Below are 143677 nucleotides of genomic sequence, written 5' to 3' on the forward strand. Positions count from 1 at the left end.
GTCATGGAACCCACATGGTGGCTCAAAACAGCCTGCAATTTTAGTTCCAGGGAGTCTGATGCTCTCCTCTGACCTCTGACTTTCACATGCATCGGGCATATGGTGTATACATACATACATACATACATACATACATGTAGGCAAAAAACTTATACACATAAGATATTTTTAAAAATTAAAATTATAGATAAAATCTAGTGTGGTAGCGTATGCCTGGAATCCTAGTACTCAGGAGTGTAAGGTAGGAGTATCATGAGTTATAAGCCAACATAGACTTCATAAAAGGACCTGTCTAAAAAGGGAAAAGAAGCAGGCCTTTAATAATACACACCTTTAATCCCAGCAATTGGGAGACAGAAACAAGTCAGATCTCTGAATTCGAGGCCAGCCTGATTTACAGAGTTCTAAGACAGTCAGGGCTATACAGAATAACCATCTGAAAAAAACATAATAGGTAGGTAGGAAGGTAGGTAGGAAGGTAGATAGGTGATGGACAGACAGATAGATAGATGATAGACAGAAAAAGAAAAAGTCCTAAATCAGGTGCGGTCCCTCCTCTTCTTGCAGTTCTCTGAGGGCCTCTCACTGCAAATAAAAGGAAGTTCTGGCTCCTGATTATGGTCTGCCTGTGACGTTTCTCCCTCTAGACTTAGAGGCTTGTTTTCTTGGAGGATGGCCTCTAAGGCATTTAGGACTCTTGAGTCAGGGTCTTTGAACATGTCATTCTTTAGAACACTCCTCTGTAGGTTTACCCCATTGCTGCCCCTTCCCTGCCACCGAGCCTAAGCTCGGATGCTCTCTTTGCTGCCCTGCATCTGTCACTGGCTAATGGAGCCCAGTGCCACTCAGGACCACTTCTCTCCTTCCTACTGGATGATCTGTTATGTTTTCCGACCATTTGTTGCTACCAGAAATGATGTTTGTTGTGTGTGTGGTCTGTCACTGTTCACTAGCCTAGAATTGTAAGCTGCAGAAGGACAGACACTTTGTTTCATTTGGTACTATATCTACAGCATAGTACCTGGCCCGGAGAGCCATGCTCAACAAGTCTTTATTAACTCATGGGTTATGAGAGAATCCTGATAGTTGACATGATCTGTTCAGCAAGAAACACTATGAGAGATACTGGGGGAGCAACGGTGCCAGGAGGCAGAGAAGGGCTGTGGACATAGTGTAGTTGAAACACACATGGGAGCTCAGGACAGCTCTACACAGGGCTACACAGAGAAATCCTGTCTTGAGAACCCAAAACTAAAATAAAAACAAATAAAAAATAAAAACCAGACAGATTATAGGCTCAGACAAACTAGGCTAGAATCTGCTTCTGTTTAACTTGTTCGTGTGGTCTTGGCCAAATGATTCAGTCTTTCTGAAGCCCAGCTCCTCCCCTATCAAGGGAAGATGACAGATGACTGCCCTCAAGTGCCTAAGGGTTCTTTTGTTGTTTAAGACAGGCTCTCATGTAGTTCATGATAGATTTGACTTTACTTTGTAACTCAGGCAGGCTTTAGACTCCTCACTCACATTGGCAGCGCACAGCCTTCTGTAACTCTAGTTCCAGGGCTCCAGGGCTCTCTATGGGCACCAGGCACATGTATACATGTAGGCAAAACACTCATATACATAAGCTAAATATGTGAGTTGGGCATAGTGGTGCACACCATCAGTCCCAGCACTAGGGAGACTGGGGTGCTACCCATACTCTCTGAGAGTTCAAGACTAGCCTGGTCTTCAATAAATAAATAAATGTTTGAACTTCTGATTTGTGTGCTTTCACCTCTCAAGTGCTGAGATTATAGTTCAAGGGTTCTTGTAAAAATTTAAAAACAAAAAACACCATCCACATACTCAGACTTGGCATGTACCAGGAACTCCATGAAAGTTTACTTCTCTATATAAGGAATCTCTCACTTTTTTTTTTTTTTCTTCCGAGACAGGGTTTCTCTGTATAGCCTTGGCTGTCCTGGAACTCACTCGGTAGACCAGGCTGGCCTCGAACTGCCAGGCACAGGAATCTCTCACTCTTGACTGGGTCTCAGTAGCAATCCTCCTGTCTCATGACTTCATGGCAATCCTCCTGTCTCAGCCTACAAGTAGTCTACAGTCACCACTCTCTTCCATGCAAGTCAGCTTGGCCTTCTTTTCTTTTCTCCTTTTTTTAATTTTTTAAAAAGATTTAATTGTTTATTTTATGTATATGAGTACACTGTAGTTGTCTTCAGACACACCAGAAGAGGGTGTCATATCACATTGCAGCTGGTTGTGAGCCACCATGTGGTTGCTGGGAATTGAACTCAGGACCTTTGGAAGGGTAGTCAGTGCTCTTAACCACTTAGCCATCTCTCCAGCCCACTTGGGCTTCTTTTCATGGAATGTTTGAGAGCTCCAGCTTCCTGCTTTCTACATTGCTGTGCACATTGTACTTTTGGATACACAACCACTCAGAGAGAATGTCTGTCTGTTACCACCAGATTCCTACTTCTCTGTTAGGGATGGAGGCAAACACACCCCTCTTTGTGTATTTCTCCCCAGGGGGCTCTGCCTTGCTCTCCTGACAATCTTTGTTTCTTTTGGGACTGAGGGAACCCATCAGCCCACTGGTTTCATCTGGCTGATGGAGAGGCCGGAGCTCCACACAGTCTGGCCACACTGTCTGAAAAATTGAATTAAAAAAAAAAAAAAAAGAAGAGCTAAAAAAAAAAAAAATCAAGTTAGTTGGGCTAGATTTAATTCCAGGCGAAGAGGCAGGTAGATCTCTGAGTTCAGGCCAGCTTTATCTACATTGGAAATTCCAGGCCATTCAGGGCTATACATAAGAGTCTGTATAAAAGGGGTGACCAAACAAAACAAACAAAAAAATCAGTGTGATGGCAAATACTTGTTTTCCCAGCATTTGGGAGGTAGAGGAAAGAGGACCAGGAATCTAGGGTTATCCTGGACCACAGAGTAAGTTCAAGGTCAGCCCAGGATACCATGACTGCCTGTCTCAAAAACCCCAAACTAAACAAAAATTGGAAGAACTTACATACATCTTGGCCTTATGCGTGGCACTAATTTTGCCTTAGGGGTTCTGAGATGGAACACAGCCAAGGGTGGGGGGGAGGGGAGGGCTTGGGAGGGCAGTGGTATACACCTGTAATCCCAGCACTGGGGGGTGGGGGGGCAGCCTGTTATACAGATCAAGTGCCGAGACAGTCAAGGCTACACAGAGAAATTCAGTCTCAAAAAATAAAAAAGGAACAAAACCAACCAAACAAACAAAAAAACCCACAAAAAGATGTGGATCACAAAGTGGCCCCTGAGTGAGATGGGCTGAGAACCGAGGGGGGAGGGGAATGAGGGGAAGAATGCAAATGAACAAGCCGCAGCTAAACGCAATCCGAAGAGCCTCCGTATAATTAGCGCCTTTCTATACCATGGGGACAGTGTTTGGGGGTGGGGGCCCAGAGAGGAGCCGTGGGGGAGGGAGGGGCAGTGGCTGAAATGAAAGATTAGTTAGGTATTTGAAGAAGACTTGCTGTGGGTAATTCCTAAGGGCTCTCTAGGGAAAGAAAACCCGTAAGACCTGTGACTGTGAATCTGAATCAAACACATACATTTGCATCACTTGATATACAATCAAGAGACCGATCGGTTTGAAGGAATTTGTTTAAACTGGGCACATTTATTGACAATTCTGGAAGCTATATGCCAAAGATCAGAATGTTAGCTTATTAGCGGGACTTTTTTCTCCAAGGCCTGGTGGCCTTCCAGTATCTTCACCTGCTTGTCTCTCTGTACCTTCGTACATCTTTTTAAAGTTGCCAAAACTGTAGGAAAAACTAGCCTTAGAGCAGTCTATTCTCAAACACTGTCCATCTTGGGTCACAAAAATCAACTTTACAAGGCTCAATATACAGGTGCATCATTGTAGAAGGACATTCTGTGAAACATTTGCTCCTATGTAAACAAAACGCTGGAGATGACAAGCGTCGTGGTTTGCAGCCACAGTGGCCTAGGAGGAAGTTGTGGGACCCAGGCAGAAGGTGAAGGTACAGCTGGTGGGAGATGAGGTGAGGGTCCTATGTCTGATAGTTTTCAGACTAGTGTTTGGAAAAGATCAAAGGCAGGTGCTGACTTTGCTATTCTCATCCTGGCTTAGCTGTTATTATCAGAGTGATCTTGGCTGACTTATGGGAGTCTCAGTTTCTCTGTCTGAAAAAAAAAAACGATGACAGTAATACCACCTCCTTCCTTTCATAGGGTTGCTGTGTCTAGTGGACTGTGAATTACTCCTGGCTAGTCGCCCTGACATGATAGAACAGTAATGCAGTTTTTCAGGTTTTCTTTCTTTTCTTTTCCACATTATTCCTGTCAGGGAAGAAAAATGTCAAAAAAAAAAAAAAAAAGTCTCCTTTTGCATTTAGGAAGCCATGCTATGCCGAACATACAGTGTAATTTAGTCGGACAGGGAATTTCAATTAGATATGGTGATGCTCTGGAAGGTTCCAGCGTGTTACATCCCAGATACAGAGAATTCTAAACATTTGAGCTATCTGAGGAACAGGACGTGCTGAGAGGAGTTAGGAGAACCGGGGTAAACAGGGAGTGTGACTTTCCTCTCATCCTTTAACAGCACAAGATTGCTCCTTGGCTCAAAACTAAGGGAGGTTGAAGCAGGAGGATTGCTGTGAGTCTGAGGTCAGTTTGTGAATCTGAGGCCATTCTGAGCTGCATAGAAAGACCCTGTCTCCAAAATAAACCATAAAAATATTCAATACTGTTCCTTGAGAGTCTCAGGCTTCCAAAGTGGCCCAACCGGAATGGGAAGAAGCGCCTGAAGCCCAAGCCTTGGTGAGGGTTACTTTGCCCCTCCCAGCCCCTGTGGGTAGGGCCAGCACCACCGTGGGAACGTTCCACTTGAGTGTCTGATCCACACTAGTGTCTAGTTCTTTGGGTCTCACACCCAATTACACCGAAGGTGTACTCTGGCTTGCAGTTGAGCTGCTGAGTCAGCAGAGATTCCGGGAGTGGCAAGGGGCAGGGTTTGGGACTGTAGCTCTGGTACAGTGCCAGTCTAGGAGAGGTCTTCCCCTCCTCCCCTCCCTTGTGTGTGCGCCTCAGAAACGTGTAGGGATGAGGCGGTGTTGTTTAGTTAAAGGATGCTTCCCCAAGACCAGATCGGCTTTTCAAGGACAGAGCCCGTAAGGAGACCCTTTATCAGCTGGGGGTGGGGTGGGGACCAAGAGAGTACAGATATCCCACAGGGAAGGCCTTGCAGCTGAGAGGGAGGGATACTGGTTCTAGTGGAATTAAGCAGAGGAGGGAATGGGGAGGACGCTTTATCTCACTGTATTCACACACTGCGTGGGCTGTCCAACACTTCGCCATGGAGTTATTGTGAGACAAGTAGATTCTTCTCGGTGTCCAGCCCAAAGCTTCATCCTCAGACAACTGGAGTCACAGAAACTCAAGGCCATTCATTTCTCCTCCCTTTCTACAAATATTTGTGGAGCAGCTCCCACGTGCCTGGTACTGACTTTACTCCTTCCCACTAGCGGCTTACCAAGGGGTGGGGCACGTGCTGCGGAGTTAGCAGGGACTACGCTGGGAAACAGATGCCGAACTATAAAAGTAGCAATAAAGAGTAGCAACGAGACGTTTTGGAAAGACACAAAACAAGTAAAGCAGAGGGACGGCCCATGGTTGCTCCAGGGGACACCTGACACCAAATATTCCAGAGCACGGAAGGTGCCGGAGTTCAGATGTTGTCACTGAACTGGAGATGAGAAACTGAAATGGTGCATCTCAGGAAAACAGGAGATGGGGATGGGAAAATACGGGTGGAAGTAGACCCGACGCACTTTAGTAAGGCCAAGGCGGAAGGAAGGCACACGGACGACACTGGAGCCCCGTCGAGGCGGCATCCGTGCGGAGGGGGTGGGGAGCGGGACCGACACGTGCGCTACGTGCTGCGCCGGCCGCCGCCCCCTCCCGGTGTTCTGGGGATCCAGGCCTGCCCCCCCTCATCTGTGGCTCAGACCCCGAGCCAGGCGGGAGGGGTGGGAGCGACAACGACGGAGAGCGAGAGGAAAAGTCCTTCCTCGCGTTTGGGAACCAGAAGCCTGGCCTCCACTGCACGGCGACCGGAAGGAGGACCGGCGCCTCTTAAGCCAGCAGGCAGATTTAGGGCACAGGCTGCGCTCTTGGGGTGCAGGCCGAGGGTGGAACTCAGCTTGCTGGGGGTGGTTGAGGTCTGACGGCTGAGGGGGCCGGATAGAGACATCGATCCCTAGAGATGTATCTAGAGGCTCTCCAGCACTCATGGGGTGGTTGGGGGGACGGAGTCCGGGGCGGAGGCGGAGTGTTGTCCAAGAGTGGGGGGGGTGTTCCTGGAGACGTGGCACTCCGTGCGGGCTCGGTTCTACTCCGGCCGCCGGGGCTGCAGCCCCTTTTTCCCCGAGAACCTGGCGCCGTGGCTCCGCCCAGTCCTCGCTCCCAGCCCTCTGGGAACCCGAGACCCGGCCTGGAGCCGGGGTTACCCAGGTCCGGCCTCTGAGGCGTCCAGCCGGCCCCACACTAGACAATGCGGAGCGGGCCCCGCCCCCGGAGGCTGATGCGGCTCGGGCCGCGGCCAATCATCGCCTGTGGCTAGGCTCTTTAAAAAAAGAAGAGCCGGTCGCGGTGTGGCTGTCAGCTGGAGAGGGATCCCTCCGCCCATGTAAACACACATCATAAAGGGCAAGGGGAAGCGTCTTCTGTGGGGCGGGGGAGCAGTTGCCTTTAAGTAGAGATCCCTCTCAGGCCCTAGGTTCTCCTTGCTAGCTTGGCAACCGCCGGCTCCCTCAGCGTCTCTCTGGGTGGGTGTGGAGCCAAATAGCTGCTGCTTGATCTGAGAGCAGCAGTATCTCATCATTTAGGAGCACTACCGGAAATAGAGGAAGCAGGACTAGTAGACCTTGAAAGTTGGGAGTGAGAAAAGATGCCTAGGCCATAGACAACTGAGATTTTCCCTAAGCTCGTACCCTCCTGTTAAATACCCACAATTCATGTATGTCCAGAAGTCTTAAAGTTATAACCTACTTGATTTGTAGGATGTCAAGGGTGAAAGTACTGTGCTCTCCCAAGGCAAAGAACATGACAGGAAATCAACTCCTGGAAGACCCTCAAACGCACACAACTCATATAACACCCAGGGCCAGGGCCAAGAGTGACAATAAAAGAAACATTTTCAGCCAACATGATGGATTGTCTGAAATCCTAGCCCCTGGGAATGAGGTCAGCCTGGGCTACATCGTGAATTCTAGGCCAGGGTTGGCTACAAGTATGCAATCCTGTTTCAGGTTTCCCCTCCTCAATACATTATCATGAAAAAAAATAATCAAGGTTAAAAAATATGGCAAGCTGGGTGAAGTGACACATATGTTTAATCCTAGCACCTCTGAGTTTGAAGTCAAGCCTGGTCAATATGTGAATTTCAGGCTAGTCAGAGATACATAGTGAAACCTTGACTCGAAAATTTGGTAAATTCTATACTTCTTACCTAGGTTTCCCCTACGATTTTACAACTTGCTGCATCACCTTATTTTACAATGATTTTTTCCTGCATAGGTTGTTTCATTTGCATCAGGAGAAGTCTTAGTCAGGCTCCAAATGCCTGTGGAGCTAAGAAAAGTTTTGCCTTCTCTAGGAATTGCTGAACTGTTTTGGAGGCCAGGTACCTCTATGGAGCTTATTAAAGAATGAGACTTTTCTTCCCTTTACTGAAAACTGATTTGTATTTTTATATTTTAAAAATATTTTAGAGTGTGTGTGTGTGTTGCCTGTAGAGGCCAGAAGAGACATCAGAGCCCCTGAGGCTGGGGTGAAGAGGCAGTTGTGAGCTGATGGGCGTTGTTCTGGAAATCCAGCCTACATCCTCTAAGGCAGAAGCCGATGCCCCTAATCGGGCCAAGCTATCTCTCCAGGCCTGTTTTCTGAGGCAGGATCTCATTATGCAGATTTGGCTGGCCTGGAACTCTGTGTAGGATTAAAGGTGTGTGCTACCACATCTAACTTCTAACTTCTTCCTTTTTAAAGATGAAGAGCCATGGTCTGTGTGTGATGGGGTACATCTGTAATCCCAGCGTTTAAGAGGTAGAGGCAGGAGGATCAAGAGATCAAAGTCATCTTTGGCTATATAGAGTTCCAGGCCAGCCTCGGCCACGTTAGTCCTATTAAAAACTAAACCCAGGGGCTAAGAGAGATGGCCTAAATTCCGAAGGGAGGGCCGTGGACGCACTCATCCCTCCTTCTACTGTGGCAGGCAGTCTTTCCATGAGTGTGGTTGCTTTCTAGATTAAAGGAATCATTTTGTGTTCAAGGGCTACTTCTGAGCTCACTTTTTCTGGGGCCACCCCCCACCTTTTTATTTCATAGTTACTTAACCTTTCAGCTCTTCCTTTGCTTCGCTGAAATATCGGGATCAAACCTCCAGTTCTTATCTCTTTCCTTCAGACTGTACCTTTTTAGCCCGTTGGAAATCTGTGCACCAGAGATATCTCAAGCTCAAGGAGTGAGATGCCTGTCCCAGCAATGTCAACTGGCCAGACTCTTAGTATGGTATTCCTATGGTCCCCTCCTAGTCTTTTATTTCCTACAATTTCACTTCACTCTATAGCTCTGTTGAATTTATTTAGGCCCCATCATTCCTTCACTGTATTATTTCAAGATTCTTTTGCTCAAGTTCAGCCTTGGATCTGTGTAGACTTCTGTGCAACACCCCCACTTTCCAATAAACAGTCTGAACTGTCGGATTTGGTCAAACGCTTAAGCCCCTCACAGACTAAACAATCCCGAAAAGCACTTGAACTTTACACCGTGACTAGGATAAGCAAGTGCTCAAAGGGTTATTACTATCCTCAGTACTAGAGCTTGCGTCTGTCCTTGCTGTTCTTGTGTTTAAGCTGTTTTCTTGACCTGGAGAATCTTCCAATTTCAGTACTCTGCCTCTCGGGTTTTACTATGCAAATCCTTCGTGGCAAAATGTATGACGTGATTGGTCGACTGTAGCTCTGTTCTACTAGACTGTTAACTTCTTGAGAGCAAGAATTCTGCAACTTCAGTGGTCAACTGAAGCATTACGGACAAACATCCCAGGCGGAAGGCCCCTGCCCCTCCCGGTTAGGGGGCGGGGCGAGACCTGGCTCGGGGTGGCAGCGGGGACTTTTTTCCTCGCCGTGGCGGCGGAGGCGCACGGCGTGGGGTAGCGGCAAGACGTCGTCGGAGGAAGGCTGAAAAAGCCCTAGGTGTTGCCGTTGCTAGTAGAAGTCGGACTTGTCGCCCGAGCTGTGCGTGTGCACAGGTTTCGGCCCGAGCGGAGCTCGCTGCCGCGGTTGCGGAGCCTGCCCTGTGCTCGCCCCTGCCCAGGTCGCGGTGATGGAGCCGGCCACCGCGCTGCCCCTAGGCCCGCGCCCGGCGCTGCCCCTCGGGGGCCCGGGCCCGCTGGGAGAGTTCCTGCCTCCCCCCGAGTGTCCGGTCTTCGAGCCCAGCTGGGAAGAGTTTGCGGACCCCTTCGCTTTCATCCACAAGATCCGGCCCATAGCCGAGCAGACTGGGATCTGTAAGGTGCGGCCGCCGCCGGTGAGTCAGCCAGCACCCCGGATCCTGCTCGCGGCTGGGGGAGGGAGGGAGCGAGGACGCGCGGCCCGGGAGGCCGGAGGCGCGGGGGCGGGGAGCGGTCGTCCCGCGGGGCCCAGTCAAGTTTGGGGTGGCTCAGAGGGTGGGAGATGCGGCGGTGGGAGGAAGGCGCGGGGGCTCGTCCCGGGTGGGATGCGGGCCGTGAGGACAGCGGGCTCTGGCAGGGCGGCCGGAGGGCCAGGTCGGTGCGGCTCCGCGGGGGCTGGTGCGCTGCGCGGCGGGGCAGCGGTGCGGGCTGGAGTGGTGGCAGCCGCCGGGGTGGTCGCTGGGGAGTCCTCCCGAGCCCGGCTGAGACGCGGCCGCCGAGGCAGGGCTCTGGGCCCGCACGGCTCGGTGGCTGGTCCTCGCCTCCTCCTCGGGGTGCGGGGGTGTGTGATGGGTGGGGGTGGGGGACTTGCGAGTTGTCGTGTGAGGAGGAAAGTTTTCAATATGGCGGCGGGAGCCCCTGGTCCTTTGTGTGGTGGCGGCGTCGGCCCGGAGCTGCCCTCACCTGAGCGCCCCACCCTCCGGACCCGGGTCCCCCCCCCCCACCTGGTCCCTCGGCCTCCGGGCGTCCCCGGGGCGAGCTGGGTCAGGGGGCGGCCAGCGCCACTGGGGGCGGGGAGGAGCCGCGGGTCCGGTCTGGAGCGGCTGGCTGAGTGGTGGCGGGGGGTGCAGGGGTCGAGGGGGGCACTTTGAGGATCGTGGGGGCAGGTCAGGCGGCGGAGACCCTGATGCTCGCCCGTCCTGGCGGACGCTCGCACACGGACTTCGGGCCGGACCGCTTTGCTCCCGGGGGAGGCCTGGCTGGGGCTGAGGTGTAGAGGCCGTGCTTGTAGGGGAGATGTCAGACGAGCTCTTGGAGGTTTCATCCTGGTCCCTAACCTTCCCTACTCGGCCCTCCGGCGGTGGCTCCAGGGCCTCGAGCTTGGGGGGCTGTGAGGGGTGGGGTGTCCCCCCGAAGACAACCCTAACGGCTGCAACGTCCGCGGAGAGCCCGGCCCACCCCTTCCCTGTCTCCCCCGCCTCCCCTCCCGCAGCCGGAACTGGATGCGCTGCGACACCCCAGGTTTTTCGCCTACCTTTTGGGATGACCTGAGTCTGAGTTGGCCTGAACGACCGTTGGACCGGCCGGGACGGTTGGAAAGGTTTAACTGCCTTGCCTACCGTTTAAGAATTTTCTGTCTACCCCTGCTCTTCTCACAAGTGGAAGAAAACGACCTCCCCTCCCGCCCCCCGCCTTTTACCCCTTTCTCCCTTAAACTTGCTCTTTGTAATGGCATTTTGAGTTACCGGATTCTGTACGTAGACGTTCTAGAAAAGCTGTTTGCGAGAGATCCCTGAATAAGCCTAATCTTCCTACTACCCTCACGAACGAAAAATTAAAACACAGACACCATATTCTAGTTGCTCTTGGACAACTTTTGAAAACAGAAATGAAATGCCTCAGAAAATAACTGTCCAGGTCAGCTAGTATGGGGGAAATGTTTGGAAATAGATTCATTTCTTCTGGTGATATGGACAGGGTCGATTGTTGCGGCTTAAAGGAACGTTTCTGTTACTGTAGAGGCCTGCAGAAGTTACACCCTTGCCTGGTTAGACCGAAGGTTTTCATTCTGAAACGTGGACCATGTTTCAAACATTGAGCGATTTAGCTGTATCTTAATGTATCAGGAAAGATGAATGTGACTATTGCATGTTTGCATTAATGGGATTTTGTCCAGAAATTAGGAAACTTAGTTATTAGAAACCAAAATATAAGGAGTTAGGTTGCTGTGAGTTGTCCTCCATGTTGGCATTGTGGCATACTAGGACTGGGGTAAGTCCTTTTTCTTACCGTCTTTGCCTTTTATAGAGCTATTTTCTTCGAAAAATAGAGTTGCTCTGGTTAGGTTTGGCTACCCATTTCCTCATCTGGGCCAGCAGCTTAATGGCAGTCTTTAGGATTTTTGCGTTTGTTTTGCTTTTTTCCATTCTAAATGTCACACATGATGGCCACCATTTTGTATTGAGAATACTCTATACTACAGCCTGAGAGGAGAGGGGTAGAGAAGAACTAAGGTACACACATAACTAGTGCTGTTCTGGAGCCCTCCTTTGTGTGGAGGGGACTTGCTTCCTCCTTTGTTTAACAAACTCCTGTGCCAGTATGTAAGAGTTTGCCAGTATTTGCTGTTGATAGAACCACAAAAAAGAAAACCCAGAAGTTGTAGCTCTTCAACAGAGGGGTCCTGGAACAAAGGCTTCTTAAGAGACCGTAAACAGTCTTTGTTTGGGAAGTGTTTTGTGTTAGGGAAGCTGAAACAAGTGGTTTCATATAGTTGAAATGTGGCAGCAAAATAAACATTTAAGAAATAGGAAGTATTTTCCATGGTGTAGCTTTTTATAATTCCTGTATCTGTAAATTTCTGTTCATTGAGTTTTTGGAACTCTAATGGCTAAATTTCAGTGATCTGGAGATTGTGGTATACTTTTAGTATGTAAGGGGGAGAATTATAAAAGCCTTTCTATTTCCTTTTGTTCTTAGCTTTGTATCTTTAATTAATGGTACTTAGAGAGCTTTGGTGTGTACCTGTTTTCTTAGTGAGGAGCTTAAGCCGATTGGCTTGTGAAAACTTAGTGTGTTTACATTATTTTGTGTATGAGTTCTTAAAAGTTAACAACAAATTTGTGGAAATACAAACAGGTAACTGATAAAATGATGAGTCAGGACTATATGCAAACCTCAAGTTTAAGACAGCAGCCAACCTTCAAAGTGTCAGGGATAGCTAAGTTTATTTTCTGAGGTGAGACATTAAAATTTTACTTGGTTTTTATTTTCTTTTAAAAATGCAAGTATTTCCTCTTTGAGTACTTAGATGTTTAAGTACAAATTTTATTTCACTGTATAGTATTTGGCTACTCAGTAGATTTTTTAATTTCTCCAGTGTGATAGCTTTCAGATAACCTAACACGGCTGCAGTTAGGCAGAGTCCACAAGATTCTCCTTCTGTAATGACCAAAAGTCAGATTTAAATCAAACCCCAGATGGCACAATAAACATTATTTTTAATTTTTAACTTCTTTGGTTGTTTTGAATCCTTCATCTCCATCTTTATAGCCATTACATGTAAGACTGTTGTAATGAAGTCAGCATCTTGGGGTGGGTGGGGGGGAAGCTTGTTAATTCCACTTGGGGAACAAGGAGGAACTTAAAATACACTTTGTAAGGAGTGCTAATTACCACAGTGCTTAAGGGGCAGGGGCGTGTCTTGCTGTAGCTTTGGCCAAAGCCTTGAACTCACAGGTCTGCTGGGGTTAAAGGTGTGTGCCACCACACCTCTCTCTCTCTTTTTTTTTTTTTTTTTTTTTTTTTTTTTTGTCAAGTGTGGAACCCTGGCTGTCCTGGAACCCTCTCTATACACCTGGCTGGCCTTGAACTCTGGAGATTCATCTGCCTCTGCCTCCCTAGTGCTGGGATTAAAGGTGTGTGCCACCATTGTTCTGCATTTTGTTTGGGTTTTACATTTTATTTGTGTCTGTGTATGTGTACATTTGCACACATGTACCCATGATACATTGCAGTGTGGAGGTCAGAAGACAAGTTCGTAGAAGTCTGGTCTATCATTTGGGTTTTGTGATTAAATTCAAGAACTTGCTTGTTTAATTTGGAGGGCAGTAAAAGTCAAGGATATTTGGAATACAGGAGTGGGTAGGCAGAAGTTTGCTAAAATGGCAACTTGCTTTTTAGAGGGTTTAACATATATATTACATATATAGATATGCATATAGATATATGTATATATATATTCAGTATAGTTTATGTGCAATAATGGGATCGTTTTGTAGACTTGCCACCTTTTGTTTTCTTTGTGATTGATTTTTACTTTGTTTTTGGCCTGTATGTATATGTGACCATGGGCATGACTGTTGTCAACAGAGGCCAGAAGAGGGCATTGGACGGACCCCCTGGAACTGAAGTTAGAGAGGGGTGTGTGTGATCTGCCAGATAGGTGTGGGGACCAAACCTGGGCCCTTTGTGGTACAGTGCCCTTGGTTACTGAAGCATCTGTGCTGTCTTAGTGGGTTCACATTAGGATTTATAGAAAGAAATAAGTGAGGACTTAGTGTGATGGCATACCAGCATGATCTAGGTAACAGTTCCAGGCCTGGGCTACCTAGCAAGAACTCACCTAGAAACAAGACAAAAGGCTGGAGAAATGGTTCAGGTTAAGAGCATTTGTTGCTCTTCTGGAAGACCTAGGGTTGATTCCCAGCACCTACTCAGAACCATCCAGATCCAGTTCCACCGGATCTATTGCTGCCTTCTGACTTCTTCAGGTATAGGCACCTGTGTGGTGTTCATATATACGTGCAGGCAAACACTTAATACACATAAGTCTTAAAGGATGAAGAGTTGGCTCTATGATTAAGAGCTATTACTGTGCAAACATGAGGACTGGAATTCTTACTCAAATATCCAAACAACCACATAACAAATTGGGTATGGTCTACATTCCCTGGTAACCCCAGCACTGAGTGGGGAGTAGACAGGAGGATTGCTGGGGTTTTTCTGGCTTCCATCCTAGTGCAGAGAGTGATAGAGGACTCTGTACTTGGTACCCTCCTCTGGTGCATGCAGTAGCACACACACACACACACACACACACACACACACACGTACGTATATCATACACATGCAGCCCATTCACACATCTAACACAAAAATTTAAAAATCATTTAAATCTTTTTTCCTGAATATAGTAACTTTTTTTTTTTTTGATAAAGCTTTAACTACCAGGGTAGAAATGAAGTTTTAAGCTTCCATTACCTGTGCCTGTCTGTGGAGGAAGTGAGCAGGTGCCCACGTGCTTCTGCACTACTGTGGAGGTCAGAGGACAACTCTCAGGAGTTGTTTTCTCAGTCCACTCTGTTTTGGAGCCAGTTACTGTTTCTGCCAGGTGTACTTACTGGCTAGCTAGCTAGAAAGCTTCAGAGGGCTGGATGGGATCACAGATGCATGCCACCACATCTGGTTTTTTTATATGGGTCCCAGGGATTAACCTCAGGTTGTCAGACTTGTGCAACAAGTGAAAAGTATTTTCATCCACTGTGCCATCTCAGCGCCCCCTAACTTTCTTGTTTTGAGTCAGGGTTTCTCTGTGCAATAGCCCCTGGCTATTCTGGAACTCTCTGTAGATCAGGCTGGCCTTGAACTCATAGAGATCTATTTGCCTCGGCCTCCTGAGTACTGGAATCAAAGGCATATGGCTAGTTTTTAAAGAAAATAGTTACTAGTATAGAAAATAGTTGCTGTAGCTATTTTTCTAGATAAAAGCAAAGAGCAACATTCCTGGAATGAGGACCAAGTTGATTGTAGAGAACATGTGAAGTTTTCTCTTGTTGCAGTTACATAGGTACATTGCAGCAATTCAGGGTGAGCGCTCTAGTATTTAATAAGTGATGGTCACTTGCCTAGTTAAGTGTGGGGATGTATTGCATGGGTTTTAGCCACTGCTTTGGTTGCCTTATTGCAGTTTTGGGGACTTGTAAAGAAACTTGACCATTTTGAGAACAACTCTTAGCAGATATAGAGGTGTGGATTGGGTGGTCCGATTTCCTGGCTGCCTTGTTCCATTGCTGGAATTGGCCATATTTTATATCACCTAATTTGGAAGGGACTTTCTGGTCAGATTGGCCCTTTTGTCTGACAGAACAGTTGAGAGTTAGGAGTGCTCAGGAACGAAGAGTGCTTTGTGAGACTCTAATGTGTTGATTGATTAGGTTCCTAGGTAACTTTTCTTCTGTGCAGAAAGTGGTTTAGCTTTCAGCATTGACACAATTTCTGTGAGAAGAGTTGCTAGTTAGCATTTTATATGGTGTTAGTTTTTTCTTCCTTTGGTGCTGAGGATGGAAGGCCTTGTTCGTGTTCGGCAAGTTCTGAAGCACCAAGGGCTATATATTCTCAGTCCTTGTTTTGTTCTGTTGTGAGACAGGGTCTTGATATTTTTATCAAGCTAGCCTGAAACTCCCAGAGCAGCCCAGGCTGGCCTCAAACTCAGTACTTTGCTTTGAATTCTAGGATTACAGGAGTATCTTAACATACTGGGCAAACATTCTTCTTTAATTTTAATTTTCTTTAATTTTAAAGTAAAGTTGTTGCCAGGCATGATGATGATGCATGCCTGTAAACCCAGTATTTAAGACTGAGGCCAGAGGATAGAATGTTTAATGTCAGCTGCTAAGCTCTTAAAAATCTGTTTCTTTCAAGAAATATTGTTTTAGGGATAAACATTGTTTATCAAATCTGTGTGTGTTGTGTGTATTCTTAAAAAAGTGTTTATTATGTAAAAGGAAGGATTATTTTAAAAGCTGCCTAGAGTTGGCTTCTGTGCATCTGTATTCATATTTGTGCATGCAAATGACAGTGCTCATTTCATGGCATATGCACTCAGAGATCAGAGATCAATCCTTAGCGTTGGTCCATGCTTCTTGTTTGAGACAGTCTGTTTTTCTACGGTGTATGCCAGGCTAATCTTCATACTTCTGCCTCTTCTTGCCATCTTCCCATAGAAGCCCTGAAATTAGGAATGCTGTTCCCATGTGGTTCATTTTACATGAGTTCGGAGGATTCAATTTTCAGATCTTCATGTTTGTACAGCAAGCTCTTTTACCCACTGAGCCATCTTCCAAGCCAGCCCTAGATTTTTTTTTTTTTTTTTAAATCTGATTGCATCATGACCTTGGATAAGGTCTGTTTACCCCAATGTGTATACCGTCTCATCCGGCTCTAAAGGGATCTGACACTGACCTAGGGCTACTGTCTGGATTAATTAATGGATTGCAAGAGCTTAAATCAAGTTGCCTCCTACCTCCTTTCCCATTGCTAAGAAGAGTCTGGGAACAGATGTAGCAAGACGAAAGTCTGGGCCAAATACATATCCCTCATTTTCCTACAGAGAAGAGTTGATTTTAGTGAAACTTGGAAAGGCAAAAGCCCAACAACATCAAAGCTAGAATAAGAATTGGACATGGTGTTGCATTCTGATCTGCATTAGTTTAGAGGCAGGTAAATCAGTTAAAGGCCATCCTGGATTACTCATTATGTTCTAGGTTAGTTTTGGAAATATGGCAAGACCTCCCAACCCCATTTCTAACCTTCAACCCTAGAATATACCTGAATGTGATAGGTTATTCCCAGCATTCAGGAGGCAGAGACAGAATCATGCTTTCAAGGCCAACCCAAGACTATAGTGAAACCTTGTATAAAAATCCAAACTAGGGCTGGGTGGTGAAGCACACCTTTTAATTCCAGCACTTGGGAGGCAGAGGCAGGCAGATCTGAGTTTAAGGCCAGCCTGGTCTACATAGTGAGGTCCAGGACAGCCTGGGCTCTGTTTCAGGAGAAACCCTGCTTTGAAACAAATAGCAACAAGCACCCCAAACTAGTGGGTGCTGGAACATGGAAGGTTAACTGAAGGGCAGCCATAGGGAAGTCACTGTTCATGCCAAGGTGAGACTTTTCAGTGATGGCTCTGTTTTGGGGTCCCCTACACTCCTATAACCCCTTACTCATTATCGGGGAAGCTCAATACACTGAAAGAAAACCCACACAGGGAAGCCTCTTCCCACATGAATCTAACAAATATAATCTTCCTATTTGTTTGTTTATTTGTTTATTTAAGAGGGTTCATGTAACCCAAGGTGTCCATGAACTCCCTACCTTCCAGGTATTGGATTATAGCTATGCATTATCACATTCTACCTTATTCCTTGTTTTATGTGTGTGAATGTTTTGCTTGCATGTGTGTATGTGGACTATTAAGTGCCTAATGCCTAAAGTGGTCAGAAAAGGGTATTGGATCCCCTGGAACAAATGATTACTAGCTGCCTTGTGGGTGCTGCAAATTGAACCTGGTCTTCTGGAAGAACAACAAGTGCTCTTAACCATTGAACCATCTCTCTAACCCCTATGTGTTTGTTTTTATTTTTTAAAGGTCTGTGTGAGTGTATGTGCATATGGATGTGGGAAGTCATGTACCTGTGCACCTGTAAGAAGCCAGAAAAGACATTAGACCTTTAGAACTTGGAAAAACAGTGTTGGCAGATGCCCTGCTTGAGGGCCTGGGATCAGAACTCCAGTCCTCATGATTGTGCAACAAGTGCTTCTAACTGCTGAGCCATGTGCTCCAGCACATGAGGCAGGGTCTCACTGTGTGGTACTTCAGGCTGACATCTTGGTTTATTCACATGTAGGTTTTCTCAGTACCTGAATCTTTAATTTGAAGCCTGCCAGGCCTGTAACCGAAAAACAATTTTGTGTGTGTGTGCGCCTAGAACCTAGGGCCCTCCTGCATGCTAGGCAAGCACTGTGCCAGTGAGTTACAGCCCAGCATATCTTCTGTCACTTTTTTTGTCTCCATGTTTTAAATAATAGACAAACTTTTTTTTCAATGAAAGTAACTAGAATTCATAATCATAAAAACATGGAATTATGGGTCTGGAGATTTATGGGTCTTATATTCTTGTAAAGAACTTGATTGGGTTCCTAGTGCCCGTGTCAGGCTCATAACTGCCTGTAATGCCAGCTCCAGTAGTCCAGCTCCTCAGACCTTCAGGGACAGCTGAAGTCACATACATACACATACCTAAAGCCTTGGAGTTATAATCTCTCCTTAGGACCTGTATTTTATATTTTATCTCTCTTTGGTGGACCTATGCATTTTATACTTTTACTATGTTTTTACTACTATGCTTTTGTGTATGTATTAGTTTTAGGTCAAGCAACTTAATAATGCTTTCTAGATATATATAAGTACTGTCCAGCTGGAGGGATGGCTTGCTCATTAGATAAAATGCTTGTCTCTGTGAAGTATGAGAACCTGAGTTTGAGACCAAGAGATATACAAATTCTGGCCGTATGTAGTAGCCCATTCTGGCAATATCATTGCTGGGAAAACAGAAGACAGGAAGATGCCTGGGGCTCACTGGCCTGCCAGTTTCACCTAATTGTTCAGCTGTAGGTCAACCGGAGACACTTGGTTTAGAGGAGTTGAATATCCTCCCTGACTTCCTCATACACTCCTCAAACACATGTGTACCTGCACACATACACACTCATTAGAAAGATACTCCAATGGTAGAAAAAGCCTGCTATTAATGTATTATTTTGTATATATGCATGATGCATATATGGGTGCATGTATCATGGCAAGCATGTGGAGGTCAGAGGGCAACTTTATCAAGTTGGCTCTCCTTTCAGCTTTATATGGGTTCCAAGGATTGGCTTGTAAGGCAAAAACTTAACTGCTGAGCCTCCACTACAGCCCCATGTACTGAGTTCTAAGTCTTCAAATTTCAAATGTTAAGCATTTTAGTTGGTATCTTGTGTAGTTTGGCGAGGTTCTTTTCCTAGCTGTGTTCTTCATGTGGTCCATCCTAAGGCATTCTGTTCATTCCTTTTAGTTTTGTCACATTGATTGGGGCCAAGTTGGAATGTTCAGAGAACTAATGTCTAAACCTAGTGTGGTTTTAAAGCACTTACTTGGAGCTATTGTCTGTCTGTCTGTCTGTCTGTCTGTCTGTCTGTCTCTCTCTCTCTCTCTCTCTCTCTCTCTCTCTTTCTTTCTTTCTCTTTCTTTTTTGGTTTTCGAGACGGGTTCTCTGTGTAACCTTGGCTGTCCTTGAATGCACAGATCCTTGCCTCTACATAAATGCAACTTGTTTAGTCTATGCATCTGATTATGAGTTCTGGGCTGACCACTTAGTATTGGATAACCAGTATGACTTTCTTGTTTTTTTTTTTTTGTTTTTTGTTTTTTGTTTTTTGAGACAGGGTTTTTCTGTGTAGCCCTGGCTGTCCTGGAACTCACTCTGTAGACCAGGCTGGCCTCAAACTCAGAAATCCGCCTGCCTCTGCCTCCCAAGTGCTGGGATTAAAGGCATGTGCCACCACTGCCCAGCCGGACTTTCTTGTTGAGACTTTGTTGTTCTCAGCATCCCTAGTCATCTGTAGTTATTTGTCTAGGGTTCAGGTCCCCATGAGATTCCCTTGTTAGCATGTCTATTGGGGTCATCCTAGTTCAGGCCTTGTTTAGGCAGCCATGTTGATGAGTCTCTATGGGTGTAGGTTCTCTGGCATTTCTAAGAGAAAGCTCTCATATCAAACTTCCTCTTCTGGCTCTTAAGAGGTTTCCCACTTCCTCTTAAGATTCCTGAACCTTTTGTTCAGCAGTTGTGTTGCAGATATATCTGTTGGGGCTGGGCACCTCACTTGTTCTGAGTTTTGATAGGTTGTAGTTTTGTAGTGATCTCTGTTGATGTTTGTTTGAGAGATGAGTCCTACACTGATCTTTTTGTTAATGTCCTGTGTGACATTGACATGTATCCTGTAGGCTGCAATGATGAAACACTGTTTTACTCTAATTGTATAATGCCAGAAACAAGGAACTAATCCCTGTTACACCTACATAATTACAAGGATCTTCAGGCAGTATCCTTCTAGTTTTCTATATGGTTATACCAGCTTATCATTTGGAGATATTTAAGCCAGGTGGCAACTTCTTGTCTTTGCCAGGCTATATTTGAAGGTAAAAGACAGAAAGTAGGTTCTTTTTCTTCACATCTACACTCCATACTTGTGCGTGCGTGTGCGTGTGTTAGGCAGAGAGGAAGAGTGGAGAATAAAAAAGGTGTGTGCAGAATTTTTGAAGTATAACCTTTACTTTGTAAAATTTAAAGTATTTAAGATTGTTCTCCTTGAGGTACTATCCAATATTATGATGCATTTTGGACAAATTGAGAATAGTCACCAGATTTTCCTGTAGGATAGCTTCAGGGATTTCTGTAGATATATTGGGTTTTGATTTTTTTTTATATATATTTCAATTGTATTAATTTTCTTAGTTTTTCTTTCATTGTTAGTCTTATGGCTCTTTCTATTTTCTGTTTGTAAAATATGTCTTTGCTATAAACAATGGGTAATTGTTCATTAGATTCTTTTTTTTTTTAAGAGAACAGTGTTTAGGATTTAATTTTGGATTCTAAAATAAACTTGGCGTGGTGTGTTTTCGTGTGCATGCACCACAGTCACATGCATAGGATATTATTAGGCATCTAGTAAATGAAAACTTTAAGAGAAAAAGTTATTTAGTAGAATAAAAATTTCACAGCTTCTGGTAGCACTTTAATTATTACATTATCCTGGACCTGTACTATTTTCAGAGTTTTCTTAGTTTGCTCATAAAAGAAAAATAATGCGGACCCCTCTTTACATGCTAAAGTTGGAAAGAGATAGTATATGGTGGAACTAGGATTTGAACCTAGACGTCTTCAGTTAGTGATCATTTATTAAGAATAAAGAAATAGAGACAGGATCTTACTGTGAAGCCCTGCCTGGTCTGAAACTCACTAATCCAGGCTAGCCTGAAACTCTGCATGCTTCTGCCTTAGGAGAATCCCATGACACCCAGTGGCTTTTTCTCCTTTTCTTAAAAACTAACCTTATTGGTTTTTCAAGACTTTTTCTGTGTAGCCCTGGCTGCCCTGGAACTCACTCTGTAGACCAGGCTGACCTTGAACTCAGAGATCCATTGCCTTTACTACCATAGAATGCTTGGATTAAAGGGGTCATAGAGTGCTGGAATTAAAGGGGTGTGCCACCAAGATTAAACTCACGCAGAAGTATTCATGCCATTGTGTATAGCGCTTTAACATGTTTAATGAATGTAGCTTTTCCCTTCTGGTCACTGAAATACAAATACACGGAAATAGTAAGCTACAGATACACAACATTAGAGCATCGTTTTGTATTTTTAGGTGTCTGGCCTTGAACTCTAGCAGAGAGTGACTCCTGATTCTTCTGCTGCTAATGCACAGGTGTTAGAACATAAACACAACAACAAAACCCACCAAACAAACAGAAAAGTACCCCAAGAAAGTGTGTGTGTGTTCATGTATACAGGGTACATGTGATCATCAGAGCAGCTTTGGGAAGTTGGTTCTCCTTCCACCTGTGGTCACCTCAGCTTGTCAGGCCTGACACCAAGTTCCTTTATCCATTGAGATAAATATATATATATATATAGTGTGTGTGTGAGATGCATGATGTATGCACATATGTCACTTTCCTTGTGTGGAGGTCAGAGGACCACTTGGCGGAGTCTGTTCTTTTCCACTTTTAATGGGTTGTAGAGATTGAACTCTGGTTATGTAGTTTGCAAAGTAAGTTTTATGTGTTGAGCTGTTTTACTGGCTCCTGGTTCATTTTTAAAAAATGATTTATTTTTTTATGTGCATTAGTGTCTTGCCAGCATGTGTGTCTGTGTAAAGGTCACCCAGAGCTGGAGTTAACAGAGAGCTGCCATGTGGGTGCTGGGAATTGAACTCAGGATCTCTGGAAGAGCAGCAGTGCTCTTAACCACTGAGCCATCTCTCAGCCCCTGGTTTATGTATTTTATATATTTTATTTGTTTTGGTTTTTCTAGACAGGGTTTCTCTGTGTAGCCCTGGAACTGGTTCTGTAGACCAGGCTAGGCTTGAACTCAAAAGATCCTCTTTCGACTACCAAATGGTCAGATTAAAGGCGTGCCACCTTTTAAAAAAATTTTGGAGGTCAAGAGGTCAGCATTGGACGGGAGGAAGACAAGGATTTTATAAAGCTCAGGGGTAGGGGATTTCCGAATGGGGGATTTGGCAGGCAAATAGCCTGCGTCACAGGAGCAGAGTATGACAAGTTAGTTCTAATGACCTCCTGAATGAATACGTGATTGCACAGTGGGCGTAATTAGGCAGTTAGAACAAGGTGGTCCCAGAACCTTTGAAACAAAGGTAGGGTTGCAAGATGGTTATGAACAACTTTGTAAAACATGATCACCATTCCTGGAACAGGCAATACTGAACCATTTGTAGTTAAGGTTACAGGTAGGGCATAGCCCAATTCTTGAGAAACATGTTTAATTATAAACATGTATGAACTTAGTTTGTTTTTACTATGGCTTTTAAGCTTAAGATGGAGGCAGGCTGCTTCTTCAAAGAACAGCTATCAGGAGTAGGTGTTGACATGGGTCTCTCTTGGTCTTTTTCTGCAGTGTATTCCAGGGTAGCCTGCCTCACCTGACAATGGGGCAATTCCCCTGTCTCTACCTCCCATCTCTCTGCTGACATCATAAATGTGCATGCCACCTCCAGCCTTAATGTGGGTTCCTTGGATTGTATTTAGGGTGTTAGCTTTGCATAGCATGTATGCCTATCATCTCCCCAAAATGTTCTTTGAAATAAGTTGTTTAAAACTTGAAGGCTTTGGGCCAGTAAAATTGCTCAGTGAATAAGGGTATCTGTCACCAAGACTGGCAATTTGAGTTCAATTTCTAGAACCCAAACAGTGGGAGGAGAGAATGAGATTCTTTCCTGAGTGTTCAAGAAAAACAAGCTGGTGGCTTGTTGGCTCACTGTATGTAATCCTTGCTCTCTAGAGGCCAGTGTGACTTCAAGCTCAGCCTGGGCTTGATATTGAGACTTAAAGCAAAACAAACGGGAAAGTTGGATTTCCCGGGCATACCCGATTTTTTTGTACTTTGCACTGCTGAGGATTGGACTCAAGGTCTCTTGAATGAATGCACGGGGAACTGCATTCTCCCATATTTGAATTACACTTCAATTTCCCAGTGATGGCAGATAAACATAACGCCAGCTTGTGAGTTAGAATTGTGTTGTTGACAGGATCTCATGAAGCTAGCTGACCTGGAACTCCTTCCTGTGTTACAGAGGTTGTTCTACACTCCCAGTGTTGGGATTACAGCCATGTGCCACTGCTCCTAGTTTTAATTAAAAAACAAAACAAAACAAACAAACAAAAAAAAAACAAACCTGCTTTATTTTGTTTTGAGAGTTTTGCTTGTATTTTGTCTGTGCACCATAAGCAAACCTGTTGTCCACAGAGTTCAGAAACGGGAGTCATATTTCCTGGACCTGGAGGTACAGATGGTTGTAAGCCACCGTGTGTGGGTGGTGGAAACAGAACATTGGTCCTCTGCTCTTATGCAACCAAGCCTTCTTTCCAGCCTCCTGAGCTCTAATTTGAGTAAAGCCTTTGTCTCCTGAAATTTATTTTGGGGTTTACTATGTAGCTTAGACTATTTTTTTTTGCCTTTGACTTTTAAGTGTTGGAATAACAGTACTACCACACCAACGAGGGATGATAATGATAATAGTGTTATACTATTAATATCATTGTTATGTGTATGCACATGCTTACATCACTTGTCCTGGGGCACATGTGTAACATGTCAGTGTTGACCAGAAAACAATTTGGTTTTCTCCTTCCACTGTAAGATCAATTTCAGGTGATCAGGCTTGCATAGCAAGAACTTTTACATGCGGAACCATCTTACCGGCTCTAGATTTTCTTTCTCCTGAGATGGGGTTTCACTGTATAACTGGTTGTCCTGTAGCTCACTGTGTAGACCACATTGGCCTCTAACTCCACTGGTCTCTACCTCCCAAGTGGGGAGATTGATGTTTGCCACTACACTTTATTGGAATTTGTCCCTTTAATTCAGCTGTTGAAAGTCTACAAGTAAAACTGGATCTGGTAGTGCTCAGCTGTAATGTTAGATCTCAGAAGATAAAAGCAGGAGGATGCCAGGCTACATATAAGATCCAGTCTCACAAAACAGAACCACACAAATAGATAGCATTGTAAACCTCTTAAAGAGTGGAGGGTGCACTATACATGTACAGGCCACATGAAAGCAGAGGTGAGAGGGGATGAAGCTTAAGAGTGCCTTCCTCTATTGCTTCTCCTTATTACTTTGGACATGGTCTTTCACTGGGCCAGAGAGCTGGCCTTTTTAGCTTGGCAGGCTTGCCAGGGAGCTCTGTGTCTCTCATGCCTGGTTTTTTAGGTGGGTGCTCGCTAGTCAAACCCAGGTCTTTGTTTTCAGAGCAAGCATTCTGACCCATTGGGCCACCTGCTGACCCCTTCACCCATCTTTTGCTTCTGTGAAGAGAAACGGAAGTGTTTCTAATCTTAAAGAGCAAATAATATATATCTGATCACAGTCCTTGGGAGTCAGAAGCAGGTGGATCTCGTTGAGTTCAAGGCAAGCCTGTTCTACATAGTGAGTTTTAGGCCAGCCAGGGATATACATAGTGAGACTCAAGCAGAGACAAGACAACTAAACATGATGTTATACTGGATGGAATACAGGGACACAAAAGGGATAGTAGTTTAAATGTGTGTTTGTGTGTGTGTGTGTGAATAAAGGATAAAGTGTGGGGTTCAATCAATGAAACAAATATAGTAATACAAGATATTAATAGAAAGAGAAACTAGTTTGATATAAAACTTCTAAAAAAGCCTATTAAAGATGACTTTGATTGTTATGTTTTATACTTTTTCACACCGGTTGAAGAGCTCTCAAGGATAAGAATGGCTGGGAACGCACAGCTCAGTGGTACAGCGTTTGTGGTCCAGGGCTTGAGAACTAGCACCACTATTAAAAAGTATAGAAAAGTTTTTTTTTTTTTTTAAAAGATTTATTTTATGTATATGAATACAATTATAGCTATCTTTAGACACACCAGAAGAGGCTGTCGGAGCCCATTACAGATGGTTGTGAGCCACCATGTGGTTGCTGGGAATTGAAGTCAGGACCTCTAGAAGAGCAGTCAGTGCTCGTTAAGCCATCTCTCCAGCCCAAGGGTGGTGGTAGAGAAATGACTTAAGCTGTAAAATGCATTGGCTGTGGAGGATCCAGATTTAACACCCAGCACCCACATGACAGCTCATAACATGTAACTTCAGTTCTAGGGTACCTTGACACCCTCTTTTAGCCTGAATAGGCACTGCATACACTTGGAGGTTAAGAAACGTACATGTGGACAAAACCCTCCACACATAAAATTATATGAATACATTAAGAAAAAAGAGATACAACTGAGGCCCTTGGACAGTAGTTACCACCAGCATTATATGTGTGGGTTGGATCCCAGTAGAGCTGGGGTAATAAGTGATTCTGAGTCACCTGATGTGGGTAATGGAAACAGAACTCAGGTCCTCTGTAAGAGCAATAGGTGCTGGCCATCTCTTGAACCCCTTATTTTATCTTTATTATTTGTTTACTTTGTATATGTATGTACACATGTGCCACAGCAGGTGTGTGTGTGTGTGGGGGGTCAAAGAACCATTTTCTAGAATTGTTCTCTTTTTCTACTGTGTGGGTCCTGGGATTGAGCTTACATCTGATAGGCTTGTGCTAGTGTCACTTGTCCTAATTACTGAGAAAAGCACCTAAGTTGTCTACTGTATGTGCTTCTCAAGTCCTTATGGTAATCTGTGTCACCCTCAACTGAAAGAATTACCCATCTATTTTAAAATACTCCCTAAAACAGATTTTTTTGGATCTTAGCAATTTTGCACTGAAGTTTTGTGTTAATTTTTAAAACCTATAAACCATAAGAATATGGATTTAGGCATCTGCTCTTCCCATCTGCTGGCACTGGATTGTAATCCTGTTAATACATAATTCTGATGATGAAAATAAATAGATTAATATATAAGTAAATAAGTGAAAAGGTAAAAAAATCAAACTCCTTCCATAATCTTGATGACAGTTTCATAGAGTATGTGTAATTAGAAAAATGTCTCGGTTCTTAATGTTATTTTTTTGTACTGTTAGCAAACTATTAAGAATAGGCTCTTTTTTGGATGAGTTTTAAAATTTATCATCATCAGTATCATCATCATCATTGGCTTTTTTGAGACAGGGCTTGTTTGTGTATCAGCCTGGCTGTCCTGGAACTCACTCTGTAAAACAGTCTGGCCTTAAACTCAGAGATCTGCCTGCCTCTGCCTCCTTGAGTGCTAGGATTAAAGACATGAGCACGTTTTCTTAATACGATACGTTTTGATCATATTCTTTCCCTCCTTAACTTTTCCCAGATCTTCTCTGCCTCCTTGCCACTTAACTTGATGTTTTCTCTCTTTTCTCTTTCCATCTCAAAAGTTAAAAAAAAAATCTCAAGTAAGACAACAAAAACCCCAAAATACAACCAAAACCTAGACCCCAAATACCTACCAAACCTGGGCATGGTTTGCCTTGGAATAAGGTTGATAAACTCAGTGACACTAATTGCAGAAAATGGGTTTCCCTTTCCAAGCAGGTGTTAATTGCAAATAGCTTCTTGGGTTAGGGGCCAGCTTTTGTTCCACTCCCCCACTTTATGCTGGGATCTTGTCTGGTCTGCTGTGGTGCAGGTCAGTGGGTGCTGCCAGCCTCTGAGCTCTGTCTGGTCTGCTGCGGTGCAGGTCAGTGGGTGCTGCCAGCCTCTGAGCTCCTGTGTGTAGCAGAAGGCGCTCTTCCTTGGATTCATCCTACTTCTGCTCTTAGACTCTTTCCACTTACCTCTTCTTCCTTTATACATCTCTTGTGAGGAGGAGTTTGATTTAGACATTCCTTTTCGGACTTAGATAAGCACTCCAAACGCTCACTCTGCAGGTCCTCCAGTTGTGGGTCCTAGTGTTAACTGCTGTCTACTGTAAGAAGCTTCTCTTGAGTTGAGCCAGTGTCTTCACCTAGTGAAGACTGGCTCTGTGGGGCTGACAGGAGGAAGGAGTAAGAAAGGATGGAGATGTGCTAGAAGAAAGGAACAGGAGAACCCTAGGTCTGCACCAGGAGGCTGCAAGGTGGGCTCCTCAAGTGGGCTTGGCACTGAGTTTTAGCTGGTTTGCCTTCAGGGGTCAAAACACTAACTTGTAGCTTCTATTGAGGGTACTTTATCATTTTGCTAATTATTAGACCTCAACATGACGATAGAATTTCTGTAATTAGAAGCATTTAGAATGTTCAGTATATGTTAAATATATGGATACTAAAAGAAGGAAATTCTTAATGGATTTGAGAAGACAGGCATTGTTTGAAAGTTGCTCTCACCGGGCAGTGGTGGCACACGCCTTTAATCCCAGCACTTGGGAGGCAGAGGCAGGCGGATTTCTGAGTTCGAGGCCAGCCTGGTCTACAGAGTGAGTTCCAGGACAGCCAGGGCTACACAGAGAAACCCTGTCTCGAAAAACAAAAACAAAAACAAAAACACAAAAACAAAAAACAAAAAAAAAAAAGAAAAGAAAAGAAAAAAGAAAGTTGCTCTCATGGGTAAATTTTTGCTTTTGAACCATTGCAGTTAAATGTGCTTTAAGTGATTGTTGCTAAGTCACTGCTGGGATTAAGAAAGCTGTTTACTTGCTTCTCAGTCCTCTCTCAGGACTCTGAGTCTTCAGCTGTTTAATTGTCTTTCCAAGGAGCACGTTTCTGACTGCCAAGGAAAATAATTAAGCCTTTTAGTAATACAATGCTCATAGTTTTGTTTTGAAAGAGTTAAAACTTTTGTATGGTGGTGGTGGTAGTGCATGCCTTTAATCCCAGCACATGCAGGCAGTTGCAGGTGGATCTCTGAGTTTAATTAAGGCCAGCCTGGTCTACAGAGTGAGTTCCTGGAACCCAGGGCTATACAGGGAAACCTGTTTCAAAAAACTAACCAACCAACCAACCAGACAAACAAAACTTTTAAAAGCAAAGGAAATGAAAATAAATCCCAGCAGGAAATTTATGTAGAACTGCATTGTAGTTGATAAATTGTTTTATTTAACTTTTTTTTTTTTTTTTTTTTTTTTTGAGAGAGGGTCATGTTTTGTATCCCTGCCAGGCCTAGTACTCAATATGTACAGTCTAGCCTAGGCTCAAACTCACAAGATATCCTCCAACCTCAGCCTCCCAAATGCTGGTATGGGATTGAGCCATACTGTACCTGGCTTACTAGAAATAAACTCCTATTACTTATACTTGCAATGGGAGTTCTTTTATTCTGTGTAAGAGTGATTTATGATCCACATTATTCATAGGGGATAAAAATTTTACCTTTTGGTTAGATTACCTAGACTTTGCTGAATATGTCTTAGTTCTTGTGATAGTTGAGTACTCATAGTGTGTAGTTTCAACTTTAGATCAGGTATGGGAGTGCATGCCTCTAATTGTAGCAGAATGGTCTACATACATAGCATTCCAGGCCAGTCAGGGCTACATAGTGAGATTCTGTTTCAAAAACAAGAACCAAAAAACCCCCCCAAAAAACAAACAAACAAACAAACAAAACAACCCCCCCAAAAACAATCAACCAATCAAAAAAAACCACAAACACTTTTAAGAGCCTTTTTATTATGACTTCTTTCTTACTTTGAAGTATATTTTTATTTATGACTGTTGTAAGAGGACAACTTTTGGAGTCAGTTTTTTTTTTTTTTTTTTTTTTTTTTTTTTTTTTTTTTTAAGATTAAAACAAAACAAAACAAATGTGTGTTGGTGCTGACAGAAGCCAAAAGAGGCAGTCAGATTTCCTGGAACTGTGAGTTACAGTTGGTTGTGAGCTGTCATGTGGGTGCTGGGAATTGAACTCACATATTCTGCAAGAGTGGCACGTGCTTTTAACCTCTTCAGCCCCTCTCTCTTTCCTTCTGCTGTGGTGCTGGGGCTTGAATTCAGCTTATCAGGCCGTGTCCCGAGCATTTCTATAAGCTGAAATAGTTTGCCAGCCTGTGACTTACAATTTTTCTACTTTCTCATTTAAAACAACTATGGCACAAGGCCAGACTTAGCCAAAGATAATTTAGGTCTTTATGATAGTGAGTATCCAAATAAGTTATTTTATTTAACTTTTTTGAGATAAGGTCTCTCTAGCCCTGGCTGCCCTGGAACCAGATAGACATATAGACCAGGATTGCCTCATAAAGGTCTACCTGCCTCTTCCTCCTTCTGAATGCTAGGAATTAGAGGCTTGTGCCACCCATACTAGGACTTTGTAATTGTTTCATTGGAGTATATATAGCTTTGCCTTGGACATCGACAGACCACTTTGCTTGATCTTGATCTCTCTCTCTCTCTCTCTCTCTCTCTGTGTGTGTGTGTGTCTCTGTCTCTGTCTCCCCTCTGTTTTGTGGCTTGAAGTGATTTGTAGTAATGATAAATGGTCTTAAACTATTTTTTATGCCTCTTCTAATCCTCTTGGCAACTTAATGTTTTCCTTTTGATGTGACATTTTTAGAATGTATTTTATTTGAATCTGCAGACTAAACATGCATAATTTATGCTTATGAAACTGAATTTTTAAAAAAATTATTTAGCTTGTGTGTGTGTCCACGTGCATATGCAGGTGTGTACTCTTGTACTGTTGTGGAGGTCAGAGGATAACTTCAGAGAATCAGTGCTTTTCCTTCTGTGGTATCCAGGAACTAAACTCAGGCATGCAAGGCTTGTGTGACAAATGGTTTTACTTACTGAGCCATCCCTGGGCCACATAAAAAACTTCTTATGTGTTTTTGAGAACATAATCTCTTCACTGTCTCCTCAGCATTTCTTGTAGCAGAGGCTGGTCTTGCACTATCCTGATTGTCCTACCTCTGTTTCCTGTGTGCCACAGGAGCGCAGAGCCATGCCCACAGGAACATGACATTTCTACATCTTTGTTTTAGGATATGAAGGCATGTAAAGAGGTCAGTCAGGGAGTAACCTGTCTATTGTCTTTAGTTCTTAGTGTATAAAAGTTTTAGACCACAACAAGGGCAGCTGGGAAGATGACTAAGCAGGTAAAGGCACTAGCCTAGTTCCACGATTAGGACCCACATGGTGGAAGGAGAGAAGTGACTCCCTAAAATTGTCTTAGCTTTTCTAATACCTTATCTTTTATGTTTTGAATTTAACCTTTTACTCTGACCAGTTTTCTCCCTCTTTCCCCTCCCCCTCTTCCTCCCTATCTGTATGGGTTCCCCTTCTCACCACTTAACTTGTGTTAAATCTGGAACCTCAGGCAAGCCAGACGACTGTGTGCCACTGTAGCAGCCCTTGTTCCTTTCTGAAAGCCAATAGCTTTTGTAAAGGACAAGAGAGCAAAGCTCTGAACAAGTCTAACGGGGCATCAAGAAGCAATGTGATTTTTTTTTCTTCTTTCTATGACATCTTGTTCTGTCTAATTTATATCAGTATCTTCAGATATTGATCTAAACATAAACTTTAATCTCAGATTCTGTGGAGTATTTTCTGTTTTCTTTTTTCCCCTTCCCAGACAGAATCTTGCTATGTAGTTCAGCTGGATTAGAACTTCTTGCCTTCTTACCGAAACCTACTGAGTGCTTTTGTTATGGTCATGCTAGCACACCTGGATATAGAATACTTTGTGTTTTGACAGGGTCTCATCCGAAGTTGGCCTTAGCTGAAGATAACCTTGAACTTCTGATCCTCTCCATACTTCCCAGGTGCTGGGATTACAGGTGTCATTACCACGCCTGTTTTGTGTGCAGTGTCTGCATGAACTTGTGTGTGCTGTGTGCTTGTTGATGTAGGCTTGTTTGGAGGATTTCTGGAATCTTCTTCTCATCACTAGGGTTACAATTGTGGGTAACTGCTCAGCTCTGTGTGTGTGTTTATTTATACACTTTACATTCTGATCGATGCCCCCTCCTCCCGGTTTCCCCCTCTCACAGTCCCTCCCCCATTTTCCCTTCTCCTCACAGATGGGCAACAGATTTAGGAATGATCTCCACTCCAATTGTTGGGGATCCCCTTGAGCTGCATATCTGTGGTCCAGCTCTTTGATTGGTCCCCCTTTTAGAGGACCCCTCAAGGGTCCAGATTAGTTGACTCTGGTCTTCCTATGGTGTTCCTATCCCCTCCAGGTTCCCCCAACTTTTTCCAATGGTTGGCTGTGGGTCTCTCTGTATCTTTCAGTCAGTTGGTGGGTGGAGCCTCTCAGAGGACAGTTATCCTAGGCTCCTGTCTGCAAGCTTAACAGAGTACCATTAATAGAGTCAGGGATTGGTGCTTGCCCATGGGATGGTTCTCAGATTGTTGTCAGCCATTGGTTGGCCATTCCTTCAGTCTCTGCTCTGTCTTTGTCCCTGCATTACTTGTAGGCAAGACAAATCAGCTCTCTTGGCCTTCTGGCCCTCTCTCCTGTCTCTTCCTACACCTGATCCTGAATCCCCCGCATTCCCCCATTTCTCCTCCTCATCTCCTTTCCTACCCAGTTCCCCTTCTCCCTCTGTCTCCTAAGGGTATTTTATTTCTCCTTCTACATGAGATTCAGGCATCTTCATCACTTGCTGAGGATGACTTTGAACTTTCTCTTTTTGCCTTCACCTCCTAAGTGCAGAGATTACAGGAATATGCTGTCACACCTGGTTTGTGGGATGCTAGGGATCAAACGGGGCTTCTGACATGCTACCAACGAAATGCATCTTACTTTCTTTTTTTTTTTTTTTTTTTTTTTTAGAATTTATTTATTTATTTTGTGTAAGTACACTGTAGCTGTCTTCAGACACCCATATGAGGGCATCAGATCTCATTATGGATGGTTGTGAGCCACCATGTGGTTGCTGGGATTTGAACTCATGACCTCTGGAAGAGCAGTCAGTGCTCTTAACCACTGAGCCATCTCACCAGCCCCACATCTTACTTTCAAAGTTTGTGTGTATATGTACACAGGTGTATTTGTGGGCCCTGTGCCTGTGTGGACAAGTGTGCAGGCCAGATGTCAGCCCTAGGTACCTCCCATTATTCTCTATCTTTTAGAAAAAAAAATCTATTTATTTAGTATTTTTATATGTGGTGTGGTTGCATGCAAGCCACCATTCATGTGTGGAAGTCCATCCTCTCCTCCTACCACATGTATATGAAGACCAAACTCCAGTTCTCAGACTTGGTGGTAAGCACCTTTAACCACTGAGCCATCTCGCCAGTCCCGTTACCTTAGTTTTGAGGTGGTCTCTTACTGAATGTGAAGTCCATCCAAGTACACTGGTTGGCCATTAAATTCCACCTTCCTCTTCTGTCCCAGCTGTCCTTATATAGGCTCATGCCTGTCTTTTTTCCTAGGGATCTGAATTCAGCTCCTCATGCCCACTAAGGCAACTCCCCAACCTTCTCTCTCCCTCCTTCCTTGGAGAGAGAATTTCACCATATAACCCAGGTTGCTATGAACTTGTGACCGTCTTTTATCTCTGCCTCCAGATTGCTGGAATTATACTCTCCGTCTATTTAAAAGACTAGATCAAACATGTAAAGATTCTATAGATAGATAATTTGACATTATACTGTTTTGTAGAGATACTTAAATCATTTTTACCTAAGTCAGTGACTTTTCAACTTAGGTCAGAATAGAGGGAAAAGTTTGTGCCAGATGTACCAATATCTTGTAATACTTGTAATTTTCTGGTGGAAAATAGATTGAAAAACTGCTCTACTGTTACATTTTGTTTGGTAATTTTTTTAAAATAATTTAAGTGTTAAGTAATTATATCTAATAGCTTTTGCTTTCCCCTAGGATTGGCAGCCACCATTTGCTTGTGATGTTGATAAACTTCATTTTACCCCACGTATCCAGAGGCTAAACGAACTGGAGGTAATGTTCTGTTGGTCTGTGTTCCAGAGGAATACTCTCTGAAGATGAGTGTGCCACTAACGTTACAGTCTTAGTGAAATGAGAACATGGCAATAATTGATAATCATGGAACAAAAAGCCAGCAGTCAGGCAGGCCACTATAGCAAACCAAATTTCATTAAAGATACTGACTCATGTCTGTCCCCTTTTGACTGCTAAGTAATACATATGGGTTATTGTATCTTTAGATTATAATCAGTGAAAATAATTAACTTTTGAGAAGAATGCAGTAGGAAAGGTTTTATATCCCTAATTGTTTTTTTCACTTAAAACTTACATTAATTTTCAAAAATTTTATTTATTTTATGGCTATGGATGTTTTGTGTGCATGTATATCTGTACCATATGCATGCCCGGTGCCCTTGGAGGTCAGAAGAGGACATCACATTCCTTGGGACTGAGTTACAGATCTGGTTGTGAGCAGCCATATCTCTTAACCTAGACTTGATTTAGTAACATACTTTCCCCAAAGAAGATTGTGGCCTAATCACACTTCTTTATAGTGCACATAAAAGTTTCGTTCTTTTAACTTAGTTTCTATGCTGTAGAAGGTGTTTTGTTTTTAACGATTTATTTCTTTTTTCTTTATGTACTTTGGTGTTTTCCCTGCATATATATTGAAAAACCTGAGGGTGGAGTTAATGAGTTACTGACAGTTGTGAGCTGCCATGTGGTTGCTGGGAATCAAACCTGGGTCCTCTGGAAGAGCAGCCAGTACTCTTTAACCGCCAAGCAATCTCTCTAGCTTACAGAAAGTTTTAAAGTACTGTATTAGAAAAATGGTTTAATAGTTACGAGCATTTCTTGTTCTTGCAGAGGAGCCTGGTTAATTTCTTAACCATTTGTAATTCCAGTTCCAGATTATCTTGATGTTCTCTTACACCCTTCAGCCATTAGGCATGCATGTTGTACACATACATACATGCAAATAAAACATTGATATACATAAAGTATTAAAAATAGTACAAGCTAGAAAATTCTAGATTTTTGATAACAGTCAGTCTATGTCATTGTTTTACAAATTCTTTTTTATTTTTTTATTTTTAATTTTTTGAGACATATGTAGCCTAGGCTGGCATGGAATTTACTATATAGCCTAGTCCTAGTTCTAAACGGTAGCCATCCTCCTGCCTTCAGCTTATAGGTGCTGTGATTACAAGTACGAACCTTGACCTTATGTGGTGTTTACATGTAGGTCGGGAAGTGCCCCTACCAGTTGAGCTTCATCTCTGTCCCTTAAGCATTTTAGCCTATTTTCAAATTTACAATTGAATGTAAAGGTAGTAGGTATTATCCAGATGTGGTGTTAGAAGGATGAGGCAGGAGGATGTATAGAGGACAGCTGGATGGATGTAGTGAGTTTCTGATGGATGTAGTGATGCCAATTGGGACATGTAGTGAGGCCCTCCCTATCTTGGGGGAAGAAAGAAGTACTTACAGCTATTGGAATTGCCATTGAGAATTATCTGAATATGAATGAAACTTGGAAATTGCCCCCTTCATGTGTGTATTATAAGGGGAATATATTATATATATATATATATATATATATATATATATATATATGTATGTATATACATACACGTATACACACACACACACACACACACATATATACACACACACACGTAATTATTTGATAGTTAACATTTACCATTTTTTCTGTGATTTTTAAATTAATGCCATAGCAGTAGAAGTTGGGTGTGGTGGCACACACTTGAAAGGCAGAGACAGGAGGAACTCTGAGTTTAAGGCTAGTCTAGTCTTACAGGAGTGTCAGGACTTGGAGGGAAATAAAAGGTCACTACAAGCCATTTCTAATTTTAACCAATAACATTAAATTGTGCCTATAGTGATTCTTAGTTGGAGCATTGTTCAGAATAACTTTATTCTGTTTGCTTTTGCTTGTTTCTGTGGTGTATGCAGAACATATTTAACTGGAAATCGTTGAGTAATTGTATTTCTTTCCACAGAATAATAAAACACAGGAATCTTTTTTTTTTTTTTTTTTTCTTCAAGACAGGGTTTCTCTGTGTAGCCCTGGCTGTCCTGGAACTCACTCAGTAGACCAGGCTGGCCTCGAACCTCGAGCCGCCTGCCTCTGCCTCCGCCTCCCAAGTGCTGGGACTAAAGGCGTGCGCCACCACCACCCGGCAAAACACAGGAATCTTAAACAGTGTATATAACAATGATATTTTTCTTACACGCAGACAGCACCTACTTTTAAGACACAACTTAGACAAGCAAACACTCTTGTACTTAATAATTTAATAATAAGTAGAAGTTTTGTTCTTAAGAGTGAAAAGGTAACACGGGCTTTAAAGCAAGACCACACCAAGTACAGTGCCCTGCCCTGTCCTGCCAGCTGTGTCCGCCAGCCACTCCCAGCACAAAGAACAAGAGCCTTGAGCCACAGAGAACAATAGCTGAGGTTAAAATGCATTTCTTTAACATTTAGGCCCAAACACGGGTGAAATTGAATTTCCTGGACCAGATTGCAAAGTATTGGGAGCTACAGGGAAGTACTCTGAAGATTCCCCACGTGGAGAGAAAGATCTTAGACTTGTTCCAGCTAAATAAGGCAAGTGAGACACTTTTTTTTTTTTTTTAAAAAAAACAACCTTAGCAAGAAGCTACTTGTTTGAAATAGGTAAAATGAGATTTTTTTTTTTTGTTGTTAAGTGTATTGAGTATCAGAGCTTTACCTGTGTAGTCTGTAAGCTTTATTTTATAGAAGATTTTTGTTACAATTTATCTTTTGTTTAAATGTCTCAACACTGCAGAGGGTCCTTCCCATTTTAGTTTAAATAAGGAAAAACCTAAAGCTCTGGGAAAAGACTTAAGCTGAGACAGCCAAGCCATAGTTCAGTTCATGGTTCCACTTCATTTTACCAGACATGATGGCATACTTGTTGCCCCCTTTTTAAAAATAGAGATTTTTAAGGGTAACAAGGTAGGACCAAATATGGGGGGCTGTGCTTTAGTTCAGATGTAATTGTTAGTCGTCATCTTTAGGGAGTGAGAAGGAGCTTTGAGAGTGGTGAATGAACCTGGACCGACAACACTGTCAAAAGAGCTGGTCCTATTTTTTACCTTCAAATTAATAGCTGATAGTTTGTTTTGTGTGTGTGTTTTATTTATTTCTTTTGACCTAGGAAATGAAAAACAAAAAACAAACAAAACAACTATAACAAAAGTATAACTGGGAGTTTTGTTCTTAGAATCTTATGTATGAAGGAATTGGAAGTAAATTTCTCTAATATTTCTTTTTAATTTTTATTTATTTTATTTATTTTTTGGCTATTAACAGTTAGTCGCAGAAGAAGGTGGGTTTGCAGTTGTTTGCAAGGATAGAAAATGGACCAAAATTGCTACCAAGATGGGTTTTGCTCCTGGTAAAGCTGTGGGCTCACATATCAGGGGACATTATGAGCGAATCCTCAATCCATACAATTTGTTCCTGTCTGGAGACAGTCTGAGGGTGAGTATTGGAGCTGCCTTCATCTGTTTTATTTAGCTGCTTACTTATTGGTACATTGTCTTTGTGATGAACGAGGCAGTCTTTAGAAAACATTGTTAAATCATTTCCTTTTGAGGAAAAAAATCCTAGGATTTTGGTTGTGGAAGCAACTGTATTTAAAAGTTTGGTATCAGAATGAATATGACTATAAAGTAAATATCTTTTTACTGTCAAACACAGCTAAAATCTGTATTTACTTCACTCTAGGAGTTGATTATTAAGGACTTTTTAAAATGAAATACTCTACTGAAAGCATCCCTCCCTGGTTGTCACATGAAAGGGTAACCTGGGAATTAAGTGTCTAACATTTGTCTACTGAGATTTCCAAGAAAATTGTCAGGTAGAATATCTAATGAAAGGGAAAAACTTAGTGCTGCAAAGCACCTCGTTCCACCAGCAGTTCCTGGCTGCAGCTTGCTCTCCCAGCAGTTCCTGGCTACATGTCTGTCTCTAAAGCTGTCCCACATTTTTCAAGGCTCTAGAAAGGAGTGTCTTAATCCATTCGCATCCTTTGAGATACTCTAAATACTAGAGTAATACGTCCTATAACTTCATTTCTGTGCTGTGGAAAGATGGATAAAGCAAACATTAAAATTGTACCCTAACACTATAAAGTAGTCACACTGTAATGCTAAATCCTAAATCATAGCTTTTTTCTTTTTTGTTCTCTTTATTTCTTTTTGAACTTCTTTTTTATTTGCATACTGGTTATCAAACTGTAGCTCTATCCTTTGGTAGGCAAGTGCTCTACCACTGACTGTATCACCCAGTCTTCCAAATTGGAATGTTTGTGTGTAGCTCTGGCTGCTCTATAATTTGTCATTAAGATAGGCTGGCCATGAACAGGAACACACGAGATGCCTGTCTCTGTCTCCTAAGTGATAATTGTAGGTGTGTGTCTACCACTCTTGGCTTTGTATGTTTGGACAGGGCCTTATGTAGCACAAACTGGCCTCAACTTCTTGTATACCTTGATGACCTCAAACTACTCATCTTGCTTCTCCCTCCCAAGTGATGGGATCACAGCCTGCACTACTACCATGCTCAGTTCATACAAAAGACCCAGGACTTTTTTGTACATACGTCTAAGTCAAGTACTTTGCCAACCGGCCTACACCCACATCCCATTTGAGACAATGTTTTGCTGTATGAGTTATTGTGAGTTTATAGTTCATTATGGCAGGGAAACATGGTATCAGAAGTGTGATGAAGAGGTGGTCATGTTGTCTGCAGACAGGAGGCAGAGAGAACTGCCCTTGCTTATGCTGCTCTTTCTCTTTATGTGTGGTGGTACCCATAATTAGTGTAGCTCTCCCACCTTAATTAATCTAGACAATTCCTTATGGGATGGAATGTAGCTTGTCTCCTAGGTGATTCTAAATCAAGTCAAAGTGACTTTGTTAACCATCACAGTGTGCATCTTGGGCTGCCCTTGAACATGTGATTCTCCTGCCTCAGCATCCTAAGTGTTGGGGATTATAGTTGTGGACCACATACTAGATTTTAGTCTTTGTTTTTTAGTTATACCAGATAAGCATTTAGTTGCCCTGTATAGATATAGAATAAGACTTCTCTTTTTCTATTCTTCTATCTGTGGAGATTCTATCTTAAGGAAAGCAAAAAATCTTACCTAATTTATGAGTTGTTAATTATTGAGCCTTTTAGAAACTTGTCAGTTCTGCCAGAGCCTAACAAATACTGATGCTCCGCAGCCAACCATTGGACTGAGGGCAGGGCCTCCCTCTCTCCCCAATGGAGGAGTTGGAGAAGAGACTGAAGGAGCTGAAGGGGTTTGTAGTCCCATTGGGGGAGCAACAGTGTCAACAGGCCAGACCCCCTAGAGTTCCCGGGAACTAGACCACCAACCAGAGTACACAATGGAGGGACCCATGGCTCCAGCCGCATATGTGGTAAAGGTTGGCCTTGTTGGACATCAGTGGGAGAAGTGGCCCTTGGTCTTGTGGGGGTTCGATGCCCCAGTGTAGGAGAATAACAGGGTGGGAAGGTGGGAGTGGGTGGGTGGATGGGGGAGTACCCCCATAGAGGCAGGGGGATGGGGGATGGGATAGGGGTTCCGGAGGGGAGACCTGGAAAGGGGATAACATTTGAAATGTAAATAAAGATGTCCAATAAAAGCAAAAAAAAAGAGAGTAAAACAAGAAACAAAAAAGACCCCCCAAAAACCCCACTTGTCAGTTGCCTAGAGAGCCAGTGTAGTTAAACAAAATAAAATGAACAAACAAACAAAAAAAAACCACTTGGTAGCTGCTATGTTTAATCCTAGAACACCAGAAGTTTTGATAAAGCCCAGGCTTATATAGTAAGGTCTACTCTCAAGCAAATACAGGGTAGGGGTTCTTATGTTGAGACCTACTATATACCAGTATATTCTAAGCAGTGGTACATTTTTCTTGTAGACAGTTTTAAAAGAGGCTGAGGATGTTGTTTTGTTGGTAGAGAGCCTGCTCTCTGTGCACAGGGCCCTGGATTTAACCTCTAGCACTTCACAGACTAGTCATGGTGGTACACTCTTATAATCCCAGGACTCAGAAGGCAGAGGCAGGTGGATCAGAAATTTCAGGGTCATTGTTGGCTACACAGTGAATTCAAGACCAACCTGGGTCACATGAGACTGTCTGAAAAATGGAGCCGTGTCCTGGCATAATGGAACACAGGCTTCCTCTTGCATCACCATGTTTTCTGAATGCTCTAAAATTTCAGGACAGCCTCTGTGGGATGAAGTGATCATGGTATAGTGATGATCTCTTTGCAAGAAGAGGTTAAAGTCCATATTAGTAATAAACCAGTGTATTAGGTTTGTGTTTTGAATTATTGCTTGGAATAAAAGAGTTCTTTATATATTCTAAAATGTTGCTAAGATTGGTTTCTGCCCAGTGTGTCTAAAGGTCTTACAGAGTCATGAATATAGATGTTAGAACCACTAAGACCAGTGGGAAATAGAAACTAAATTTGTGATAGAATATGTGAATTAAGTCATTACTATTTGTCTAATTCCATATAAATTTTAACCTCAAATAAATTCACATAATTTTTGTTTCACAAAGTTCATAAAGTATACAAAAAGTATTATACATGTTTAGTTTTTAGAAGACAAGATCTCACGTATCCTATATCCTAGGCTAACCTCTAATTTTAACAGTGTAGCCAAGGATAGTTTTGAACCTTCTGCCTTCACCTCCTGAGTTATACTTATGGCCCACATCCAGTTCATGATTGCTGGGGATTGAACCCAGGGACTCTTAAGCACTCACCCAACTGAGCTGTATCCTCAGCCCCACCCTGTCTCTTGCCTTTTAAAAAATGTATTCATAGATGTTTATTGAGCTACATCCCTAGTTAATTTAATGTATTCCATGCCAAGCATAAATGATGTGCCATACCCCAGATAGACTTTAGAGAATTGCATTGTGGATCCTACATTCAAAAATGCGTCTCATGGGGCCTGGAGAGGTGGATCAGTGGTTAAGAACACTTACTGCTCTTGCAGACATCCTGGGTTTGGATCCCAGAACCCACAAGTTGACCCAAAACCAACTGTAAGTTCAATTCCAGGGAACCTGATACTCTCCCTCCTCTGGCTTCCTCAGACATTAGACATGTACACAATGCCTACCCACACATGTAGGTGAATGTTCATCCACTACAGACCTTAAAAAATGTCTTCTCGTGAATTTATCGTCCTCTTATGAAATAGAAGTGCATAGTTGAGAGATTCATGTTAGCTTTAGAAATAATAATTTCTTGTGTTATGTTTTGGCATTAAATACTGTCTTTATGTCAGCTTAGTATGAAACTGAGGGGAAAAAAAAAGGAAAAGGAGACTTTCCCAATAAGAACTGTATCACTTTTCTTGCCCTTGTGACTGAACACCAACAGTAAGCAAATGAAGGCAGGAAGGACTGATTAGGGCTCACAGTTCCAGGGCACAGTCCTTGCATCCTGGCTGGAAGTGTGGAAGCTCACGGCAGTGAGGTAGTGCCAGTGCCGCTGGGACTCTTCATGTGGTGGACCAGGGAGCAGAAGGCAAGATTATAATGAGACCAGGCCTGGAGCTCGTATGATTCCCCCTGATGACCAGCATTTTCTCCAGAGAGGCCCCAACTACTAAGTCCATGAAACCTCCCAAAACAGTGCCGTCAGTGGGGGACCAAGTATTACAAACACAGGAACCTATGGGGACATTTTTATGCCTACCATTGTACCCAAAAAATTTCAGTTTGGATGGCCTGGAACTTACTCATAGGTTGGCCACCTGCCTCTGCCTCCCAACTGCTGGGATTAAAGGTGTGCATCACCATGCTCTGCCATGAACTAACAATTTTCTGTCACATAGTCAGAGGACCTATTTTCTCAAGTCAGGATATTGTTGAATAGCATTATTAGTCATGTCAGAGTCGGCAGGATTGTAGATTAATGAAGTAATTCATTTTGCTTTTTTACATTTGAGACAACTTCTCACTATATAGCCCAGGGTCTTCTTGCCCCAGCTTCCTGAGTGCTTGGATTACAGACATGTACCACCACGCCTGGCCTGCCATCGTTTTTTTTAAACCTAAGGAGATAAGTACTTGAATAAGTATAAGTTAAAAATCATCTTTCTGTCAGTTTAGGATCAATTTAAAGAAAAAAAAAGCAAAAGGAAACAATGTTAAAAAATAGACATACTGTGTGCATAGTTGTTATTTTTAGATTTGATTTGTTGTTATTTAGATTTTTAAAAAGATGTTATGTGCCGGGCAGTGGTGGCCCACACCTTTAATCTCAGCTCTTTTCTTTTTTACAGCTGGCCATTTAGGGCTCTTTCCGTGGACTAGAATTCAGTATAAAATAGCCATTAAAACTGAGTTACAGCCGGGTGGTGGTGGCACACGCCTTTAATCCCAGCACTTGGGAGGCAGAGGCAGGCAGATTTCTGAGTTCCAGCCCAGCCTGGTCTACAGAGTGAGTTCCAGGACAGCCAGGGCTACACAGAGAAACCCTGTCTCGAAAAACAAACAAACAATAATTCCTTGGTACTTTTCTTTTTAGTGTCTTCAGAAGCCTAACCTGACCTCAGACACAAAGGACAAGGAGTACAAACCCCATGATATTCCCCAGAGGCAGTCTGTGCAGCCCGCAGAAACCTGTCCTCCAGCCCGCCGAGCGAAGCGCATGAGACCAGAGGTGAGTAGGATTGATGAGTGTTTCTTGAGTTTAGTGCTAATGGCTGTTCATCACTGCCTTTCTCTTGAATGTAAGTGCTTTGTAGTTTGGAGCCTTGATAATCTCATAAGGGAGTACGTCATACTGCTCTGTGTTGTCATCAGTGATAGGAATGGTGTTGTCAACAAAGGGGAAGGAATGGAAGAGATCCTTCGGGGTTGCCTGAAAGCTGCTTTAGTTGTTACTAGTCAAAACCAAAACCAGTATTTCTGTGCTCCTACCAAGGGCAGAATATGTGAAGACAGGGTCTTTATTCCTAAGTATGGAATGGGGAACACATGTGCCACGAGTGTTGAAAGGCTACCAAGAGGACTTGCTTTAGGATTTTCTCTATTCAGAAAGGAAGCATCTTCTCCATGCTTTATTCCCTTAGAGAGGCATGGAGACTTTGGATTTCTGTCTAGCACTTGATAGGATTAAGTTTTAGAAAACACCTTACTGCTCGGGAGCCTCAGGGCAGGATCATGCTTTTCCATCAATCCTTGACTATTGATCTTTGACAAATGTTTTTTACATAATGTAGAATTTAGAAATTCCATATTTCTCAATAAAAGAAGATAATCAGAATAGGAAATTATGATGAAGTCCATAGACATGTTTAAAACTCAGTCTAAAACCTAATATTTTTTTGAGCATATTGTTTTGACTTTTGTGACAGGGTTACACTGCTAGCCTTGAATTTCCTATATCTTCTTTCTTCAGCCTTTCAGTTGCTAGGAACACAGGTGTGTCCCACAGTGTATGACTGATTCTGGACCTTTATAAATGTAAGGTGTTCCCTAGTGCTGTGCATGCCTGAGGTCTGAGTTGATGATACCAATTGTAATGCTAATGCCCACAGAAAAAATACTTTTGGCTGTGAACACATGAGTAAATCCATAAATAGTCCTACTAAAACTTCAGTGTTACAGACTACAGAGTGGTGTTGTGTATCAATACATATCATTCTAAGGAGCAGGAGGGCTGGGCTCATTTGTCCTCAGTGAGAATGAAGGTGTGTTATAGTTTTGTGATGTTAGATATATAACTTACTCTTTGGATTTAAATTTTTCATTTTTATGTATTTTGCTTGAATGTCTGTGAGCCACATGGGTATACAGTGCCCATAGAGGCCAGAAGAGAGTGTCAGATCCCCTGGGGCTGGAGTTACAGACAGTTGTTAGCAGGCATGTAGGTGCTGGGAATCAAATCTAGGTCCTCTGGAAGAACAGCTAGTACTTCATTTCTTCAGCCTCAGTGGTACAACTTATGATAACAGTAATTAAAATAACAAGGAAGCTAGAGAGGTGAGTGTGCTTCTTGCACAGGACCTGAGTTCGATTCTTAGCTCCTATCTTAGGCAGCTCACAGTCCTCCTGTATCTTCAGCTCCAGGGAATCTGCTGCCCTGTTCTGACCTATGGATGGGGGGACATACTCATACATGGACATGCTCTGCCACACAAACATAAATAAAAATAAAATCTTTGATTTTTATTTTACACGCACACAATGTGGTTGTGGTACGGGCCTTTAATCCCAGCACTCAGAAAGCAGAGGCAAGAAGATTTCTGAGTTTGAGGCCAGCATGGTCTACATAGCAAGGTCCAAGCTAGCCAATGACACTGTTGACAGTTTTTTTTTTTTTTTTTTTTTTTCTCTTCTCTGAGACAGGGTTTCTCTGTGTAGCCCTGGCTGTCCTGGAACTCACTCTGTAGATCAGGCTGGCCTCAAACTTAGAAATCCGCCTGCCTCTGCCCCCCAAGTCCCCCCAAGTGTGTGCCACCACTGCCCGGCGAAGTCATTGAAGATTGTGAAAGCCAGATTTCCACAAGTGCCATTAGACCTTTGAAGAACTTGGCAAAAGTTTAGATTTTAGAAGTAACAAAAATCTGATGTTTTTATAATCGTTTTGAGTTGAGTAATAAAGCAAAGTTTTTAGAGGAAAATAAGGCCTTGTTATGTCAATTTTGCATAGTGATATAGCTTATAAATTGATCCAATTTTTCTCTCAAACCTATGTTATTGGAAAATACTCTTTTAGAAATGTGACCTCTTAAGAAAAGAACAAAGTGTTTTTTGAATTACTAAGTAATAACAGGCAGAAGAGAATATTCATGCTTATAACAATTTTTTAGGCTATGAATATTAAAATTGAGCCAGAAGAGGCAACCGAAGCCAGGACTCATAACCTGAGACGCCGGATGGGCTGTGCAGCTCCAAAATGGGAGAGTGGTAAGTGAGTTTGTCCATTAGTGAGGAAGAAAATGATGATAGCAACTGGTATTTCTTGGTCACTTGATAGGGTTTGAGAAATAAAATCTTAATATATCGTCTTTATTAACTTAATTAATCATCTTATTAACAGGCGGCAGCACAAAAATGGAAAATGCATATTTGAATATAGGTGAATTCCTCAGTTGCATCTAGCTGCTGCTTTGAAATTTAGTTCAGTAAATTCACTTAAAAGTACATAGGTTCCTTTTTATTTCAGACCAGGCAGAAACTGATAACAGTTGATAATGCTTGTGTGTGCCGAGGTTGTCCCTGCTTTCCTTTGGCCATTCTTTTTTTTTTTTTTTTAGAATTTATTTATTTATTTTGTGTAAGTACACTGTAGCTGTCTTCAGACACCCATATGAGGGCATCAGATCTCATTATGGATGGTTGTGAGCCACCATGTGGTTGCTGGGATTTGAACTCATGACCTCTGGAAGAGCAGTCAGTGCTCTTAACCACTGAGCCATCTCACCAGCCCAAACTTTTTTTTTTCCCACGAGACGTGGGAAACGGGGAAACGGGACACGGCGGGACTCGAACCCGCGCACCAAGAGACGGTGTGCCCTCTGCGGGCGGGCGCCTTAAGGGCCGAGCCACCGGCGGTTCGCTTCCTTTGGCCATTCTTTCTTCCTTTCTTTTCTTACTGTGTATTCTTGTTGTCTCCTAATATGGGAATGTGCCAGCACACCTGGCTAGAGGTAGATTTGTAGGTGACCTAGAGAGTAAGTACTATGTACTATAAGCACAGGGGCATCTGCCAATGCAGGAGTAAATGAGGTAGGTCTTCATGTGTCAGTGCAAGGGCAACTTGGTATAGTAGTGAGTGAACCCCTGTGAGTCTCAGTCCTGGCTCACCCGGTTACTAACAAGTTGTGAGACTGCAGAGAAAATTCTTACCTTCCTTGAGGATAGTGTTCTTTGAGGTAGTTTTGTTATGAATGAGACTCATGAACCAGGAGATCATCTTAGATTATGGAGAGACAGTGTCTAATGTGGTAGAGATGCAATTGGTGAGTTGGTGGTATCCCTGTCATGAGCAAGAGAAACATACATGTCATTTTTCTTTGATATATAGTTTCAGTATGTACCTCTGAGTGGCCTGGAACTCACAGGCTCCCCCCAGTGTTGAGATTAAAAGTATATGCAACAGGGCCTGGCACATGTTTTATTCTTTTTTTTTTTGTTTGTTTTTGTTTTTGTTTTTGTTTTTTATAGACAGGGTCTCTCAGTGTAGTCCTGGCTGTTCTGAGACTCACTGTGTAGACCAATTCCAATTCAGGGATCTGTCTGCCTCTGCCTCCCGAGTGCTGGAACTAAAGGTGTGCACCACCACTGTCCAGCTGACATGTCTTCTTAAAGAAGGCTTTAGCTCCTGTTTTGAAGACGTAAACTATTCATAGTAGCACTCACATGGTAAAATTTAGTAGAGGTTCTTTTGTATTGTGTCAGCATTGAGCTCGTTGTTGGTAACACTAGGTGTTATTAAACGAAAACAAACATGGAATAGCATTTGTGTTTGGTGGTCGTTTGGAGGGGAGGAAGAGGATGAGGTGAGACAGGGAGCAGAGATAAGCACAGTGTATACAGAGGAACTCACTTTGGATTGCTTCCGGCAGAGAAAGAAATGAAAAGTACCATCAAGCAAGAACCCACTGAGAAGAAAGACATCGCGGTAGAAAGTGAGAAGGACAAGCCTAAGAGCCGGGCTAAGAAAACCGCCACTGCTGTGAGTTGTCACTTCCTATCTCTGTCACTCTGTTCTCTTATTTTCCTCCCTCAATTACTCTAACAGGATCATTTCATGTTCCAGGTGGCCTTGGATCTGTAATTCTGTCCCATCCTCTGGAGTAGTCCACCCTCCCTCCCTCCCTCTTTCTCATCCTCCAGCACATCCTAGGCAAGCACTCTACCATGAGCTACATGCACAGCTCTGGGAAATGTGCAAAGTATTTTTTTTTTTAAACAAGTCCTCTGCGGCTGAATTCCTACTTCCTTTTCCTTAGTGCCCCCCCCCCCCCTTGATAACACCATCACTTATAAGCATACACTTATGTGCATTACTTAGTATTGGTTAACTTGATATCAACGAAGGGAAGTTATTTAATGTCTGTTTAGTCAGTTTAGAAGTAAGGAAATACCGGATCCTAGTAAGCATTCTGAATGACTTTTTTTTTTTCTCCTGTAGTTCATTCAGTTTGTACTGAATGGTTATGAGATGCTCTGAACTGTTATTAGTCCACCTTCGGATGAGCTGAAGGGTAGATAAGACTCAAACTGACAGTTTGTACCTCTTCATGTAGCCAGAGGAAAAGGTACAAGAGTGAGCGCTGGAGGACTGTTGAACACTCAGTTGAAACACTTGCCCAAAGTGATGCTCTGGTTGCACGTGGTGGCTCAGGCGGGTAGTCCTGGTTCTCAGGAGGCCTTCACAGGAGGATTGCTGAGAATTGAAACTTTAGCTTTCTTTTCTCTCTTTGGGGGTGTATGAGGAAGAAACAGGCTCATGTAGCAGACTTGGGCCTTAAACTCACTTTCTGCCTCTGCCTTCCAAGTACTGGGGTTACACATTTGTACTACCACTAGCTGGGGCCGCTCAGCTCAACCCTAGAACTGAAGTGGTAGGATTTTGTTTTTGTTTGTTGTTTTTTGAGACAGTTTCTCAGTGTAACCCTGGCTGGACTGGATTTCTCTCTGTAGACCAGGCTTGCCTCAAATTCAAAGATGCATCTGCTTCTTTTGCTTTGTTTTCTAATTTTCTCTTCTGTGATGAGGTCCTTCTGAAACTCAGGCTAGCATTCTAGCATTGAAGTCGTACATCTTCTGCCAGATTATGAGCATCTGCTACTACACCTGCCTCAGAGTACTTGTTTAAAGCAGTTGATTGTTTGGCTAATAATTTTTTATGAGAATTATCTTTTTACCATTTATTTATTATATGCCTGCATGTGTGCCTTCACACCTGAAGAGGGCGCCGGATCTCATTACAGATGGCTGAGAGCCATGATGTGCTTACTGGGAATTGAACTCAGGACCTCTGGAAGAGCACTCTTAACCTCTGAGCCATCCCATTTCTCCATCCTGGAGGATTATTTTTAACTTACCAAACTGACTATACCAAAGGGGGGGAAAAAGGAAAGGTGGGGGGGAGACAGGGTTGAGAGGGAGGGAGGGAGGGAGGGAGGGAGAGAGAGAGAGAGAGAGAGAGAGAGAGAGAGAGAGAGAGAGAGAGAGAGAATGAGAATGAGAGAATTGAGAGCTTGGAGATCACAGTTCAGAATTTGGAGAACGTGATTGTAAAACTTTGTAGAAGTTGCAGATGTCTGTCTATCTAGCTCTATCTATGTGTTTTCAAGACAGTTTCTTTATGTAACTCTGTCTGTCTTAGAACTTGTTCTGTAGACTATGCTGGCCTAGAACTCACTCACAGAGATTTGCCTGCCTTGGGCTTCCGGAGAGCTGGGATTAAAGGCTTGCACCACCTGCTTAGAAGGTGTAGCTTTTTTTTTCTTCTTTGAACTATGTCTGGGTTGCAGAGATGGGTTATTATTATCAGATAAAGACTTCATGCCAAACTTGATGGTCAGACTTCAGTCTCATCTCGTAGAAGGAGAGACTTGTGACTTGTACATGTTGCCATGCAAACACACACATACACGTTCACAAAAATGTGTATATTAAAACAAGATGTTGTATAATTTAGTCACGTTCTTTATGCGGTTGGTGCATGACCGTCTGTTAAAACACCTGCTAGCCTTCCTAGCATGGTGAAAGCACAGGCTTATCTGCCTGTGATCTCAGGACTTTAAGGTGGAGTCAGGATCAGAAGGTTAAGACTATCCTCAACTAAGCAATTAAGAGGCTGCCTGCCTTACCTGCAGACCCTGTCAGAACAAGAGAAAACAATGGACGATCAAGTAATGGTTCACACTCTTCTCTTCTGTGTTTTCATCGCCATAGGTGGACCTCTATGTGTGCCTCTTATGTGGCAGCGGCAATGACGAGGATCGGCTGCTCCTGTGTGATGGCTGTGACGACAGTTACCACACCTTCTGCCTGGTTCCCCCTCTCCATGATGTTCCCAAGGGAGACTGGAGGTGTCCTAAGTGTTTGGCTCAAGTAAGAATTAATGACAGAGAGAGAACTACTTTGGGGACATTTTTCTTTGCCTGTGGGTTTTAGATTCATTGATAATAATAAAGTCCATGTACAAAACAGGGCTTGGAAGTGAATGGGAAAGAAATCTTCCGAAATTTCTTAGTGTACGTATGTTATTCAGAGGCAGATTTTTTTTTTAAGATAATTGCATTTTTTTCCTTTAGTCATTAACAGAGTCATTATAAAACAGTGTATGCTCTTTGTAGGAATTTATGAGCATTTAAAAACTTGGATGATTTCACAAGGCATAGTGACCATTATTGATGTCTTCGTGTGTATTATCCAGACTTTTTTTCTTTTTTTCCTCCATGTGTTTGTCTATGTGTGTCTGTGAGTCTGTGTATGTATGGTGTTGAGGGATCTTTGAATCTGTCACTGTGCATGTATGTGCATATGAGTTCATCTGTGACAGGGTCTCTGCTGGTTCTGAAGCACATGAATTCAGTGACAGCTGACTGGCCAAAGTGCTTCAGGTATCTCTGTTATCCTTACCCATCAAGCACTAGTGGCCCTGTTTTTGAGTTCTTAGATACAAGCTCAGGCCTTCATGCTTCTGTGGCAAGTACTTTACTGAGTTACCTTCCTAGCTCCATATAATTTTTTTTCTGTTTTCAATGAGTATTAGACAATTTTAGAAATTTACTTTTTTATCCTAAGTATTTTCAATGTAGTGTAGTAGTGCTGATATTAAACACAATGTAACAAAATTTGTTGTTTCCTATATAAGGAAGTACTCAGTCATTGGAATATTACATTTTCTGTTAGAATTAGGTTATAACACTAAGAAGGCTCTTTAGGTTTTTTATATAGCTATAGTCTAAGAAGAGATATCCCTACAAGGACAGTTTATTAGACAAGGAAGTTGGAAAGGTTCCCTGGTGTTACATAAATATTAATATTTAAATTTTAAAATATTTAATACCTGTGTAGAGGTGACCTTGTTAAATGGATCTGAATATGCAAATCTATTTGACTTCATTATGTAGGAGAGTTTTATAATGCATTTGTAACCTCTTAGTGTTTTTGTTTTAGATTTATTTATTTATACATATGTAAGTACATTGTTGCTGTCTTCAGACACACCAGAAGAGGGCATCGGATCCCATTACAGATGGTTGTGAGCCACCATGTGGTTGCTGGGACTTGAACTCAGGACCTCTGGAAGAGCAGTCAGTGGTTTTTGTTTGTTTGTTTTTGAGACAATGGGTTTCTCTGTATATAGCCTAGGCTGTCCTGGAACTCACTCTGTAGACCAGCCTGGCCTCAAACTTAGAAGTCCACCTGCCTCTGCCTCCCAAGTGCTGGGATTAACCCAGTGCTCTTAACTGCTGAGCAATCTCTCTAGCCCAGGGTTTGGTTTTTTTTTTTTTTTTTGTTTTGTTTTTTCGTTCTTTTTTTTTTTTTTTTGGTTTTGTTTTTGGTTTGTTGGTTTTGTTTTGGTGTTATTTTTGATTTTGTTTTTCGAGAGACAGGGTTTCTCTGTAGTTCTGGTTGTCCTGGAACTCACTCTGTAGACCAGGCTGGCCTCAAACTCAGAAATCCACCTGTCGCTGCCTCCCAAGTGCTGGGATTAAAGGCGTGCGCCACCACCGCCCAGCCAGGGTTTGGTTTTGATAGCATTATTTGGTTATCATTAAATGTTTCTATTCTGAGAGCTATATTGTTTCCATATACTTATTTTTATTTTGATATATTTTAAGTTGATTTTATAATTTTAACTCTTGAACATTATTCCCTTTGTTTTCAGTACTGAAGACATTTGATCATGAAAATAAATGAAAGTTAAAAAATTATAACTGTTAAAATGTATTTTATTGTACTACTGGAACAATCTCATACTTCATATATATTTGATTTTTCTCATGTAGACCTACTAGGATGAAAAAAATCTTTAAAATCTTTTTAAAAATTGCCTTTGCGACTATTGGCTCGATAGATTTGGCATTTTAAAGTGTCACCTAGAAAACCGCTTTTCTTCTTCCCATGCAGGAATGCAGTAAGCCACAAGAAGCTTTTGGCTTTGAACAAGCAGCAAGGGACTATACACTTCGTACGTTTGGGGAAATGGCAGATGCATTCAAATCTGATTACTTCAACATGCCAGTCCATGTATGTAGATTTATCCTAATTTGATTTAGACCTTAAACATTTTTGTTACTATTTGCTTATGTATGTGTTAGGGGTGATCGGGCAACACTGAACATGTAGAAATCAAAGACAACTTGTGGTTCTTTCCTACTGTGTGGGTTCTGAGGTACTCATACATCTGGCCATCTGTGATTTAAGATTTGTTTTATGTTACTTTTCAGAGATTGGGCATCATTTATGTAGCTCCAGTTACCATGGAATTCACTCTGTACACCAAGCCAGCCTATATACAACTTAAAGGGCACTGCCACACCTGGCTTAATTATGCATTTTGTTTGTTTTTTGTTTCAAATGAGGTAGCTTAGCTGGTGAGGAAAAAGAGTTAACATGGACAGTGTAGACATTTTCTCTGCAACTCCATTACTGGTTAATGAAAAGCTCCAATTTCCAATACAGAAATTCCTACAGTTCTTGTAGTCCAGCAGTTGCAACTTAAAGACAGTATCACAAAGTTGGTGGAAAGATTGCTATGTATCATGTGCTGCAGTTGTGTGCTGTGTCTTGAGGACACATTTGTTATATTTTGTTGTCTAATTATTAGATTGTATACTTTACAATAAGATTTCATTGCTACTTCTTGTTTATTTAGAAACATAAGCAGTATCAATATTCTATCAAATAATTAAAAAGTTTCTAGCATGATTCTGACATTTATGCTGTGATTTTTTTTTCTCATGTGTGTCATAGCAAACAGCTATGCATGAGATTACTGAGGTTAGATGAGAGTCTTGACCTCTGTGGAATTCCAGAAATGCATGTTCCTTTATGCCATGGACATCGGCTTTTAGTTACCTCAAATATTTTCTTTTAAATGCATATTTCACTTGAAATTTTATTTTGACTCTTTATGTATTTATTTTAGCATTTTCTTAATATTTGCATAATCAGTCATTTTGACTGGCTTATGACAATCTGTTGTCAGAATTTATTTTATTAAAAAGCTGAAAAGGGCCAATACTCAGAACAGTTCCCTGAAGCTTGATAGCATGTTGGACATGCTGAGGCAAAGGTCTTTTTGCTCATATTCTGTAATTTGTTTTATTTTATTACATTTTTTAAAAAGTTTATTCATTTTTTGATGTAGGAGTATTTTGCCTGCATGTATGATATGCAGCATGTGTATGCTTGGTGCCCATAGAGGATCAGAAGAGACCACTGGATTTGGAGTTACAGATGGTGCCATGGGAATCGAACTCAGGACCTCTGCAAGAGCAATAATTTTAAAAACCTCCCCAAACTGTTATTTTACTTTCTTTGGCCTTGCTGTGTAATTGTGGCTAGGTTCATGATCATGAATTCTTAATTCTTACAGTTTTGTTTTTTTCTTTCTCCAAGACAGAATTTGTCTGTGTAGTCTTGGCTGTTCTAGAACTTTCTCTGTAGACCAGGCCGGCTTCGATCCACCTGTCTCTTCCTCTCAAGTGCTGGGATCAAGGCATGCATTACCACTGCTCAGCTGATTATTATATAGTTCTTAATTTTAAAATTTATTATAGAAAATAGAGTTGTTGCCTGAATAGAGTTGTTCACCTGTGGGAAATAATGAACAGAATGTTTGCTTAGAAGTTTATTCTGTCATTCCCATCTTTTAACTAGTCAGTTTGTGAATGAATGAAAACAATTGCTCTTTTCCTTTCCTTGTCCTTGCAGATGGTTCCCACAGAGCTGGTGGAGAAGGAGTTCTGGCGGCTGGTGAGCACCATTGAGGAAGACGTCACGGTGGAGTATGGAGCCGACATTGCTTCAAAAGAGTTTGGCAGTGGCTTTCCTGTTCGGGATGGGAAAATCAAGATTTCTCCTGAGGAAGAGGTGGGCTCCAGCTGTCAGGACTTGCTGTGTGAGCTCTGCATCCACAGCACTCACAGCCTTGAACTAGTGACAGCTTCACTTAATGAACAAAATTGAAGATTCTGTTTGGTATCTTGAAGTATTTTTTTAATGTATGAGTACACTGTAGCTTTCAGACATACCAGAGAGGGCATCGGACAGATGACCCCCATTACAGATGGCTGTGAGCCACCATGTGGTTGCTGGGACGTGAACTCTGGAGGACCTCTGGTAGAGAAGTCCATGCTCTTAACTGCTAAGCCATCTCTCCAGCTCTGCTTTTTATAATTATTTATAATTACTGCAGCACAGCCTTAATTACTGAATTTATTAATTTCTTTTTTTTTTTTTAAGATTTATTAATTTGTTTAATGTATATGAGTACATTGTAGCTGCCTTCAAACACACTAAAGAGGGCATCGGGTCCCATTACAAATGGTTGTGAGCCACCATGTGGTTGCTGGGAATTGAACTCAGGACCTCTGGAAGAACAGATAGTGCTCTTAACCACTGAGCCATCTCTCCAGCCCTGAATTTATTAATTTCAAGAATAATTAAGTTCTCCACAACTTCTATTCCTGGTCGTGCCCTGTGCTGAGGTAGGGAAGGAATACTATTGTTGCCCTTCCTTTCAGGTTTTACGTTTGACTTTTTTTAAAGAATGATCAATCAAGGTCTTATTCAATTTTAATATTTATTTATAAGTGTCTTGCCTTCCGTGCAGCTTAGACTCTTAAGCCCAAATGATTTCAGTCTGTCTTGTGGGCAGTCAGATTTACAGTGTGTATGCCTGTGGTTTTACATTCATATAGAGAAGTATATACACGTGTGCTGCTTGATTAGTCTTCACAGACTGAGCAAACCGCACATACTCGTAGCCAGCACTAGAAGAAGAAAGTAGAATATCTTGGCATGAGCTTCCCCTGCAGGCCTTGTCATCTTTGTCAATTCCTCTTTCAGGACAACCACCCCTGCCTCCAAGGATGTAGATTTGTCTGCCCAGCTTTGAATTTCATGTTTATGTTCAGTTTATGTTCTGTCTCCTAAAATAAAGCAAAATGGGCAAGCATACACACACACACACACACACACACACACACACACACACACACACACACACACACACACATATTCAAGCCTACTTTTTAAAGTCTACAAATCGCCACAATGGCACCTCTGCTTCAACCTTTAAGCTCTTCACTTCCTTTTGAAGGAGTTCTGTAGACAACTTATAGCAATGGAAGTCTAGGGCCTGGAGAACTGGCTGAGCAGTTTTTAAGAACACTTGTTTCTCTTCCATAGGAACCAGGCTATTTCCAGCACCTAGGCCAAATTGCTCATAAGCCTGTCTCTAGCAACCCTTTCTGACCTTGAGTACCTGTATATACAAGCCACCCCCAAATATATATATAGCTTAAAAAAAAAAAAAAAAGGAACAAAACGTTTCTGAACTGTTAGTATGACACAGCAAAAACTTTTAATGTTTTTCTGGCTTATTTTAGGAATATCTTGACAGTGGCTGGAATTTGAACAACATGCCTGTGATGGAGCAGTCTGTCCTTGCTCATATTACTGCTGATATATGTGGCATGAAACTCCCCTGGTTGTATGTTGGCATGTGCTTTTCTTCCTTCTGCTGGCATATTGAAGACCATTGGAGCTATTCAATCAACTACCTGCACTGGTGAGAGTTGTTTACGGAGTCTATGAGGAGTTGCCAAGCTCCTTATAGGTAGGAAGGAAACTTCCTCTTTCAGATGTGTGTTGCCTGGGACTGAGAATAGTGAGTTTCTTTTGTTTTAGCTTCTGTTACATTAGGTTTCCTATCAGATTAGCACATTTTTACACAGTACGCTGGAATCATGCACTGTGTTGCAAGTATAGAATGTTACTAGGAATAGTATTTACTGACAAGTTATGTCACGCGCACGCATGTTCACTCGCTCTACCGGAAACTTCATGTATTGGTCATGGTAATCCATATATCCCTTTAGGGAGGAGCATGTCCTCAGGACTATCAGTTTCCTTTTGTTGTGCTGGGTTCAGACATCACAACACTTAGTATATCTCTCTAATCTATGTAGACATTTAAACTTTAAATGTTTCATCCAAAGCCATTTTTTCCTACAACTGTAATACTGTCACTCCATTTCTTCTACTTGCAAGTGCAAAAATATTTTAAAATCCATAACTCACTTGAATCCTACAGAGAAATTTGAGGATATACCACAAGAAAGAGAGCTGGCACTTGGAAGTTTTGCGTGATTCTGCTTCCCCAGGCAATTACCCAGCTATAACAGAAAGATGATGCCTTTTATCTTACCTCACAGGGATGGCACTGATTAATTGGTTAACAGTGTCTTTTGAAGAGTAAAGGGTCTTTAGAAATGTTAATTGCCTTATTCGTATTTGACGTAAGTTCCCCCCCCCTTTAAAAAAAAAAAAAAAAAAAGCAGAATGGGCAAGGGAAAAGGAAGTTGGAAGAATGCCATCCTTCTCAGTTGCTGTAGGGAGTTGTAACTGTGCTGTATCAAATGTGATTCCTTACATTTTGAGAAACTCTGGATACTCGCATGTTTGTAACCTGGGGTCTCGGAGGACCTCAGTCCCATCTTCATAGTAGTGGGAAATGTACTGTGTGTGTTCCACTCCCACTTCTGATAATTCTTTGATTTAAACATTTAAACATCAGAAAAATATGAACTAGTTAACAAGTTGCTTTGTGTTATTCTACAAATTGATTGATTCTTATCATGTGTTTCTAGGGGTGAGCCGAAAACCTGGTATGGAGTTCCAGGATATGCTGCTGAGCAGCTAGAAAATGTAATGAAGAAACTAGCCCCAGAGCTCTTTGTGTCCCAGCCGGACCTCCTCCACCAGCTTGTGACCATCATGAACCCCAACACCCTGATGACTCACCAAGTGCCTGTACGTCTGAGCTACCCCACCCCCCAACCCATCACACCCATCACACCCATCACATCACACCCTGCTTCTCTAGCACCTTTCTTTTCTTTCTAAAAAGTAATTTGGTGGGTTTTTTTCCCACCAAAAACAGAAGCAGCTGTTTGGTGCTATATAGCACTATTCCAATGGACCAGATGCTTAGACACTATTAAATGTCCATTACTAAACTGACTTGCTTTGCTGATGAGTGCAGTACTTTTCAGGGTACAATTCAGTAAGTTGGAGATTGTATAACCATTACCACTAATAAGTTTTATTTATAACTTTTAGTAAACAAAAATATAAAAAGTTGATTGTCAAATCAAAAGTTTACTATGAAAATGGCTAGCTAGTTACAATTAGATCTGAACTCAGGTTTTAGACTCATTTTGAAAATATTTATAAATATTATAAATTTATAAAACTTAAACATATTTATAAATTTATAAAGTGTTCATAACTGTTGAGTCATTTTCTAGTTCTTGGTGTCAGTCTTTTCTGCCTTTTTCTTCTGGAAAAGAGGAAGTTGAGATGTTTGTTGCTCGTTGGAGTGCTTGTCTAACAATCACAGCCCTTGGATTTAATTTCCAATCCTTCATAAAGAAGGAACAGTGAATCTTACGGGATCTTACGATTAACCAAAATGGGATGTTTGGTTGGACTATTTTGATGGTGGTGCTGGGAATTGAACCAAGGGCCTTAGGATTGAGATAGTAGGTTTACACTTTGTCTTGGTGCTTCTTCTTAGTCAGAACTGTCTGTTTTACATGCTTACTGCTCCCAGGCCCATTCTGTATGTATTTGTGGACCATAAAGTAATAACGAGAAATATAAAACATTCAACATATCTTTACTGTTAACATTTTTTTTTTTTTTATTTTTCCAATTTGTCAAAATTGGGAAAAAATACAGGTGCTAGATTTAGGGCCTTGGGAAATAAATGGATGAATTCTTCATTCCTGGTCTGGAACTTGCTATGAAGTCTAGATTGTTCTCCAACTCAGAAATCTTCTTGTCTCTGCTTCACTATGGCTGAACCTGAGGAGAAATAGATTTGATTGAATCTATTCAAAAAGTGTGTGTGTGTGTGTGTGTGTGTGTGTGTGTGTGTTGAGTCCATGTGTGTGTTGAGTCCTGTCCTGTTTGTCTAGAGAATCATCTAATAGTTTATGTCCAAATTATCTTTGAGAATGTTACTATAAAATCTTAATCTCTCATCCTTGTCTCTGTAGGTTTATCGAACGAATCAGTGTGCTGGGGAGTTTGTAATTACCTTTCCAAGAGCCTACCATAGTGGCTTCAACCAAGGTTTTAATTTTGCTGAGGCTGTTAACTTCTGTACTGTTGATTGGGTATGTCGTATGGATTTGAGTGGTTTGAAATCTTACCATTTTCTTGTGGAAATAGCATAAAATGCTTTAAAAATTGTCACATAGACCTGCTGCTTACCTGGCCTCTATGCAAATTCTTTTCCAGTCTACAATGAGATAAGACACTCGATAGCACATTGTGACAACTCAGACATGCACCGTGTGGGTGCACGTCTGTGTGAGTGTGTGCATGTGTATTTAACTGTCAACACTTGTTTTAAATTGTTCAAGTTTTAAATGAGGTTTTGGGGGATAGAGCAGTGGTTTTGCCTTTGTTTTTTTCCCAGTGTTGCCAAGGCTAGTTCTGAGTTCTTTATTGCAAACCATCCTGCTTTAACAGGTTTTGGGAAACCTAACTAGTAGCAAGACTCTTCCTGAAGAGTAGAGTCTAATGACTTTTAATAAGGCTGAAGCTTATTAAAGCTACTATTTATTATTTATTGCAAACTACTAACAAATATTCCAGTCTAAAACTTAGTAGGGTTTCGGTTTAGCACCATTGCTTTAGGAACAGTACTAATGTTACCAGTTATACTCCACATTACTCATTGACTCACTATCAATATGTCCTTTTCCTGAACCAGTTTTCAACTAAGTTACCTAATGTGTTAGCTCTTTAGAGCACAACAATAGACCCAGGACTCTGGGAATCTCAGAGCCTATCTAGTTCTGGGTTGATAAGTGATAGATGTTTTGACCTTGAGTGTATTACTTAGTAATGTGATATTGTAAGTCAGAAAGGTTTGGAAATTAAAAAGGAGTGAATGTCATTTCCTTCTGCCTTGTACACAGCTACCATTGGGCCGCCAGTGTGTGGAGCATTACCGATTGCTGCACCGTTACTGTGTCTTTTCCCACGATGAGATGATATGTAAAATGGCTTCCAAGGCTGATGTTTTAGATGTTGTAGTAGCGTCAACTGTTCAGAAGGACATGGCCATCATGATCGAGGATGAAAAAGCTTTAAGGGAAACTGTCCGTAAATTGGTAAGGTTTCTGGAATTCCAATTCCACGTAACTGAGTATAATTATTAAGTTCTTGTATACTTTACTACTGTTTTTAAAGCTTTTCCATGTTGTATTTAATGTCTACAAAAGCAATTCTAATTGACATGTAATAATTTTTTGTTCTTATTTATATTGACTGTACTTTAGCCTTGAATCAGTGTCTGTAGAATATCTCTTCAGCGGGGTTGTCTGTTTTAATTATAGTAATTGTTTCATTAGTGTTTCTCCCACTGTCCCTTCCCTCTCTGCATCCTCCCTCCCTTCCTCTCCTCTAATAGTCTTTCATGTATCCTAGGACGGCCTTGAACTCTCCTAGTCTTCCTGCTTCTACTTTCTAAGTACTAGATTACAAGCTTGCTTCTTTTAAATTTTGTTTATTATGTGTCTCAAGACATCTGTGCATAGTAAAGAACCAGAGACACAAAGATTTTCCTCTAGTATCTCATACTTTCAAAATATTAATGGTCTCTGGATCTTTTGTTAGTATAAAACACAAGTGTAAACTGTTGTTGGTTTTTCTTTTTGCATATGGATGTCTAGTTGTCCCTTCACAGTGTCTTATAAACTTCTCTGAATTGCCTTGGTACCTTGGTTTTAAGACCTGTGAATTTTTGTTGTTAGTACTAAATCACTAATAATTCTCTTTCTTACAGTTGTAAGCTCAATAACAGGGGCGCTGGGAACTGAACTTGTGTCCTTTGCAAGATCCGTACACTTAACATTGCTATTCAGCCCTTTGCAAAAAGGCTTTGACCTTTTTGAAATTAGTGAGTCTTCCAATTTCTTTTAGAAGGCAGGATCACATTCAGCTTAGCGTGGCCTTATCGTGGGTAATGTTTTTGAACTCTAACCCTCCTGCCTCTGCTTCCCCAGTAGTAGGATTATGTGCTAGCATACTCAGTTTTATTCAGTGCTGAAGTGCAATCCAGGGCTCAGCAGCATATGCGGCAAGCATTTTACCAACTGAGCTAAATCCTAACCTCTAGCTTTGTTCTTTATTTTAAAAATTATTTTCATGTTATTTAGTTATTTGTAGTTTCCTGTTAGGATTTTTGATATAGATTTTTTTATTTTTTTTTATTATTTTTTTTAGGTCAACCATATCTGTAAACAATCATTGCTTTTTATATGCCACTGTGTATAGAGTACTGGAATGTTGTCAGTTGGGAGCTCACTATGGACCACCAGCAGGATAGCTATTGTCCCCTGATACTTTACTGTGGGAGAAAGCAGTGCCTAGTGGATTTAAGTGACTTGCCAAGGTCTCCATCAATAATGTTAGCTAGTGATTACCTGCAGAATGTTGAGGCAGAATCAACACTTTGCCTCAACACTTTTGGGGCTAAGTGCTCTGGTCAAGAGAGTGGCTCTTGGGGCAAGAGACAAGAATGGAGACAAGACAGGGTGTGATTCCGTCTCTTTTCTATTTTCTCATGTCTCTCTTATTGAAGGGAATTCTGAGGTATTTATATACACAAGCAGGAGAACACAGGTGAAAACATTTTACCACGTGCACCATACAGCCGAGGTCACTAAACAGCAAAACAAGCTATGTGGGATAAACAATATATTTATCAGAGTGTGCTTCAGCTGTTATAGGCTTTTGACAACCAAGTCTTTCATCAGGGCATATGGTTCCAGATGGCTGCAAAGTTGATCTAGCCGCTTTCTACTAAAGTCGGCTCCCAACAGGTCCCCCTTTTTAAATTTTTTTTTCAAAAGGGAAGGCTGGGAAAACTTATGGAAACCGTGCCTGTCCTAGGTTGGAACGAAGGACCCCAGCCTCACTTAAGATGGTGAGGCCTCCCTTATTTTAGGGGCAAGGGTCTTGATATGCTCTTTTACCCGTCATTGGCTAACCGGCTTAGCACGCAAGTTAGGGGTTAATCCTCATCAGTCTTGATGACAGAGGTTTCAGAGTCCCCTACTTCCAGCCTGTAATAGTGGACCTGTATGGGTTTCATTTGTTATCTGTTGCCATACCAAAGCCATCAGTTTGAACAGCATGAACCCGAGAGACAAGAGACTTAATATGTAAACCGTTGATATAAAAGCAACACTCTTTAAGGCAACACACAACTTCCCCTGTTGGAGAAGTGAAAGGTCTAAGCCTTGTACCCACAAATTTATACCAATGAAATCCTTGAATTTTGCATCAGCTTAGTAACAATTATACAGATTAAGACAGCCTAATATTAACCACCTCAGTCCCCAAGTCCAGGGAATTGGGGCGCCGACTCTTCATTAACTTCTTCAAGCTGAACATGGGCGTTGACTTTTAGAAGAGGAATGAGGGGAAGGGTAAATTGATAAGCATCTGAAGTCTGTCTTAACTGCATCCAGCTGGAAGTCCAGGGCATCAGTGAACATGCAGGTGATAAGATTCATTCTCCAAAGCTGTGTATTCTGCAATATACAAACCTCAAAACAAGGTTTAGTATCAAGATAATTATTTTGATTCTCTGAAATCTAGTCTTCTGGAGGCCTACCTCTGTCATGTCTGATCCATATAATTCTGGAAGACATAACTACTACCTTAATGACCTCATCAGAAAACACATAGAAAAACCTTTTTTTTTTCCAAATTAGCCTTTCCTTAAGCCAGTAACCAGAAAAACCTTTACATTGAGTTTTTATCCAGAAAAATATAACTATATAACTCAGAATCACACCCATTTTGAAAGTTAAATCAATTAACATTATCATTCTGCTTAGCTTTCTGTCTAGAGCAGCCTTCTATTTATTCCTCGCGTCTTTAAAGCCCTTTTCATCTGTTTTTACTCACTTATTTCTTGCCCCATTTTCGTTACTATAACCTTTATTTATTTATCTGTTTGGCTCTCTTGACTCAGAGCAGCCTGCAATTTACTCCTTGCATCTTTAAAACTTTTTTCATCTGTTTCTGATTATTTTTTTTTTCTTGCCCCGTTTTTGTTACTATAACCTTTATCTATCTGTTTGGCTCTCTTGACTCAGAGCAGCCTGCAATTTACTCCTTGCATCTTTAAATCCTTTTTCATCTGTTTCTATTTACTTATTTCTTGCCCCGTTTTTGTTACTATGCATTCACCTTTGTTTCACTTCTGAGTTCAGCCAGCTCCGTCAGTCGACTGGTTCTCCAGCGCAGGGTGTCTTCCACTGTATCCTGCTTACTGGAGCTCTAACATTGAGACTCTGTCAGTTGACTGGTTCTCCAGCACAGGGTGTCTTCCACTGTATCCTGCTTACTGGAGCTCTAACATTGAGACTCTGTCAGTTGACTGGTTCTCCAGAGCAGGGTGTCTTCCACTGTATCCCGCTTACTGGAGTCCCTGTTCAGGCACCACTAATGTTGAGGCCCACACTTGGCCTCAATGCTTTTGCCTCAACACTTTGGGGCTCTGTGCTCTGGTCAAGAGAGAGAGTGGCTCTTGGGGCAAGAGACAAGAATGGAGACAAGACAGGGTATGATTCCGTCTCTCTTCTATTTTCTCATGTCTCTCTTATTGAAGGGAATTCTGAGGTATTTATATACACAAGCAGGAGAACACAGGTGAAAACATTTTACCACGTGCACCATACAGCCGAGGTCACTAAACAGCAAAACAAGCTATGTGGGATAAACAATATATTTATCAGAGTGTGCTTCAGCTGTTATAGGCTTTTGACAACCAAGTCTTTCATCAGGGTATATGGTTCCAGATGGCTGCAAAGTTGATCTAGCCGCTTTCTACTAAAGTCGGCTCCCAACAGCAGAATGCTTGCCTAAGACCAAATTCCAGCCTAGTAGAGTACGTTCCTGCTCTAGCTGAAGAGCACTTAGCAGTTGATAGCTGCTGGAGGAGATAGAGTGGTTTTTCTTAGGGGCTGTACCTGTTGGAGGCTGTCTGTCCTCCACTGATGGCCCCACACTCATGTGCCTGTGGGAGTTATTAAAAACAAACAAAAAATGGATAGAAAACTGGGAAAGGTATGTTGGTAGGGAGTTATAGTAAGGGTAGATGTAATTAAAATACATTGGTAGAAAATTCTCAAAATAAAAATATGAAAAAAATAATGGTAGCTAATTTCTGCAACTTGGAGAACTATCTCCTGCCCCCAGATATTAAAATAAAAATTTTAAGAAGTTAAAATTGTGTATAAACTATACAGTTTCCATTCTTAATGCAACAAGTTGGTCTTTGGACTTTTTTAACATCAACTCTTTGCAGCCCACGAAAGTCCCTTTCAATGATCATGATTAAAATGAAAAATCTGTTCATTAGCACTTTTTACTTATCTTTGTTGACCTAACATGTCATTGTCAGAAATTATTAAAATATTAAAGTAAAACAAAGAAGTCTAATGAGTCATAAATTGAGTTAACCAGAGGTGCCTTCTTAAGGTTAGATTTGGATGCAGATAAGAAAAGCTGGTACAAACTTGTCTTTGAATGACAAGAGATGTCTCCTCAGCAGGGCTTTCTATAGTCTGATGGGATATGTTGCAGTTGAAGCCTTCACTTGGGGAAGGCTTGTGACTTTCAAATGTTTTCTTAATGATTTTATTGTCTCCTGAATTATACATTTTTTAAGTTATTAAAATAATGATAGTAGGTAGTTTCTGTATAAATGATTAGTAGGAGACCAGCAATTTCTGCATAGCCATTTTTTGCCTGCCTGCCTGCCTGCCTGCCTGCCTGCCTGCCTGCCTGCCTTTTCTTCCAACATATTTTATTTTGTTTTTAAAGTGTGTGTGTCTGTAGAAGGCCTTGGGTCTCTGGCAGCACCTAGATGGTTGTGAGCCACTTGGCACAGGTGCTGGGAACTAAGGTCGTCTACAAGAGCAGTGTCACTCTTCTTAATCATAGTAAATCATAGTCACCTTTCTAGCTCCTCTGTCTGTCTTGAGGAAGATGCTAGTCCAGGCCTCTGCATTGCAGGCAGGTGCTCTGTATGTGTCCAGCTTCTTTATTTTTTTCCTCTGTGATAGAAAGCATCACAGAGTCTTCCTCGCCCTAAATTTTTTGTAAGGCAAGTTTGGTATAAGGTTGCTATCCTCAGCAGTATTCATTTCTCAGTGATTTTATTAATGCTCAGGTAAAGGTTAGACTGAGGACTTGCTTTACCCAAAGGGGGATTTTCCTTGGACAAGTTGACTAATGTGCTATTGTTATTGTATCCAAAAATATTTTATAGTTCTAAATAATGCTTATGAATTTTACTAAGCTTTCCTTTTAATTCAGTGCATATTTTCTTGGAGCTTTTAGATTGTATTGTCCTTTCAAATGCTCTAATACAGATTTTATTTTAGGGAGTAATTGACTCTGAAAGAATGGATTTTGAGCTGTTGCCAGATGATGAGCGGCAGTGTATAAAATGCAAAACTACATGCTTCATGTCTGCCATCTCCTGCTCTTGTAAACCTGGCCTACTTGTTTGCCTACATCATGTAAAAGAATTGTGTTCCTGTCCCCCTTATAAGTATAACCTGCGGTAAGTAAGGATGAGAATTTTTCCCTTTGGGAAAGCATCATTTATTTTGTGTGTGCATGTGCATAAGTGTATTTTTGATGCCCTGGCATGTGTGCAGACATGCATGCTTGTGCTCATGTATGTACATGTGTGATCATATTTATGTGTGAATGTGGCTGTGTATCCAAAGGCAGCAGGAAGAGAGCTGCTGGGCCTAGTGTGAGCATTTGAAGCCCCAAAGCCCAGCCCAGAGCCCTGACTGGACCCCTTCCTAGCAAGGCGGCACCTACCACTAATCCCTGTCAGGTCGCACCACTCCTTAATGATTACCCGTTCAAATACTGAGCCAGTGGGTGCTCTTCCCACTCAGACCACTACACGTAGGTTTTGGGGATTGAAACTCAGGTTCTTGTTCTTTTAAGTAAATTGCTCTACCAATTGAGCCAACTTCTCAGCCCACACTGAATCTTCAGTAAAAAGCTCAATGGCATCTCTATTATAGGTCTCTAAGTGTTGAGGGTATAACGTCTGCTTTTCTTCACAGTCTCGTCTCATTGCTCTTTGTGCTCTGTGTCCAGGTATAGATACACTCTGGATGATCTCTATCCGATGATGAATGCATTGAAACTTCGAGCAGAGTCTTACAATGAATGGGCCTTAAATGTGAATGAAGCTTTGGAAGCAAAGATCAATAAGAAGAAAAGTACGTAATACAGAAAGTGGGACTCAATAACCTGCAAAGTCCAGTTGGACTTTGTTGCAGCCAACTTTTTGAAACAGCCTAGTTTTATCCTTAGCTCTTATGTCTAACTAAGCTTCCCAGTCCTTGGCAGATGTTTTTAACCAAGGTGGATGAGGCATATTGCCTCAACATCTAAGTGAAGTCTGTGTACATAGATTATCCAAGATGGTTTTGGGACCAGAGAGATGGCTCAGTGGGTAATGTACATGCCACACAAGCCCAGTGATCTTGAATTAGGTTCCTGGAACCCATGTGAAAGTAGAAGGAAAGCCAACTCCACAGAGTTGACCTCTGACCTTTATATGTCTCCTCTTCTTTGCCACTCCCTCCTGCTTGCAGTTTAAAATAATTATAATAATAATAATATAATATAATAATAATAATAATAATAATAACAATAATAATAATAAGTTGAGGGTGATTGAGAGTTGCTGTGTGGATGCTGGTAATTGACCCTGGGGCCTCTTTAATAACAGGTTCTCTTAGAAGCTGAGTCACCTCCAGCCATTCTCCCCCCTTTATGATTTTTATTTGTGTGTGCTTGTGTGGGTGCCTACAGAAGCCAGAAGAGAGCACTGGGTCCCTCAATCTGGGATTATAGACTCTTGACTGGTTATGTGGGTTCTGGGATGGAAACCTGGTCTTCTGCTTGAACAGTGAGTGCTCTTAGCTGTTGAGCTTGCCCTCCAGCCAGCCATTCCCTCCAGACTCACTCTGTCTGTAGCACAGCAGGTCGCTCCCTCCCTTTTCATGGAAGGGAAGGGAGCACCACCACCAGTTTCTTGTCAACTATACAGTGAAATAAAGGACCAAAAACTGGGTTTTGTAGATTCCCCAGTGGAATCTCTAATACTTTTCTTTCATAAATCAGCAGATTTTCACTTAAAAAAAAAAAAAATCCTAAGCTTGTATCCTGAAGACCCAACTCCAAGTTCCCTTTGTCTAGTTACTCCCACCCCCCCACCCCAATCAGATAAACATTGACAGAAGGCCTTCTCCACTCTGCAACAGTGATCATGAACTTAATGACCACAGGAAAGATGACTTGTTCTTTGTTTAAGGTCTCCTCAGCTTTAAAGCTTTGATTGAAGAATCAGAAATGAAGAAATTCCCAGACAATGATCTTCTGCGTCACCTTCGCCTAGTCACGCAGGACGCAGAAAAGTGTGCCTCTGTTGCGCAGCAGCTGCTTAATGGCAAAAGGCAAACGAGGTACCTGTGTCTGACTCTGTGAGACTGGATGCTGTGGCACCTGAACCTAGAAACCTATTATGATTTTTTTTCCATTCTGGGTGTTTGTGATATTGGCATCTGTGAGTAATGAATGTATGTGTTCTCATAGAGCTTTCTCCGGCCCTTGTCTTTTATAGGTATCGCTCTGGTGGAGGGAAGTCGCAGAATCAGCTGACCGTGAATGAACTTCGACAGTTTGTGACTCAGTTGTATGCTCTTCCATGTGTCCTTAGTCAAACACCATTGCTAAAGGTAATCATATAAAGATGTGTAGGAGGACTTTTTTTTTTGTTTGTTTGTTTTTTGTTTTTCGAGACAAGGTTTCTCTGTGTAGCCCTGGCTGTCCTGGAACTCACTCTGTAGACCAGGCTGGCCTCGAACTCAGAAATCCGCCTGCCTCTGCCTCCCAAGTGCTGGGACTAAAGGCAGGAGGACTTTTTTATATACTCAATTGTATTAAGTATTAAGTATTAAGTATTAAGTATTAAGTAACCCTCTTTGGTAGTTAATTCCTGTGTCTGTGTGCGCTCATGCGCATATCTGCAGAGGCTGAAGGAGAGTATCAGATACATTAAATCTGGAATTAGCAGTGGTTGTGAGCCTGACCTCTTGTCGCGCTAACTGGAGCCCGATGTTGGACACCAAACTGTTGCAGCCCGTACTGCCCGTTCCGGTCCGAGGGTCAGGGTCTAGCGAGAGAGAGAGTGGGGATAAAGGGGAAGAGACGCGAAGAATGGAGACAAGACAGAGATTCTGATCAAGTCTCGTTTATTGAAGGGAATTCTGAGCTATTTATAGGCTTTTGCCACGTGCCTTGTAGGTGCGTGGATACCACGTGCCTTGCAGGTGTTGATATGACGTAAGCCTTACAGGCGTCTATAGCGTGGACAGCACGTGCACCGCAATGCCTTGCAGGCTTGGATAGCACGTGCGCCTTATAAGCATGTATGGCGTAGATAGCACGTGGACAGCACGAGAACTGCAATGCCTTGCAGGCGTGACTACCACGTGCACCTTGCAGCTGGGGGCAGTAAACAGCAACACAAAATATGTGGGATATCCGAGTGTGCTTCAGCTGTTGTAGGCTATTGAAAACCAAATCTTTCGTCAGGGTATATGGTTCCAGATGGCTGCAAAGTTGATCTAGCCGCTTTCTGCTAAAGTCGGCTCCCAACAACCTCTGACCCAATAATTTGCTCCTAGAACATCACTTTACAAATATTTGAATGACACATTGTTTGTGGTTATAATGGGTGGGTACAAGGAGATTATATTAGAAGGAAGATTCTGTTGACATTTTATTGTGAAAGTAACCACTGAGTTTAGTATGGTGACCCACACTTTTAATCCCAACATTTAGATCCCAAAGCAGGAGGACTGCCATAAGCATGAAGTAGGTCCAAGGAGCTGGAGAGATGGTTAGGAGCTCTTGCTACACAACCAGTAGGATCAGATGTTGGATTTCGTATCCATGTCTCTAACTCCAGCTTCACAGGCCCAGAGCAGGATTAAGGTGTGTTTGCTTCCTAGCTGAAGAAATGTGAGGGCCATGGCAGTTCAGGGAAGGAGCCTACCTTAGAGAAATAGAGAATTCTTAATGTTGTCTTCTGCTCATCACAAGCGTGGATGCCCAAATAGGTGCAGATTACCCTCTGAATGCACATAAACTCACAGAGATGGATGAAACTTTCACACACAAATTAAAAAGGCAAAGAATCAAAACTAAAGTGACTCCCAACCAGTTCTTAGGATTGGTATCAGCCTTCTGCTGTGACCTCGTCTTGTCTCTCAGGTGGCATGTGTGTTGCCTCATTTACTCACATTATTACTGACATAATATGGCTTGGTGAAGAAAGTTGCACCTTTTTCTTTTTTGTTTTTCTGAGACAGTTTTTTGTGTAGCCGTCTGGAACTTGCACTGTAGACCAGGCTGGCCTCACACTCAGAGCTCTACCTGCCTCTGTCTCCCGAGTGCTGGGATTAACGTTGTGCACTACCACTGCCCTGCTGAACTTCAGATTTTAAGTTAGAAAAAGACTACGCACTGAACTTCTATTTTGATAGCATAGCTTCTATTGTTTACCTTTGTTTTCTTTCAGGATCTCTTGAATCGTGTGGAAGATTTCCAACAGCAAAGCCAGAAACTGCTGTCTGAGGAAATGCCTAGTGCTGCTGACCTACAGGAGTTGCTGGATGTCAGCTTTGAATTTGATGTTGAACTCCCACAACTCACTGAGATGCGTATTCGCTTAGAGCAGGCCCGTTGGCTAGAAGAGGTTCAACAGGCTTGCTTGGACTCTAGTTCCCTTTCTTTGGATGATATGAGACGACTCATAGACTTGGGGGTGGGGCTGGCTCCGTATTCTGCTGTGGAGAAAGCTATGGCCCGCCTGCAAGAGCTGCTAACAGTGTCAGAGCACTGGGATGACAAAGCCAAGAGTCTCCTCCGAGCAAGGTAAACAAACAAACAAACAAACAAACAACGGAGTCTCTAGAGCTTTGGTTAAAGTGTAGGACACAGAGGCCATTGTTTGGCAAGAGCTTATAAACATTTGCTGTCCTTGTAGAATACTTGTGCAAAAAGCTGATCTGTCTGGCTTGCTTTGACACACAAGTAAAGAAATTTAGCCAGGGTTTGTGATATACACTTTTAATCCCAGCACTCAGAAGGCAGAGGCAGTTGGATCTCTGTGAGTTTGAGGCCAGCCTGCCCACAAAGTAAGTTCCAGGACAGCCCCACGCTACATAGTGAGATCCTGTTTCATGAGAGAAAAAAAATATTTTTTCTTATTTTCCTGCTTCTGAAATAAATGACTTAGATGGGAGTGACTGTTGTAAAGATGAGGTTGAATGAGATTCCCTGTAGTCTTCGCTGATAATTATCTTTGGAAGAAGAAAACTGTTACAAAGTAAATAACTAACAAATAAATAAATAAATACATACATACAAAATAAATAGAATCCAGAATCATGGAAGACAAGTGTTTGAGAATTGATGTGTTCATTCTGTGCAGTGATGTAATACAGAGTATTTTCAGTAGAAAAAATTATGTTTCCTTTTGCTTGGTCTGTCTAGATGCTGCATCTGTTTTAGACCTTAGATAGAGGTGTGATAGGCATCTGTGCCAGGGGTGAAGACGAAGTCATTTCCTAACCCGTCCTTCTCTGTGGCAGATCTTTATTGGATCAGTACACAACATAGGCATTAGAAAGTTAGGTTACACATGTTTTACATTCTTAAAATAGTGCTCATTGAGCTGAGAGGGTATGAAAATTTTCGCTATTGTGCTTTGAGTATGTTAATGTTTTAGAGAATTTAAATTTTATTAGTTTATCTGATTCTTAACATTTTTTCTAGCTTAACATAGAAGAAATCACCAGTTATTAGTATTAGTAAGTTACTTTTTGCATTAGAACTTTGTTATTTCAAAAAATTGGGAACATGTAGAACTAATTGTGTTTTTAGACTCTGGGGCTGAAGAGATGGCTCAGCTGTTTGAAGTGCCCCCTGCTCTGTTGCAGGACACAAGTTCACAGCTGCTTGAAACTAGCTCCAGGGCTTCCTGTGCCCTCTGCAAGGCATTGCTGCATGTACATGTAAACTAAAATGATGAAAACCTTACTTGCTTTCAATATCTTGCTTATTTAAAATGAGCTAATTTGATATATATTGATCAGTGCCATTAAAGGGTTTTTTTTGTTGTTTTTGTTTTTTGTGATGAATTTCTTTAGAAATGATTTTCCTAGTCTTTTGACATCTATAAGAAAGTTGCAGTTTGTGGCTGGAGAAATGGCTCAGTGGTTAGGAGCACTAACTGTTCCTCTAGAGGATCTCAGTTCAATTCCTTGCACCCATGTGGCAGCTCATTACTCTCAGTACCAGGGGATCATGGCACCAGTCGTGCATGTAGTGCACACACATGTGCATGCAAACAAAATACTCATACACAAAGTAAAATAAACCTTCAAAAAAAGAGAGAAGAAAAATTCAGTTCTGAAATGTCTTTATGTCTTGCTTTCACAGACCACGGCATTCTTTGAGTAGCCTTGCTACCGCAGTAAAAGAGATGGAGGAGATTCCTGCCTACCTGCCCAATGGCACAGTCCTGAAGGACTCTGTGCAGAGAGCCAGAGACTGGGTTCAGGATGTGGATGCATTGCAGGTAGGTTGAGAAGGAAAAAGAATGTCCTGAGTCTGTATGTTCAGTTAGATGTGGCTTCCTCTTACCTGGACAGGCCTGGGTAGGGCCTTAACAGTCTGACCACAGGGAGGAGCAGAGGGATAGGCATGCTAAGGCAGGAGCAGGCTATAATCCTCCCAACCTTGGGTCTGTGACCCTTGATGCTAAAGATGTAACAGCTCTCAGACATGTATGGCTGTGGCCTGCACACTTTTTTCCTTTGGCTTCTCAGAGCTGTTGTTCCTTATCTTTGTGTTGTCTTTGGTTGTGATGTTTGTTTTGTGTGTGTGTACATGAGCACCAGAGGACAGTGTGGCTGTTTGTCCTGAGTGTGCTCACTTGTCATTTAGTTCATAAATGTATTAAAGCCGTTTTTAGATTGCTTTTTCTTGTATATGACTGTTGTGTCTGTATGTGTGTCTGTGGCTGGATACATATATGGATGCCTGGTTCCTGAGGAGTTCAGAAGACGGTGTTGGATCTCCTGGAACTACAGTTACATGTGGGTGCTGGGAATCCAGCCTGGGACCTCTGAGCCATCTTCCCAGCACAGTTCTATAAATCTTTCTTTGACAGTTTCCCCAACTTCTCCTACTCCTTAGACACCTCCAGTGGGTCTCCTCTGCTCTTCATGGTCCCCCCTTTTATTACCCATGGACCTATCCCTGACATACTGAATCAGAATGATGAGAACTAGAACATTGTATCTAAGTAAATGGTTAGCACATGATTTTCTATGTGCTTTTTTTTTTTTTTTTTGGTTTTTTGGTTTTTTGAGACAGGGTTTCTCTGTGTAGCCTTGGCTGTCCTGGAACTCACTCTGTAGACCAGGCTGGCCTCGAACTCAGAAATCCGCCTGCCTCTGCCTCCCAAGTGCTGGGACTAAAGGCGTGCGCCACCACCGCCCCACCCTATGTGCTGATGTTTTAAGAAACATTGGACTTTCTAGCTTATATTTTAATTTCCGGAGTAATTTGTACTGAATTGTTTTAGTAAGTCACCATAGACAAATAAATGAATTGGGATCAAATGAAAGTCAAACTCACTCTTGAGTTAGTACAGATATTTCTGTTGAGGGAAATTTCTTTCATACTGTTCATCAGAATCAATGGGACAGACTTTATAGGTATAAAAAAGTTTATAGATGGATATAAATAAACAGACAAAAGAGATAATTGTGTCACATTTTTTTATTCTTAGGAGCCTAGCATTAAGTGTTGAGTGAAAAATAAGTGTTGCTCATCGCTCCCTCACCCACCCTTGCTGAACTTAACATGTTGAAGTCACGGAGTCACTGACTGTGAGCTAGGCTGAAGTGTACTTTTGCTATTTTACGTAGACAGTATTCCTTTCTTAATTTATTAGGCAGGAGGACGTGTGCCAGTGTTAGAAACACTCATTGAACTTGTTGCAAGAGGACGATCTATCCCAGTTCATCTGAATTCTTTACCAAGATTGGAAATGCTAGTAGCTGAGGTTCATGCTTGGAAAGAATGTGCTGCTAAAACATTCTTGCCTGAGAATTCTCCATATTCTCTGTTAGAGGTAAGTTTGCAATGAGCTTATGTGCAAGAACTTTGATCTCTAGTTTGAATACAGTTTATAGCATGCAAAAGTGACTCCTTGGATCTATCATAAGTCATTTTAAACAACTTTTAAATGTTTTCTGGCTTCATTTAGGATTTAATTGAGAACATTTTTTTTTTCATTAGGTTTTGTGTATGTGTGTAAGATAAGAGTCTCTCTGTTCTCAGGTAGTTTGAATTATGGCAGTCTTCTGCTCTGCCTCTAAGTTTGGGGCTTACAGGTGTGTGCACCTCCACACCTGGCTGTGTAAAGGTTTCTATTTATGCTCAAATTAGACTCTAAACCTGGCTATGCTTCACTACCTTTGTTTTATTTTATGTTTATGGATGATTTGCCTGCATGTATATGTGGGCACCATTTGGGTGTAGTGCCTGTGGAAGGCAGCAGCAGCAGCAGCAGCAGTCTGTCCCTTATTAGACACCTGTGAACCATATGGGTCCTGGAAATTGGACTCCAGTCCTCTGGAAGAACTCTTAAGCACTGAGCCATCAGTGCTTGCATTTTTAGTAAACCTGAGATATGACCTCAACACCACGTTTTCATAAAAAGCTTAAGAGTATTTTTACATTTTCTGTAAGCTGGTGCCTGTGCATTATCATTGGAATCATTTTCACCTGATTCATTAAATCTGGAATAAAAGGCTATGGTTTTGGAGCCTGCTTCTTTCCCTCCTGTCCCTTTTTTTTCTTTTTTTTAATCATTTTGTGTGTGTGTGTGTGTGTGTGTGTGTGTGTGTGTGTGTGTGTGTGTTACGACTGCATGCCTATGAGTAGAGTTTTTAGAGGCAGCATGCTTCAGAGAAAATAGCTGGCTGTAAGAAACATACATGCTTGTGTTGCACTGCTCAGGCCTTTAACTTGTCTAATCTGAAATTTGTTTCACCATTGTCTGTGTTCTCTCTTATATAAGGTTCTTTGTCCTCGGTGTGACATTGGCCTTTTGGGGCTGAAAAGGAAACAGAGAAAGTTGAAGGAGCCCTTGCCAAGTGGGAAGAAGAGAAGCACCAAGTTAGAGAGCCTGTGTGATCTGGAGAGGGCTCTGACTGAGAGCAAAGAGACTTCGTCAGCTGTGCGTACCAGGATTTCTTATTTTGGGGGAGGGCAGTTTCTTACCCATTCAGGACTATGTAGGAATAGTCTTGTCGTTAGTAGAATAACTTGAAAACTCAAGTGCTTGAGTTTGCCAAAAGAATTTTAGAAAATTGTGAAGTTTCGGGGTGGAGGAAAAAAAAAGAAAATTGTGAAGGTTAAAGATAGCTGTTAAAGTTGGTGAGGTCTGATTCAGTGGTAAAGCCCTTGCCTGGCATTAATGATTGCCTGAATTCTGCAAAATCATAAGACACAAAACATTCCCACAGGTGCATAAAATTTGAAGTAGCCCTGGTTGTCTTGGAACTCTGTAGACCATGATGTCCTTGAACTTGCCTCTTCCTCCTAAGTGCTGAGATTAAAAGTGTGAGTCACCATGCCTAGCTCAAATTGAGTCTTGAATATTGAGAGTGCCTATGGATTATCTAGAAATACTAAGGAGGTCAAGGCTGCCAGAAAAGTGGAACTGCAAAGTTAACTTCTTAACTTGCCACAGGAAACACATCAAAAACATACTGGAGCCAGGTTAGGTTGTGCTCAGGAAGCAGTTGCAGATGGATCTGCGTTCCAGGCCAGTCAGAGCTACAGGGAGAGACGCTATCAGAAACAGTTAAGAAATAAGGTTATACTGAATAATTGAGTCTTGCCCACCCTTTGTAAGCATTGTTCAAGACAGTCCCCAAGAAGGGCTGGCACTTAATGAACACGGGTGTTGGTGAGAGGGCTCAGCTGTGTGACGGATAGGCTGCTGAGCTAGACCAGTGGGTGAACCCTTGCCAAAATGTGGAGCGTAACTAAGAAGATAGTTATGTGTCATAGAACAATGGGACACGTTCTGGGGAGTGTGTTGTTGGTGAGCTTAGTCAGTGTGTCATACCAACTCAAACTAGTCTGTGTCAGAGTAGTCTACAGTGGCAGTAGACAAAATACAGCAACTTGACTGTGGATCTAGACTGAATGGACTCTCTTTGGACCACAAAGTGTTTTCTCTAGTAGCTGTCTGACATTGACATGAAAATGCCTTGGTTGGCATATACATTTTGACACCTAGAGCCTGTTCTTTATTCAAGACAGTCGACAGTCAAATCTTTGGAAAGTTCCCCCCCCCCCCCTTACAGTATGTATGTCTGTATGTGGCTGCTACTTGAGTACCATTCAGGTGGTTCATTTTATGAAGATTTCATTGAAAGTGGTAGTTCTCTCCTTGAAATACACGAATGCCTATGCCAACTTTGCATGCATTATTTTTCACAGATTCTAGTGTCTGCTTCTGGCTTTGTGTCCATAGTCTATGGGTATGCTATGGTCCTCATTTGATTTCCATTGCTGAGCTGTGGGAGGGGCCTTATTAACACATAACATATACATGCATACATATGTACATATCCATTTATATGAACATTACATTCAACAAAAATACATGTTATTTTTAATATGTCATAAGTTTGTTACTGATGCTCCTCCAAAAAAATAAAACTCCTTTGTGTATCTACTGAAAATTTGAAAAGAGGTAATGGAGAATTTATTCTATCCTTATAACTCAGGCATCTCATCTGATGAATCATAATTGATCTGGCTTGGTTCTTGTGTTTCACCAGTGTATCTGTTCTCTCCTGGTCCTTTTCCTTGAGATACCTGGCCAGTTAATTTGGACAGATCCCTAGTATCTAGTAAGCACTTAGCCTGACCTTGTAAATGTTCTGTTTATGGATACCTTGTAAGTGGTGTTTAGAGGGAATGTGTTCAAAGTATCAGAGAGTCTTAAGACTGTGAAGTTGACCCTGCTTAGGTATTTTCAAGCCCTTTCATGAGGTTAAGAGGCATGTGCTGCCATGTCCAATTTATGGAGTGCTAGGGTTGGACTCCAGTGGTTCGTGCATGCTAGGGAAGAACTCTTGAACCATAGCCCCAGCCAGCTCTACGTGTTTGTTTGTTTGTTGGTCAGATACTAATTTCATAGCCTATTATTGCTGTGTTCATTGCATCTAGGTGCCTTAGCAGTGAACAGCAGTGCTATGTAGAGTGTCCACTCTGTAGTGGCTGCTTGTGCAACCTTGTCCCACCTCCAGCCCCATTGTAGTTCAGGCTGGATCTCTGGCTGCACTCAGTCCCCTTGAGTGCCACACTTGCAATCTTGAGCTAGCATGCCTGGCTCAAGACTTTTTGTCTCCCGTGCCTTTCTAGAAGACCACAGAATCTAAGGGAATGAATACAGGTGGAGAAGAGCAGAAGTGAGCAGACAAAGTCTTTTCAGAGAAGTAAATATTCTAGGCAATAAATCTACAGGTAGTACAATGCGTTAAGTAGTTGCTAAGTAAATAGTGTTGTGTCTCATATCTCCGTTGAGTCTCATCATAGACCTTGTTGGGTTGCACCCGGCCGTCCTGTTCATTTTGTGCATGTAGAATGTGGCAGAGCTTGCACACAGAATTTGAATGAAGATAATCTACTCTGGAGTCCATCTAATTAGCCTTTAGGATCTTGAGTTGTGGAGGAGGGATAGTTCTCTGTGACAGTGTCTTTGATGGCTAACTCCCTTTCAGATGGCAACTCTTGGGGAAGCTCGCCTACGAGAGATGGAAGCTTTGCAGTCACTCAGATTTGCCAATGAAGAGAAATTGCTGTCACCTGTCCAAGATGGAGAGCTGAAAGTCTGCTTGTGTCGGAAGACTCCAGCCACTCCTATGATCCAGTGTGAGCTCTGCAGGGACGCTTTCCATACTAGCTGTGTGGCAGTGCCCAGCATTTCACAAAGCTCCCGAGTCTGGCTTTGTCCTCACTGTCGGAGGTCAGAGAAGCCTCCATTAGAGAAAATTCTGCCTCTCCTGGCCTCCCTACAGCGTATAAGAGTTCGTCTTCCTGAAGGAGATGCACTCCGATACATGATTGAAAGAACCGTGAACTGGCAACATAGAGCCCAGCAACTGCTTTCTTCAGGGAATCTAAAACTTGTGCAAGACCAAGTGGGCTCTGGACTGTTGTTTAGCAGATGGCCAGCCTCAACAGGACAGGCATCAGCGACAGACAAGGTGAGCCTGTGTTTTTTTTTTTTGGGGGGGGGGGGGAAGACTGTGGTCTGCATAGCTCTGTGGTTCTGTTCCTGATACCATCCCCTACTGGCACCTACTGGCAGTGGCTTAACCTTTTACCGTATGTGGGTTCTGAGCAAATCTGATCTTACGCAGCAAGCCATCTTGCTGGCCTTGCTTTTTGTTTTTCGATGAAAGGTCTCAGCTAGCCCAGAGTGGTTTTTTTTAAGTTACCGTATGTGAGGATGATCTTGAACTGCTGTCCTGCCTCTTCTGAGTGCCAGGGCTATGGGCATGTGGGACTGTTTGGTTCTGGGGACTGAAAGTAGGACTTCATGTGTGCTGGTCAGACACTGGAGGAACTGAATTGCACCCCACTGTCAGGAGTCTTTCTTAGACATGCTGTTTCTGTTGTGTACATGTGTGCCTCTTCTATAGATAAATCATTCTTCTACTTCATTTTTGTTAGTCTATATGCATGGTTTATGCATATACTTTTTATGCATATACATTTTTGCTTGATTGAATTTTTCCCTTTAATGGTGGAAAGGGAAGCCACCACTTGCTTGTCCTTTAAGGAAGAATCGTGTTTGAAGGGTTAGGATGCATTTGCACATTTGTATGTGTAGGCCTCTGTGGAGCTGTCTGCCTTGTTGTTGGTTTTTTTTTTTTTTTTTTTTTTTTTTTTTTTTTTTTTTTTTTTTTTTTTTTTTGGTTTTTCGAGACAGGGTTTCTCTGTGTAGCCCTGGCTGTCCTGGAACTCACTCTGTAGACTAGGCTGGCCTCGAACTCAGAAATCCACCTGCCTCTGCCTCCCAAGTGCTGGGATTAAAGGCGTGCGCTACCACCGCCCGGCGTCTGCCTTGTTTTTAAGACAGGGTTTCTTCACTAGAATCCCAGGCTGGCCAGTGAGTTCCAGGGACCTTCTTGCCCCTACTCCCTGGTGCTGGGATTGATTAAGAACATATGCTGCCATACCTAGCTCATTGTTTTTGTCTGCTTGCTTGCTTCAGTGTAGGTGCTGGAAATCAAACTGAGCTGTTTCATGCTTGTGTATGAGGAACACCTTACAAATTGAACTGTCTCTGAACTGTCTCCCCTGTTTACCGTCTTATTATGGAGCGGTAGATCCTTCTACCAGCCACCCTACAGATGGTCAGGCCCCGTATCTCCTGCATGTGGCTGCAGGAAGAGTGTGATAGTGAGGGAGAGTGCAGTTATAGAGTGGCAGAGTCAAGCTTTACATTTAATCCCCTCCTTTTTCTTCAGACTTGTTATTTATGTGTGTGTATGTTTGCCACATGTGTGCCTGGTGCTGACAGAGGTCAGAAGAGGACACTGGATCCCCTGGAACTGGAGTTACACTATGTGGGTACTGGAAATTGAACCCAGAACCTCTGCTGGGACAAGTGCTCTTAACTCTGAGCCAACCCTGCAGCCCCTTTATTTTATTATTATTATTTTTTTTAACAGTTCATTTCATGCTGTGAAATTGACTGGTAATTGAACTCAGGTCATTAAGCTTAATGGCAAACACCTTTACCTACTGAGCCATTTTGATGGCCCCCTATCCCAATATATTTCTGTAACAGATATTTACGAACTGGGTATATGGCTATTTACCTGCGTCCTTAGCTATTCTGAAAGGTGATCACTTGAACACGGGAGTTTAGACCAGGCTGGACCTGCATCTCTAAACAGCTTGAGGATAGATGTGTCCTCATATGTTTGCCTGAGGTCTCACCCCCAGCATGACAAAGGTGGAGGAGGAAAGGTTCATGATTCCTATGCTCAGCTGATCACGGCTGCAGGAGTTAGGTGAGCCACAGGGCACAGGTGTAAGGACTGTAAATGGCCTGTCCTACTTGAGCTTTTCCTCCTTAGGCTTCTCAATAGCACCTGATTAAGTATCTGCTGCTGCTTGGTCAGCCAGCAGCAGAGTCCCTTGCACTTCTTGACCAAGAGTGTGCTGAGAGTTTAATTTGATGATAAAGGGAAGGGACAAAGTTGTGGCTGGTTTTTGAGACAGGGTTTCATAGAGCCATGGATGTCCTCAACCTCCTGATCCTCCTGCCGTTACCTCCAAGTGCTGGGATTATAGGTGTAAGCCACCACCTAGCTCATGACTGTTGCATGTTGTCTGAGTTATACAAGATTGAAAGGTTGATCTGTTCCTTTGTTTCTCTGAGGTCAGTCTAACTTGGGAAGTTGAATGGCTTTGTTTCCATGAGGGTGGGTTTGGCCAGGTTTTAGATGCCAGAGGAGACTTACTGGGGGAAAAAAAAAGCCAAAGCCTCGAATTAAGGTGTTTCTCTTCCATCAGGTGTCCCAACCTCCTGGCCCAACATCATTTTCATTGCCCGATGACTGGGACAACAGAACCTCATATTTACACTCTCCCTTCTCTACTGGACAGAGTTGTATCCCCCTCCATGGTTTGTATTTTATTTTAAACTGTTCCTAGCTAGTAACAGGCCATCTGGCCTAGGTCTTTGTAAGAGATGATCTGGTATCCTAAAGTTCTCCTGACAGGTGTGGTGATGCATGTGTGGTCCGTGAGCATTCAGGAGGCGGGGACAGGGTGGTTACAGTTCAAGGCCTCTGGACTACAAAGCAAGGAGGACCTGCTGCTGTACATTTTCTAATAATGATGGTCATGTTTGAAGATCTATAAATGCAAAGGGTACCAGAATGCATCAGCTATTCTGATATATTTTGATTACACTTAAGGATAAGAGTTAATCCTGTGCCATCTAGCACTAAGCAACATGTGTTTAGGGCAGATGCTACGTCATGGACGACCTTGCTGTTTGCAACTTCTGGAGGATACTGAAAATATCTACCTCCTTCCCCTTTCCCTCCTGAGTGGCCTCAAAATTCAATCTTTAGTCAAAATTATCTCCTTTTTAAACATTTGTTTTTTTATTTTTATTTTATGTTTATGGGGTGCCTGCCTGTATGTCTTTACCATGTGTATGTGGTACCTACAAAGACTGTCAGATCTCCTGGGACTGGAATTATAGACAGTTGTGAGCCACCATGTGAGTGCTAGGAATTGAACCCAGGTCCTTTGGAAGAGCAGTCAGTGCTTTTCATTTCTGAGCCATCTCTCCAGCCTTGGAAAATGATCTTGAAATTCTGGTCCAGGCACTTCTTGCCAAGTGCTGAGATTACAGGAGTGTGCGATTATACCTGGCTTTCTCCTCTTCATGCCATGTGTATGCGTGTGGGATGAGGGTTTTGTTAGCTAATGTTGGCCACAAACTCTATGTAGCTGAGGATAAACTCCTGATCTTCCTAATTCTAATTCTGAAGTGCTGGGATTCATAATCCTCATTTCTTAGAATTCTGCCTAAAAGTTTCAGCTGGAATCTCTATCCTCAGGATGTTCAGTCATGTGATCTGAGCTCCTTGCTCTCCTCCATGCTCTAGGTGTCAGTTCTAATGGAGTGGGCATTTCCCCTGTGCCCAGAAGTGTTAGCGAATCTACATTAGCCTCTCTGTGTTATACTGTGGTTTAGGTACGTTAAGTAAACCTACCAAACTGACTGCAGTTAGAGGAGGTATGGTGGAAGGTGGTGTGGAGATGGTCTTCGATACCTGACAGGCTCACCAGGGCTTGTATTAAATGTCTCCATTCCCATTCTGATTGGATGTGCTTGTTAACAGGTTTGAGTCCAGAAGTTAATGAATTGCTGATGGAGGCACAGTTGCTCCAGGTATCCCTTCCTGAAATTCAGGAGCTTTATCAGACTTTACTTACGAAGCCAAGCTCTGCTCAGCAAGCTGACCGAAGCTCACCAGTTAGAGCCAGCAGTGAGAAGGTGAGTGAGCCAAAGATCTGCAGCTTGTGCTTGGTGGTGTCATTCTGACTAATGATTTACAAAAAAGATGGCTGTGTCTTTGAGCCAAGAGCTGTACCTCGCAGCTCTGTCCTACAGGAGGACAGACACTGGACACCAGCAGTTTGGGTGTCACAGCTTAGATTTGAGTCCTGAATCTTTGCATCTAAATTTTTCTTTTTGCCTTTTAAGGGAACTTCTCTTATCTCTCCCATATGACAGTATTGAGAAGTAGATTATTTTCCTCTAGAGAAGCATTGCTATAAAGATGAAAAGGTGATTGTAGTTGAAAGGGCCTTTTGTGAGGAAATGTTTTCAAGATACTAGCTAACAGATGCTTTTCTTTATCCCTCTCAGCCAGTAGGCAGAGGTAACCAGTACTGCAGGGGTAGTGGCTGAGGATCCTAGATCCTGACAAAGACCGGAATGTCTCCCTGCCCCTTTCATGTGTATTTTTGTGTGGTATGCTTACATGTGCATATTTTCACATGTGTATGTACAGGTGTGCATGTGTGTACATACACACACACACACACACACACGCTTGTGATGCCATTCCTGAAGTTGATGCATAGAATTGTGGACTGCACTCCACCTGATTCACTGAGATTGGATCTCTCAATTGGACTCACAGATAGCAGAAAGGCTGTTCTTGCTAGCCAGCTTTTTCCAGGGATGCCTTGCAAGGCTGAAACCTCAGACAAGCCACCGCAGCCACTGAGTATTGACATGAATTTGGGGTCCTCTTGCTTTTATGGCAGACACATTAACTGCTGAGCCATTTCCCCAGGTCCTGGATGTCTCAGCACTGTTAAAGACTTTCTGCTCCCTTCCAGCTCTGTAAGGAGCCATCACACACAATTCCCCTGAGAACATAATCAGGATAAAAAACATACTAGGGAAGACTGAAGCCACAGGGAAAAGATCCTTATGAAAGGTACCCTGAAAATGACCACAGCCAGCTTAATCTGTAGCCTTCACAAATGCTTAATGTAGCCAGTAACTCACCTAAGGATTTATTTGGTGAAAAGAGCGGTCTGTGCATGTCTTTTCTCTCCTGGTGCTATCAGGCTGCCTTGAAGGTTAATGATATCGTTAATACTCTTCCCAGTATATCCCCAGTTTACCAACAGTGACAAGCAAAGGGAGTTAAATTGGTTGTTGTGAAGACTAAGGCTGTGGATGGAGATGGTGGTGGCAGTTAGGATACAGTGTATTCCATGAATCATTTGGGTTTTCATTTGTATATTTTTCTGTAGTTGCATTAGTTTTAATAATGGGCAAACTGAAAGCTAAAATTGAATTTGCCATCCCCCACCCAGAATGATTGCCTTCGAGGGAAACGAGATGCAATCAACAGTCTTGATAGAAAACTGAAAAGACGCCCAGAACGAGAAGGCCTTCCTAGCGAACGGTGGGATCGAGTTAAAAAACTGCGGACCCCCCAAAAGAAGAAAATCAAACTGAGTCACCCCAAGGACATGAACAATTTCAAGTTAGAAAGAGAGCGTAGCTATGACTTAGTCCGTAATGCTGAAACGCATTCCCTGCCCTCAGACACATCCTACTCTGAACAGGAGGACTCTGAGGACGAAGATGCCATCTGTCCAGCTGCGAGCTGCCTGCAGCCAGAAGGAGATGAGGTCAGTGAGGTTTGGGCCATAGAGGAAGTGCTTTCCCTTAACTCAGAAACCCTGTAAGCTAGACCTCATCTCCTTGGGTCTTTCTCTTCTGCTTGTCTGCTTTGAGCTGATCTGAGTGGATTGCTCAGTTCTCCCCTCCTGATAATCTCTGCTTTTAACATCGTCCTGGGTCTCCTCCTTTTCTTGAAGAAACTCTCGTTCCTCCCTTTTTTCCTTCTCTTGCTCCTCCAGCTTTCACCGTCCCGGCGCTCAGAAGGTGGGGGGGATGCTGATGGAGTACCCTTGTGCTTACTGTCACAGGGCAGCACTGTCTGCCCCAAAGCAGGCACAACCTGAAGAGTGACTCTGCCTCCCTCCCTCGGTGGCTTTGGCGGTGGAACAGCTACACTCCTGGGGTTAGCTGTTGTGCCAGAGGCCCCATTGCTGGGACAGTGGCAATGGCCTGAATATCTTGAGGCTGGCCTGCCCAATTTTGAATGGCATTTTTTCCTCTGAACACCCCATCTCCCTGCTCTTTGTAACCAGGTGGACTGGGTCCAGTGTGATGGCAGCTGCAATCAGTGGTTTCACCAGGTCTGTGTTGGTGTCTCTCCAGAGATGGCAGAGAAAGAAGACTACATCTGTGTGCGCTGTACTGGAAAGGACGCACCAAGCCGAAAGTAAAAACAAAACACACACTCACTTCATGTAATTCAGGACTCCAATAAAGAAGATTTCCTCAATCTCAGCAAAGCTACAGGACTGGGATCGAGCCAGCCTGTACACGGTGCTATTTCTATTCCTTATGGGATCATTTTTCCAGAACTCTTTGAAAAAAAGAAAAAACAACTAAAAAATTTTTTGACACTTTTTTGTAATTCTTTCCTTAAAAGCTGTTTGTGGTTGTTGAAGTTCAAATGCTGACTGTTTTTTGCAGGGGTCTCTACTGGTTTCGAAGGGATTGGAGTTTGCACCTTTTTGTGTACAGCTAACATTGTACTTGTGCCTGGGTAAACCGGCCTCAGAGTCCAACTCAGTTCAGGGCCAGAGGGGCACCAGGATTCCAGTCACCCTCACTGAGCGAGCCTCTCCTTCCCTGTCACCACATTGGGGGGTTTTAAGTTTTCACTTTGGGGTTTTTGTTCCTTTCTTTCTCTCTTTTTCCTTTCTGGTAGGCTAGGTTTATTTATCTGAGCAATAACTTCTATGTTGGTTTCAGTGGCTGGAATTAAAACAAAACAAACTTCTAAACAGTGTGTTGGTGCTTTAGCATTTGGTTAATGTACAGAAAGCAAATGTCTAGTTTCTGGTGTCACTGAACTAGTGACGTAGAAAGAGACTGCGCTGTAAGTAACGCCACGGCTGTATTTTGGCTTTCTCCCTCCTCGGTTCTTCCCCACCCCCACTCCCTTTTTTTGGGTAGAATGTATCAAATGTTGCAGTTTATATTGTGGAATAATAAATCCTTGGTCCTATTATAACAGTAGACTACAGCTTCTTCTGCCCTTCCACCTTGTGGGCCCTGCAGAACCAGAAGGGCTTGCTTGCTTTTTGTTTGTTCCAGGCAGGCTGTAGCAGAAGTGTGTTTGCTCAAGGAGACTGATTCTTTAGGTGGGTCTGTGACTTTCATGCCCCACTCATAAAGAATCCCTGTCTTCAAAGACCAGAGCCAGTCTTTCAAGCCCTATTCTTTTTCAGTAAGCTCTCAGAATGTTGGATTGATCCCCAAATCACTCCAGACTATAAGACAGCTCTCCTCTGGAATGTTTTTATTGTATCTGAATTGACAGGGAAGTTTGGTTGAGAGTTAAGCTGCTATGGTCCATCATCTTAGAAGGCTGGTTCTATTGTATCAGTTGAGGGGAACCTTGGGCCTGCCTGGGATTTCTCCCCCATCTATGTAATTTCATTGGTCTTCCTGGTGGTGGACAGCCCATACCTGTTTCACCCTGTTCTGCAGAGAGGGAGACTTCCTGGTGAGCAGAACGACAGGCTCTTGCTCACTTTTCCTAAATTGTTGCAAACACTTGTTTCCCTCACTGTTTATAGCGTAAGCCTGATGGTGAGCAGGGTTAGCAGACCTTTAATAAAACATCAAAAAGCAGTTTGTGAAGTAGCAAAAATTTAAATGTACTGTCCCCTATGCAATCCAGATAATTAAATCTGTTTAAGAATAACTCCTAGTGTTCTGCAGTGTTCTGCAGATGCTGTGATGTCTCTTCTTGTCTGGGGATGAAAGAAAGCTTTTAAGGGCATAACTGAGCTTGGGGTGCACCTTAGTGGTAGAGCACTTGCCTGGCACAAGCATGGCTCCAGTTCCCATGCCTAGCACAAGCAAGGAAGTAAATATGTGTTAAAGAAGATGGGCTGCTGCTGAAACAGTCTGAGAACTTTCACCCTCTGCGCTCTGTGTAGGCCTGGCTGTCCTGGAACTCACTCTGAAGACCAGGCTAGCCTCTCACTTAGAGATCCACTTGCCTCTGCCTCCTAAGCGCTGGGATTAAAGCCAGGCATCACCACTACCACCACCCAGCTCCCTCCTAGTTGTTTTGCTCTTTCATTTGAGTTGAGTTTCATGGAGTCCAGGCTAGCTCTGCAGCTAAGAGTGACCTTGAACTTCTGAATTCGTTCTGAATTGTTCTGACTACATTTTGAATTCTGTGGCTAAAGTGTGCACACTACTGTGCCCAAATTATGTGGTGCCAGGGATCAAATATGAGGGCCTTCTGCATGCCAGGCAAGCACTCTACCATGTGGGCTGTATATGTGCCCTTCACCAGCTTTTCATGTGTACCTTGTGGTGTTGTGTATATCTGATCTTAGAAGTCTTGCTGATATGATAGGAGATATGAACCGTCCCCTTCCCAAGTCGGAATCATGGTTTGTTTTGTTTGTTTATGTGTGTTGATAACAAATCTGAAAATCAAATGAGACCTGGGATTGCTTCAGTCCTGCAAGTGCTTTCATGTATCCTACCTTGTGCAGTATCAAACACTGCAGATACCGAAGACATTCAGCTTTCAACTGAGGCCACCTGTGTGCCTGATACAAACTGAGGTTTTATAAAAACAAAATATTTTATGTGTTAACTCTAAAGCTTGCTGATACCTTAGAGCAGTGCTTCTTAGTGTGTTGGTCACAACCCCTTTGGCAAACCACTGTCTCCAAAAATACAGTAGCAGAAGTGGCAATGGAATATTAACTTTATGGTCAGGAGTCACGACAACATGAGGAACTGTATTAAAGGCCACGGCGTTAGGGTGAGAAACGCTGCCCTGGAGGAATGTTGGATAAATGGAGAAGGAAGATAAACTGGCCACTGAGTTTCTCCCTTGAGAGGCTCTGCAAGAGAGAGGACTGGGGTTAGCTCCCCAGTCAGGAGGAGGATGATGGTTGGTGGGCAGACAGCGAGACTAGAGAGGTCTACTAGCTAGATGGGAGAGAGTGAAGTTCTAGTTTTAGTGGTGGGCAAGACTACAAACCTTCATTCTGTCACTGAGCATGGAATCCGGAAGGGGATTTTGCCTCTGTTTCAGGGTCCACCTGAATTAAGTAACAAGAAAAATAAAATAAAAATTAAACACTGAAAGAGGAGAATTAATGCCTTCTGGTTGGGTAGAATGACTAAGATGCTTCTAGTTTGTCCACTACTAAAAGCAGGGTTGTGAGTGGCTCTCCCTTGTAATCTCAGCACCTAGGATGCTGATTCAGGAGGGCTGTGGGTCCGTGGCCATCCTGGGTAACAAAGTACTACTGCCTCCAAAGTGCAGACAGTGAAATGTGCTTTTGGGTGTTGGTGTATGCTTAGTGTGTAATTAGCTGGAGAACGGTGCCCATTCCCGTGGCAGTGGTTGAAACTGGGCTTCTCACCAGGGCTCTGCTCTAAAGGTCCGGTGGACTCCATCCTCTCCCACCTTCACCAGGCTTCTGCAACAAGCACCTTTCCCTACCAGCCATGGCCAGCCCTGAGGCCTTCGTGCAGTGGATTTCTGCATTGCCCTCTTCACACTTAGATCTGGATGGATATTTGGCACACTTAGAAGACCTCTTGTGTCTTGGGATGGGCATGGAGAAAAGTTATTGCTGCCCATGGATGTTTTACTGGGCCCAGCCCTGCCTAGGGTTGTTCATGTAACTTGACTGTAATAGAGCCCTACATACTTGTAACAGGAGGTGTATTGAACAGTAGGCATTTTAAGTGGGCACTAAGCATGAAGCCAGAGCTGGTCATTCAGTAATAACTGACATATAAGCTTGTCTGCTACGTGTTATAGCCTATATTAAAATGTTCTGTTGAGCTGGGATAAAACTCAGGAAAAACACTTGCCGAATATGAGAGGCCCTGGGTTTGGTTTTCAGAAACAGCAGAAGAAAAGGTTTTCTCCTGCCATGATGCTGCAGGAGTAGAATGTAGAATATTGCTTGTTGGGAAGAGTTTTGGAAGAGAGCATCGAAGACCCCATCGTCGCCATGTTCTGGGCTGCATTTGGAGCTGTCCTTCCTCAACGTGACTGAAACACCGGAGTTGATGGCTTCTCCTTGGGTGGCCTTCTCTCCTCAGTCCTGTGCATGTGGCTCGAGTCTCTCTGCTTTGAGAGACTTCATGTGTAACTTGTAAAGAAAATGCTGCTTAAAACATTCTAAACAAAAAGCAATGCTGTTGTAAATCGATTTTAAGCCATAATCAATTTGTAAGCTATTTGCAGACTTTGTAAACAAATTTCATGTTTAAATATTACATACAAATGTTCCTGTACATTTTCATCAGCATAGATGAGACTCGTCAAGCCAGCCAACAGCAGAAGTGATGATCCCACTCTTAAGTTTGGGTTCTGAGAAAAGGGTAGAGGGCTGTGTGGTGAATGTTTGGATAACCTGCCTTCAATAGAAGGATGGAATTAGTGACATTGCATTAGTGACCTGTTTCAGGTTGAGTAGAGACCACAGGGCTGTTGGAAACAGAAGTGTAAGTTACCTTAAACATTTGTCTTCCAGTGTAAGACAGACCAATCAATTTATTAGTCCCTGGCAAGCTTCATGCTAGAAGTAGAACAATGTTGAGCTGCCACCTGCCCCTGCTAGTGCTTTCCCATTATCTTGGCTCTGCTGTCACCCGGCACAAAAGACTGGACATCGATCTTGGCTGCTGGTCTGACAGCAGACGATTAAAGGAGAAATGTGCATCTAATTTTAGCCTGCATCATAACCACGTGTATTCATTATACATTGAAATTGATAGGGGATGATGGCCTATGCAGGCTCTAAGTGCTCTCTAGCCTGAGTGTTGTCTACTGGGGAAGTGCAGAGGTGGCATTGAGGTAGTCCCAGGTACTTCCAAGCCAGCCAAAACTCTTGGCAAGGCATCCTACACTCTCAGAAGAGTCACCTAGAGCTTTCCTGATCCAGTTGAAAGTGTGCTTCCAATGCTCAAGGGGGTGCTCACAACGAGTGTAAGGAGCAAGTGGTGCCATACATGGAACCCAGAGATTAACATGGTCCCAGCAGAGGCCTCCGCCTTTGGGACTGGACCTATTACTCTGTCCCATGTCTTGCCTAGGACTTCCTGCAGGTTCCAGAGAACTAAGAATATTGTCCATGAGGTTTGGTGAGCCTGCTTCATCTCTGAGTATGGCGGACATATGCCCCTAGGGTTCAGCCTACAGTTATTGGCCAACCATTCTGTGTATGGCCCTGGTGTGAGGAGACTTTTAGAGAAGTCTTAAAATCAAGTGGTCATATGTAAGTCTTGAAATGGCTACTCTGTGGAATACCTCCTGCTCTGACTGCTTTGCCTCAGTGATGCTGAGAACACATGCCTAGTACTGTGTCCTCACAGTCAGAAACCAGTTTTTGGTAGTTGTCATGCCTTGGAGAGCTGACATAGGTCATGGTGGCTCTGAGGCTCCAGCTTATCTCCTTGCTCTATTTCTATCTCTGTATCCCTCCCCTCTCCATCCACAGAATGAGCAAAAGCAAACAGGACTTTTCATTAAATCAAGTGAAGTAGTGTCCAGAAGTGAAGGGTGGGGTGGGTAGGGTTGGCTAAGGTTGGAGAAGGGATGAGGCACTGATTCTGATAAGCCATTTGCCCAACTGCTGCTTTTCCAGACTGACAGCCTGTTTTCTGTCTGCTACTCCAGCGGTGGCCACCAGATAGTGCTATTTTGTTTCTTTGAGTGTTATGGAGCCTTTTGGTATTTGGGGGGTTCATCCTGTGTAGTGGCCAAAAGAAGAAAAACACAATAGGCCACTTTCAGTAAGATTATCAGCAGTTTTAAAGGCTCCAGGTCTTTCTAGGGGAGAAAATACTGTGCATTGGATTAGTTACTTGCCTTGCTGCAGCAAGATATCTGACATAAGCAAGTTACAGTGCGTAGTTTGCAAATGGAGCCCCCCATGGTGGGGAAGCCATGGCAGCAGCAGTAGCTTGAGGCAGGTGGACAGGTTGCATCTGCAGCCAGGAAGCAGGGAGAATATCGTTGCCCCTTTTGTTTTTGAATCATCGATCTAGAGAAGCCGCTCACAGATTTGTCTCCAAGTGATTCTACACCCTGTCAAGTTGATAATGTAAACCATCACAACTGCCTTCTCCAAGGTCTGACTTAGAGTAGATTTAGGCATTGACCCCAGGGAGAGCACAGGTGAAAGAGGTCCTCTTGATGTGTGCCTGGCCATTTGGCTTTGGGTGGGCTGAGGTGTGCTCATGGGAAACCTCACTGTTCTTCCCCTAGAACCATCTTCACTAGAAAAAGATTGAGGACAGTGGGCACTTAACTGAATCCAGAACTGCTGGGTCTTAGGGATGCAAACGGGAGGTGATCACTTTCTCTTTGCGGGCCAGCCTGTAGAGTGAGCCTCCAGAAGCCATTGTTACCTGTAACAATGTAACATTGTTACCTGTTACGTGTAACACGAACTGGGGTAGAGAACCTATGTGAAGCATGACACCAGCTCCCAGGCTGTTTTTACTTCATATTTCCATTGTGTCACGATAGTTTTTATTGCATTTGTGTGTGAGTGCGTGAGTTGAGGGGTCAAGACAATTTGGGGGAATTGGTTCTGTCATGATGTAGGTCCAGGGATCCAACTCTAGTTGTCAGGCACAACAGCAAAACCACAAACTCAGTGTCTCATTGGCCCCTGTTGAGTTTTTAGAAAAACACTCTCATATCACTGCCTACAAGACATGATTCTTAGAGATTAACATATGATTAATCCTTGTAATATAGAATAGAATTTCTTTGTAGGTAAGGGTAGGATATTCTTAAATTTTATTTTTTATGTGTATGGGTGTTTTTCCTGCATGTGTGTCTGTGCATCATGTGTCTGGGGAGAAGAGGATGTTTGATCTGGGACTGGAGTTACAGTTGTGAACCATCATGTGGGTGCTGGGGATTGCACCTGTGTCCTGTGGAAGAGCAATCAGTGATCCTAATCACTGAGCCATCTCTCTCCAGCTCCAGGGTGGGTTATTAAAGGAAAAAAAAAAGGTATATATTCGTGTCTGTGTGAGTGTAGGACTATTAGAGAAGTCCTATCCGGAGCAGGAATGCCAGGCAGCCACGAGCCCCTCACAGGGGTGCTGGGAATGGCACTTGGTTCTCTGGAAGAGTAAATATATGCACGTGGACCCATCCATCCTTCCAGCCCTGGGGAGTTTTTAAAATGTCTGTGAGAATGTATGCCACATGTGGGTGGTGCCTTCAGGAGCTAGAAAAGGAGGGAAGAATCTCCTGCAGCTGAAGCACCAGGCAGCTATGAGCTGTCTAGTGTGGTTGCTGGGAAATGTTGGGTTCACTAGTAGAGCAGGATGAACCTTTAATCACTGAGCCGCCTTTTCAGGCTCAAGGATGGAATTTTGATGGCAAAAACCGTGCCCCTAATCATGAACTTTATACAGTTCAAAGTAAGCATGCTTATCTTCTATGTCTGCCAGATACTGGGATAATACTTCAGTGTTCTGATGAGGAAGGCCATCTCCTTGCTCAGGAAAATAATGGCTCTTTTCCTAGTTGGAATTAACAGCAACCACAGTTACCTCTACTTTTAATCTAATGCAGTGAAACCATCGGGCAGGGTGGGAGATTGGAGAAGAGTGGGCTATTTTCCAGCCTTTAAGTCACAGGAAACTTCTAGCACACGACAGAAGAGGGCAGCAGAGGACAGGACTGGTTACTTTCCTAATTCCCGGGGCAGTGGGAATTCCGCAGGAAGGAAGGCGGGGTAGAGTGAGGTGTGCAAGGTCACTCTACAATCCTTAGCTCTCGGCTGAACATCAGAATCAGTCTTCTTCAGTGTCACAGCTGCTGTTTTGGAGGAGATTGGGTTGTAGGATTAAGATGAAAGGTCAGGGTCTGAATTCGTGTTCCACCAATTGCTAGAAATCAGTTGGCAAGCTAATGGTGGCTGCTATGTGCCCAGCATGATAAGCATCTCCCGTATTCTCGGCTGTACAGCTGTCTAGATTCATGAACTTTTACAGAACCTGGTTTAGCATTGGAGGTGCTGTGTATATAGATGTTAGTTTCTTGGATCATTTTGTTTTGTTTTTGAAACTGGTTTTCTCTGTCTATGTAGCTCTGGCTATTCTGGAACTCACTGTGTAGACCAGACTGGCCTTGAACTCAGAAAGATCTGTTTGCCTCTGCCTCCCAAGTGCTGGGATTACAGGTGTATACCACCATGCCTCTCTTCTTGAGTTCTTGCTGTACTAAACATGATGGAACTTAGAAGAAAAAACAAGGCTTCGAAAAAGAAAAAAAAATGACAGGAACTATGTCACTGCTAACCTGGCCATGTGACCCTGCTAAGGATTCAGGCCTGCCACACAAAATGAGATTGGTATACAAGATCCCCAGGGAGGACACTGGAAACGATGGCACAAGCCTGAAATCCAGGTTCTTTGGAGGCTTTGGCAGGAAGATTGCAACTTTGAGCTTGCATTCAGATACACATAGAAAGCAACCTGGACTGTCTAGAAAGACTGTATCAAAACCAAAATCTTCCCAGCCGCACAGTCTTTATCTGTTTCTCCCCTATCGGGTTGGCTTGTCCGTGGCTCCCTTAAGCATGATTTTAGATCAGAGGCATTGAAACAGGTGGTTTCAGTACAAGTGTTTCCTGAGTGGGGCCAGGTCTTGGCTCAGGAGGAGTCTTTGATATTGAGACTAGATACCAACCTTCTGGGTAGCAGGAGTGGAGAAGGATGGACATGGTCTCATGAGCTAGCTCAGTGCTAGTCAGGGAATGGGAGGGACATGATGTATACTGGGGAAGCTGAGGAAGAAGCCTTTGAAATGGCATGTGTGGTGGTAATGAGAGAGAAAGCTAGTGCAGCTTGTAGAGTGGGTGGCCGTCTGTGCTGTGGCTGGGCTGCTTTGCCTGTGTCAACTCCTAATCTTCATGACTTCCAATGAGCTGCTCTGAGTTTTCAGATAAGGAAATTGGGAATCAATTGTTAAGGCTACATTGGCCAGCCCCGGGGAGGTTGACAAAGGAATCATGAGTATTAGGCTAGCCTGGGATACACTGTGAGATTGCCCCCAAACCAAAAGAACCAGAGGTTGGAGAAAGGCCACCGAGCTGGTACACAAAGGGGCAAGAGAACCTGAGCCTTTGCAGAAGATGACCTCTGACTCCTCTTGAGGCTAGACTCGGAGAAACATGGCTCCAAGGCAAAACCCTGGTGCTCTGCTGAATAGGGGGTTTCCTTCCATTCTCAATGGGTAAGGCTTATAAAAGCTTTTTCTTTTAGGGAGCATTTCTTTTTCTTAAGCTGGACGAGCATTTCATCCTAGCTGGGAATGTAGTTCAAGAGACCCTGTAAAGCCCGGGTGTCTTGCTTCAGAGAGTAGGTCACATGCTGCCCTTGGCTATGGCAGGGCTGGCAGCCCTGCCCTGTTAAGCTTCCAGACACCTTCACCACTGTGAACAAAGTGCCTGGAACTGCACCTGAGCCAGTTTTCAGTTAATGAGTTTTTGGCAAAAAGCAACTCAATCTAAGAAAATAAGAAGCCCTTTAAGTGATGAATGTCTAAGGAAAAATGGAAAATCTCAAGGTGACTAGCCTGCCTGGGAAGGGAATTTTAGTACTAGGCAGGCTGGGTTCCAATAGGCCACTCTTGTGTCAGAATCTTCCTGGGTCACAAGCACCTGGTCCGCTCCACACCCAGGTAAGAGACCTATCTTGTAGACTGCCAAGCTGCTGGGCCTGAGCTGCACACATAGCCACATAAATGCAGTGTCCTGCCTGTGGGGAGGAGCAGAGGGTCAGCTCAGGGTGTTCCAACTTTAATCTTCCCCTAGCCAGCAGTCTCTAGGCTTCTAGATTCACTGCCTTTCCTCTGCAAAGACACCTGCTCTGAGGCAAGTTAAGTGGAGAGTTATAAGACTTGGTGGCCTATTGGACAAGAAGTAGTCATCATGTTGCCTGACACTTACGGAGAAATTCCTAAGCACCTGTGCTTGCCGGTTCCCATCACCCCTCAATGAACTGATTTACTCAAGGACTCACAGATTGAGAGGTGAGTTGAGATTCAAACTCACACCGTCAGGCTGTGGGGTTGAAACTGGTGAGTATCCTCCCCACTCCCAGCCTCTTCCCCATACACTGTCTGTGGGCATTCTGATTTAGTGGTGTTCAGAGAGAGGGTTGCACTCTGTATCTCAGGTTGCTATGGAGATTCTGGTGTAGCTCAGGCTGGTCTTGAACCCAAAGAACTCCTCCCACTCAATGTACAAAACGCTGGTATTACAGGAATAGCTGCCGTTCCTGGCTTTTGATCTGTCAGTGTTGGGGGCTCAAGGCCAAGGCTTACTTCCTAGAGAAGTGCTACACCACTGGGCTGCATCTCCTTCCCCATAGGGCATCTTTTGAGAGGCCAGCAGGGGGAGGGACCTTACAAGCCCTTCAGTATAACTCCAGAGTTTTCCAGAACTTAATTCCTCCAGTGCCTTTGATTCAGTTGCCTTACCAAGAAAAATCAAAAATCTGGTGTGTGGATTCTAGTGTGGTCTTGCCCTGGCTTCTCTGACCTTTCAGGATTCCCTATGCTCACCCTATACTGTGGCCTCACAAAGCTATTTTGTTTTTCCTACTATGGAAACAGTAGCTACCTTTTGCGGAGGTAGCTACTTAATATTTTTTTAGATTTATTTACCTTGTTTTGCCTGCATGGGTGTCAGGGCACCATGTGCATGCAGTACCCATGGAAGTCAGAAGAGGGCGTCAAATCTCTAATAACTAGAGTTACAAACAGAAGTGCGTCATCATGGTGCTGGGTACTGAACCAGACTGGAAGAGGAGGCCATGCTCGTAACTGCTTATGCTCTTAACTGCCGAGCCACCTCTCCAGTGCCATGAACTATTTAGCCAACGGAGTCCCTTGAGGTGGTGCAAATCTTCATTCAGCCAATAAGGAAACAGAGTTTGGGATCACAGGCTACCGTGCTTCTTTGCTCAGGGTCTTCGGAGCACACTGCATGCCCTGACCCAGTAGTGTCTGTTTTTCTCTTCACTGCATCCCTGGGGATCATTCGTCCTACAGAGGCAGATAACAGATTCTTCCTTAGGGGAAGCCCACAATCCTTTTCTGTTCTCCATATGAGGCCACAGCGGTGGCTCTCACTGAGGACCCAACAATACCTTAACTTACCTGCTGGTACCTATGTCTCACTCTGTCAAAGGTAGCTGTGAGCCTGTTTGTCAGTGTCCCCTCCTCACTGCCAGTCCCTAGCAAGACTCCCAAGAGGCAGGCTCGGGCAATGACGTGTGTAGTGGACAGAAGATAGGTACATTGATCAGTCTGGACCTCAAGAGACTTGCTCCATCTTTATTGGTGACAGAGAAGAATGGTAGATGGGCCTGGGGAATGTGGGCCGCAGCTCCTTCCCTGCTGTCTTATGCTGTGGCGGTTAATGTTTCCCTCTCACAGCTAGGGGTTATCTGAAAGACAGTTCTATGATACAATCCCAATTTATGGAGGGTTTCATGGGCACTGGGATATTAAAGCTCCGAGGTTAATTGTTCCAAAAGGGTTTCAGCTGATTTGCCTTTCATCTTGTCATGGTGGCGGGCTTCAAAGTGGGTGCCCTCTGAAAAGGAAAGACGCCCTGCCTTTTATGATGGCTAATTCTGAGCCACTTGCTCTTCACATTCCAGAAAGCTGACAACTCCCTCCATGAAGCGTCCGTCTGTCTTAGCTGGCTCACCAAGAGTGTTCAGTACAGTGGGTGGGTAGAATAATTCAGAGCCCTCTCCTGCCCATTCAGAGGGGTGAATGAAAGCCAAGGCTCATTCCAGCTGTCTGGGACACGAAGCTCAGTGTGACATAAGCCTGGTGCTTCACCTGGGAGCAGAGCAACTAAAATATGTCTGCTCCCATATTTTAGGGCACTGCTTGTTTTGAATCTGAGAAGGGAGAAAGATTGTTTGTACTTTCAGACAAATGAGGTGAGAGAAGACTGGGAAAGACTAAGTCTCTCCAGTTCTCCCCACTCCCTGGGGTCTGAGACGCCTGCAGTCTTCACCTGCAACTCATGGAGCTTCTTCCATAAGCTGGAGAGAGCTGAAAACTTGAAGACATTTTCTTCTGTGGGCCATAAAGACTCCTCTGCCCTCCACTCTTGTGCTGTAGTCAAGAATCTTCTCCTAACTTGGTAGTAATGTTTTATCAGATTTATTACGTTATGTGTATGAGTGTTTTATCTGCATACATGTCTGTGCCATCTGTGGTCTGATACCCATGGAGGTCAGAAGAGGGAATTAGGTCCCAGGGAACTTGCTTAATGGATGGTTGTGAGCCACCACGTGGGTGCTGGGAACCAAATCCTAACCCTCTGAAGAGCAGTGAATGCTGTTAACCCATGAGCCATCTTTCCTGCCACAGCAGTGACATTTTATTGTTTTTGTTAAACAATGAATAAATAATTATAGTTCACCCTGGGGAACTTGACCCTTGCCACTTGTTATACTAGGATTTATCAACTGCTAAATTGACTGATTGAGACAGAGTTTTTCTGTGTAGCCCTGGCTGTCCTGGAACTGCCTATGTCTATGTCTATGTCTATGCTGTCCTCAAACTCACAGAAATCCCCCTGCTGCAAGGATCAAAGGAGTGCATGAGTACACTCTGCCAGGACCTTTATTTTTAATTAAAATCCAAGATAACATATGAATCCAATTGTGTCTCACTTTATTTTAATCTGTGTTCTACCCTTCCCTATTGATGATCCAATGTCTTCTGTATTTAAGGCATTTTTATGGGGAGATCTAAGAATCAAGTAGACTAGTATAAGCATACTAACCTAAATAAAATAGAGTTTAAAATACATGTAAGCTTGGCACGTCTACAGAATTGGACGGTAAGCAAACTGACACCGCTGGAGCCAGGGATTGCATGTGAGTTTGAGAAGCCCAGAGATTCAACAGCACTTGTCAAGAACCTGCTTCAGAGTTGCTCCAGCTTAGTTGTCAAGAGTAATGCAAACCTCTCAAGAGGAGTAAGGTGTGTGTGTGGAGGAGGGAGGATGGGGGAAATCTGTTTCCTGGCTTAGTGCTTGTATTCCTGAGGGTGCTGGGAGAAGGCAGGCACCCGCCTGTGGAGGTGAAGGCCTGCTTTTGTCTTGTTTGCTGCAACAATAGACAGCAGTTAAGTCTTTGAAAAGCTGTGTGAGGTTAAAGACCTTACCTGGAAGAGGAGAGAAAGCAAGCCAAGTGTTTCAGGGTGTTAGTGGAAGCAAGGAAGAACAAAAATGCAGGTTGTGGGTAGGGAAGGAGACCAGGGACCCCGCAAGTGCACACGCGCACGTGTGTGTGTGTGTGTGTGTGTGTGTGTGTGTGTCCCCGCAATTCCCTGCTGCCTTCTCTCCCCTATTTAGGCAAAAACAGAACACAAGAGCTCAGGGGAGAAGTAGGAGAAAGCAGAGAAGCAATTCAGCCAAGGGGAGGCAGGGTTCCCTCTAGTTTCAGTGTCAGATGCCCCCATCCACACTGGTTCAGACCGAGCTTGTATGGAGGCAGAGCCTTGCCTCCTAGCCCTTGCACTGTAATGCACTATCGATGGTGCTGTGATGGTACCCAGGGCTCCTCATCGTCTTAAAGAGAACAGTTGAAAAGTGAAGTACCTAGGAATATGCTGGGTGTGGAGGGAGCACATGCCTTTTAAATTCTTCCTCTTCCAGTTCTTGAAGCCTAGGGGAATGAGCAAGAGGACAGCAAGCTGATTAGGTTTATAACCCAGACAGTCTGGAATTAAATTCTTGAATTAAAAGAACATTAACGCTGTAACCAGGGACACCGCACTTTCACTTAACCAAACTGATTGAAGCACTGACTCTTCTAATAGTCTTGGAAAACAGACTGGCTTCCTCTAACCTTAAGCTAAGTAGTTGGGTGCAGTAGTGCTCTTGGGAGGAGTTGGGGTGCCAGGCTGACATGGGCTTTGGTTGGATATATACTGCCAGCCCCATAGATGAGTTAAAGCATGTAGGCACTGCAGTTTTCTGACTGGAATCCTGTAGATACATATTATCACGAGAGAGAAACAGAGCTTGCCCCTTGGGCAAGTCCTCAAACACATCCAAGGCTGGGGGCCTGGGCAGATGGCAACATGATGACACCGGGTCCCACCACACTTCCCAAAGATTCCAACTTGTTGCCTCATTTCCTCCCGAGTTACTTCCTTTGGACTGTGGAGCTGTGTGGGGCTGCAGAGTGGTGAATGGATATCCATTGTCCCATGACAACCACTGAGCTGCCACTTGGTCCCTTCTGCTGAAGAATTCTGACATTGGGCATGTGATCTCGAAGTCCCCCTCTGCTGTGTCTTCTCACCTTTACCCTGACCCCCATCATCCCACATCTCATTTTCTCAAACAGCAAATATGCATGGAGGACTGACTTCCGGTCTACTGTTTGGTATCCAGGAGCAAGCCAGGGTGCTAATGCCTATTATAAAAGCAGACTCCAAACTGGGTGGTGGTGGCATACACCTTTAATCCCAGCACTCAGGAGTCAGAAGGAGGAGGATCTCTGAGTTCGAGGCCAGCTGGGTCTACAGAGTGAGTTCTAGGACAGCCAGGGCTACAGAGGAAAAACCTGGTCTCAAAAAATAAATACTGCAAAAGAGTTAAAGTGGGGATCTGAAAGGGGGCTCAGGATCCCAGGGCTCACATGGAAGAAGTGAGCAGTAACTACTGTAAATTGTCCTGATGTGTGTGTGTGTGTGTGTGTGTGTGTGTGTGTGTGTGAGAGAGAGAGAGAGAGAGAGAGAGAGAGAGAGAGAGAGAGAGAGAATAAACAACAAATATAATTTTAAAAATTATTTTAAGTAGATTGTGCAGCAAAGCAGTCTCCTGGTGCCCGGCATCTCTGGGCAGGTTAGCGGTGCGGTGCCTGTGCCGCAGTTCTTTCTCCCCAGGCTCTACAGTGCAGGGAGCCGCTTTTGGCTGAGGGCCTGGAAGCTGTTTGTCCATCAGCAACCATCCAGTAATCTCTTCACAACAACATCTTACACTTTTAGAAAACAAATGCCTGAAAAGCCCCTCATTTAGTTGTATTTCTCTCTCTCCTTCCCTAAGGTACATTTCAGCCCCAATACCCTATTTTCACAGCCCCCATCCCGCCTCCCTCTCATCGGGATTCTCCTCCTCATTATTCATATACGCTCAGAAGCCCCACCGTTCCCGCAGACCGCTATAGGTGGAAGTGGCTTTCCTGCGAGGGGAAGGGGGAGGAAAGGGGTCCAGGGATTCCCACAGTGGCCATGGGCGCTCTTGCGTCCAACTACTTAGCCTCGGGCTGCAGGGAGCGGTGGCGGAGGTCAGGTGGAAGCCCGCTCTAGGAAGCCAAGCTACCTGGGGTGGAGGGGACCTTGCCCTGCCCGCTCTTTCTGTCCCGGGAGCGGCCTCCCTGACCTTGACAGGAGGCGAGGTGGGGGTGCGGCGCCCAGCGTGCTGCGCACCGAGGACAGTCCCGCAGGCACGCCCGCCCCGCACCTCCCGGCGCGTGCCCGCCCTCCCGCGCCGCCCGCCGGGTCTCCTCCCCTCACTGCAGCGCTCGCCGCGCTCGCGCTCGCCCATCGATCAGCCCCTCCCTCCGCCCGGGCGCAGACTGCTAAGCTCAGCAAGTCTTGCGGCAAAGGCACTTCGGAGCGGAGTTGGACCCGGGGCGGAGCGGGGACTCCGTGCCCCCAGGGAACGGCCACCGCCGCTGGACCGCAGCCAGATCCGCATCCCTGCAGCCTGTCGCTGCCTCCCGTCGGGGACCGCGGATCTCTCCTGCTGCGCCGGGGTCGCCCTCGGGTGAGTCCCGATCCCCCTCCAAAGTTTCTCCATCCTGGCTTCTGAGTCCAGGTGCAGATGGGATCTGGTTCCTGAGGGTGGGTGGGGTCGTGGAAGTTTGGGGCCAAGGGGACCGGACGCCCGCGCCGTCCTTTGCGGGGAGTTTGTCTCCCCACGGGCTTGGGAGAGCCGGAGCTGTAGAGCGAGAAGCAGGCTCTTCTGTGTGTTTGCGGGGCGAGCTGCAGGGCAGAGGGGACGGGGGTCCCTCGCGCCCTCCCGCTCTATTCCTGGCGTTTCCATCCCTGGACGCCCCTACTCGGGTCTCGCCCATCCTCCGCCTGTTTGCGCCATCTCCTGCCTCTTTTGCCCCGGGTCAAGCTTCAGGGCTCTGCAGCACCACCGTCCTGGGAGAAGAGTGGAAGGTCGCCCGTGCGAGACTGGGGGGCAGGGGGCAGACTAGAAGAACTCTGGAAGTGAGGGTCCAGGGGAGCAGTCTTGGACGCGACGGGGGGTGGGGGTGGTAGCTGGAGATGTCCCTTCAAATCTCATGACTCAGCACCACCTAGGACGGCTTGTCACTGCTTCAGCCCTGGTCCGCAAGGCCCAACAAACACATTCTTTCTGGATTCTTCCATTTGTGTTTCCTACTCGCCCCTTCCACCACCACGAATTTTCTATTTTAACTTAGAGGCCGCATCTATTCCCCCTATCTCATCCCAGGAACCCTCCTTCCCTCGTGCTCTGGTTTTTGTTTTTTGTTTTTTTGTTTTTTTCCTCCTGCCTTCTCATATTCCACAGGTGCCTCTAGTGGCACGGGGTCCCCTTTTTCACATCCCCACTCCTGTGGTGGAGGTCTCTTTCCTTGTCAGGCAGCGGAAGAAGCCAGCACAAGGACAGAGGAGGCGCTGGCCCAGCAGGACCACTGCAGTGTGGAAAGGAAAGAGGGAGGGAGACGGTGAGAATGGGTTGGGCAGAGGAGAAAACCCTTAGGTTTTCAGGGGGCACTTGAATGGAGACTGGGATCAGACTGGAGAGCCTGGGGTAGGCTCTCTTCCTCCTGTCCTGTGGGCGTGAGGTGGCATCTTCAATATAATATTGTCTTTAGTCCAATCCCTAGCTCATAGAAACCTGGATACTTCATCAGTCGGGTGCTGAGGAGGAGCAGGACCAGAGACCCTTAATCCTTCCAGCTTTCCTTCCCGCCCCCAGACCCCCAGTTTACACCAAGCTTTTGAGCTGCTTTAAAAATGAAGAAATGGACATGAGTTACACCCCTCAGGCCGAGCCAGAGGGGCAGGGGCAGGGGCAGGGCAGCTCTGATGTAATGAGCTGTGCCTGGCTCACTGCAGGCTTCAGCTTGTGTCAGGGCTCCAGGAGCGAGGCAGTTTCGGGGTTTATGGCAGGCATACTGTGGCCATCAGAATTGGGCTCTTTGACACGTTCTTGGGCACGTTCTCTAAGACTCACTTTGGATTGGGGCTTTTCCTCAGCATCGCCCCGGGTTTATTCCTCACCCTTTTACACCCTGCACCTGGCCTATAATGGCATCAGAAGCCTAGGAATTGTGGAGGGAGGGGACACAGAGGTAGGTGTCCAGTTACCTTCTGGAGGAGTAAGGGCCAGACCCTCTCCTGTGAGTCAGCTCTGTTCAACACTCTACGAGCTTTTTTCTACTTTGCACTCCCCCTAACCCCCCCACATCCACACAAGACCAGGAGAAGGAAAGGCATTGGTATCTGTAGGCTGCCTGGTCTCACCTGTGAGTGGCATTGGGTTTATCCTGGTCACAGAGCACCTTTCCAGAGCTGGGCAGGAGCTCCTGACCACACTGCAGCTGTGGCTCATTTTAGCCGTTCGCCTTCAGGCTGTTTCCAGGTAGATCTACAAGGCTGCCCCTAATACTGCAGAGATCCCGGCAGGGATCGGCGGGCTGGAGGTGTCTCTTCCCTGCTAGGCTCCCAGGGTCCTGGATCTGGGCATCTGACCTCGAGTGGCTTCTGTTCTATCCACGTCCTACCCTGACTGAGTCCTCCCTTTCCTCTCTACTGAGCCTGGGCAGCCCTCTCAGGGGAGGGTGGCTAGAGGGACAGCGAGTGTGCGAAGTAGGCACACAGGCACACAGGAAGACAATGGGTTACACATGGAGGACAGAAGGCCGAGCGGAATGGAAGACTGACTGCCTCCTTTAGCTTTGGGATTTGTTAGGTAGATTTTTCTTGGTCTAGATAGGCTCTAGTTATAGTTAAATTTGCTTGTCTTGAGCTAGCTATCTCTAGGGTAGAAGGATATTGCGTAGGCACTGGAGTGACCAGGCAGAGGGAACAACAGAGGGCTTTGGTACAGCTGGTGGTTAGAACAGGAAGAACACTACGGAGCCCCAGGAAGCCAGGTGGATCTGGGTTCTAATCTCAGGGCCAGCTAGGTTTTTTTTTTTTTTTTTTTTAGGTTTTTCAAGACAGGGTTTCTCTGTTTAGCCCTGGCTGTCCTGAAACTCACTCTGTAGACCAGGCTGGCCTCGAACTCAGAAATCTGCCTGCCTCTGTCTCCCAAGTGCTGGGATTAAAGGCGTGCGCCACCACTGCCCAGCTAGGGCCAGCTAGTCTTGATGGTCAGCTGGACTGCATTAAGAAACACCTAGGACATCACCGAGGTGCACCTTTGAGTGTCATCCTTAAGGACTTTTCCAAAGATTATCTTGAAGGGACAGACCGGCCTTCTATATGAGGGGCACCAACCTCTGGGCTGGGGTCTGGGGCCGAATTAAAAGAAAAAAGGAGAAGCCAATCAAACAGCAGCATTCATTCCCCCTGCGCTCTACTTCCTGGTCTGTCCACATGTACATCCTCACACGGCTTCCTCAATATGGTGGGCTCTAGCCCCTGACCTCAGAGCTAAAAGCCAGCCAGCCAGCCAGCCAAAAAGCAAAATAAAATAATCTCTTTGCTGTTGCTTCTCATCAGGCGTTTAGTTACAACTAATGCGCTAATTATTTGTGCACGAAACAAGTATTTTATTAGCGCATCCTCCCCTCCCCCAGCCACTGTTCAGGCACTGTGGATATGGCACAGCAGACAGCCGTCCTACTTTTTTTCTTTTCTTTTGAGTCAGGGTCCATTTAGCCAGGGATGATCTTGATGAACCTTCTGCTTTTGACTTTCTGAGTGCTAGCGTTTCAGACATGTGCTACCCCATGGTTTATACAGGATTGTTTTGCACATGCTAGGCAAACATTCTACTGACTGAGCTGCATTCTCAGCCTGAGTCCCTGCTGTTCTGGATTCTGTATAGGGGACCTTAGCAAGTTATGTGTCTACTTCATCAGTTCTCACAGTTATTCAGTTATCTATGGATTTGTTGTTACTGTTTTAAGACAGGATTTTGCTATATAGCCCAGGCTGGCCTTGAACCAGCTCAGGTTGGTCTCTAACTTATTATCCTCCTGCCTCAGCCTCCTTGGTGCTGGAATTATAGGTATGTACCACCACTTGAATATTACCTGGTGTTTGTTTGTTTTTTGAGACAGGGTTTCTCTCTGAAGCTCTTGCTGCCCTGGAATTTGCTCTGTAGTCCAGGCTGGCCCTTAACTCAGAGATCTGCCTGCTTCTGCTTCCCTAGTGCTGAGATTAAAGGCGTGCATCACTACTGCCTTTTTGACAGTCTGTTGTGTGCCATGCTAGGTGATAAGCATTTATAGGGGAACGAGATATATCTGACTCCTACACATCTATTACTCACTGCCACAAGGGTAAAGATGTCGTTACAGGGAACTCGTGGCAACTGTGACAAAAGCCATTTGTGAGAGCCTGTGAATAGTGCCTTGAACAGGTCTTGTGTTTTAATACTCGCAGGGTATATGTGTAAATACTGTTAATACTATCGTCACGGTAGCCCATGGCTCCCTGGACTGATGCAGTCTGACGTGCTCCATGTGAGCATCCACACATACAACTGGTTGGTTATTCACCATCTGCTCTGCCGGAAAGCCAGGCCAAGAAACGGAGATTTAGCCCTGGACTCCCTTGGCATCCAGGAGGCCTGTACTAAATGACATAGTTTGAGTGGAGAAATGCCACATTGTAGTGGGAGATATTTAAATCTCCAACCCGAATAGGACTGGTCAATGAAAACACAACTCAGTAATTATGAATGTATTCTGTAAGCCTAGATTGGGCAGATACCCCTACACTACTCTGTTCCCCAGCTATGAGACCCTTATAACTTGACGGTTTTCCAGACTCTGTTTGTCCTTCTACCTCCGGTTTCCCAGTCATCCTCCTCTGTCATCCTCTGTTGTCTTCTCTCTCCTCTCTTCCCCCCAGTTGTCCTCTCTCTCTCTCCTCTCCCCAGTCATTGTCATCTCCATTGTCTTCCTCCGTTGTGTTCCTCTGGTCATCCTCCATCATCCTCTCTTCCCACCAAATTTTACATCTCCACCTCCCCTTCCTCTGCCTGATCACTGGCTCCAGCCTTTATTTTACAAATTAAGATGGGCAGAAGGTTCACTAGAATTCACCTGTGTAATGACTCACACCTCCTCTGCAGCCCTTCACAGGAAAGGGGAATTAGTATCAAAATACAAGGCAGGGGCTCTCCACAGCACCACATAACACTTTCCCTCCTAAGAGCCAGTGTAGTGACTATAGACAGATTGCCTGGGTGTCACCTGTCTCTGTGCATACTCTGACTTTGGGCAAATTGTTAATCAAATCTTATTCTCAGTCATCCTGTATGTAGAATGGAGCTTAATTGTCTGTCCCCAACATAGGGTGTTTGGGGGACAATTAAGTGAATGAGCACCAGTATGTTCTGGAACCGTTCAGGGTGAGAGCCGTGTGAGTGATTTTTAACCACGTTTGTCTGTCCTTGTCCACAACAGAGCAAGTGCTCATTCCAGTGCTTCCAATTTCCAGCCAGTTCCGTTTGATGCCCAATGAGCCACTTCTTGCCAGAGCTTAATTTCTGGGAAGGACCTGTCCCAGCCATCTTTTGTTTCCATGTCTGGAACAGTAGTTCGAAGAGGTCAATGGGGTGACAGGTGACTAGATCCCCTCAGGACTGGGATTTTATTCTGGACTGTGGGGAGCATTTGGAGGCTAGCCCCAAGAGAAACTTCCAGGCCACGCTCTTCAGATGTGTCTTGAGCAAGAGCTGCTGAGGAGGCTTCCTCCCTGGGTGGTCTCCAGTCTCAGGCACAGTGCCCTGCTGCTGAATCCTGGATTCTGGATGCCCTTCCAGCCCTTACCACTTAGGAAAGCAGGGTGTGACTTGTACCCACTGTGTGCTTCCCACATAGCCCCCAGATATTTATCAGCCATTTTATCTGGCACCTCAAGATTGCGGTTGTAGAAATAGCAGCTATAAAAGAAGGCAGAGCCTGTATGGGTCATGCATGGGTGGCGGCAGAACTCAGCCCCACCCATCTCCTGCTTGTATAACTCCTGCTTGTATAGCTCTTGGCACAGCTGTTGCTGGCCCTGTCTTACAATAAAGAAGAGGACTCTCTCCTCTACTTTCTATTTGGAGGGACTAAGCAACTCTCTGAAAGACAAGGCAGGAAATATCCCAGAACACTGGGAGACCCATAACACAAGAGGAACAGTCATGATAGCCAATGTAGGGTGGTGAGGCTTCCTTCCAGAGCCCAGGCTGGCTGCCTGCCAGCACCAGCTTCCTCGGTCCTTGGAGCCTGCCTCTCTCCTCTCTGCCCATGAACAGAACTGAAGGGCCCAAGCACTCAGAACTGGGCAGCCTGGGCCCCTCGGAGTCAGGGAGGCTCCCTTATGGCGTTTGCAAGGGCAGGTACCTCTGAGCGGGGCAGGGAGTCCTCAGCCACGGAGAACCCTGTCTGAGCGGCCTATAACTGGGCTGATGTGGTGGCTCTGGAGCAGCAATTAGGGAATACTGCAATTAGAGGTGGAATTTTCCCATTACCACTCCCTGCCTCTTAATAGTGAGTGCAGGTGGTTGTGACTGTGAGCAAGACACTAGGGAGCTGGGAAATAGAAATGCAGGAGAGGGTGGGACAGAGTTTACTCTGAGGGATGGGTGGGCAGGAGAGGCTTAACCCCTTCTATACTCTCATGCTTGGGCTAGCCAGCGGTGATCTGGTGGTGAGGCAAAGTTGGGGCAAGGGGCCCTTTGGTGCGTTACCCTGTAATCAACTGAGGCAGAACCACTCAGGTTGACCTTAGGAGTGTGTGTGTATGCACGTGCGTGCGTGTGCGCACATGTGTGTGTGTGTGTGTGTGTGTGTGTGTGTTTCCAGGTAGGGTATTACTGTGTAGTCCAGGCTGGTCTGGAACTTGCAGAATATCCCAGGATGGTCTTAAACTGGGCATCCTTCTTACTTCAGCCTCTTTAGTATTAGGATAACACGCATGAGCCACCATTGGGCTTTTAAAAAATATTATTTTTGCTGGGCACTTTTTTTTTTTTTTTCAAGATAGGGTTTCTCTGTGTAGTCCTGGCTATCCTGGAACTCACTCTGTAGACCAGGCTGGCCTTGAACTCAGAAATCCACCTGCCTCTGCCTCTGGGCACTCTTTTAATTTCAGTACTTAGGTGGCAGAGGCATGTGGATTTCTGTGAGTTTAAAGCCAGCCAGGTCTACATAATGAGTTCCAGGACAGCCAGGGCTATGTCTATTTTAACTGACACAGAATAATTGTGTATATTTACTGGTAGAGTTTGGCATCTTTATACACACACACACACACACACACACACACACACACACACACTGTGTGATATGCATCACTTGCCTCAGATTTTATTATTTGTTTGGTACTTTTTTTTCCTTGTCTATGTTACCTGGGTCCTCCACACAGCCCCTGGAAATTTAAGAAAAGTAGCTTTCAATTATCATTGACTCTGGTCTGAACTAATGGTCCAGATGTGTTGGGCCTCTGTTTCTGCAGAAGTCCTCACTCACCTCTCCAATGTGTCATCTGGGGGAGAACATATTTTAAAAACACATAGTCCTTCATCTCCTTTTTCTTCAGGCCTGGCTTGCCACGTCCACAGTCAACCATGGATCCTTTTGTACCTCATAGCTGGAGCAGTCACAGGCCCCTGCGAGGGACCTAAGATCAGATGATAGGTGGGGTGGAGGCTTGTCACATCGCAGCCTTGGAGGAAGCTGTATGAAAACCCACCAGGACTGGAATCCAGAGAAGGTAGAAGGAAAGCTGGGGCAGGAGCTGGGAATTGTGTGAGCAGGCAGTGTGGAGTTAATTGGTGGGGGAGGGCTCCTTCTCCCAGCGTTAGTCTCCTGTGAAGAGAAAAAGCATCACTTTAATAAGGCCGCCCTGGTTCCAAATCAATCCTGGCATTGCAGGAGGCAAGGGAGAAACACAGCCACGAAATTGGATTAGCTCTTTGATGCCGGGAACCATGCTGGCTGTGAAGGGAGGCAGAGAAGGGAGGACCGAGACTGCCCTTGGGGTCTGAGGCTGTCAGGGATACCTGGCTCTCATTCCACCCAGTCCTCTGCTGGTGAAGAAGCAGCTGTGTGTCAGGGAGGGAGGAGCCTTTAGCTACTGCCAGGCTGGAATAGGTGTGAACACCCAAGCTCCTGGAGGGGAGGGTGAGGTGATGGGAAAGAGATAGAGAGAAGCTTGTCCCTGAGCCAGCTGTGTCCCACAGCTGCACATTTTGAGGATCCTGTACAAAGGGAACACACACGTGGCCAGGAGTCGGGGTTAGAGGAGGGGGTGCTGACTGTGTGTCTACGAGCAGGCTAAACTTCTGAAGCCTCAGAGGCCCCCTTAGAAAACAGAGCTAGTCACACAGGGGTTGCTGCACCCAGGATGATTACACAAGGGGACAGACCCACGATAGCAGTTCTCAAAGTATGTTCCCCGGGGGAAGTTCCCAACAGTTTTTTTAGACCGTTTCTTAAGGTCAGGGCAGTTACAACAGTAGCATCAAAGTTCTCAGCATGTTCACAGGAGACAGACAGCCCTGATGCTGAGGCAGTGGTAGATGGAGATGCTGAGACCTCAAGTGAATCAAGGCCACAGTGCCAAACTGTCCAGGTCATTGTGTTCTTCCCCACAGCCTGCTAAACAAATGATCACACAAGAAGGTCTTTGGAGAAGCTGTCAAAATATTGATTCCACTCAGCCTGGACCCTGGAATGGATGAATGGATGGATGAATGAATCTTTTAAAATATTTTCTAAAATGAAATGAGTAGAAAGCACTTGTGTTGTCCACTGAAGTGGGACTGGAAGCCCAAGCACCTGGGCCTCTGTTTGAGTTACAAGCTGAACTAGCCACTTTCTTCATGGGCCGGTGTTTTCAATTTGAGAAAATGTTGACAAATATAGTCATTTGGAGTGAGTGCTGAGTAGCCATCTGTGCAAAACCCAAAAGCAAACAGAAAACCAAACCAAAGCAACAGCAAAAACCCAAATGGATTGAGTCTGTAATTTCAAGAAAAACACCCAGCATGTCTGTTACCAACGGTGCAGTTCAAGTCTTCAAGCAAAAAATAGAATTTTGGAAATCTATTGTCATGAAAAAGACTCTTTTGGGTCAGGTCAGTGGGAATTTTACAGAAAGTTGGTTTGTATTAGTGAAGTTTGTCAGTATTTAGGAAAGCTGCACAGCTGACCAAGCTGCTGTGATAAAGATGAAGCACTAGGTTCTAGAGTCTAGAACCATCCTTAATATTCCACTGAGTGCAAGGTTGCAGATTCCATATTACAGTGACCCCAGAAACCACGACATGGTAAATTCTGAGGTCATATCAAGGAATACCATAGTGATTTGAAAGCCTTAGGTGTGGTGGTGCATACGCACAATCTCAGCACTTGGGAGGTGAAGGCAGGAAGTTCAGGACCAGCCTGGACTACATGCAACACTGTCAATAAAATAAAATAAAATAAAATAAAATAAAATAAAACGAAATAGGACTAGCAAATTTGCTGTGTGCATGAAGGTACTTGCCACGAAGCTTGATGACTTGAGTTTGATCTCTGGAACCCCCATAGTGAAAGGAGAGAACCAACCTCTGAAAGCTCTCCTTTGTCCCCTCCATCTGTGGCACCATCCCTCCTTATGCATCATCCTGACAATAAATACAAGTAAAATACTCTCAAGTTTTGTTGTTTTCTTTCTTTGTTTCTTTGTTTGTTTGTTTGTTCGTTCGTTCGTTCCTTTCCTTTTTCCTCCCCCCTCCCCCCCCTGCCCCGTGATAGATAGATTGCACACAGTCTGGGATGGGAGATTCCAGTTTTTCCCAAACCAGGCATTGAAAAAACCTGAACATATTTCTAATGCGATAACACACATCTAGATTCTTTCTCCTCTTAGAAAGAGGTTATTGAAATCCGTTGTGCTCACATATATGGAATTGTTTGTCAGCCAATAATGGAATAGCTTCTCAGTCTGGATTTCTAATATGGCAGCTCTCACCCTAACCCACGGGAATACATGTTGTCAGTGGGCCCACTGTACTGCCCTTGGGAGCCGGACACACTCACAAAAGGGCTTCCCAAGATGTAGTACCTCAGAGCAGAAGTTGGGGCGCTCTTGTGTCTCAGCTGTCCCAGTCACCTGGCAGTCTTTCCGGGAAGCCTGCATGGAAGAGTGGGCAAAGGCATAGGCAGCCAGCGTTGGGAAATCCTTAGGACATCCATCTTCTGGCCTCAGCTGGCCTCTGGGGTCCAGGCTTCAACCCACGCTGACTTCCTTAGAGTGAGTGAGGGGTGCCCTGGGAGGAGGATCCTCAGTATCTCAGCCTCTGCCCTCCTACCTTAACTCTGCCCTGATCTGCCTTGCATATTGGGATTCTAAATGTTGGGGTCCATTTAAGCTATCTAAAAACGGGGGATTGGACCATTAGAAACATTTTCATATATTGGAACATAAGTCTTTGTTCTAAAGACAAAGCCCAAGACCCAGAACTTGAGGCAGGAGGACTGTGAATTTTAGTCTAGCATGGGTTATATGGGTAAGTGCCTGAATCAAAAGAAGCAAAACAAAACGAGAGAGAAAAGCTGTGTGTACACAGGGCAGACAGTGCACTGGGCCATGGTGCCGTCAAGATGGCCCAGGAGGCCATCTGCTGTGACTGGAGGATCTAACAGTGCTGGCACACCGGGAACTCAGCAAATGGTCACATCCAGGTCAATGGGCTTTCCTACTCTGTCTTTGTAAGAAGCCTCAGCTCTGTGGAGGTAGTGTTTATAGAGATCCAAGCTCTGCCTATTTCAAGTGTTGGGTTTGATGGCTTTTAGTATATTGACAGCTGTCACAAGCCACTGTTAGACCCATACCTCCCCCACCCCCACAGGGGGAGACAGTGTCCAAAGGTAAAACAGGTCCTCGCAATTGCCCTGCAGGTGGACAGCCTCCAGACCAATATCCAAAGTCAGTGTGCCTGCCTCGGGGCTGTTCTCCTAGCTGCCCACCTTAGAGAAAGTCAGGCTGTCTCTTGCTTGGAGCCTGTGGACAAATATGACCCCTTAGGCTTTGTCTGAAAGAGGTCTAGTCTAGGGATGCTGAGGGGAGATCCAGAACTCAGCCCTTCTCCAGAGTAAGGATCCATCCATGGTGCCTCCTTTGTCCTAGCTTACAGGAGACCAAAAGCTCCAACAGACCCTCTGACGGCCTGGGAAGTAAGGTTCCAGGGAGTAAGACTCTATCTATTGTGCTGGTGACCCAGAGGAAGTTCTTCCTTACATCTAGCCATACATTCTGCTGTGCTGAATGCCAATTTCCTCTTCCTGTACACCGTTCCTTCCCTCCCACCTGCTGGTGCTGGGAGCCATTGTACGTAGGGGAAGCTGAGAGCCAGATGCAGAGATGAACTCTTGTCGACTTGGCCATGTGTCCATTGTGTTTAATACTTAGCTCCCTGATGTCTGAAGCTCAGAGAGCATTGCTCTTCCTGTGAGAAGACCAGGTAAGCTTTGTGTCTCTCCCATGGCATTTGTGGCTCTGGCCCATAGACAGTGGGCCAATTGGTCTATGAAGGACAAGCCAGGGTGGGTCAGAGAGGCCATGTAGGACAAGAGAGCTACCTCCAGGCGAGGGTGTGGTAGCAAGGGAATCCGCTTTTCTTAGCACAAGGCTGGGACCATTGCTGCTAGCCGCCTTGGCTTATGGCTCCTGCCCAGCCCTGCAGTTGCTGCCCTGTCCTCGGCACACCTCTCTAGAGGCTGTTACCAGTGCCGATGGTAATCAGTTGTGGGGAACAATCAGAACATAGCAAAAGAGGAGGGGAGGGGCACTTCCCTGGGTGACAAGGGTCACTTAGGTCAGCGGTTCTCAACCTGTGGGTCACAAACCTTTTGGGGGGGGTTGAACCATCCTTTTCACAGGGGTCATCTAAGACCATCGGGAAGCACAGATATTTACACTTACATTCATAACAATAGAAACATCCAGTTACGAAGTAGAAATAATTTTCTGACTGGGGGTCAGAAAAAAACATGAGGAACTGTATTTAAGGGTTGCAGCATTGGGAAGGTTGAGATTCATTGGCTTAGGTGACATGGACTTGCCTTGTGGGAGGGGTGCTGAGACCCTGGGGGTTCTGAGTCTTCTCCCTTCTGGTACCCCAATACACTTCTCCTTCCTCCTGGAAGCCTTTTGTGGCTCTGACCCTGTTGAGCACCGCAAATGTCACTAGTGAATTTGAGTACTCGGAGGCGTCTCACTAGGACAGTTTATTTTTAAATTAAATTAAATTAAATTAAATTTCATTTTTCTGGCTTTATTGAGACAAAATTGATAAACATTGCAGATATCCAGGGTGTGTGATGATTTGTGTACTGACTAGTTTTGTGGGTCAACTTGACACAAGTTAGAGTCATCAGAGAAGAAGGAACTCAGTTGAGAAACTGCCTCTACAAGATCCAGCTGTAGCCGGGCAGTGGTGGCACATGCCTTTAATCCCAGCACTTGGGAGGCAGAGGCAGGTGGATTTCTGAGTTCGAGGCCAGCCTGGTCTACAGAGTGAGTTCCAGGACAGCCAAGGCTATACAGAGAAACCCTGTCTCAAAAAAACAAACAAACAAACAACAACAACAAAGATCCAGCTGTAAGGCATTTTCTCAATTAGTGATCAATGAGAGAGGGTCCAGCCCATGGTAGATGGTACCATTCTTGGGATGATGGCCCTGGGTGCTATAAGAAAACAGGCTGAGCAAGCCACGGGGAGCAAGCCAGTAAGCAGCTCTCTTCCATGGCCTCTGCATCAGATCCTGCCTTGTTTGAGTTTCTGTCCTGACACTTCCTTCAATGATTAATGACATGTAAGCCAAATAAACCCTTTTCTCTCCACTTGCCTTTTGGTCATGGAGTTCTATCACAGCAATTGGTAAAACCCAAGACAACTTTTTATACATATACTTTGGTGACATATACCATACCACATAAACTAACACATGGCCATAGGATGATCCTGTGGGGACAGAGGATGATGGCCACAGTGTCCCTGAGACTTTCAGTTCTGGGACACTGGGCTCTTGACCCTCCTCCAAAATAGCCATAGATATTTCCCAAACAGCCCCTTGTAGTGGCTCCACCATGACCTCTCAGAAAGCAAATGCTTGTTTGATTCATGGAACCCAGCAGCATTAGGTGGGGAGAGTTTCTCAGACATGTGTCTGCACACAGATGCGATTAGGCAGCTTTTTGGCAGAGTGCCCACGGGCACCTCTAACACTTGTCAGAACGTGACAATGAAATTGAACCTTGGGCCTTATCTCTAGGTCAAAGGAGACTCTCTGATCCCACACAACCTTCCTTGCCCACATGATACTTTCTGGCAGGAATCCTAGGCCAGGGTCTAGTTCATGTACTCAGTTGTGTGGTCTCCTTGTAGGCTTGGGAACTCTGGTTCCCCACAGGCCCTTGCTGCCTCCCCATCCCTTGTGATGGCTGCCACCTGCTGTTAGGAGCCAGCCCTTGGAGTTTTGTCAGCCTTAGTCCTTAGTGTGGAAAGTTGAAATAGGGAGCTGCCCCCCTCCCCCAGAAGCAGTGGTTCTCTGGAAGGTGAGTGATGGTATTGGGGACCAAAGCCTGGGGCTTCACTTACTGTTCTGGTTGCAGAAATGGTGGACACTAGAGCAGGAGAGGGGAATGTGAGGGTGGATGGGCTCCTGAAATTGTTCTGACAGAACAGGCTTACCCGAGCTTCCTGCTTTGCCCCACAGTGGGGAGATTCTTTTCTTTGTCCAAAGTTTGGCAGAGAAGGGCAGTTCAACATTGTTCCTTGTTCCCTGTGCCAGTGCTGGAGCCAGGACTTGGGGACCAGGACCCTGATTCTGTAGTTTCTCCCAGTCTCATGGGATTCCCTCCCAAAGGTTTCTGTTATTCAAGTCACTCAATCAAGCAGGAAACAGTCACCACACCAGCCCTCTGTGCACGGAATGTCGTGTGTGCATGTGAGTGTGCGTGTGAGTGTGTGTGTGTCTGACCCTTTCAGCTCAAGGAACACAATGTGTGAGGCAAAAATCATACAACAACTGATTAACTCCAGGGTTTACAGTGGAGGCATAGAGGGGACTCTGGCATCCCCCAGCCTTCCCTTGGCATATCGGCTGGGATTCCTGGAAGTGCTGAGCTCAGAGACATGATCTGGCTGTAGAATCTAGAGTTCCTGACTGCCTCCAGCTCCCTAGGTGTCACTCCTGTGAGAACATCCAACTCAAAAGACCCAGGTATGCTTTCCCAGAGTCCTAGAAAATGTCACATGCTTCTAAGGGCCAGCTGTAGTTTTTATCCAGGATGCTGAGAGAGGAATTCTAGAATTGGCCTTCCACCAGAGCACTAATGAGTTGGAGTAGATTGTACAAGTAAACTTGGATTCTCTGCTCTAATTGTCATCTCTGAGACTTATCGCCTCTGTCTGCTAACCTAGGCCCAGTCCTGGAAGCTTCTAGCCTCTACACAATCTTATCTAGGCCTAGAATGTTTTCAGCTTTGGGACTTACTGCTGAATAAGCTCACTCTTTATTCTTTCTGATCTCTGGCTGGCTGGTTTAATTTAGCTGTTCTGGCTTAAATGTTCTTTCCAAGCTGACTGATTCAATCTGGCTTCTCTCTTGGCCTCTCCTGAATTGCTCTGCTTGACCCCAAATTAACTCTAGCAATTTGTTCTAATCTTCTGGCTCCTCATTCTTTGGCTTGTTCTGTCTTCACCTGTGTCTAGCTTGTTCTATCTTTGCAACCTGCCTCTCTATAACTGTCCCGGTAAAAGTCCCTCTTCCCTCTCTCCCTCTTCAGTGCTCCCTCTTTCCGTCTGCAGTGCTCCCTCTTGGTTGCCTCTTTTTTCTCTCTCTCCTTGTGAGAATTGGGCATCCTATTCTGTCAAATCTTTTTCTGAGTCTTCACTTTGCCACTTAGTTAAACATCACTTAACAAAAATGGGTGTTTCCTTCTACAAATGAATTTTACCTTTATTGTTTGGGACTTAAGGTGTGTACCAACGGTGAGTTACACCACAACTAAAAACAGGTTTCCTCCCACTCCCCAGTAAATAACACAATCTCAGGGTTCATGGTGTGATCAAATATCCAGCAACAGGAGAACAGCTCAGAATCAGGGAATCACTTGCCTTTGGCAGCACACAGATGATGCACATGGCAGGCGAGTTCCAGAGTGGCTGAGTTCAGGGAGGAAGGCTAGACTGTGCTTGCACCAGGATGGAACGAGGGCAATGGTTGCAAATGAAAGCAGACAGAGTTTGGGTTAGATGTTAGGCAGTACTTCTACACTTAGAGCATTAAGGAATCTGGCAACTGATTAAGAGGGTGTGGTAGTATTGACTAGGTAATTCAGGAAAGCAGAGAGAGCATTTCTAGGGGAGATGCTTGCATGGCGACTGTCACAATGATGGCCTCACAAGACTCTCCCTCAGACAAGTCTATGAATCTCTTCTTGCTTTGCAGCTGAGTGAGGTCAGTGCTGTCTGGATGTCTGCGAGAGGAAGATATCGGGTCCTCTCAGCAATGCGATTTTTAGCATAAACTATCCCCAGTTCACGTCTGTCAGTGACATATGTGGCTAACTGCAGCTGTCACATCAGTCAAGTCCAGCCCGATTACACCTTTGCTCTCTTGTCCTGCTGTGATATAAATATGGTGTCTGAGAAGTGTATTAGTTGTAGGAATGCGTCAGCTGGCTTTCAAGGCAGTGGGGAGACAGATTCATGTTTCAGACCCAGGGATGAGGGCAACAGACAGACTCCTTGAGGATGTGGGATTGGGTGGCCTGCAGCCTTTCTCTCAGGGAACCCTGAATAGTTCACCTCTAGATCAGCAGATGCTCTCTGAGGATCCTTTGTGTCCTTGGATTTTTTTTTTTTTTTAATCATTGCTAGTAGTCCTCTTATGTGCGTGGGTCTATCTGCAGATACTGGAAGGGCCAAGGATGCCCGGCAGCCTCACTGCCGAAGCCCATGCTCTGCACCTGTACAAATGATTTATATTGTCAGGAAGTTGGTGACAAACCAGTCCCATGAAAGACCTCAGGCATCTAAAGAGGAATTGGCAGTCACTAAACACAGGCACTGTCACAGAAGACCAAGCAGGTAATGAAGCCATCTCTGTCCATGGAAGGTCTGACACAGGATAGGCACCAAGGAGGAAAACTTGTTAAGAGCTTTCTATAGTATGGCTTGGGTGTGTGTGTAGACATTCTAGGGAGAGCTGAGTGTGTGCACAAGCCAATTAGCTTGTATATCCTTCATGTCAGAGAGATTCAGAGGATAAGAAGAAGGAAAAAGAGGAGATGGGGAGAGTAGTCCAGCTTAGTAGGGTGGGGTCTTTATACCTTGGTGTTATCTGAAGATGGCTGATGTGCAGATTAGGGTACCCTTTGGGCACCTCGAGACTTCATGAGACAAAGCTTGCCCCAGGACATATTGATTGTCCTGCTGCATGTGGGCAGGGTTGCTCACCTCCTGTGTCCCTTTGCATATGGTCTGTTTAGACAGGCAGAACTTTTGCCTTGCCAACAAGCTGCTCCCTCAGCACTGGATGGAGAGGAAAAAGCATAGAACTTTGGAAGGATGTGACTTCTAGATGAACTTAACAGGGACTCTAGTCTGGAACCTGACTAGACTTAGCCCATTCCTGTCAAACACAATTCTGATGTCACTGAAAATGTTTCTAGGGGGGATTGTAGAGATGGTTCAGTGGTTAAGAGTACCTTTTGCTTTTATAGAATACCTGAGTTTAATATTCAGCACCCACATAGTGGCTCACATCTGTCCACAGCTCTGTCCAGGAGATCTGATACCCTCTTGTAGCCTCTTTAGGCATCTGGCACACAGGTGATACTCATAAATACATTGAGACAAAACTCTGATCCCCATACATCTGTACACAAATTACACTGTTTCCTGGAGAATCTCAGCATTGACACCAGATGTAGAAATTAAGGTTGGGGAGATGGCACCCACTGTAAAGTGCTTGTTCGGAAAGCCTGAGGGCCTGGTTTTAGTTCCTAGAACCCTCGTAAAAAACAACAACAACAACAACAACAAAACAAAACAGGGCAAGGCAGCTCACAATGAGAGACCCTCTTCTCAAAAAATAAAATGGAGGCTGGAGAGATGGTTCAGCTGTTAAGAACACTTGTTGCTCTTGCGACCTAGGTTTGATTCTCAGCACCCACCTGTTGGCTCCAGAGCATTTGTGACTCTAGTTTTAGGGAATCTAATGTCCTTTTCCATCCTTTGTGAGTACCAGGCACACATACAAGGTACATGCATAAAGGCCACAACACCTGTACTCATAAAACAGAAGCTTAGAAAAGCCCAACGAAGTAGGTGGTTTCTGAGGAGTCACACCCAAGGTTGATATATGACCTCTACATGTGTGTACATGTGTCTGCACATAGAAGTGTGTAAAATGCACAAAGCATCAGTGACTACTTTGCCATCACAGAGTGGGATTGATCATTGACTTTGTATCTTCCAGTCTTGACTCCAAGGATCCACAAAAGGATTTGTGCTGGTTTGAATGGCAGTGGCCCCCAAAGTCTCATATGTTTAGATATGAGACTTATCTAACATATATTGGTCTCTAACATATGTTGGTCTCTAGTCGGGATTGTTTTGAGAGAGTGTATTTTTAGTCAGGGTTCTTTAGAATAGCAGAACTTACAGAATGAATTTCTGGCTCTCTCTCTCTCTCTCTCTCTCTCTCTCTCTCTCTCTCTCTCCGCTCTCTGTTTCCCCCTTCCTCCCTTTCCTGTCTGAAAGGGGATTTATTAGAATAACTTACAGGCTGTGGTCCAGCTAATCCAACAATGACTGCCTATGAATGAAAGTTTCAAGAATCTAGTAGTTTTTAAGTCCATGAGGTTGGATGTCTCAGCTTGTTTTCAGTATGTGTCAGGATCTTGAAGCAGGCTCTAGTTTCAGAGAAGGAGTGGACTTGCTAGTGAGGTGAGAGCAAGTAGCCAAAAAGGGACACTTCCTTCTTCTATGTCCTTATATAGGTTCTAGCAGAAGGCGTAGCCTAGACTACAGCTGGGTCCTGTCACTTCAAAAGATCTGGATTAGCTGGGACAGTGGTGGCACATGGCTTTAATCCCAGAAATTGGAAGGCAGAGGCAGGTGGATCTCTGTGAGTTTGAAGACTTCCTGGTCTACAGAGCAAGTTCCAGGACATCTAGGGTTACACAGTGAGTCCATTTTGAAAAAAAAGAATGGATTAAAGGTATGTCTTTTTACCTCAATGATCCTGATTAAAAGTGGATCTTCCCACTTCAAATTAAGCAAAAAATAAAAATCCTTCACAGGTGTGCCCCTTCCATTTTGGGTTTTAGTTAACCTCGGATATAGACAAGTTGACAACCAAGAATAGTCATCACAGAAGACTTAGGAGATGTGGCCTTGTGAAGAAGGTGTGGTTCTTGGAGCAGGTTTTAAGGTAACATGCTAGGCCCAGGCTCCCCTTCTCCCTTCACCTTTTGGATTGGATGTAAGCTTTCAGCTCCTGCTCTAGTACCATGCCTGCCTGCCTGCTACCTTATGCCTATGATGGCCATGGACTCACTCTCTGAAACTGTAAGCAAGCCCACAATTATATGCTTTCTTTTATAAACTGCCTTGGTCATAGTGTCTCTTCACAGTAGTACAACAGTGACTAAGACTGTCCCAGTTGTGAGCTTGGACTTTGGAGATGTGACCAAATCTTCAGTCTCCAGGTAACACCTTTTTCCACACCACAAATCTTGTTACTTATACATTCTTCAAATTTTTCTTCTAGTGTTTTTCTTTCTTAGATTCTATCTCTGCCCAAGCAGTATCTATTTGCTGGGATTTTCTCTCACATTCAGTTCTGTGTGACTGTTTTAGGGATAAGCAGCTGTGAGCAGTGAGTTGAAACTCTAACCCTTCCCTGTGGTCTTGACATCTGCTTATTTATTCTATTTAAATTCAGCTCTGCTCCCCTCCTGGCATCAGTCTCTTGGATCTTGCCATCATCTTTCCCTGAATCTCTTATAGTGCCTTGCAGTGCAGGAAGCCCCAGAAGGCTTAAAAAGCCAAACTGTGACTACGCCCCAGGATGTTCAGCACCACGGACAGCACCCAACACTCGCCTATGAACTCCTATGCCGACCTCTGCTTTTGGAGATGGAAGCAGGAGAGAAAATGGATGATGTAGCACAATACCTAGACTAGGTACTTCCAGAAGAGAGGGGACTTCCGGGATTGGAAGGGAGATTCCAGGCCTTGCAGTGTTGGTAGGTGGGACAGAGTGAGGTCTCTCCTTGTAGCAACAGCTCTGCTTAAGCAGTGGGTGCAAACTTCCCTGGGAGAAGAGGCATTGCAGCAGCTTTAGGGTCAGGGCTGTGAGGCTTGAGAATGGGAAGGAGGATCAAATGACAGCTGCTATTGTGTTCCTGCTGCAGGGCAGTGCTGTATGTCTGACATCTTGATACCAAGGGCCACCAAGGGAAATTCTAGGCAGTACTGAGGCACCTCCAATCTTGAGTTAGTATTTCTGCCAAGTGTGCCTGCTCCTACTTGGATGCTTACCCCATCTTCTTCCCCAGTCCCTGGGAACAGTATCTCACTGTGTACCACCCCCCCACCCCCTGCCCTGCTCGCCCCTTCCCCGCAGTCTCCTTCCACCAGAAGGCACCAGTCTGCAAAAGCCTGGCTAAATGGGAATGGTATCCAGGTATGGTAGGACTGTCAGAGAACATGTTTTAGGACGGGGTTTCTGAGACACTTATAATACCTAATAGTTCACTCCCTACCTCAGGCCAAACTAGTTCTTGGGAGTAACTGGGGCTAGGGGAAGTGGGGACAGACTTACATACTCAGCACAAAAGACATACATGCATGTGTTATTACAGTGTTCTGGAAGGGAAAAACTCGGTGTTTAAACCACTAATACCAGAGCTACCCATTGCTTAAGTCCAGTCCTGAAACCACTGCCAAAATAAGGGATCAGTTCGAGGGCACAGGGTGAGCCTCAGAGAGCATGCTTAGATCACAGCCTTACAGCCATGGCCTAAGCTTTGAGCCATGGGGAAAACTGACTCCACATCTCATCTCCTGCCAGGCCCAGGGAACACAAACTATCTATCTGGACACTAATTTAACCCACCCTTTTAGTATTTGTTTTAGGTTTATTTTCTTTTACGTATGTGTGTATTTTGCCTGCATGTCTGTATATGCACCATGTGTGTGGCTGGTATCCAAAGAGGTCATCAGATTCCCTGAAACCAGAGTTAAGGATGGCTGTGAACCATTGTGCTAGATAGTTTTATGTCAACTTGACACACACTAGAGTCATTTGATTTGAAAGGAGGGCAGTCCAGTTGAGAAAATGCCTCCTTAAGATCAGGCTATAGGCAAGACATTTTCTTAATTAGTGATTGATGAGGGAGGCCCCAGCTCATTGTGGGTGATGCATCCCTGGGATGCTGGTCCTTGGTTCTATTGGAAAGCAGGCTGAGCAGGCCATGAAGATCAAGCCAGTAAGCAGCATCCCTCCATGGCCTCTGCATCAGCTCCTGCCCAGTTTGAGTTCCTGTCCTGACTTTCTTCAGTGATGAACACAAGTGGAAGTATGGTCCAAACGAACCCTTTCTACCCCAAGTTGCTTTGGGTCATGATGTTTCACCACAGCAATGGTAACTATGACAACCACCATGTGAGTGCTGGGAACCAAACCCAGGCCCTCTGCAAGAGCAACAGGTGTCCTTAAACAGAAAAGCCACCTCTCCAGCCCTTCATCTGACCCACTCGTAAGTGGACGATTGCAACAGAGCCAGGCCTTCATCTACTTTAGCTGTGAAGCCGTGGTCTCATTGGGTCCCCAGAGGGACAAAGATGCTCAGTGAATATGTGGGACCTGTTATTTTGGGTAAGAACCTTTCCCTTGGGCAGAGCTCAGCAGAGGCCAGGTGACCGTTTGCTGGTCATGCTGTGGAAAGGACTCCAGGTTTGGGGGCTGTCTCCCTCGGCTCTGAGAGCTTGTAACTCTGAAGCTTCTTTTGAAGAAAGGATATCTCAAAACGAGGCTGTGGCTGAGTTGGCCATGGAGGTCGTACCCAGGGACAAGCAGCCTGGTGTCTTTGGCCCAGCCCCCCTCTGTTATCGCAGCTTGTCACCAAGTGTGTTTACCAAACTGGGTAAAGTGAGTACTTCCTCCTGGCTTAGAGTTCCTCACTGGGAAGATCACATGTCTCATTTCAGCGTGGTCTGTGACTTGCCTAACATCTGTTCAGTGGGATGATGACCATGTGACATCTGTACTTTCTAGAGGCGGGTCCTGTGTGTGTGTGTGTATGTGTGTGTATATATGTGGGGGGGGGGCTGAGTATCTGTGTGGAGAGTGGAGAGAAAGCTGAGTATCTACATTGAGAGTGGGGAGAGAGAGAGAGAGAGAGAGAGAGAGAGAGAGAGAGAGAGAGAGAGAGAGCTCTAAGTATCTATCTGCTGGGCGTGTGGAGAGAGTGGGTACAGAACTCAGCTCCAGCTGCGCCTCTCCTTCAGCGTCCCTGCCCCTGACTGGGATGGGAAAGTGAATAATGGATGTTGAATAATGGCTCACTGCTCCCGTGGGAGTGTTCAGTGGGCCTCTGGCAGGTTTGTGTACTCAGGTGTCATCCTCCTGGTGGGTGCAGACTCTTGGGTTTCCTTTGCTCTTAAGGTGGGAGGCTCATCTCCCTGAGACAGTGGACTGTGCCAGGGGCCTGTGAATCAGCATTCTCAGGTACATGAACTGGAGAGAAGGTGGGGACTCCTAGTCCGTGATTCTAGGGAATTAGCTTGCCTAGGGTTGTCAATACTGATCGATGTTGACAATGTTGGGGGATCTCTTAGAAGGGCTGGTTGTGAGCATGGGGTCACCATGTATTTCTAGGACATCTAGTGGGATGCCAGCTGGCCCCCCTGGGTACTAAGACCCCATTAAATAGTCTCACTGTGCCATTGAGGAAGGGCTTTGTCTAGCAGGGTGCCACCCCATAGCATTGGCATAGGTGTGCTATAGCAGCCTGTGGGCTTCTTCTTTCACTCAGCTTCCACGGCTCCCTGCTTCCAGTCTCTGCTGACTCTGTGGGGAAGGTGTCATTGGGATCTCAGGATAGAATTACAGCCATAGCCACCATATGCTCGGGAGGGCCAACTGTTCCTTGTATGTGTATATGTGTGTATATACATGTGCACATGTGCATGACCCTACACATATGTGTTGGGAGCGTACTGGCACATTCTTACATATGTATAGTGGTATGCTTATCTGTGTACTCTGGGGGGGGGGGGTGGTTATATGCTAGTCTTCCCCTCCTTAGGAAGCAGAGGACCAAGAGCAGCCTAGTTGTTGTTACTCTTCTGACTACCAAGACCCCTGAGGGCCCAAGAACATAGGAAGCAGCCAGGGTCCCTGATGGGCTTTAGAAGGCTTCCCTGCTGGATGTGTGGCCCTGAGGGCTCTTCTATGACTGTGTTTTTACTCCAGCAGAGTTCCAGACCCTGTGTAGATTGCACATGTCCTTGATTTTCTGTTTGGATCATTTCCCTGCCACACTGCCCTCACGTCTCCCATGACTGCTGAAGGCTGGGCCAAGAGGCCACCGGAAGACACCCCTCCTCAAAGGCTAAACAGCTTACCTCAGTTTGGAGAGGTGCCAAGAAAGGTCTGCTCCCCAGCCCCCCTCCATCTCTGGCCATTGCTAGCATCTTCTGTTGTCAGGAAATTCTTCCTGCTTTCTAGTCTGAGGTCCTCCAGCTGCAACCAAATATGTCTTCCTGTCCCTCGAGGTCTCATGTAACACTGTGGGTGTGGGAGGCCGATGAGTAATGTCTGCTTAAGAGAGAAGATAATGCAATTCGGGATTTGGACTTTGGAGCCAAATCTCTCCATGCCTATCACTCATCCCCAACTTGACATCTCACTAGCTGGGTCCTGTCAAGGATGCCTGGGCAGAACATCCTCACAGGAGGCAATGAGGACCAGGCAGTCTTCTCACCCATGCAGCCCAACCCGTTCCGACTCCTGCTGGGTCATCTCTGCTGAGGAATGTGTGAAGGCTTAGTGATCTTTGGCCAGGGGCTCAGGGTGCGGTGGCAGATTGCATTAGGCCATTTGACAGATGACAAATGAGACAGACAGAACGAAGTGGTATACCAAGCTTGGAGGGCAGAAGTGGCTTCTGGGCTTTGCTCTGCGAGGGACTCTATAAGGAACAATAGTGGTCAGGAAAGCAGGCTCTCTGCTTCAAATGTGGCCCAAATGCCTATCCTCTGTTGCAGGAGGGGTTCCAACCCAAGCGGGTTATAAGCAGAGCAGGCCCATGCTACCCACTCTTCTCATTCTAGGAATGTGTTCCCTCTGTGGTGGTTTGAATGAGAATGGCCTCCATCGGCTCTTAAGCGTGAATACTTGGTCCCCAGTTGGTAGAACTATTTGGGGGAGGATTAGGAGCTATGGGTGGGCAGGCCTTGTTGGAGGAGGTTGTATGGCTGGGGGCAGGCTTTGAGGTTCAAAAGATTCATGTTATTCTTGGTGTGCCCTAAGATGTGAGTTCTTAGCTGTTCTTGCCACCATGGACTCTAACCCTCTGAAACTGTAAGCCTAATTAAATGCTTTCTTTTTGCCTTGATCATAGTGTTTTTTCTCAGAGATAGAAAGGTAACTAAGACATCTCTGTTGTGTGATGGAAAAGCCATTTTCCCTTGCTCAGTGTGATTTCAGTTCAGTTGTAGGCACCAAGAACTTGGCAAACAGGAAGGGAAAAGAGAGAAAAAGCTGAATTTTACCCAGAATCTATGAGAAAAAACTTAATGGGGTATGTATTAGCTTTCTGTGACCATGACGAAATACCCTAGGTAATCAACTTATAAGGGAGGGAAGGTTTATTTGCTTACATTTTTCATGGTCCTTTGGCTCTGTTACCTTTGGGCCTGGGCAAGGTATCACATTATGGTGGGGAGAACATAACGAAACAAAGATGCTCACCTCATCGTGGCTAGAAGGAGATGGAAGGACCGAAGGAGGGAAGAGACAGAGACTATAGTCTTCATGTTTCCTTCATGGACATACCTCCAGTGACTTCCTCTAGGCTCCACCCCTAAAGCTGCTACCACCTCTCACGAGCACCATTCTCTGAGGGTCAGCCTACAAACCTTAGGGGACATTCTAGATCTGAACTGTAAGACAGTGGAAGACAATCCATCCTTATACACGCACACTCATGCTTGTGCGAACACAGAGATGCATGTGGACTTTTCTCAGACGTATGCCTTTAATTTCATTTTACCTTACTCCTCCTCCTCTTCCTCCTGCTCTTCTTCCTCACCCTTCTCTTCTTCTCCCAATATAACATCATTAGGAAGCCCAGGATGGCCTCAAATTCATGATCCTCCTGCCTCAGTCTTCCAAGTACTGGGATTACAAGTGTGTGCAACTTCACCTGGGCTATAGGGCTCTTTCTCTCCAGACTCTCTGGTTGGGGTTGAGGGATGCTCTTTCTGCCCATTACCTACTCAGTCACTGAGCTAAGCAGGTCAGCCACGTGCCAGCTGGAGGTGGGAATGAAAAGAGGCTTACCCAATGGGCTTTGGGAGTTTGAGGAGCATGAGGAGACCAAGACATGCCTTGCAGAGCCTCAGAGTCCCTTGCCATCCACTTGGTGACCTTGCACACTCTAGAGGGCAGGTATATATAAGTTCGGGGGATGTAAAGATTGCCTGCCTCTGCCCTCCATGAGCCTATAGCCAGCATGCCATAGGCGATTTCAGTGTAGAAGGCTAGTGTTACGATGAGTGTGTGTATGTGTGGGGAAGGGGATTTAGGGTTTATTTTTTCTCAAATGCCACAGAAGGGACTTCCCGGAGCAGGAGGATCTAGTTTGCTGCCTGTAGAAGGAGTCGGCATCCTCCAGATGGTCAAGGAAGGGGACCACTCAGAGGGGTGAGTGCTGGGAGCTAGGAGGGAGCAGGAAGGAGCAGTGGTACCCAGAGACCTTAAAGGCTGGAAAAAGGCAAACCCTAGAGGAGAGGCAGGGAGCGACCAGGCTGGAGAGGAAAGGGCCAGACCCAGAAAAGCTTCAAAAGTCATGTTTAGTGGCAATGAGGGAAAGCAAAAGACTTTAGTGGGATGTGGAGGTAGCAGGCACCAGCGGAGTCTGGCAGAGGCAGGAGGATCTTAAATTCAAGGCCAATCTGGGCTACATAACCAGATCTTGTCTTAAAAAACAGGCACTTGGGGTAAAGCCAGGGGTAGAGCACTTGCCTAGCATGCATGGGGCCAAGGGTTCCATCCCCAAGAGCTAAAACACTTCACTGAGCCTGTTAGCACATGCCTGTGAGCCGAAGCAAGAGGACTCCTGAGTTCAAGGCTAGCCTGAATGACATAGCAGGTTTAAGGCACCCAGGGTTATATAATAAGACATGGTCTCAGGAAACAAAGGGGTGGGGGGACTAGCAGAGAGCTAGGGTCAGGGGTAGTAGCCTCAGACAGTGTCAGGAACTGGGCAGGGCAGAAGCAGTTCTGTCTTTACTCAGCAGAGTGAGTTTCAAGATGTTCACTCTTGAGAGTAGGGAGCCCTGCCCCAGATCCTACCTCTTCTGTCCTAGGCCAGTGGAGACATCAGCCTACAGAACAACTCAAGGAAAGGGGAGCCGTGAGTTATGTTTTTCTTGTTTTCTGTCTATCTATGATTAAGATGGGAACAAGAAAGCAGGGGGAGGCAGGAAGAAGTGGGGACCCATGGACCAAAGGCCTAAGCACTGGGCAGTGTTCTAGGCAGACGCTCCCTGCAGCAGGTTTGCCTGGCCTCTGCACTTGTCCCCAGGAGTGTAGGAAGTTAGACCCCTCCCCTGCCACCCATGCCTTGGACCAGGAGAATGCAGATGATCTCATCCCTCATCTGGCTTGCAGGGAACATGCCTGCAGTGCTAGCCATGGGAGCCTGTTTCCCTACTTAATGGAGCTGGGGAAATGTGCACTCATTTTTCCCCTGAGCTGTGACAGGCAATAGGAAATTTACCCTGAAATATGCTTCATTGAGGATTGAAATAGAACATGCGGTGCTCTTTGCAACAAAGAATTAGGAAGGAATAGTGAGGAAGGACAGTGTCACCCCCAACCCAGCTTTCGGGCTTCCCACTTTTCTTCTCTTCCCCACGTAGCCACTGTGCTGGGGTAAGATATAGGCATCCCTGCGTGTGCTGGGGTAAGATGAGGCCGTGACTTTCCTGAGGTGCAGTCAGGGAAGGGTTAAGATTTCTGCAGACCCTGAGGCCTTAGGCTTCTGGACCATGGTGACTTTTGAACTCTGAAGGCAAGCATAGGTGTGTTTAAAGGCTTCCGTGAGTGGCTTGAGTGGACCTTAGCTATTCCTTGCACTACTGGTAGTACACTGTTAGAGCCTAGAGGGCGCTGGGGGAGCCTAGGGCAAAGGGTACAGATCTGGTCTAAACACTTGCTTCTAATTCTCATAACCTGCTTACAGAATATCCCAAGATAGATTAGTGCTTAGTGGGTGGGACATTCCCTTAGATGGTGAGTGAGCTGTTGGTTTAGGCAGCCACCTTTTTAGCGAGCGGGTTGCTTTGCAGGGCTGGACACTTAGAACCTTGTTTCCCCAGGGCTATCTCCTTCCTGGTGACCTCAGATTTCCCCAGGAAGCCCACCTTGGTAGGTTGTCCTGGACCCCACACCTCTCCTGTCTCTCTCCTTTCTAGCTGCTACCCTTGTAGTTAGGGCTGGGCATTCCCCACATGGACTCTTTCCCCGAGGCTCCATTCACATCCCTAAAATGCCTCACATCCTGACCCCTCCACCTCATGCTATGCCCTAGTGGGGTTGGGATGCCAGAGAGAGGAGTAGGGCATCAGTGGCAGGGTAAAAGTGTCAGCAGGCATGGGAGGGACAGACAGAAGTTTGCCAGGGTATCATGGCTTGGAGAACAGAAGGTAAGCTTAGCAATATGTTAAGAAACATGTAAAGTTAAAGTCAGAACACAGAACTCAGTCAAAGACAGAGTTTACGGACCAGCTAAGAGCGAATATGTCGAGGAAAGGGCCAAGATGGAGTGGAGGATACCAAAGGCAGGTTCCTGTAGCCAGAGCTCTGCGTGAGTTCTTGTCTGGAAGGGACCTCTGTACTCCCATACCCAGTACAGCCCTATTCACTATGGTCAAGAACCTGCTGGAGCTGGAATCATCGTGAACACCAAACTCGGGTCCTCCGGGAAGCTCTCTTAACCACGGAGCTATCTCTCCGAGCCTGGCACATCCCCTCTGACGTTCCCATTTAAACCTCCTCCTTACTCTTCTGCCTCGTGGTCTGCTTCTTACTGAGTTGTGGGCATGGTGGCATCTTTCTTACAGGCCTACATTCTGATTCTTCACCTCTGCTTCCCTTCTTAAAGCAGAAGGGCTGAGTGGTGTTGGATCCAGGATCCAGCTGGTTAGTTGCTTTTCACTGTCGCCTGCTTACTGGATCCGGTTTGCTTTGTGCCTGACAGGGAGGCTGGTCCGTGCTTGACTCTGGGTTGACTCTCCATCCTTTGTCTCTCGGTGCTCAGGAGTCTCTGAAGGCTTGCACCTTGGTCAGGTAGGGCCATACACAGGACCTAAGTCCATGCTATGCTCTGCCACCTCCATGTCATTGCGCAGGCGTGCCATTCTGCTGGCACGTTGTCTAGGAGTCTTTGGGCTCAGCTAAGGTTTGGATGAAATCCTCCTTCCTGCTGGAAGCTTTTCCTTGCTCCAGCAGCTCACCTCCTTGGCCTGGAAGCCTCCTTGATCAATTATTTCCTGTCCTATAATCACTTCCCCCCAACCCCAAAGTATATGAGTGTTTTTCCTGTATATGTGTCTGTGCACCACATACATGCTTAGTGCCTGCAGAGGTCAGAAAAGGGCATCGTACCCCCTGGGAACTGGAGTTATGAATGGTTGTGAGCCACCATGGAGGTTCTGGAAATCAAACCTGGGTCCTCTGCAAGAGCAGCGAGTGCTCTTAACCGCTGAGCACTTTCCAGTCTCCTGGTGATCACTCATTGCTGGCTCATCTTGTGATCTGACTTCCTGTGTGCTGAAGTCCCCAATCCCCAGGAGGATGGCGTCTCTGTTCCCACTATGTATCCTTGTTTGAGTCAGGAAGGAGAGAAACACTCAGGGATCCATTATAGGACAGCCATGAGACGCTCTACCTGCTAGAATGTTCAATTGGCCAAATTGACTTCTGGGTACCTTCTGAGGCCTGAGCTGGGTAGAAGACAGCAGGGGGCGCTGTGAGGCTACTCCTCTGATGAGACATGATGGCAGCCACAGGGGTGCTATCAGAGCATGTGTGGGCAGAACAACCCAGGCTGGTCTAGAAGGCCAGACCACAGAGATGTAGACCAAGTACATTAGTCTCTATGGTCCTAAACTTAATGGACAGTGCTTGAGTCACTTGGCTGGCTGCTTGCTGAAGCAGCGGATGAGGTAGGTCACAGGTTCAGATCTGATCTCCAAAGGATCTTAGTGGCTCCCAATCAAGATGCACAGCTCACTCTGCTCCACAGGCTGGCTTCTCTGCCTCTCTGTGGGGGTGGTGCAAAGACAGACAGACAGACAGACAGACAGACAGACACACACACACACACACACACACACACACACACACACACACACACACACAGAGGCCACAGACAGACACATACTGTTCAGCTTGTTTGTTGAAGCTGCTAGCCTCAACTAGGGGGTTGGGGGATTGTGTCACTCTCTGTTTTGATACAAACAACTATTACCATAGTGGTCTGAGGCCCTGAAGTCCCCTTACCAGAGGCTGGCACCTCTGGCTTCCCTGCTCCATATGTTCTGTCTGAGAGCTTGAGAGACTTAGCTCTTGTAAGAGACTTTAGCTCTTATCTGAAGATCCTGGACTTTCGTCTGAAGCATTTTTTTTTCTCAGAGCTGCAAATGAAAGGCTTTCAGTGGGAGTCTCTCAGACTCCATTTAGTGTTTCCTGAGTGTTCAAGGCTGTCTGCTGAGGCTGGAGGAGCTAAGGACCCTGCCCTGGGGACTCTCCAGTTAAATAAGATGAGACCAGTCCTGGGCTGTGGAAGACTCCTCACAGCTGCTGGCTTTCGCCCCAGGGACTCTCTTATCTCTCCCTCACTGTAGCCACTGGCTGTGAGGCTAGATTCCTGGACAGCCTTGGGTTAGGAGCTGGGCTGAGAAGCCTTAGGGTGGCGAGAGATTAGAATTGTAGGTGGCCTGGCCATAGCTAAGATGGAAGGACTATGAAGGAGTTTGGCACATGCACCCAGACTTATAACTTCACTGAGATTATAGCTAGACCAACTGTGAACCAGGGCATGGGCAGAGCCTGTGCTGGAGCCAGTTGTACCCCTGGGTCCCAGGCACCAGGAGTGCTGGAGAGATGGCTGGGGTTTTGTTCACGGCTTTTCTCTTGCTTCTCAACTCCCTGCAGCTAAGCCCAAGATGTCTAATTGGCTATCTATTGCTGTTTTAAATACCAGGACCAAAAGTGATGTGGGGAGGAAAGAGTTTATTTCAACTTATAGCTTAGAGTCTGTCTCAAAGAGAAGTCAGGGCAAGAACTCAAGCAGAGACTGGGGGTGGGGTGGGGTAGAAATTGCTTCCTATGGCTTGTATCCTACGGCTTGCTTAGCCTACTTTCTTATAAAACCTAGGACCACCTGCCTAGGGACTGCCCACAGTGGGCTAAGCCTTCCTACATCAGCCGTTAATCAAGAAAATGTCCCACAGACATACTCACGGGGCAATCTGATGCAGGGTTTCTCAACGACACCCTCTTCCTAGACATGTTTAGGTTTGTGTCGAGAGGACAATACTAACCAGCCGGCTGTGTCCACTGCCTGCAGCAGACAGGGGAGGGCTGGGCATTTCACATTTCCTTCTGCTGCTTGCCCATCTACATGGCTTTCAAGTCTCTGCTACCAGAATACTTGTGAGTCTGGTCCACGGGCTGGGCTTCAGCTTTGAGAACATATTTCGATGGAGAAAGGCAAAGCAGGGCCAGGAGGAAGTTTAGAAGTGGTGACAACTGCTAACTCAGCTGGGGCTTGGGGTCTCTCTTCCTTGTCCCTCACATGTGCTTTCTGCCCGCTTCCTGTTTTCTTCTCATATTAGCGACCTCAGCAGTGACTGTACCTGCCACCTGTACCGAGTGAGAGGCAGGCTCACTGAGGAATGTCTCAAGGGCAGAGCCTTAGCTCTGACTCCCAGGGTCAAGCACTGGTCCCTCTTCAGCAACAGTTACGTAATGGCCCAGATACATTAGGATCCTCTGAATTTTCAGGGTTGATTTTAAGAAGTTTGTAGTTACTGAAACAATGGATGGAACCCCGGAAGGCAGGCATTGTGGTGGGTTTGGGGGTGCAGAGATGACTAGCCATGAACTCCAGTGTTAGACAGCAGGCATCTTCAGAAGAGCCTGCTTCAGAGGAGGATGTTCAGAGGAGCAAAACACTGGCTGGTAGAGGTGATGTGTGAGGTGCAGAGGAGTATAGCACACACTTGATGAGCAGAGGGTGATGAAGGCCCAGACAACCCAGGAGAAGCAGGGTGAGTGTTTGCTAAGGGTGTGGCTGGTCAGGAGGGATGCTCACGCCTCCTGAGTGCTGGGCTTGTATGCCTCTCACTGGAGGAAACCAAGCAGGTGGGAGATGACCATACAAGCATTTTGGAAATCCCACGTTGGGCGGGGTTGCGTTTTCTGCTTTGAGGGGAGCAGGGCAGACAGCATGGAAAAGCGGTTAAGAGTTAATTGGAGAATCTAGGTAAGAAATGATGCGGGCCTGGACCACTGGGAGACAGAGTCTGCACTGGAGAGATAATTAGGAAGAATGATGCACCAAACTTAATAATCAGGTTTGAGTGAGAGAGAGGGGAAAGGCAGCCAGGGGACAATTCCTAAACCTCGGAGCAGACGACCGAGTCTGTGATACCTCTGGGGCAGCTGTCTCAATTTCTACTTCAGGGACAATACCAGAGACTGATTTGTCATGAATGGGAACTGGCTTGCCTCATAGTCTTAGAGGATGCAGAATCCAGGAACATGGTGCTGGCATCTAGCAAGGGGCTCTGTCATCTCATGGCGGAAGACTGAGAGTAGAGAGTGAAAGAGCAAGGGGCAATGCATTTGGGGCCTTGTCCACACATGAAGGAAGAGCCCTTATGACTTAACCTTTTGGTACTGGGCCTCCTTCTACACTGTTGCACTGGGGACACAGTTAGCCCGTTACAGTATCTGCATGGAAATCCCCTGCACATGGGTGTAGGTATAGGTCTGGTGACTTAAGAGCAGGCTGACTATAGGAGTCTTTCCCTTCAGGGAGCTGGGGCAGAAGAGCTGGGGGGAAGGGCAGGGGTGGGGACAGGGGATCCTGAGGGGTACCCATGTCAGTGGGTCAAGCCATGTGAGGACAGCAGAGGAAGGCCCGAGGGAGGTAGGCCAGAGGGGCTGTGGCCCTTGCCACAGTGTAAGAGAGGAACACTTCAGAGGTTGTTTGAGACCTTATGGAACGGCCTTCTGCTGGCTGAGAAGGACCAGCTGCAAAGTGTGTCAGATGCAGGGCTATGGACTGAGAGTGTCAGAGAGAACAGAAATGGGTCCGTGTGGATAGAAGAGAGGTTTGCAGGTAGCTAGAGGTTTTAATTTGCAAATGGGATACATGGATGTTTCTTACAGATGAAAGATATGGAAACGATGGGGCAGGTAAGAGAGCAGGATCCTGAAAGAGGTGACAAGCGTAGAGGAAGGCAGGCCTGACACAGGACTAAAGACCTGAGGGGAGCCTAAAGGCATCGGTCATTACTGGGGCTGGAAGGAAGCCAGATCTCAGAGACCACAAGAATATCATGAGCCTTGGAACAAAGAGAGAGCATAGGAAGAAGTGGAGGTTTGGAGAGACCTAGAAAGGACATATCAAATTGTGGGAAAAAAAAAACTCGCGGGGGAGTCTGGCGGTGGGGTCCCACTGCGGTCCAGCAGCCGGGTCCCGGCAGGCTTTCCTCACTGCCCGGTGGAGGAAGGTCCCACATTCACACAGCCGCTGCAGTTCAAGGTTCCAAAGGCTGGGAATCTGGCAGCAGGCGCAGGAAGACCCAGGCGACAAGTGGAGTCCGGTTTTCCAAAGCTTTTATTGTTTATGGTGTGGTGAATGGGTGTAGATGGTGCTCGCTCCCCCCAAAAAAGTCAGGGGGCCTGGCTTTTTATAGGGAGGAGGAAAAGGGGTGGGAATAACTTAATTAGCTACCCCCTGCCTTTAGATAACTCATTAATATTTTAATCTCTGGAGGTGGAGACCTGCTAATCAGGAGACCTGCAATCAGGAGACCCTCTACCTGATTGATGGTACATGTTAAATGGTCAAGGCCCGACATCAAGCCACAGACTGGGAAGATGGCTCAGCAGCTAAGAGTGGGTACTTCTCTTGTAAAGGATCAGAGTTCGGTGTTCAGTTCCCAGCACTCTTGTCACGTGACTCACAACTGAGTGTAACTCCAACCCGCTTCTGGTCTCTATGGTTACCTGCACTCAGGCACACATGCTTACACACACACACACACACACACATATGCCCCCACACACATATGCCCACACACAGAGAGACACAACTGAAAATTAAAATAAATCTTAAAAAAAAAACCCACAAACTCTAATTTGGACTCACACAGATCATGGAATCAGAACTGGTCTTTTAGGAGATAGTCTTTAATTTTGTAGTTTAGACTCAGAATCCTCCCAAGTGCTGCGATTATGGGTGTATGCTACCATGGCTCTGATAGGACAGAATCTTTACAGTGGTAGTCAAAACTTTTGGGGCCAGGCATGGCGGTACATGCCTGTGATGCCAGCACTCGGGAGCTTGTGAATTTGAGGCCAGTATGGGCTGCCCAGCAAGATCCTATTGTAAAAACAAAACAAAGGTCACCATGATGACTGACTTGTACAGTCTCAGCTCTTGCTCCCAAATGCTGAGGCAGGAGGACTGAGAGTTCAAGGCCAGCCTAGGCCATATGAGACCCTGTCTCAAAACAAACAAACAAACAAACAAACAAACACCACCCAAAGCTGGGTGTATAATTCAGTGCTTGCCTTGCAAGCTCAAGACTGTGGGTTTAATCCCCAGCACTGAAAAAAATATCAAAATGATATCAAAACAGAAGGGAAAAATGAAGTGTTTTTTTAAAAGTTAAATTAGGCACATATGTAAATATCCATTTTAATAGAATTATTACCTGCTCTTAATGTTGTTCTGGGGTTCTATACCTTTAAAATAAGTTCAGAGCTGGGGAGACGGCTCAGTGGCTAGGAGCACTGAGTTCTTCCTGGGTTTGAGTCCTAGCACCCACATACGGGCTCACAACTACCTAGAACTTAAGTCCCAGGAGATATGATGCCCTTTTCTGGCCTCTGTGGTCACTATTTAGACATGGCATGCATGCATACATACATATATACATACATATACACACATACATACATACATATATACACACACACACATACATACATACATACACACATAGTCATTGGCTTTGCCTGGGAAGTGAAAGGGCTTAGTGAGGGGGTGGGGACAGGGGTCATCTCTGATACACAGTATCCTGAAGACCCATCTCTTAGTAGGTTCTTCACATGATTAGCAAGCCTTTACTGCCTGGGAGCTCAGCAAGGGCTTTCAGTTCCTTCCTGTGGATGGCTTGAGCTTCCTCAAAGTATAGTGGCCCGCCATCAAGAAAGTGTTCTGAGGTAGCAAGGAGAAGTGTATTCGTTCCTGTTGCCTTTCCTTCACCACAGCCTATCTTTGGCCAATATCTGTTGGTCACAAAATCCACTGGTCACCTGAAGGGGACATAAACCCTCTCTGTGCAAGTCACATTGTAGGACCAATAGGTGAGATAAGAGATAGCAATGGCAGAGGCCTGCTACACGGATGACGGCTCAGACTCCCTCCTCTAGCCTGTGCTCTTCAGCTAACCTTTCCCTCTCACCGTGATGCTCGTGGTACGTAGAGCACAGCATAGCACAGCAGAGCCACTGCTCTGGTCCAGGTATTAGAGAAGAACTGTGGGTAACACGCATCCAGCGAACTCCTCTGTGAGTAAGGCTAAAATGCTAACTGGGACAACTTCTAATTTGATCCAAGCTATCACACCCACAAAGCCAAGCCCCGTCTGAAGTGAAGTATATATGCCCCATGCCACATACCTCAGCCAAGAAACGGAAGAGAGGAGCTCTCTGTCAGTGTGAACTGAGGGGAGGGGCTTAGTGTGGTAGGAGGTGTGAGGAACACACAAGAGGTTTCAGGAGAAGCCAGTGACCCATCAGGGGAGAGAGACTCCTGTGAATGGTGGCAGGGTTTGTGAGCAGAGACTGGGGCTGAGGCCAGGGCGGGACACATGGCTTCGCACGAAGGGTCAGCGTCTTTGGAGGAAAGGATGCTGTGCTTCACACCTGCCTCCAGCCCTGGAGGTCATCCTCAAGCCTCCTGACCCACAGTCAGTTAGGACTCGGGCTCATTGATTGTGGAAGATGGACAACACTGACTCTGAATCGAGTGGAAGAGAACTGGTGAGCACCCATGGCTTGAACCTCAGCCTGGACCTCACCTGGGCTGTAGCTGTGGGGAAGGCTGGTAGGGTGGAAAAGGCTTTGGTGACACCAGCCTGCTCTGGAGTGGGGGTCGGGGGGTGGGAGATGAGCTGACAGCAGGTTTGCAGTCTTCCTGGTTGTGAAGGAGGCTCTGCCCCAAGTGCTATGCTGGACTGAAGGAAGAGATGTGAAGTATCTATGCCTGATTGCAGGAAGCCTGGAGAGATGTGTGCAATGGCTGGACAGGTTCTTGACTGATCAGCTGGAGAGCTGTCCTTTGGCCCCTGGGTCATGTAAGCTTGTTTATCTGACTGCCTTGGGTAAGGGGTGGTCAGAGAAAGTGGGGGATACAGGGAAACCAGAAAAATACAGTGAGTTCATGTGTTTTATTCTGAAAGCTGGAAGCATTTCTGGCTGATCTTCGGACCTGGAGCGTCGACGTTGTGAGTGTGAACACACGTGGGTGAGCTGGATGTGTAAAAGTCAGCTTGTCCCAGCATCAACGCCTCTGGAGAATCTTTGTTGAGCCTCCAAGTCTACCCAGCCCTCCATCAAATCCCTGTCCCAGCTCTGTGTTCGTGCCTCTACGTGATCCTGGTTGTTTTGTGCATTTTCTCTACTGCTCTAAAAGTTTTCTGAGCGCAGAGCCCGATTAGTGTGCAAGGCACATGGTAGATGAGAGGCAGTCGTGGGCTGAATGGATGACTGCAGGTTGACTGCGTGGTCCTCGGACTCATTCTAATTCATGTGCCCAGCATGCTCAGATATTCATAGCATCCTATTTTTTCTTAATGTACATCGTGCATATCGCATAAGCTATCCTCATTTTACAGGTTCTTACAGAACCGCTCTGGGGACCCAGTAATAAACAGGAAGGTGATGGCCTAGATTCTGGGCTTTCTCTTAGGAGGCACCAGCAGACAATAATCAAGGCAAAACTATGGGTGGTGGCAAAGACCTGTCATCTCAGCACCTGGGAGATCCAGGCCAGACTGGGCTACATAGTGAGACCGGCCTTAAACAGACAACAAACCCCATCAGGATAAAAGTGGCTGAATAGTGGTAGAGTCTTATGTAGTATGCACAAGGCCTTGGCTCTGCTGTCTGATACTGTAAATATAAGAAAAAGGAAAGAAAGACAGATAGGGCTGGACAGAAGGCTCAGCAGTTAAGAACACTGGTTTCTCTTCTAGAGGACGCATGTTCGATTCCTAGCACTCCCGTGGCACCTCACAATCCTCTGTCACTCCACTTTTCAGGGATCCAGATGCCCTCTTTTGGTCCATCCTAGACACTGCATGCATGTGTTGCTCAGATGCACAGGCAGACAACACACATACACATAAACTAAAGATTATATCTTTAAAAAGAAGAAGGAAAGAATAGCAGGGTGCTTTCCAAGAGCCCTGGCTGATGGCAGTGGCTGAAGCTGGCAGCTGTGAGGAGTAGCAGTGCTTCCTGGAGGAAACACTTGAGAGTGGAGAGATCAATACAGAGGATCTGAGGCTCCCAAGGCTGAGGGGAAAACTTGTCAGGCTGGTCCTGGTGGAAACCAGCATGGTGGATGGAGGTGACACACAAGGAGTGCCCATGTCACCAGAGTAGTGTCTGAAGGTTGAGAATTTGGAGTTATGCTCAACAAGGGAGATGGGGCCAGGTGAGTGGGACCAAGAGGTCAGAGCATGGTGTCAGCATTCCCCACTGAGCCCTTTGGAGTTCTTGGCTTGTTTTCAGCTGAGGAGAGGCGGTTTGTTTACTGTTTCTGAAGAGTGCCATGGTTGACAATGACTGGTGCTCTGTCAGCAGTGTGGATATGGATGAGAATGTAAACCTGCATGGTTCCACTCACACGCAAGCTACTCCAGCTTCCACGCCTACGCTTGTGTGCACAGACTCTCACACAGATGCTCACGTATGCCAACATGTCAAGCTGACATCTGGAAAATGACACATCTGCTGTCATGTGTTCAGATTCACACATCTCTCTGCCTGAGATACACACTCACCTGCCCACGCACCTGCCCATGTCACCCTCAGGCTTCACGTCTGTGTGAAACGTGCAACGTGCACGGGGCACTCCCGCTAGGAACCAGCCCTTCAGCCAAGCACTCGCACGCAGCTGCCGAACTGCAAATGAGATCAGAGCTCCGCCAGGGATTGTCCTCTCTGCGGAGCGTGAATGTGCTAAATAAATCTCTCAGCCTCAAATAAATCCTGTACAGATGTAGGAAATGCATTAAAGGCTGGAAAACTTGCGGCAGCTGGCAACAGTAGAGACCGAGTAGTAAATCTGGGAAGGGCCAACCACTGAGCCTGGGGAGCCGGCGAGGGATAGAGTGTGACTCCCACCTTGAGGGCCTCCCAAGGTGACCATGGCCTCCTCCTTGAGTGATATGTCCTTTCAGTTGGAGACAGCTATCCCTCCTCTGGAGTATTGGTCTTTGCAACGCAGAGGCATCTGTCTTGTTTGGTTCATTCTGAGAGGAAAGTGACCCTTGAACTTATTCAAACTGTTTCTAGAGGATAGAAATGAGAGTCAATACGTTTTTCGTTTGTTTGCACTGAATTTAAATATAACTTGATGACTCTTTCATGCATGTAACTGACATCTGAGGATGGTGGTTTTATTATATGATTGTTTATTCTCACTTACTATTTTTTTTTTTTTTTTTGAGACAGAATCTTGCTATATAGACTAGGCTAGCCCCAGCTTCCTGAGTGCCAGGATTATGGGCATTTGACACCATGCCTAGCTCTTTTTTTCTAAACAAACAAACAAAAAAAAAAAAACAAAAACAAAAAAAAAAAAACAAAAAAAAAACCAAAACCTGACACTGGAGATTGAAGCTGGCCCTGAACCACATCACCAGTGTGTGTGTGTGTGTGTGTGTGTGTGTATACACACGTGTACACATGTGCATATGCCACAGGGCATCTGTGGAGGTCAGAAAACAACTTATGAGAGCCAGTTCTCTCCTTCTGCCATGTGGGTCTTAGGGATCGAACTCCGGTCGTCAGGCTTGGCAGCAAGTACTTTTCCCCACTGAGTCCTCTCACCAGCCCCTTCACTTGCCTCTGTACGTAGGCATCTCATCACAGAAACTGACCTGCCACACCCAGTCCTTCATGACCAGCCCACTGTTTAGTCTAGAAGACATCTCATTTCAATTTATAAAGCAAGGATGAATAGTATGTACGGCTCATTCAGTCCCTGCCTCCAGTGATGTATTAGTGTCTAATAAATCTAGGCCCGTGTCTACACTGTGTGACAGCTCGTTTGTCAGTTCTTCATCCCAGAAATATTCTTTTAGCTCCCTGCTTCCCAACCATGGGCCCAGATGTCAGGCGAGAAAGTGAAGAAAGTTTTCATTCCTTTACACATGGGCACACAGCTGGATGGCAAGACTCGTGTTGGAGCCTGGGCTGTCATCTGAAGGTGGCTTCATGGTGGATAAAACGTTTTTTTAAGTTGTTTGCAGTTCCTAGATAATGTGTCTAGAGATAAATTTTTATTTATTTAGAATTTGCTGGCATTTTTTTTTTAATGTGTAGGTTGATATCTTTTATCACCTCTGGAAGCCTTTTCAGCCTTTATCTCACAAATTACCTTGGATCCCCACCCCCCATTGTAATTTCGATTAAATATGTGTTTTTTTCACAGAATCCTTTGCGTCTTTCACTCTTTTTTTTCTATACCTGCCACGTTTTTGTCACTGGGTTCAGAAAGCATATAATTTAATTTTTAAACATTTATTTTATGTGTATGGATGTTCATGCATGTATGTCTGTGTACCATGCACATGCCTAGTGCTTGAGGAGACCAGAAAGGACATTTGATCTCTTAGAACTTGAGTTACAGACAGCTACGAGCCACCATGTGGGTGCTTGGGAATTCAACCTGGGTCCTCTAGAAAAACAGCCACTGAGTGGCTCTTAACAACTGAGCCATCTCTCCAGCCCTAGAGGGCAAAATTATTTTTTAATGTGCTAGAAATTGAACCCAAGGCCTGTGATGTGCCACTGAGATATACCCCAACCCTTCCATGTCTTTTCATGTAAGGATACTGACCCAGCACAAGGACCTCCTCATGACCTTATCTAAACATAATTACCTCTCAAAGCTCCCAGCCCCAAACACTAAGTGTGATGGTTTGTATATGCTTGACCCAGGGAGTGGCACTATTAGGAGGTGTGGCCTTGTTGGAGTGGGTGTGGCCTTGTTGGAGTGGGTGTGGCCTTGTTGGAGTTGATGTGTCACTGTGGGCATGGTCTTTAAGACCCACATCCTAGCTGCCTGGAAGCGATTCTTCTAGCAGATGAAGATGAAGAACTTTCAGCTCCTCCTGCTCCATATCTGCCTGGACGCTACCGTGTTCCTACCTTGATGATAATGGACTGAACCTCTGAACCTGTAAGCCAGCCCCAATTAAATGTTGTCCTTATAAGACTTGCTTTGGTCATGGTGTCTGTTCACAGAAGTAGACCCTAACTAAGACACTAAGGGTCTGCAACATAGAGATTTTAGAAAGACACAAGCATTTAGTCCATAACATTACAGTTATTGGAAGCTTTATTGTTTAAAAAGGATGTAGCACTTTTGATATTTTTTGTTTTCCTACTGAATTTTTCAAATGTTGGCTTTTTACATCAACAGCAGTTTTCTAGTCAGTATCTACTGATCCCAGTATGAACGTCTCTGTGAGGCTCATGTTATCTCCGTTTCTGCCCTGTCTTCCTAAAGGCATCTCGAGGGTCCTCATACCCTTAACTTTCTTCTCTCCTTCCCTTCTGCCCTTCTTTTTTTTGTAGCTATGTGGCCCCCAGTTTGCCTCAAACTCACTATGTAGCCCAGGATGGCCTTGAGCTCATGACAATCCTCCTATCTCAGCCTCCTGTGTCTTGGGATTACAGACGTGAGTCACCATGCCCAGCTCTGGATTGTCGGTTAACTCTCTGCTAAGTACTGTCTTTTTCTTTCCATGTAGCCCAGCCTGACCTTGAACTCCTGACTATCGTTAGGCTGAGATTATGCTTGTGTGCCACCATGGATTTTGCTAAACACTGTTTTGATGAACATTTGTTGTCTTCCTCTAGAGAGAACAATTTTCCAAGTGTATGTGGAGGGTCTGTGTGTATGTGTATGTCTGTGTGTGTATCTGTGTGTATGTGTGTGTGTCTGTGTGTTGCTTGTGAACCCAGGGCCTAGAAACATGCTGTATAACTAAACCATACTTATTGGATTTTTCCATTTAAATTACTATATTTATCTTTTTTTAAAGATTTATTTAACTTTTAAAAATTATGTGTATGTGTGTGCGGAGTATATGTACACATGGATACAGGTACCTGTGGAGGCCAGAGGTGTCAGATCCCCTGGAGCTGGAGTTACAGGCAGTTTTGAGCCACTTGATATGGATGCTGGGAACTGAACTTGGGTCCTACAAGAGAACACAATTCTCTTAACCATCAGTGAGCACTCTCTCCAGGCCCTTATTTACTTATTCTGAGGCAGGATCTCAGGTAGCCCAGGCTGACCTTGAACTCACCATGTAGCTGAGGATGGATGACTGTGAACATCTGAGCTCCTGCCTTACCCTTCAAGTGCTGAGATGACAGGCATCTGGCACTACAGCTGTTTTGTGAAGTGCTTTCAGACTGAACCAGGCCTGCAAGCATGCGAGACAGGTCCTCTAGAAGCCAAACTCTGCCCCAGTTCCATTTCTGATTTTTAATTTTCTCTTTCCATTCAGAGATCACTTGTATTTATATCTTTAGAGAGCCCGGGAACATTCTTAAGGTTGGACACCCAATTCTGTTTGAAGGCTTATGTTTCCATGAGCAGAGTATGAAACGTCAGATTCACTTCCATCTGCCTTCATTCTGGTAGGTACATGATAGGAGGTTCCTGTTCTAGTCCCAGTAAAGGACAAGAGGCAGTTGGGAGCTCTGGTGAACTCTGGCCACAGACTCTGTTTCTCTAATCAAAGGGGCAGAGGAGCTACTGAACCACAAAGCCCTGAAAGCACATTTCTTTCTTTTCTTTTTTTCTTTGTTCGTTTTGTTTTTCTGAGACAGAGTTTCTTTGTGTAACCTTGGCTGTCCTAAAACTAGCAATGTAGACCAGGCTGGGCTCTCAAACTCAGAGATCTGCCTGCCTCTGCTTCCTGAGTGCTGGAATTAAAGACATCCACCATCATTTCCTAGCCAAAAATACCTTTCTGTCTGGACCTGTAGCTCTGGGTTTTCTCTGTCTGCTGTATAGTGGCCCAGTCTTTCTTTGGGGTATTGTTAGGACCCCCTCTTTATGCAGTTGCTAATCATTGCCAGGTCAATCCTCATGAAAGTGGGTCTGCCTCAGGAGGTGTGAGCTTGACCAACCATAGCCCTGTGCTGGAATCAGGAGCTGTGACCCTGACCTAGGCAAGAGAACAGTCCTGCTTCTCCTTGGCTCTGATTCAAGCCAAGGTAGATCATGGGCTGGCTCTGGGTCTCATTCATTCCCCATGCCTCTGTTAGATTGTTTTCAAAGAAGAAGGGAGGGTCATGACTTTGCTTCCTAATAGAGGACTCTTATCACACTGGTTGGACATCTGTAGAGATGATGTAAAAGTTACTGGAGTTGAATGGGTACCACCTGTTTCTTTCTCTGATCTAACTGCTTATTGGGTCAGCTGATGCCAACAGAAATGGTGGGCTGTTTATCACATGGCCCTCTTCCAGTTGTTTGTTTGTCTTAGTCTTGTTATATAGCCTAGGCTGGTTTGGAACTCATTACATAGCATGAGCTGGTCTGGGACTCATAGTCCACCTGCCTCAGTCTCCTGAGTACTGGACTTACAGGCAGGCCACCAACTACACTCAGTTGGACTGGTCCTCTGACCAGCCTCACATACCTCAGCATGGACCAGGTGACAGACCGAGACCCCACTCACCCCCAGATCCTAGAGAGCCTTCGTGAGGATGGAGTTAGGATCCAGAAATGAGAGGCAAATCTGGAGAGCCATGTTTGAAGTTGGCTGCCATCACAGGTCATTGGCAAGTTGTTTCTCTTGTCTCATCAAGGGTAAGGTACATCTGTGCTTGACTAGTCAGCCTGTGCTGATCACAGAGCAGAGGACACATGAAGGATGGATTCAGTGCAGAGCGGTGACTGGGGCTGTGGGAGGAGGCTCCCCGACACTGCCGCCTTTGTAGCTGCTTTCAGATCTTAGGTAGGCAGAAGGTGAGTCACACGCCTCCTTCCACCCATGCTGTTGAGAGCTAGCATTGGACATTATGGATGGCCATGGCCACATTCTGCTCCCAGCTCTCAGGGAGTACAGTAATTAATCGTAGCAGAGACTTCATTAATCTTGATTTAGTGCCCAATGTAGTGTCCTCTTTTCCCCCTTCTCTTTCATTGTCTACACAGTAAGTGACTGAAGGAAGCGTTGATTCCTAGAGAAAGCAGGTTAGGGACTGGGGCGGGGATGCCACAGTTCAGCTTCTTGGAGCCTCACTATCCTCCAGCCAGACTAATTGCACTGCAGAGAGATTAAATGGATGGATACCCATCCTTCCTCTTGTCTCTCATCCTGCCCCCTGCTCCCTTCTAGTCTTGGTTCCCAAGCCCAGAGGACAGCAGCATGTTCTAGTTCCTTCCGCCTGCACCCCAAGCTCAGGTGGGGTCCTCTGGGACTTCATACAATGCTGAGGGCTAATCTAACATTGAACATCATCCTAGACACTGAAAACTCCTAGCTTGGGGACCCTGGCTCTTATTAGGAGGGGTGTTCTTGGGGTCTCTCCTCTCTCTTGGCTTGTGATGGGCCATCTCCCCATGCCCCCAGTGACCACAGGCATATGCGCCCGGGAGTCAGTGAGAGCTGCTGAATGCTTGGGCAGCATGTGACCTCACTGCTAGCTGTGTCCTGGACCCACATCCTCCTCCCACAGCAACCATGACGCATGGCACCAGACGGATGGTAGTGTCTCTGTGAGTTGACCGAATGAGAGAGCTAGGTTTCATTTTTTTTCTACTCAGCTATGGTTCTAAGTTCTAGTAAAGACAAGAATTACACATCAGCTGGGATTTCTAAGAAGTATCCTGTTTGAAGAGTCCCAGAGACTGATCAGTGATGTGATGCCAGAGTCTCTTTTTGTGTTAGGAGCTGCTTGGGCATAGTGTTTTCATGGCTTATATGGAACTGAAGTACAATGAGTATGTTAAGTGAACCCCCAACTCTCAGAATCAGCCACATGTCCCCAAGTTCAGGAGGCATAGATAAAACTGAGCTCTAGACATCTGAGTGCCACGGGTCTTCCTCCACACTCCCTGTACCTGCTCATCGTATGTCCTGGCTTGTTAGCCTTTGCTTGGTGTCTACTTCAAGAAATGTATGTGGCATCAAAACAAAGGCTATCAACTCCCCAAGTTGTTGCCTCTTGTGCTGGTTTGAATAGGTTTGGCCCTATAGCCACAAGTGTTTGAATGTTTGACCCATGAAGACCACTTTTAGGAGGTGCAGCCTTATTGGAGGAGGTGTGGCCTTGTTGGAGGGGGTGTGGCTTTGGTTGAGGAGGTGTGGCTTTGGTGGAGGAAGTGTGTTACTGTGGAGGTGGGCTATGCTTAAGCTTATGGAGGAGGTCTCCTATGCTTAAGCTCCACCCAGTGTGGACTTTCCGTCTCTTCCTGGTTGTCTGTTGGTTCCTCCAGCATCAAGTCTGCCTGCACAACCCCATGCTTCCTGCCACGATGATAATGGACTAAACCTCTGAACTGTAAGCCAGCTGTAATTAAATGTTAAATGAGAGAGCCAGGTTTCATTTTCAACTAAGGTTGCCTTAGTCATGGTCTCTCTTCACAGCAATGAAACGCCAACTAAGACATCTTCCATCAGGGCTTTGGCTTCCCTGTCTGTGAGAGATGCCCTGATTAGTGGGGAGTAAGACTCCAGCCTCAAACCTAGCTCTGGGCCACAGCACCTATGCAATCTCATGCAAACTTATTAACTACTTTTCCTTTGAAAGTGGGCAAAGAAGCATCTGCTGCAGAAATTCTCCACGGACTGAGTGGACTACACTGAATGGCCAGCACAGGGCCTGGTGTGGAACAAGCAGGCTACAGATGGTCATTGTCATTATGGTCTTTTCTCCCAAATAAAAGGCCTCCTTCTCATTGCCCCAGGCTCTGGCCTTGTAGATTTTATAATATTACCCACGGACATCACTCTCAATTTCCACTCATAACTAAATACAGAATGGAAGCACAATCTCGGTGATGTTTTAGTGTTTGCTTGAGCGATATGTTATAAACTTCCTAAAGCGCCTTCATGTGTATCGCCCATTTATCTCCCACAGCACACCTGAGGGGCCTAGACTGCATGAGAGGAAAAATTTAAGGCAGACGCTGTGTGTCTTTGGTGCAACTTTCTGTATGTGCATCAGAGCACGGGGATGAATGTGAGCACACAGTCATGTGTGTCTGTGATTGTGAGTAGCAGTTGTGCTTTTGTAGGTTAGTATATGTCAAAGCATCTCTTCTGTTCCCACAAGAGTCCTTGCATCCACTTCTGTCCTGCTACTCGGTGGGCTTTGGCGGTGTTGGCGGGAGAGCAGCTAAAGCTACCAGGAAGCCTGCTGAGGGTTCAGCAAGGGGCTCACATGGGATTTATTTCCAGTGGACGTGACACAATATAGCATCACTACCTCTTTCTGGAAGCACTTAGACAGACACAGCTGCAGTGTGGCCCTTGGCTCTTTGTCTCCTTCCTCCTACCCAGCTTTGATTGATTATGGAAACCTTGTTCCCCAAGCTCTCAGCATCTCCAATGGGATGCTGAGTATTTGAGGCCACAGATATACACTGCAGGGACTAGAGATCAGAGTCTCTTTCTGTCCTGGCCTTCAGCTGTCTCTCTGTGAATCTCTACTCCTCTGTGGCTCCAGCTCCTAAGTAGATACTCCCTGCATCTGCCCATCCTGACCAGACTCTGCCTCCTCTCTTCCTCCAGCTCTAAGGTGAGCATGTATTTCTGCTATTGCATCTTTTTGGGTTGGGTCTTCTCTGACAGTTTTTTTTTTTTTTTTTCATTTCTAATCATCTAGCTATTAATCAGTCATTCCCTTTATCTGGAGTGGGCTTTGTCTTTCCAATCACACACACAGGCACACACCCCACAGACACACATAGACACACACACACAGATACATACACACATGCATAGACACAGACACACACACAGGCACAGACACATACAGATACAGACACACATACACACACATGCATAGACACACACAGACACACACAGAGACACATTTTGATACATGCATACACACACAAGCAATCACACACGTGCACACACCTATACATACAGACACACACACATGCACATAGACACACATAGACACATGCACAAACACACACAAGCAAACATACATAGACATGCACACACACCATGGTAAAGACTATGGGCTGAGATTCAAGCGATGTTAGACTTATGGTGGTGGGAACATGCTGTTCCCAGAGAGCCAAGAGACTGCAGGTATGTCAGACTGTGTCTTGGGCATGCCTAGGCACCTCCACTGTCAGCTCTAGAGTCCTCCCCTTTATTCATGTTCAGGACATTGTTGCAGCCTGAGATGCCCCACGTTTGGGGGCCAAAATGTCACGGGCTACTCTGTCAGTGTTGGAACCCACACTGCCAAAAGCCTTAGGGACTAACTTGTTAGCCCACACTGCCCCAAGCAGCTCCGGTCTGTGGGTCGGGGTTCAGCAAGAGAGAGAGTGAGGATGGACGAGGAATGGAGACCAGACAGAGTGTGATTCAATCCCGTTTATTCTTCAGTCTCTCTTCTTCTCTCCAAGTCCCAAGTCTTGAGTTCCTAGTCCCTAGTTCCTAGTCCCTAGTGTCTCCAAGTTCCAAGTTACTTCTTCCAAGTGCTTAGTGTCTAATAACTAACTCCAAGTTGTTCTCCAAGTTGTACTCTCTAACCTAATTCCTAGTTCCAAGTTGTACTCTACTCTTCTGTCTGCCTCTTGCCTTTTATAAGTCTCACTTCTAAGACATGCCTCTGAGTCACGCCTTTAAGTCATGCCCTTAGGCCTTGTCTCTAAATCTGATCTCTAAGTCACGCCCTTAAGTCTCTAAATCACAGCTTTAAGTCTCACACACCCAAGGGAAGATCCTGGGTATCTAAAGCAAGATGTTATCAGAGTGTGCTCAGCTGTTGTAGGCTGATGTAATCAAGTCTCTCATCAGGGTATATGGCTCAAGATGGCTGCAAGGATGATAGCCACCTTCTGTCGGCTCTCCACAGGACATGGGAAGGGGTCAGCATCCTAGGGGTCCTGAGCCAGCCAGGGCTACTCTGTGAGATGGAGACTGTCCCAGTTTCCTGGATGGGAAACTTTTTCTTGTACTTAGATTTGTGGCATTTTGACAAGTAGGCTGGCTCTAGCTTCTGCTGACACAGCACACTGAAGTGTTAGATCACTAGGGGAATTTGAGTTAAATCCATGGTTTGGCCCTGTGACAACCTAGGTAGCTTTTTCTACTTAGAGCTGCTGACAAACTTACTTACTTGGCTCTTTAATGAAATAAATCAGTTCCCTTTTTTTTCCTGCTTCTAAAATTAACAATTATGAACCTAAAATTCTGTTCAGATAATAAAATATACACTTTGTACTGGTAATCACCTAGGAAGAGAGACAAGGCGGAGGGAACAAGTCGGGGAGAGAAGGGACTTTGAGGACCCCACCCCAATCACCACCACAGGGATTCTAAAGAAACCCTAAAGGAGAGGATGAAGAGGTCAGGGGTCATTCCTGAGGTAATGTTCCTTCTCTCTGGGATTCTGAGATTGCACCGCAAAAGCCTTTTCAGGTGGCTGAGGCCTCTCTGAAGCAGAGATGTACACCCCAAGCTGACTCTTGTCTGCGTGGCTCTGGTTCAGTGTGGACACACAGTCAGAAGCTCTGCAGCCAGTTACCTGACAAGTGCCCTCAGGAAGGACCTTGGTCAAGTATACTTAGCCCAAGAATTGGTATGGAAGAGGTGCTGTTGTTTTATTTTTTGTAATGAAATCAGTTTAAAATCATTGGAGATAACATTCTGAAAGGAAATCAGAATGCTCAAAAAGACATCTGTACAGTGTCTAGACAGGACAGGACCTTTGATCTCATATTTACATAAGACATGAAAGCAAACGCATCAGTCTTTCATTCCTTCTCTCTCCCTCCTCCTTTCCTTCTTCTCTGTTTTTCTTTCTCTCTCACCCCCTCACTGTGTGTGTATGTGTGTGTCTGTGTGTCTGTCTGTCTTTAAGACACACACATATATACTTATTTATACTTTATATACTTATACTTATATATATACTTATTTATACTTTAAGACACACACATATATACTTATTTATTTGTGTATGTGTGCACACGGTATGGGCTTATGTGCACTGTGTGTGCAGGTGCCTGTGGAGGCCAGAGCATGTTAGATCCCCTGGAACTTGAGTTACAGGTAGTTCTGGTTGTCTGATGTGGGTGTTGGGAACCAAACCCCAGACCTTTGGAGGAACAGTAAGTGCTCTTAACCTCTGAGCCATCTCTCCAGTCCTCAAATGAATATGTTTTATTATATGTTGTGATTGTACCTCAATGTAGTTTGGAAAGCAAAAACAGGGCCAGTGAAGACAATTGGAACCCACTGCTGTCACAGGCTGTCACATGCTGTCAGGAAACCTAAGTAGGACTGGGATGAGCCACCTTCATTCCAGCTAAGGATGGCCCAGAATAAGGGGCCTGGGGCTAAGTTTTTCCAGGGGTGTCTTCCTAGGCAAATCCTATACTCCTGAGTTAACTCCCCAACCCTCAGAAACCTCTTGGGGAGTTAGAAAGGGACTGGGGTGTCTTCCCTTCCTCTACCCCTCCCCTGTATTCACACCTCTTGTTTAGGGAAGCCTGGGTTCATTCACATGATGAGTGGACTCACCAGTCCTACCTGTGTTGGATAAAAGGGAGGCATGTGAAGTGGAAGACTG

At 44.9% G+C, this 143677-nt stretch overlaps 2 protein-coding genes across 4 annotated transcripts in view; both read left to right on the plus strand.

Moving 5' to 3' along the window:
- Positions 1-9170: 9170 nt before the first annotated feature.
- Kdm5b (lysine demethylase 5B) lies at positions 9171-82487 on the plus strand. Of its 2 annotated transcripts, none has more exons than XM_034512744.2 (27): positions 9171-9600; positions 32983-33060; positions 35558-35680; positions 36410-36580; positions 41669-41803; positions 43959-44055; positions 45717-45826; positions 48058-48216; positions 50245-50364; positions 52054-52212; positions 53733-53914; positions 54996-55158; positions 56409-56528; positions 57339-57533; positions 62826-63007; positions 63565-63689; positions 64790-64940; positions 65099-65213; positions 67061-67416; positions 68986-69124; positions 70508-70687; positions 71639-71797; positions 74361-74846; positions 77170-77281; positions 78516-78670; positions 80011-80331; positions 80857-82487. In XM_034512744.2, the coding sequence occupies exons 1-27, from the start codon at positions 9397-9399 to the stop codon at positions 80992-80994; spliced, it is 4635 nt and encodes a 1544-aa protein (XP_034368635.1). In that variant the 5' UTR covers positions 9171-9396; the 3' UTR covers positions 80995-82487. The 2 variants fall into 2 exon arrangements, with proteins under 2 accessions (XP_034368635.1, XP_076797350.1); XM_076941235.1 differs by lacking the exon at positions 9171-9600 and adding an exon at positions 9735-9838.
- A 13845-nt stretch (positions 82488-96332) lies between these two features.
- The window catches only part of Syt2 (synaptotagmin 2), a 108258-nt gene continuing 60913 nt past the window's right edge, over positions 96333-143677 (plus strand). The window contains exon 1 of one of the 2 annotated variants that reach the window (XM_034513688.2): positions 96333-96612. The gene's annotated coding sequence lies outside the window, so the exon portion shown is untranslated. The remainder of the gene's footprint in view (positions 96613-143677) is intronic. The other variant, XM_076941246.1, reaches the window with a different exon arrangement.

The sequence above is a fragment of the Arvicanthis niloticus genome, chromosome 10 (assembly GCF_011762505.2).
Source record: "Arvicanthis niloticus isolate mArvNil1 chromosome 10, mArvNil1.pat.X, whole genome shotgun sequence".
Lineage (NCBI taxonomy): Eukaryota > Metazoa > Chordata > Mammalia > Rodentia > Muridae > Arvicanthis > Arvicanthis niloticus.

Excerpts from the sequence above, each read along its gene's own strand:
- Kdm5b (XM_034512744.2), top strand. The coding sequence starts at position 9,397 with ATGGAGCCGGCCACCGCGCTGCCCCTAGGCCCGCGCCCGGCGCTGCCC. Across the intron at positions 48,217-50,244 it reads GTCCTAAGTGTTTGGCTCAA|GAATGCAGTAAGCCACAAGA; the intron begins GTAAGAATTAAT and ends CTTCCCATGCAG. Across the intron at positions 67,417-68,985 it reads AAGAGTCTCCTCCGAGCAAG|ACCACGGCATTCTTTGAGTA; the intron begins GTAAACAAACAA and ends TTGCTTTCACAG.